This window comes from Python bivittatus, unplaced genomic scaffold (assembly GCF_059951505.1).
Source record: "Python bivittatus isolate LINGU-HERP-01145 unplaced genomic scaffold, Pbiv_v1 ctg000980_np1212, whole genome shotgun sequence".
Classification (NCBI taxonomy): Eukaryota; Metazoa; Chordata; class Lepidosauria; order Squamata; family Pythonidae; genus Python; species Python bivittatus.
The window spans coordinates 34,802,805-34,946,983 of NW_028277125.1; the positions used below are offsets into that span (position 1 = coordinate 34,802,805).

At 38.2% G+C, this 144,179-nt stretch overlaps 4 protein-coding genes and 1 long non-coding RNA gene across 9 annotated transcripts; 2 read left to right on the forward strand and 3 right to left on the reverse strand.

Moving 5' to 3' along the window:
* Positions 1–918: 918 nt before the first annotated feature.
* On the forward strand, positions 919–17,808 carry LOC103062086 (integral membrane protein 2C). 3 transcript variants are annotated; one of them, XM_088132083.1, is made up of 7 exons: positions 920–1,240; positions 6,081–6,248; positions 12,687–12,875; positions 13,895–13,933; positions 14,485–14,595; positions 15,361–15,511; positions 16,212–17,808. In XM_088132083.1, exons 1-7 carry the CDS (start codon positions 1,115–1,117, stop codon positions 16,301–16,303), a joined length of 876 nt encoding a protein of 291 aa, XP_087988209.1. In that variant the 5' UTR covers positions 920–1,114; the 3' UTR covers positions 16,304–17,808. The 3 variants fall into 3 exon arrangements, with proteins under 3 accessions (XP_087988210.1, XP_087988209.1, XP_007437222.2); XM_088132084.1 differs by lacking the exon at positions 6,081–6,248 and having other exon boundaries at positions 919–1,240; XM_007437160.4 differs by lacking the exon at positions 13,895–13,933 and having other exon boundaries at positions 928–1,240.
* A 4,933-nt stretch (positions 17,809–22,741) lies between these two features.
* LOC103061841 (tubulin alpha-3 chain) lies at positions 22,742–37,563 on the reverse strand. 2 transcript variants are annotated; one of them, XM_088131954.1, is made up of 6 exons: positions 37,426–37,563; positions 28,358–28,495; positions 27,023–27,245; positions 25,942–26,090; positions 24,925–25,605; positions 22,742–23,935 (listed from the first exon to the last, which is right to left on the reverse strand). In XM_088131954.1, the coding sequence occupies exons 1-6, from the start codon at positions 37,426–37,428 to the stop codon at positions 23,639–23,641; spliced, it is 1,491 nt and encodes a 496-aa protein (XP_087988080.1). In that variant the 5' UTR covers positions 37,429–37,563; the 3' UTR covers positions 22,742–23,638. The 2 variants fall into 2 exon arrangements, with proteins under 2 accessions (XP_087988080.1, XP_007437221.1); XM_007437159.3 differs by lacking the exons at positions 28,358–28,495; positions 37,426–37,563 and adding an exon at positions 28,142–28,338.
* On the reverse strand, positions 34,336–37,562 carry GPR35 (G protein-coupled receptor 35). The gene is made up of 2 exons (XM_025172505.2): positions 37,426–37,562; positions 34,336–36,537 (listed from the first exon to the last, which is right to left on the reverse strand). Exons 1-2 carry the CDS (start codon positions 37,426–37,428, stop codon positions 35,596–35,598), a joined length of 945 nt encoding a protein of 314 aa, XP_025028273.2. The 5' UTR covers positions 37,429–37,562; the 3' UTR covers positions 34,336–35,595.
* An 11,730-nt stretch (positions 37,564–49,293) lies between the features above and the next one.
* ST6GAL1 (ST6 beta-galactoside alpha-2,6-sialyltransferase 1) lies at positions 49,294–118,826 on the reverse strand. 2 transcript variants are annotated; one of them, XM_088131745.1, is made up of 6 exons: positions 118,460–118,826; positions 63,765–64,418; positions 63,008–63,105; positions 57,229–57,330; positions 52,299–52,473; positions 49,294–50,986 (listed from the first exon to the last, which is right to left on the reverse strand). In XM_088131745.1, exons 2-6 carry the CDS (start codon positions 64,369–64,371, stop codon positions 50,745–50,747), a joined length of 1,224 nt encoding a protein of 407 aa, XP_087987871.1. In that variant the 5' UTR covers positions 64,372–64,418; positions 118,460–118,826; the 3' UTR covers positions 49,294–50,744. The 2 variants fall into 2 exon arrangements, with proteins under 2 accessions (XP_087987871.1, XP_087987872.1); XM_088131746.1 differs by lacking the exon at positions 118,460–118,826 and adding an exon at positions 117,264–117,384.
* Positions 118,827–135,677: 16,851 nt separating this feature from the next.
* LOC148213566 (uncharacterized) lies at positions 135,678–140,511 on the forward strand. The gene is made up of 3 exons (XR_015794474.1): positions 135,678–136,363; positions 137,895–137,998; positions 140,395–140,511. It is a non-coding gene; the product is annotated as an uncharacterized LOC148213566 (long non-coding RNA).
* The last annotated feature ends 3,668 nt before the right edge of the window (positions 140,512–144,179 follow it).

A 144,179-nucleotide genomic window follows, 5' to 3' on the forward strand; every position in this document is an offset into this window, starting at 1 on the left:
GAAAACCTGAATGTTGAATTCAATAGTGCTGAAATGACTTAACAATGAGTATTTAAAATGTTCTTCAGCTGACATTTCTTCCTTAGCCATCAGCATGGAAAAACGTCTGAACAAATTGCAATACCTCTTGTGCTTTTAGAATTACTGACCACTTATATGGATCTCTCCTACCCAAGGTTCCCGTAAAAGCTGCTTATCCTTTGAAGGAATATAGAATCTTCTGTAAGAAAACAATTTCAGTTCCTGTTTTATATGTTGAAATAGCACTCGCCACCCTTTACAAGGAGACCCCAATTCCTTAATGCTCCAAGTTAGAATGTAAACTATTAACATTATTAGAAACAGAACAAGGAAAAGACAATCATCATTTCCACCTTGAGTATACAAAGCCTTAAACAGAAGCATTCCAAACCAAAGAAGTAAGCAAAGCAAAGTTGGACAAAAATGATGAAAAACTAAAACAAAATTTGTCCTCCCAAATCTGCAATAGCGATGGGGCAATCCCAATCTCCCCCCCCCCCCGCTTCAATAAGCTAATAAGTAGTAATAATAGCAGTACACGGATGACTGGCGAGTAGGCAATCAGCAAAATACGCCCAATTTTAGTGCTTCCGTAAAAACAACAGGCTGGCCCTTTTCGTGGTCTGGAATTTCTACTGTTTGTCAGTTAGACTGACATTCGAGATACCTGGATTTTATCCCGAAAGAGATCTTACTGGATTTTATTAAATCCCTTATAGGTGGGTCAACAGACTTCCCATGGTTGTCACCCGGAGAGATTCGCAGGAAGGATGGCCAATTCTGTCCTGCGTGCAAACACGCCGAGTAAAAGTGAGGCGCGCTTTTGTCGACGCACGTGCAGAAAGCCCGAGGTTTGAGCACGTGGGAGGTGAGTCTCCCCATCCCGCCCCTGCCAAGGGGGGCGCGAGCCTTTGCAGTGCGAAACTGAGGCTGCGTTCTCCGAAGGGAAGCGGGGCCGCCCGGTGGGCCGTCGCTTCTCTTCGCGGAGGCGGGATCTCTAAAGCCCTGATCTCCGCGGCGTCGTGGGGGAGACGCCGGCGCAAGGGCTGCAGAGAACGGCTCGTGGGCTCGCCTGGGGAGCTGCTGCCGAGCAATGGTGAAAATTGGCTTCCCGCCGGTTACAGCTGTGCTCAAGCCGGAGAAGGAGGCTGCAGGCTCGGCGGCAGCTGCAACGAGCCATGGGGCCAAAGCAGAAGGCCTCCTCCTGCCTCAGGACGTGGTGAGTCTGTAAGGGGCAACAGCCCCGGCGGCATTTCGGGATCAGGTGTGCATTTCAGTTAAGGATGATGAATAAATGAAAGCAATCATGAAGAGTCGACGATGTTACGATTTTTTAAAAAGTGTGGTAGTGTTAGACACAGTTAACTGGAAAAGAAGGCCCGCTAAGCATAGACGCGATTCTGGTGATTTCTTAACCTGCCGGTTGCCGACCTTTGCAGGGATGGGACTATTGCATCGCGCAATATGCGTTTATTACGGTACTTGAGTAAAGCAGGTAAGCCCGAAGCAGGTCGCGCGGGCGCTGGAACCGAAGAAAAGCACTTTCATCACGAACGGCTCGAGCCCCGAGGAAGACAGAAATGGATTCACGTAGGGGAAAGAATCACGTCCCTTTAAAAGCGCTACTGTTGTATGATTCGTCTCTGGCTAGCACGACTGAGGAGCAAGAAGCTGGGGAGTAATTCCCTTTCACTGGCAAGCATAGTATAGTGGGCATGTTTTCCTTTCCACACGAATGCCAGGAAACCCAAAGGGTCTGCTGTTTGTTTTAGCTAATAATAAATTAAACCAAACCAACCAAACAACAAAAACTTTCCCTCAACTCTGTCCAGCGTCAGCCACTTGTGCTGATCTTTTTCCATCCCTTCCTGCCAGCATCATGGAAAATGGGCTGTCTCAGGGTAAGGGGAGTTAATGAAGCCAATCTTTCTGGACATCAGGTTGGAGAAGTTGTGTACACGTTGTATCTGCAGTGCAACAACTGGCAACCAGGCCTGTTATAGTCAGCTATTCCTGATGGCTGCAACTCTCTGGATTTAGACAACTGTTTCCCAGCCCTAAAGGGTCTTTTAACATTGATAGCACAAGCAACATTTTCATGAAAAGGATTTATTTGGTCCTTCCCTTTGCTATCTTCTGAAAGTTTACACCCTGTGGTTGTGCTTCCAAGTGTTTACAGATAAAATTCTTCTAAAGAATGATCAGAGCCTGGCGTCTCTGTGCCAAGAAGGTAGGATATGGATTGTTTTGCACCTCCCAAGATCTGCTACCTTTCATTTACATAATAATAATTTGATGTGTAATAATATCAGATGATGCTCTAACAGAAGCCTGGAGCTTGTCCTCCCCTCCTTTCTTGTCCAGTCTTCCCCCAAACTCTCTTCTAATCTGTATGTTTGGGACTCGAATTGCTGTATCATGTTGGCTGACTTCAGTGCGAGTGGCAGTCCATAGTGTTTTGGAAGGCACCAGGTTAGAAAAGGTGGTTCTTATGTTATTCCCCCTGGTAGACTGGATACTTGCGAAAGCAATATCTTACACTGGGTAATGCTTTTGAACCTCTGACTGGATTCTCTACTCCTGCTCTGGGATTGGCCCAGCAAACTTGAGTGATAGATATTTTAGATTATTCCTGTTTCTTTGACTCAGATGAATGGCTAGCTTTCTTCTTAGAGTCTTGAATATCTCCAGTTATAAAATCAAGGGAAAAAGGCCAGAGATTTCTGGGCAAGCAAGGGTATTTGTTACCATGGGGACTTTCTCTTCCCTTCTGAGGGATTGTTCTGTTGCTCCTATGTTCTCTTCTAAAAATAATGGGAACTTGACTTCATTCTTTGTTGTTTGTGTTGTTATATAATATCTCTATTGTTCAGCGTGTTGGGGACCTCTTATTTGTCTTCCGCAAATTCCAGTAGTTACAGAGCATTTTTCTACATAAGGTAAAATCAAATTAAGGATATTTATTTTCCCCAGTTCTCTTGATCTGTAATCTAAAACAGCAGAGATGATTTTTCCATCTTCCATACTCTGCATGTGACCATGTCAGTGGTTTATTTTCAAGACTTGTGGTTGCATTAGTAGATGAGATTGAAAGATATACTGTAACCAACTCTACTAATCTTATTCTTACGAGGTGTATTCTGGCTAGATCATATGTGGGCGAGGTTTTGGTAGCCAAATATTTCATCTGTTGGTGTTTTGAATAGTTTCACAGTAAGGTAAAGTGGGTGGCACCATAGCATACACATGGAGAGGGCCAAGGTTTTCTGGTATTTATTCCCTGGATTTTGGAGAAGAGTTTAGGCTTATAGGTTGTAAGCCTACACTGCTTACATGAGTTCTCTTCTGTATAGTTAAAAGGAGTTGAAGGAGGTTGTCACTTTAGGCTAAAAACGTAGTATTAAATTCAATTTAAAAGTTTTATTTTTAAGTTACTCATTAAGCCTTGTGCCTGTTTCCTAAGCTCTCTGTTTTTTGCTTTCATGCAAGGACATCTCACTACCTTTGTATACAAATCTCTCAGTCCAGGAGGCATAGTTTTCAAATCCTTACCTGTAACACATTTTATTACAAAAAGTTTTAATATTGCTGCCTTAGTTCAATGTTCCCTGGGAATAGAGGGTAATAGAGAGTAATAGAGTAATATTAGTAATGGAGTAATAGAGAAGACAATTTGGGAAAGTCTTGAAATCCCAATTTATTAGGTATTCAAAGTCTTCAGGGAGAAATTTATAATTATTCCCTCTCTGTTTAATTAGATGTCTTATTGGAAACAGAGGGCTTAAGTCCTATTTGATGGGCTTTGTAATTCTTTTGTGGTGTGTTGGCAGTTGTTAAAAAGAAGTGTTTTTCATTTGTTCATTCATGAATTCGTTCATAGAGCTACCTAATGGAAACAACTCAAGGTAGAATTTTGATACCACATTAACAGGACTAACCTCACCACCTAAACAAAAATTAATGTTTTGTTTTGCAAGCTGACAATTGCAAATTGTCCACTCCAATTGACACTGGAGGCCTGTTTCAGATTACCAATGAAGATGGTTCCAACAATGTTTCCTTCCTGAACTATAGAGACTGCCATCTTTTTAAAGAGAGGGGATGGGGTGGGGAAGAGATTAAAAAAAACAACATAATAACTGTCTCTGCTTATTTTAATATGGCCTAGATGTTTTTCGTAGTCATGTGATTCTATGATGCTCTGAGGAAATCTTGGCTCCTTGATATCATGGCATATATTGATTTTATCACTCTCGTAATTTCTTTGCTCTGCTTCCTGGAAAGACTGGATATCACAGTCATGGCATTCAAGGGTATCTGCATCCCTACAGACAGCTTCTCTGGTGCTCACCAGGTTCTGCCTATTTTTAATTTATTTTTATGTATTTATTTCTTAAAGGAAAGTAGCATCCTGCAAAGCAAGTCTCAAGCAAGTATTTATTTATACAGTTGTTATCTCCAAGAATGCTCTAGGCTGCTCTCCACTCTAGAGGCATACGATCTATAAGTAGCTTTGTCTGAAGTATGTCCATGTGCCTAGAAAAAAAGAAAGTGTTAGCCAGAATTGGTAAAAAAAATTCTGAAGAAGATAAGAGGCAGTAGCGAGAAGGAATTTCATCTGTGTGCATTCTGCTAAATGGGTGTTTGTGGTTAGTTGTACCTATCCTCGGCAGACATTTTGAGGGCATGGATATAACATGCTCTCAAAAATACTGAGGGTGCCCTCCTATTTTATCAGGTTATATGTTCCAGTACTCATCCTGCCAACAGGGACACATTTGGAATAAATTCAGAACATGCTTCCTATTCTTACTTGTCATTGCATTAGTGTATGTGCTTTCACATGTCCCCCAGCCGAGTTTCAATCGGTGAACCCCCAAGTCAAGTGAGATAGCCTGCCTGCTTATCGACTTATGATTTTTCTCTTTCCTTATATTGCAGTAAATATGTTTGTTCCTAGTGGATTTTTATACTATATATAAGGCTGTTGCATATACATTTCCTCATCTGATGCATGTGAAGCCATGCCTGCTTTAATTATTGTAGATGGGAGATTAGCTGTCTACAGCTCTCCTTCTTTGTATTACTTGACTGTAGTCTGCTGTTAAAATGTTGAATTGGTATTATCATTGGGTAGGCTGATCTCATGGACATTGGGACACACAGTGATATCATTTGTTTGTTTGAAAGATATGTTCCTCTTCACACCCTCGCACAAATGTGTCTGAGGCAATGTCACATTAGAAGAGATGAGTTAAGACACCAGAATGTAAAATGGCAGTTTATTGTTGTTTGTTTAGGCTACTCAGGAAAGTCTCATGTACAACCGTAAACATGCTATGTCAATAGAATAATAGAATCAGAGTTAGATTGGGATATTTAAGCCATTCAGTCCAGTCTCCTCCAGAAATCCAAATTAAATATCCCCACCATATGGCTGTCTAGCCTTTGCTTAAATGCATCTAGTCAAAATTCCTCTAGTAATTAGTTCTGCTATCAAATTATTCTTACTCTTAGGAAGTTTTCTTTAACATTCAGTCAGTATTTACCTTTCTGTAACTTAATCTATTATGTAGAGAAGGAGCTCCTTTTTCTTATTACAGTAGCTTCTCCTTCCATGAAATCCTACTTATCAATGCTATGAGTTTATTAAAAAATGTTTTTTTAAGTCCAAGATTCATGTCTGATTGCACATAGCTTTAGTTTCCCTTTAAATCAAGAATTCAAGTATTAAATTACTACTTTTCCCAATATTTCTGTTACTTTCAGTTCCTTGCCTTAAAAATTTCTTAGCATCAAAATAAGTTAGCTGGTCCTATTGTGTTTCTTCCACTTTCCAAGGAGAAAGTGGTCAGCAAGTCAAATCAAAGATATTTCTACCTTTTATAGCCATGCTATTCACCTTTTAAAACATTCTTTCTCCTTCTTAGGAAATCTATTGTAAAAGAGATGTGTGCAACATGAAAAAAGGACGCTTGGCATATAGCAACCCCGCTCAGGATATTCTGCATTTACTGTGCTGTCCATTAATAAGTGACCCTGCCCTTTCCTTTAAACAGGAGAAGCAGTCCTTGTCTTTGCCGCTGTGGAGCCGGAGATCTCTTACTTATATCTTCTTCTTGGCCCTGGGACTTATACTGTTGCTGCTCGGCCTGATTTTAACATTGACGTACATCTACAGATATTTATCTCTTACTCACTCAGTTGCTCGCATGGGCATGGATACGGTAGGCATGATTTGGTTCACACCATCCACACAATCAGAGGATTAACATTTCCACCTTAAAGCTTGTAAAGTAATTGCTCCACTGATCTGCTTGAGCTACACAGCAATCGAGACAATTGAGCTTCCCATTTCAGATAGCCAAAGTAGTTTCAGCATAATCTCTGCTTTTATATGTTTCCTAATCCAATATTTATTTGATAGACCATGTCTCATATATGACAGATATTTACAAACAGATGACCTAAGTTTACCTTTTTTGTCCCCAATCATAAAATATTTTTGTATCAAGCGTCTTTATTGCTGTATATATTTCTGAGGTAGATTTACATAGATTGCATTTCCAAATCATACCCCCAGTATATGGAGTATCCGTGATGTCTTCTTTAACTGTTTTTTGCTTTTGGTAGGTCTGCTCAGGCAGGCTACAAACAGTAACCCAGGAAAAAAAGGAGGGGAAGGGCTTTCATTATTTATGTAAAGCACCATCATATGGTGGGGAAGCATTGGATTCAGTAACTGCCAGGTCTCCCTTCAAAACAAAGTGATCCTTGTGATCAGACTATCCCTGGGTGCCCCAGGGACACTGGGACAGCATAGTGATCTTCAGAGGGTGAACCTAATTTTACCATTTGTTCCATCTCATATTGTCCAGTATCTCATCCTGAGCACTTGTATAGTGATGTTTTGTCAATTAGCTGGGTGGCTTAGTGACTTATATATTACATGAAAAGGTTGCTGAGTTAATTTCTGATGCTTCTGTTTCAGCTCCTGACTATTAGGTTAATTACATTCAAGAAGAGACACCATAATTTCTTATGATCATTCTTTCCCCTCAAGTAAAAAGTCCTCAGCCTATCAAACTGGTAGATGGTGGTGTCAGGCAGAGAGTTTTATGTTTATTAGGCATTGGTGAACCTTTTGGAACAAGCTGAACCTGTACAAGAGAGGGAGGCTCCACTTGAACCAAAATGGAACCAGGCTGCTGGTGCATTACATCAAAAAGGTAGTAGAGTAGCTTTTAAATTTTCCCATGGATGGAGATGATCCTTCAACTTTGTATACTTGGACTGACAAAGTTCCTCATCAAAATCCCTTAAGTAAACTTAGCAGTCATGGGATAAAAGGATCTATCCTATTAAGGACCACTAACAGGTTAAATGGACAATTTTCTCAGTGGAAGGAAAAAGTGGAGTGCCCAAGGATTGTGTTGAGACCAGTACTTTTTAACTTGCTTATCAATTATCTTGATTTAGGGAAGACCAGTTAGCTGGCCAAATCTGCAGATGGTATCAAAATATTCAAGGAGGTAAAAATCAAAAGTGACTGAAGAACTCCCAGAGGTTTTTTTTAAGCTGAGTGAATGGTCAAATGACAAATGCAGCTTAGTTTAAATAAATCTGAAGGGGGGGGGAGTAAATTCACATATACAGATTGGGTCTGAATTATTGTAACGAAACTAGAAAAAGATCTTGGGGTCATAGTAGATAGATATCAATTTAGCTGTGCAAAATGCAAATTCTATGCTAGGGAACTTTAGGTAAAGGATTGAAAGTAGAAGTACCAATTTTGTATTTCCTTTATACAGATCTACAGTATATATGCATCTTGGGACCTGCATGTAGTTCTGATTTCCACACTTGAAAAAGGATATAATAGAGCAGGAAAAAATACAGAAGAGTGCTCCAACACCTTTCCAATAAGAAAAAGCTAGACTTTTGGGGATTCTTTAGCTTAAAAAGTTCTACTGAGTGGCACATGATTGAGGTACATAAAATCATACATGGCATGGAGAAAAGAGGGCAGGGAGAAACACTAGGACTAAGGCTATCCAATGTAGCTGAGTTGAAGGAGATTTAAAACAAAAAAAGGAAATACTTTATATAGCACATAATTAATCAGTGGAATTCATTATCACACGTCATGGTGATAACCAACAATTTAGATGGCTTTAAAAGGAGATTTGATAAATTCATAGGGAGCAGATCTATGAAGGGCTTTAAGCAAAGATTCATTGGGTTAGGAGCAGGATGCTTTCAAATAGCAGCTTCAGGGGAAGAACAGTGGAAGAGGGTATATCTCTGTCTCCTGCTTCTAAGCAGCCCAGAGGCATCTAGTTGGCCCTGTGAGAAACAAAATTAATTTTTGTTCCAATTTTTATTTTGCAGCTCTGCACCTTTTAGTTGAATAGAGATAGAAACTCAATATGGACTCTTTAAAGCAATCTTTGGTTCAGACCATGACTCCAAAAATTATTTCTAGTGCAGAGCTAGCCCAGTTCAGGCTTCATTCAGTTCTGACTCTGCCTTCCAATAGGTGTGATTCCTGATACCTAGCATCCTTAAAGCATGAGTTTGGTTCTGGCTTCATTTGATGCTGAGTCAGTAGGCCCTATCATTACCCCGTACTCTGTATTCAGAAAATCAAAATTGACTAGAAATGAATCAGACTCATCAGTTTCCAGAGCAACTAAGGGTAGTCTGGGTTGGTTATGGAGTTCTGTTTTGGCCCTCAAAGTGGATCTATTTGTCTGCAAATTGCTAATATGAACTTTTCACTAATGGTTTATTAGTTTATTTTCCTCTTACCTTCTAGTTTTAGGCTATACACTCTTTATCACTTCCATTACTGTAATCTTCCTCACTAAGTGTTCCCATTATTCCCTGCTTCTTCAAACTAAAAAAACAACTTGTATTGTCGAAGGCTTTCACGGCCGGCATACGATGGCTGGTGTGGGTCTTCCGGGCTGTGTGGCTGTGTTCTGGCTGCTGAGGGTGATTAGCATGTTCATTGTGTGAATTGTTCACGCGTCCTGGTGGGTGAGCTGAGTTCGTTGACCTTTTGCAGGCTGTATTTTTCAGGATTGGTAGCCAGGTTTTGTTGATTTTTAGACTTTCCTCTTACGCAAACCAGACCTCAAATTAGGACACAAAGTTTACAGAAAACCCACCCACACAGACTGGTACCTACACAAAAACTCCAACCACCACCCACATCAGAAAAGAGGCATTATCAAAACCCTGATGGATCGTGCCAATCAGATCTGTGAAACACAATTCCTAAACTCTGAACTTAACCATCTTAATTGGGTCCTACAAGCGAATGGCTACTCCAAGAACGAAATAAAAAGAGCCATCAAACCAAGAAAACAACATGCGACTGAAGAAGAAAAACAGCCACCCACCAACAAAGTATTTCTGCCCTACATCAAAGAGGTCACGGACTGCATGGGAAAACTGATGGAAAAACCCAACTTCCAAACAATCTTCAGACCCACCAGAAAAATACAACAAATGCTAAAATTAGCAAAATACAAAAGGGATCCCCTCACCGCCACAGGAGTATACCGCATACCATGCAGCTGCGGACAGGTATACATCCGGACCACAAAACGCAGCATCCATACCAGGATAAAAGAACATGAAAGACACTGTAGACTACAGCAACCAGAAAAATCTGCAGTAGCTGAACATTCTCTCAAGCACACTGGACACAAAAGCCTATTTGAAAACACAGAGATACTGGACAACACCAACAGCCACTATACCAGGCTATACCGGGAAGCCATTGAGATTCACAAACACCAGCACAGTTTCAATAAAAAAGAGGAGAGTCTAAAAATCAACAAAACCTGGCTACCAATCCTGAGAAATACAGCCTGCAAAAGGTCAACGAACTCAGCCACCAGGACGTGTGAACAGTTCACACAATGAACTTGCTAATCACCCTCAGCAGCCACTCGTTAACAACTCAATAGAAGAAAAAACCCTGCCTAATCCCCAGGAAGATACACACAGATTCTGACACCAAAACAAGCAGCCACTCAGTAACCCAACCCCCCCCTTCCCCCCCCAGATCTCAATAAATACCCACAAAAGGGTCACATCATCCTGGGCACAGAGAGAACTGCTCCTGTCTCTGCTCCTGCACTCTGAAGATGCTGGTCACAGATGCTGGCAAAACGTTAGGAAACAAAACTTCCAGAACACAGCCACACAGCCCGGAAGACCCACACCAGCCTAAAAAAACAACTGTTTACTCCATCTACAGGATCCAAAACACAAGCATTTCTTAAACCCCTTCTCTACAGGTCTGGGGTGTATCTGATCTCATGATGGGGCTTTAAAGGACTACTACATCAAGCTACTACTATTTCTCCTGGAATGACCACAGGATCAGTATTAATTTCTCCTTTACTTCCAGTATCATGTCTCTTTAGAACCTGTGTTAGAACTACCCCCCCCCTTTTTTTAGCCACATATCTGCCCTATTCCAAATAACATTCAGTCATTCAGTAAGTCCAACACAACTTGCTTTGGAATTTTACTCTTCAATATCATATAGGTTATCAATTTTGTATTGTCACCCAAACTGTCAAACATTACTGTAAAGTACTTTTTTAAATGATCAAGATTCTTGAGTAGTATAATTGGACAACTTATCAGCATAATCAGAAGAGAAACGTTGCCAAAATGAAGTTTTTCTCTTTAGACAAAAAATATTATGATGCATCATTTGGATGTACCAACCATAACTGGCCATGAATTTTTGCACTCTTAATACTTCCTGTGCTTTCACTTGAAAGATTTCCTACATAATTGGTTTTCCATTCCCCTTCTGTGAATGCACAATTTCTACTGTTTGGGGTTTCATGTAAGAAAGCCTTCTGCTGTAAGTCCACTGATTAATTTCCATAGAGCATTAGCAAATAGAGGCTTGTTTTGATAATTTCGGTTTTTCCCCCACTAACTTTCCTGGAGACTCATCCTTGCTTGAGGATTTTCTCTCTTTATAGTACCATTATGAACTTAAAATTTCCATTGTAACTGCTCATTGTACCTTTTGTTGATCCCCTTTTGAGCATGTAATTCCTCTCCATACCAACTTGCCTTTCACATACCATTTTCTCTCTCTTTTCTGGCATACATGAGGGCTTTGTGTGAGAAATACTGTTTCTTTACCTCACCCCACTCAGCCTCCTGATTTCATTTAATAAGAGGAGAGTAGCAACATGTGGCTTCCCTACCTTGCCTATTCCCTTCTCATTTTCCTGATTTTGGAAAAAATAATGTGCTTTTCCAAAATAATCTTCTTAATTATTTTGGAAAAAATAATGTGCTTGAATTTAACAGCAAGAACAGACATTTCAGTGTATTATACTTGGATCCAAGATGAGCCTTTCATTTAAAAAAAAAATGACAAGGTAGGAGGAGTATGTTTCATTTGAGTAAATACAGTATACAGAATATCAGATGAGGCAGTAATCTGCATGATATGTGCAAATGTAATGAATCCCCCAGCATTTTTTGAAAAAATGCAGAAAAGCTGCTTTAGGAGGCTGCTATTTAGGCAATTACAATCCATTTGCAAGTTGCTCTTTGCAGTCATGATTATAAGAATTCCATGTGGAAATATGGAAAAACTATCAATAAGCAGCAAAAAAACTGGTAGGAAAAAATTTAGGGCTGCCTTTTTGTAACCAAAGTTGCACTTTCTCGTACTAGAGTTACCAGACTTGGACTGGAAAAATATGTACATCTAGCAATGAGTTAGAGCTTTCTGTATCCAATTGTGCCATCTTGTGGTTGTTCAGTTTTGTTTTGTTTTGTTTTTAGCCTAGAAATGATGGATCTTCCTCTGGCTCTCTTTAAACACACCCACCTGCATGCACAAACATATATATTGGAACTACATTATGTATATTTGTATGTAATCTCACAGAAATTGAGTGCAATATTTTTAGGCACTCTAACAGACAAATATCTTAATGCTTCAAACTTACTAACTACTTAGTATTTAGAGATTATTGTACTAACACATGAAATGAAAGTCAACTTGAATGTTCATATATGTTGTAGATTGAAATATTATGTGCATTTGCATGAGTGTGGGACTCTAATGTGAGCAAAGATTACTGGAGCAGATTTTGTAACTGTAACAGAAAGGAGATTTATTTGCAGGAAATACATTATAGGGCTAGGCAAAGTCTAGCATCTAGCTAACTGCATCCTACCAGGTAGTATATTCAGAAGTATGTACCTGGGTAGAAAGGCAGAAGGAAGTGATCTCAGAGTAGCAATCTCATAGACTAGGGTTCCTCATCCTTGGTGACTTGAAGATGTGTGGACTTCAAGTCGCCAAGGTTGAGGAACCCTGTCATAGACAAAGACCAGGCAGAATGGCAGACAAAAACAGGACAGAGGGTATGGGTGAAGTCAACACTCAGTGATAACCATCTTATACTGAATTGTGGTCAGTGGGAATAAAATGTCGCTTAGTTTTAAGTCTCTGGCATATTCTGCAATCCAGACCTCAAACTGCATATTTAAAAGGTTTAAAACTGAGGTGGCAATAAAAAACTTGGACCAATAGTGCTACATGGAATAAAGCATCTGCCTAGATTTCCAATTGTGCTTGAGAACTTTTTATTTAACTATTGTAGCAAAGGCCAGAGTATTACGATGATGAGGAAGGAGGATTGGAGTGTGACTACTTTGAATTCGATGATTCCTCTGAAATCAGGACAGTGTATGAGGATGTGAAGATTTATCTTGGAGAGGATTATGAGGAGATCAGCATCCCAAGGCCCAACATTGGTCATCCTGCAGATATTATCCATGATTTTCAGCAGGTAAGGAATTAGGCTGCATGTACTTTGATGGATGTGTTTAATAACACAATAATAAACATTCTTAAAGGAGCTTTCTCCAGCCTAGTAGCCAAACCTATTGCCGTCCTGATGTGTTTCCATTCTCCATCGTGGCTAGTTCTGGAAGGTGTAGTCTGAACACATTTTGATGGCATGACGTTGGGGAAAAATGCTTTCAAATCTGTGATTTGAAAATAGTAATTGGGTCCCCCCAGAGCGTAAAGTCTGTAATTCTAGGAATTAAATGCTTAATATTCCCATATCTCTGAGAACCGTATCAGAGATGTAGGAATATTTAGGAGGGTGATTATCAGGCTGGATCATTAGTCCAAAAATTACCTACCTGGATTTATTGATTCCCTAATCTTGTGCCTGAACTGCCTTACCCACCAGACATATTTGGTGCAGTTGGATTTGTGTTGATCAAGTTAGTCAGACTGATAATTACTTTAGCTCCTTTTTCCATAACTCTAATGGTGTGTCTGACATCTTATTAGCGTCATGGTTTAAGAGAAACCTTTGTCCTCACTTAGAAAATGCAGCATGTTTTGTTCCCTCCTAATAAGACAACTGTTTATCCCAGAGCATCAGCCACCTCGATAGTTCTATGAAGAAATTCATCAATAATAAAAATTGGTGGAGTCATCACTTGTTCTTGGTCTAGCACATTAGCTTGACATTTGCACCCTTGTAGACACCACTGGGATGGAGTAGTGTACCAGGTGTACCAATGGTGAAAAGAGATATATCATTTTTAGCTATCTGGATTTTGGACAGTTTTTATATATCCCTGTTTGATATCTCCCATCACAAGCATATAATGGGATGATACTGTACTTACTGTGAAGATAACAATGTACCTTAATAACTTTTTGTGATTTTTCTTAATTTATTGGCCTTGACCTGGATATGTGCTACTAGAGGTTCTGATCAGTTTAGTCTCTGTGTTTTTTTGTTGTTGTTGGGTTTTTGTGTTCTTATCTTTTTCTGGCTCTTGCTAGGTCACAGCTGGAACTGGAAAGGAGCTTCCTATGAGAATGGTATAAAAAGTTAAATCACATGATTCCAATTTCTCTGAGAGATCAAAGTGACTATCATTGGTTTCTCTCCTAATTTAATCTTTGTGACAACAAACCTGTAAAGTAAGTTGGGCTACATGTGTGTGCCTTCAAGTCAGTGTTGACTCCTGGTGACTGCCTGGACAAATCCCTGCAGTTTTCTTGGCAAGATTTTTCAGAAGTGGTTTGCCATTGCCTGATTCCTACAGCTGAGAGAGAGGGACTGGCCCAAGGTCACCCAATTGGTTTTGTGCCTAAAGTGAAGCTAGAACTCACAGTCTCCTAGTTTCTAGCCTGGTGCCTTAAGTTGGGCTGAGTATGTAATTGCCCAATGTCACCCAGAGGTTGAGTGGGGACCTGAAACCTAATCTTTCTGATCCACGTCAAAACTGTCACCTTTATCATACACTGGCTTTAAGCATCCCAAATTGTTCTGTGTGAATACTGTGAGTAGCTGAATACTACTATTGTCATTGGTCTGTTTTGTGCCCATTTAACCTGCTTTGACCTGATTTTGTCTGGTGTGATTTCAGGGGTTGACAGCTTATTATGATCGAGTAGTAAATAAATGCTACATTGGTGAGCTGAATACTACTATTGTCATGCCACTTAAGCATTTCTGGGAACTGAAGCTTAATATAAAGGTCAGTGAATAATGCCTTTTATTCTCTGTTTGATTACAGCTATATTCTGTAACCACTACACTTCCTTGGAACAGACAATGCATTCCCTAATTATGTCAAGGGAATACTGTTAGTGCATTTATAATGTATGTCCTTGGCACTTTCTTCCAGATAGCATATACATTCCTTTTTGAGGAAAATATTTATTCTTTGTGAAAATAGCATTTTAGGTTCCTTGGAATGGATTATTTAAACTATAAGTAGGATCGTTTGCACAAACCAGGCAGTTTTCAAACTACAGTTATATTTGAACATTCCTATAATTGCTATTATTTGTCCAGCTTTGCTATTATCTATCAAGAATTATCTAGCGTTGTGGTTCCAGTAATAGTCACCAGTTTAGGAAGACTGTAGTAGAGTAATGGAACCCTGATATCTGACTTATAAGAAAGTAGGATTCCCAATCTCTTTAGTATTTTGGTTTTGATCTTTGAATGAAGATTATGAATTGAGAAATTCTCACTCAGTATTGGTAGATTATCATCAGAAAAACATACAAAATAACCATCATTTTGTAGCTCTAATCCCACTGTTACTTCAATATATAGGTTGCATTGTTCTCAGATGATAGAAATTACTTACTGTTGCTTGAAATAATATACTGAAACTTTGCTCAATAATTCCTGGAGAGTGAAAACAATGGTTTTTGGGCTAATTGAATAGATGTTTTTTTCCTGATGTTAAAACAAGCAAGTTCTCAGTGAATTGCAAATTCTTTGATTACAGAAAGGGGACTACTTGCCACAAACCAACATGATCCAGGAAGAGAGGATGGTGATAGAACATATCACTGACCCAGATCTGCTTGGCTCCTACATCCATAAACTCTGCCAAGGCAAAGAAACCTTCAAACTGGACCATAGGATCTCAAGAGGACGTAAGGGGATCATCATTTTTATTACTTTGCTGAAGTTTGTACTATGCTTTTCAACTGGACTGTAAATTTAGAGCAGTTATTATTTTTCAATTCAACATTTGATATTAGCAAAAGATGAAAGATACTGATAGAGTAAAGCTATTTTTAAAATATCACCTAACTGTAAATTAATAAATTGTTGCATATATGATATTAATATATCATGAATTAATGCATTCTTGTATATATGATAATGGGATTGATGGATAGGTGGGTGGGTGGGTGGGTGGGTGGGTGGATGGGATGGATGGATGGATGGATAGATAGCAAGGCAGTGGCTATAAACTGCAAATGTTAAGAGATTAAGGAAAAAGTAATTTGTGTTTGTCACTGGCAGTTTAAAATTAAGTATTAAAAAACCAATATACTTTCATTTTTTTAAGGCTAGATGCTGTTTCTATAACAAATAATTGTAATACTTTGACAACATATTTGAATCATAACATTTTATTCTGTGTAAATCATTTGAGGTGAGAAAATAGCTTTTGAGAGTTGTGTTTATTCATACATGACAATACTAGTAATGTTTGCATCACTTTCTATGATTTGTATTGTTCATATTTCTGATTTCTGCATATTTAATGTAGAAATTAAATGGTTGCATCACTTTTTTTTCTCTAAAAGCTCCAATTTGACCTTCTTTTCTGATTCCTTTTTCCAGATATCCATCAACGAGCTACTGAGAAGTGTCATCACATCCGCCATTTTGCAAATACTTTTGTGGTTGACACAGCAATTTGCCAGTCATTGTGAGAACTGCCACTCAGATGTTTTTGTATCCTGGGCTTTGTTTCCCTCCCTCCCTCCCTCCCTTCAAAAAATGCCCACCATTGTCTGTCTATTACTAAATTGTTAGGTTACTGATGTTTGACACTGGGCCAGTGCTTAATTTATATATTAACCCTCATTAATTTTTCTGGAGTGAAAACTGGCATAATAATCTGTTTTCAGAGTGCATGTTGTCCTGTGAGATGTCTACAGATGGGAACAGGAAGGCAAAGAAAAAAACAAAAAAATTACAAGAGATGGAATAGAAAACTTTGAGATAAATATTGTCCTTGTATATGTCTGCCCTTCTTCACAGACAATGAATTAGCATGTGGAATCTCTTGGTAAGGACATCTGCTGAGTATAGAAAGCATATTATATATATCAGTGTAGTATTAATAAAATCACTGTAAAATTAAATCCTGAAAGTGAAGAGGAAGGTGCATCTAAATTAATCATGTCTGTAGTCTTAAATAGAAATCATAGTCTTAAGAGACTAGGTTGTTCTATGTCACATCATGAGAACATGACATGTTCTCATGTCTCTGAAGTAATTTGTGTGTACACAGAGTCTCTCTGCATGTGGTATAGGACAAAAACTTAATCAATGACAGTAGCTCCAGCTCAGTCAGTGGCCAAAATAGATTGTTTAGTAATAATCTGATTCATTGGCTCCTTAGAGGGGAAAAAAAACCCCTACATTTATCTTTCTTGGGTCACAATAATAAGTTAATTACTTATAATAATTAAGTTAACTACATTCCATTTAATTTTTGTTTCCTGCATGGCAGATTCTGTCAAATGGAATTGTCTGTACAATAATTTGAGTTTTGGTAGTATTAATGCTTCAGATTTCTGCCAGCAACTTAATTTTTTGTAGAAGTCAGGCTAGACATTCATATGAGTAGGTGCAGCTATTGCACCACTAATAGGCAACTTCAAATTAAGAGCTGAACTGGACTTTAATGCTTAATCTGAGTAAGTAGCACTATAGAAGCTACTTTAACTAGATATAATTAAAGCTGCTTGTTATAGCAGCTCTTGACTCAAAACATTGGCTCCATTGTGGCTTCTGAATTAGAGTCCTTGGGCTCAGAAGGTGGTCACATCAAGATGGTAGTTGTGAGATGGGCTTTGAGGTACCATTGGCAAGTATTGCATACCTCTAATGATGGGATACTAGCTTTTAGTGTGTTAATTTAGCCCAGTTTCCACCCCAGTTTCCTTGATAATTGTGTATAGTGTGTATAGCTTTATTGATAAATAAATACTTTTTTCTCAAAAGGAGACAAAAAAGAACTATGTACTAAAATAGTGGAGATGTTTAGGTTGTACAATTTGTATTTCATAATTAGATCATATCACCCATTCAGCTGGATGGATCAGTCATGAAGATTGGTTACACTTTTATTGAAATGAAGTAAAATGTTTGTTTAAAAGCCCCCCAAAACAGCAGATGAAAGTTGAAGAGCAGATTTGTGAAGGATTTATGCTTCTGTGGGCAAAGTCTGGAAGGGAAACATGCATATAATTGTATAGCTTTTCATCTGGGAAATATTTGAGTTTTGAATTGTCTCATTTTTAAAAATATATCTTCATTCATTTTGAACTTTCTGTGTTTATGACTGAGAGATGGGCTAGTTGTAATAAATAAATGGCTGGTCTTTGTCTAATTTAAATGGTCCATGTGGCATTTTTTTCCTCAATGAGGTTTAGCCGAAGAGCAGCAACTTACAGTACTATTACAAATCAACTGGAAGTTCTGTGGCTTACCAGTGCTAACAGAAGGCTGCCTAGTGTCTACCCAATAAAGAATGACAAGTCTTTTTAATCTAATAAAATGCTTCTTACCATATCCAGAGATGGATTTGATGTGATCCCTTTTAAAGCAGTTATGTCATATGTATAACTTTCTTTGATGCTATTTTCTCTTCAATCAGGCATTGCAAATAAATATTATCTCCAGTTAATGTATGCATTCTGCTTATTCATGATAGTATTTCTATTGATTTTAAGAGGATGTTAACTGAAGAACTCATGTACCTAAGGTTAGTTTTAAAAAGAAAAGGACATGATAGTTTGATTCTTGTTTCCAACGTTATATTTAAACCTTGCTTTCATACTATTATCTACTACTGTAATTTGATCTCAAGTTAGATATTCAAACTTTTCTTAAACCAATAATATTTTTTGTTCATTAATCTTGTTAAGTTTGTAGAAAACCCAAATCATGATGATGATGCCATAATTCTTTTTGTAAAAAACTAAAGTAGATTTGAAGTCAGAACATCATAATTGTGGAATAGCCATCTCCAACCTGCCTGGGACGTCTCATACTTTTGAAGGATGGGCATCTGGTTGGGAAAGTCTGCTCTGGGATGGAAGAAAACATTTAATGCTTTATATATTTCATCTGGGAAAAATATTTTAAATCAAATGAGGTAATAAAATATTTTACTTTTGGACTAAATTGCTTTGTGTGTGTGTTCCTTTGTCTTTGCCACGGTCATCAGCTTCGCTTTCACAGCCGTCTTCACTTTGATATACCTCTCCCGGAAGTCTGGTTGAGCAAGAGCTTTCAGCTTTCAGAAGTTGCGCAAGAGGTAACTATAATTGGCATGTTCTTTACCTCAGTGCTACTTCTTGAGTTTATGCTTCCTGTTGACACCAACTTTCTAAGGAGATATGCATAATTTCATTAACTATTGTGAGGAAAATATACCTTTGGGTGAAAGAAGCAAGTTTTTAGAGGCCTCAGATGAATGGTATCGCCTTAATAAAATTGAAACATAAAGGAATGTGCAGCATCCTTGAAGCTGGTGTGAACTAGGCTGGTTGTAAATTCCTTATCACAAACATCCCCATAGCAACTTAGGCATCTGTCTTGAGGGAGGATGCCTTCTTCCTGGTATTTGGCATCTTCAACTAATTTGTTTCTTCTTCTCTGTAACGCTATTGTTTTCCTTGTAGATAGCAGATAACAGAGGGGCAGAAAGTAACTTGAGAAGTATCGCTTATTTAGGATTTATTTATTTATATTTATTTATGCATCATATTAATATGTATGCATATGCATTCTTTTTCCCTTCCCCTTGTAAAACTGTATAAATATCAAAGCATCCATTTTGCCTACAGGGGAGTGTCTCCCACTAACCTTTGGTGGGGTCCCCCCTCCAGTACATACTGCCTATTAAACACTGCAGTGAAGCCTTGATTATTTTGCACTTGTGTCCTGCGTTTTGATTCCACACTATGAATGCTAATGCAAGTCAAGTTTTTCAGGAAATTCCGAAAGGGATTGCTTAACTGCAGCTAACTGTCTGAATTGGATGTGCTGTGGCCTTAATAGTAAAGTAATAGGAAAAGCACATTAATACATATAAAGGATTTACATATAGTATCGCACTTTCTAAATGACACAACTAATATAGCTATGCTATTGAAAGAGATACAAAATTGATATGTGTCATGACAACATATTTGCAGCCTAAAGTTGTGGAATGAGCAGAGTCACATGGTACTTAGAAGAAAATTTATATGGCACAACTGTAAGGATAAGGGTTTCAAAAATCATGCCTATATATTATCCCTAAATGATCTCTTAGTGATTTTAAATTGTTGAAGTATAGAGGCTACAATTAATTTATATAAAGAAAAGGAGGAAGAGAAAATACATTTCCATAATAGCCAGTTTATATGCATATTTATAAAATAAATATCAGCTTGCAGTTAATGTAATTATTGTCTGCCATGAAAACATAGATTGAGAAAATGAGATTAAAATATACTATTCAAAATTCATATTCTAGTTTATTAGTTATTTATAAAATATTTCCTCCTGCTATTTCAGGTTGTGTGTGTGTGTTTGTGTGTAAATTCCCCTCTCACCCCTATGGATGGTATGTGTCTTCTTCAATCTTGGGTCCTCTACCAGAGGCCTGGGAGATTGAGGGTTCCGCGCAGAATCTTAACTGTTTCTAGCACTACTCTTCTGGACAGAGAGCTCTGATGTTGTTCCTGGGATCTGTTGGAGCCACTCTCTGAGCTTGGGAGTCACAGCCCTGAGTGCTCCTACCACCACTGGAACCACTTTAGTCTTTACTTTCCACATCCTCTCTAGTTCTTCTTTCAGGCCCTGGTACTTCTCCACCTTCTCATACTCCTTCCTGATGTTGTGACTTGGGCCTGCTCCATCTATCACCATTGCTGTCTTCTGGTCCTTGTCTACTACCACGATGTTTGGTTGATTGGCCAGTACCTGCCTCTCCGTCTGGATCTGGATGTCCCACAGGATCTTAGTTCTGGTATTCTCCGTGACCTTCTGTGGAATCTCCCATCTGGACTTGGGAGGGTCTAGCCCATACTCTGTGCAGATGTTCCTGTACACAATGCCAGCTACTTGGTTGTGCCATTCAGTGTATGCTGTTCCTGCCTGCATCTTACACCCTGCCACTATGTGTTGGACTGTCTCTGAGGCTTCTTTGCACAATCTGCAACTCGGGTCCTGTCTAGTGTGGTAGACCCCTGCTTCTATGGATCTGGTGCTTCGTGCCTGTTCTTGTGCTACTATGATCAGTGCCTCAGTGCTGTCTTTTAGTCCAGCCCTTTCTAGCCACTGGTAGGATTTCCCAATGTTAGCCACCTCAACTATCTGTTGTTGGTACATCCCATGCAGGGGCTTGTCTTGCCATGGCACTTCTTTCACTTGAACTTCCTCCCATGTCTGCTGCTGCCTGAGGCATTCTCTCAGCAGCTCATCCCGGGGTGCCATCTTACTGATGTACTTCTCAGTGCTCTGGGTTTTGTTCAGGACAGTGGCTTTGACGCTGATCAGACCCCGCCTTCCCTCTTTCTGGCTGGTGTAGTCTCTGGATGTTGGACTTGGGGTGGAAACCTCCATATATTGTGAGGAGTTTCTGGGTCTTCACATCAGTAGCCTCCATGTCCTCCTTTGGCCAGTTCACTATACCAGCAGGGTATCTGATGACTGGCAGGGCATATATGTTGATGGCCTGTATCTTGTTTTTCCCAACATGGTTTCAGGTCCTGGAAGAACATTATTACATTCTCATCTTCTAATTACTATATTTCACTGCTATTCTGAGTTTGTTTCTCTAAGTCCATCTTAAAATAAGGTATCCAGAAATGTACATACTTCTTGATGTGGTATCTGGCCTGAGCAAAATCAAATGGAATGACTACTCCTGTGATTTAGAAACTCTTTGGTACTGCTGAAAATTGTATGTCTTTTGTGTAGTTGCATCACCCTACTGGTTCATATTGTTTGCTACTACTATTCCAAGGTGTTTTTCACAAGTAACATTAAAAAGCCAGGTATTCCCCATTGTATAACTTTGCCTTTGATTTTGTTGTTGCTGTCATCATTCCTACATGAAGAATTTTGCATTGTCTGTTAAATTATATTTTGTTACTTTCAGCTCCTCAGATTTTTTAAACTGCTCTACAGAACCTTAGAATTCCACAAGTTTGATGGGGTTCTGTGAGAGACTAAGAGGTAAAAAAAAGTTAAATTGAATATAGCCAATTTTCAGTCTCTAGAGCTTTGCCTGTTCATCAGGGGTTCCAGTAATTAGAAACAAATTCCATAACCTAAAAAAATTTGAAAACCCTACTCTAAGCTATTAAGATTTTTTTTTAAAAGAAAATCTACTGTTACCTATTATGCCCAATTTAATTTCATCTGCAGATTTGATAAACATTTCCACCCTTCACCCAACTTCTTAGCGGAGAGTAAGGACAGGATTGAACCTTGTGGCATTCCACTTAAGTTTCCAATTTAATGAGGAACCAATGAAGAGAAAACGTTGAGTACAAAAACCAAACCAGCTATGCATCTATTTAATTGTTTGGGCCAATTAAGTGTACTAGCCTACACTTAACTAGTATTTATGAGGTTGTTATTATTATTTAAATTTTTTGACCACCCATCTCCCGCCAAGGGGAGATTAGTATCCCCAGTCCCTAAATGTAAAAAGGATGCATTGATAAAGAAAATGAATGCTATCATTGATAACTATTATTTATGTGGAAATATTTCAGAAACATATTGGCTTGACAAAGGCCTCAGTGTATATCGCCAGGGAGATGGCCTTAAAGCAAATATTCAGAAACCATTATATAAACAAAAAGGACAGAAGCATTACGAGTTCTGGAAAGGGTGATAGTATTAAGAGACTCAATCCGACTTTCCTGACTCACTTGGGAATGGGGGTCACAAAAGCACAAGCAGACTAGCAAGATTCTATTAATATAGTCTACCTCAGTAAGTACAGCTCTAGTCTTCTAAGAGTCCTTTCTTGATCTAGTCTACTTACAGGGTTGACATTCCAGACAAAGCATCACCCCAAATGAAAGCCAGTACGAGGTCTGATTTTTCAAAGATAATTTAGTATACAGCTGAACAGGGTCTGATAAAGAGATAATGCAGTCAAGGTTTTTGTTTTTGCACATCTATGAGAATAGGACAGAGATAAGAATACAATTCTTTAATTATTTGGAAATAAAAGCCATCAACTGGATGGGGCTTCTCAATAAATATACATAGGACTAGTTATTCAATTAGCTGTACTTTAAGATAACACATTTTACTTAGTTTTAATATGGTACTGATCAAACCCATCTACTGCATTAACTTTTTTTCATAATTCAATTAACTGGAATGCATAACTTCAGGCTATCATGCTATTCCATTTCCAGATGTTTAATATCAAGTGATAGAAGAGTTAAAAGTTTGATAGAGCCTGAGAGCTTATCAGTTTGTTACTGCTGGACTTAAATCTTTAAGCTTGTGTTGATCAGCTACCAGGATGTAAGTACCAAAAATATTTTTCTTTCAATGTAAATTAACTTGGTGTCTCTCGGGATCAATATGGTTAAGGTTGATCATGGTAACAATTATACTTTCACTTATTCACATTGCTTTAATTAACATAAAATTCCACATATACAATCAGTGACATCCCTAATATCATTTTCATTATGAACATACATGCTAAGATCCAATAACACTTTAATGACTATTTCTGAATACCCATTTTTATAGGTTTTCAAAAGGCCTAGAAGAATGAAAGGGAGAAATAAGGAATGGATGGATATGTTTCTGAGAGGCATAAAGTTTTACATAAAACTTTATTTTATGCTTTGCTCAAAGTTTATAGAAACTGTTTCAAGGAATATTTTTAAAGCTATTTTAAATAATAGCTATTAAATCAAACTTGCTAGAACATTTAAATGTTTATTTGAAACTGAACAAGTGAACTTGAAGTACCAAATATTTAAATGTTTATCATCTGACATAGCTTAATATTCTTCTCCTTCTTCAGCTTCAGCTTCCACAGAATCAACACCAACTTCTTCATAATCTTTTTCAAGGGCAGCCAGATCCTCTCGGGCTTCAGAAAATTCTCCTTCTTCCATTCCTTCCCCAACATACCAATGCACAAAGGCTCTCTTAGCATACATCAGATCAAATTTATGATCAAGGCGAGCCCAAGCTTCTGCAATTGCAGTTGTGTTACTCAGCATACATACAGCACGTTGTACCTTGGCCAAATCTCCTCCTGGTACTACGGTGGGTGGCTGGTAGTTGATGCCCACCTAAAGGGATGCAAAAATATTAAGTTTTCCTCAATATTTCAATACTGAGGAAATATTCCTCAATATTTTAATATTTCCTCAATTATTTCAAACTCCAACTTCTTCCCTTTTTCCCACTGTACTTTGTGGATCAAAGCATCATGGCAAATAAAAATTTAGACATGAAACTCAAGTATCTTTCATGATTTCTGAATCAGAAAGGAAGCTGGACTGGATGCAGATAATGTATTCACATCTACCTCATAAATAAATAAAAGCAAACCCTCAATCTATGCAATCCATGAAAATGCCTCACTTTATCATGACAGAGATATCACATTAATAAACAGAATGATTAAGGTCCTAATTCGCTTAAATATACTAAAACTCAAGTAAGTACACCACCTTATCATTTAGAATGCAGTTTATTATTTGATCTATTTAAGTACAGCTACACTTTAATAACTAAAAAAATGCAATTTGGTGTATCTTCTCAAATTTCACAGGAATTGTAGCACCACACACACATTAGTTATTACCACTGATCACTTATTTTCAGGAGAGAAAAAAACAGTATCCCTTCCTCATAGTGTGGTATTGTGATTAAGATGTTAGACAAGGGCTGAGGAGACCCAGGTTCAAGTCTACCTGTAGCCACAAAAGCTCCCAGTATGACTCTGGGCCAGTCACTTACTCTCAACCTAACCTACCTCACAGGATTGTTATGGGAAAAATTGGATGAGAGAGTGTATATCACCTTGGAGGAAAGATGGATATACATCTAACCAATAAATAAATGCCAATCAACATTTTCAGAACTGGTTGCATCTATCACCTCATCTGCAGAAGAAAAAACAGTACTGCTGTATTCAAATGTCTGTGACAAAATCCCTTCATGTGGAAGTAGTTATATGGTAAATGCAATCTTATACATATATATTAAGTTGCACCCAATCCAGTGGAACTAACTAAGATTATACCCAGTTTGTTTATATTAGACAATACAGTACCTTGAACCCAGTTGGACACCAATCCACAAACTGTATAGTACGTTTCGTCTTGATTGTTGCAATGGCTGCATTGACATCTTTTGGCACAACATCACCTCTGTACAGCATACAACATGCCATATATTTACCATGGCGAGGATCACATTTTACCATCTGATTAGCGGGCTCAAAACAAGCATTAGTAATTTCAGCCACTGACAACTGCTCGTGGTATGCCTTTTCAGCTGAGATGACAGGAGCATATGTTGCCAACGGGAAATGGATTCGTGGGTAAGGAACAAGATTTGTTTGAAATTCTGTCAAATCTACATTCAGAGCACCATCAAAACGTAGTGAAGCTGTGATAGAGGATACAATTTGACCAATGAGACGATTGAGGTTGGTGTAAGTTGGACGTTCAATGTCAAGATTGCGTCGACAAATATCATAAATAGCTTCATTATCCACCATGAATGCACAGTCAGAATGCTCCAATGTGGTATGTGTAGTAAGGATAGAATTGTAAGGCTCCACTACAGCAGTAGATACTTGTGGAGCTGGGTATATTGCAAACTCCAGTTTGGATTTTTTCCCATAGTCAACTGAGAGTCTTTCCATAAGCAAAGATGCAAATCCAGAGCCTGTGCCTCCACCAAAACTATGGAAAATAAGGAAACCCTGTAGACCAGTGCACAGATCAGCCTAGGGAAAGACAAATAACCCCCCAAAAACCAACAAAAAATGAAGTCATTGAACAAAATACTTAATTTCAACAGTACATATTTAACATGTAGACAATATTTTTTGGCACTGTGTCAATTTAAAACATTGGCTTATTATAAATACTCTTCAAACAGTTAATTAAAAAAAATACAGCATACTTTCTAAACATGCATTCCTTATTTGAACAGACCAAGTATTTTTTTAATATGGTACTTTTGAAAATACAAGAAAACTGGAATTTCTATGCTCCTGATTTTAAAAAGGTAAAATTTCTATTTGCAGGTATTTTCTAATCCTCATCTTATTATGACTCACCAATTTTCGAATGCGATCCAGCACTAGATCAACAATCTCTTTTCCTATGGTATAATGGCCTCTAGCATAATTGTTAGCAGCATCTTCTTTTCCAGTAATGAGTTGCTCAGGATGAAATAACTGTCTGTAAGTACCTGTACGCACTTCATCTTTGAAGATTAAAAAACAAAACTTTATTAATTCTTCTCATTCAAAATTCTATGTTTGCTTATTTCTAATAATATTCTACAAAGTCAGAAATAATGTATTCATCATTTACGTCAGTCTGACTATATTCAACAGGTCTTATTCTTAGTTAAGCATATGTATGATTTTACATTCTCTAAAAATATTATAAAATTGAGAATGCCTCAAACTTATCAGATCATTTCTGGCTAATATTTCTGAACAAAGGAATATGGGTTCCTTTCTGCAGGAGGTAAAACTAACCATATCTGCTTCAGATAGAAGACTTTCAGCATGAAAATATTTTGTGTTAGTTCAAAAGGTGATGTCTGCCCTGACTTCTGGTGACTACATGGATACATGTTTTTTTTCTTGGCAAGAAACAAAATTGTGTTATAAAAAATTGAACAAAGTAAACCCCTATTGTTTTTAATACATATTAATATAAGGGATAAATTTAAGTCATTCTACTGCACTTCCACTAGCAAAACAGAACTTCCTCCTTTCATGCTTCCTCAAAATCTGGTTTAGAATGGTGAGAATAAATTTTAAGGGGTAGGGGAAGCTAAGGGAAGAGAGGATGAATGAAATCACTTCTAATGTTACCATTTTTTTGCTAACAGCATACAATTTGATTTCATCTCATAAAGTCAATGTATGAAAGTCACACTTAATGGGGGCTTATTTTACAATTGCTTTCACCAGATTTCAGGTTTGTTTAGTAAAAAAACCCACTTGCTTTCTTAATGCTAAACGATGATATGCAAACAACTCCACCAAAACCAGGAAAGGCTCAATACCTGGATATAATTAAATAATGTATGTATGTATGTGTGTGTATAATGTAAGTTATTTCTGATCATCCAAAATGTGCACATATTGGCCCCCAAAAGTATTCTCAAACCCATATACATACCAACAACAGTTGGCTCAAGGTCCACAAAAACAGCTCTAGGTACATGCTTGCCAGCACCCGTTTCACTAAAAAAAGTGTTAAAGGAATCATCTCCACCTCCTATGGTTTTGTCACTGGGCATCTGACCATCTGGCTGGATTCCATGTTCAAGACAATACAATTCCCAGCAAGCATTACCAATCTGAACTCCAGCTTGTCCAACATGGATAGAGATACATTCACGCTGTTAAAAAATTGTAAAATTTTAAAAAAGGCAAGATTAATGTTTATTTCTGGAAATACTAATAATAAAGAAGCACCACAAAAATGCATATTGACCTAGCTCTGCATTTTGATAATGTACCTATTAGATTTCTAATGTGCTATATTTTAAAATATGTACTACTTTATCAATTGCCCTTAGGACCCCCAAGTTAAAAAATGGTCTTTGAGAATGTTTAATAACACTCCTAAAGAGTACACTTTCTCTACGGCCTACTAAGCTTACACATTATACACTCGGTGCAATTATATAAAACATCTTTTGTCTCAACTTTATGCAGTACCTCCTACTTCAGCCCCTCGTATAATATGCCTCATTCTTCGCCACTACTTTACATTAGACTGCCTACTTTTTATTTTGTTAACTAAGCTCTCTCCCACCGGCTTCTTGTAACGCCAAATAACTGGACTCTAAATCCAGCAATGCGGCAGACGCACTGCTCTCTCGTGTCTTGCTGATTCACGCCTCTTCAGCACCAAGACCATTATATTCTTCCTCCCCCACCCCCTTTTCCGCTCCGCACCATGGCAAGTCCAAGGCGGAGCGCCTTTCAGCCTTCGTGCCTTGCCAAATACAAGAGCGCCAACAATGTGCGGCCAACCGACGTCCTCGACAGAACTGCGCCTTTCGGAGGTCGCGAAGCCTCGACTGCTTGAGGCGAAGCTCGCGCGGGAGGCTCGCACGAGGCAACATTCGACAATCTGGTCTTCCTCTCTTCTTCCCTGCACGCCATTCTCGTACCCTACACTCGCAATTCCCTCATAGCATTAATACGCTCTGAGCCAAGAGGCTTAAGGAGCTGCCATGACCCCGCTCCCCCTTGAACGAAGCCCAGCCACCGAAGTCCCACTTCCCACCATGGTGCCTCGCGAAGATGACGAAGTTCACTGCCTCCCCTCGTGGGTTCGACGTTCAACACCCGTTTGAAGGTGTCCTCAACTGTCGACCGTTAGGGCAACGGTTCCTTGACCGTGAACCCCTACTGCAGCCTGCTATTCCCCATTGGCGGAGGCTATTTAACTCCTGGAAGCTGATTGGTTGCACAAGTTTTTTTTTTAAAATGTGGGAAGAACCTCGAGTGATGGGGAATCAGAGACCGGTGGAATTTTGAGCGGGAAATGGCTCCTCCGCTGAAGGATAGGCTGAATGGCTATTATGACTGGGCGGCTGTTAGTATCGGGAAACAGTTCATGGATCCTCCTGCCGCAAGCCTAAATTTAAAAAAGAACAAAGAAAAAAGTGGAATTTCTTAGTGTGTGGTTCTTGATACGTTCTGATATATTATTTCACTACTATATTTTTCACACTTTCATGAAAGCCAGAATCCACATTTTGTAGTTAGAGGCTACTTCTGTCTAATCCCAACACTAAAATAAATACCATAGATAGATAGTGAATGAATGGATGAATGGATGAATGAATGAATGATAGACGGATATTGGTATCTTAAAAAAGAAACAAGTATTGTTGCATAATTTTTTCCTGGGATAACATTCAGTAAAACCTGATTTAATATAGCAGTTATTCTCTAAGATTATTGTTGATATGTACATTTTTTGTATGTAACAATGTGCATCATGCAGTCCAATCAGAATAGAATCAGGTCTAAGTAGTTAAATATTTTAATATTATGTTTAAATGCCATTGCTTTCCAATCTTTTTTGCCTGTCTGGATACAAACCACTAACAGTTATAAAGAAAATAGTAACTCCACTTGCTTACTGTTGTAAGCAGTTACAGTACTCTGTTTGGAAACTTCACTTGCTCATTCTCAGCCAATGGACATTTCACAATTATCTTTTAAATTACTTTTAATTAAGACTGCTTAGAAGTGCAGCCCAACTGACAAAATGCATTGCATTCATGTATTGCATTTTTGAAACTATAAACAAGCAATTAACATAAGACAGAATTGCACAGTATAAAATATGAAAAATGAATGATTTTCATTGAATAATAAAATATTGCTCATAGTCATCGTTAGCTGAAATTTTAGGCTTTGTTATTAGCATTTTAAGGTGATATCAACATTTTTAACATGGCAGTCTAGGGCTCTTTTCTAATTTTTGGAAAGCATGTTTTTCTTCTGGGCCAAGGCCATTTCTTTTGGTATGCGAGAACTTGCTTTTTCAGCAACTAAACAATAGAGAGCATATTCTGAAAAGTCCTTGAATACACTTGCAAGTTTTAATGATACAAACCTGGCTGAGAAAGAGAATGATGTAACCCAAAAATTTGTCACGTGTGGAATGTTATCTGTAATCAATGTTCTATTTTGTTCAATTCTCATATGTAATCAATGTCTTTTATTGTTTGATTATTTGCTTTCTGACGTATCACATATACTGAATGTATGTATCATTTGTTTCTGTACCCTATAAAAAGACTTGACCCCCTTAATAAATGCTTTTTGCTTTGCCTGAATTACTTGGTGATTTGTATTTTCGGGTAGGCTAAGAAGTCACCCTTGCAAAGGTAAAATTGTTTTCTCTCCCAAATTCAGGGAATAGGTCTTCAGTTCCTTGCCACTCGGGGTACCTGAGTTTTAAAGGCAACAGTCGTGGGCTGTAGCTTCATAAAGAAATAACTTCATTGTTTTAGAAACTGAGTTTTTGGAGTAATGATTTAAGGAGAAATCCTCATTCCTTTACTAGGCTTTTGTTCTGGGAAGACATGAGTAACAACTGAGGGCCACATGGTAGGAAATTGTTAAAGTGCATATTTACTAGAGCACACTATAAAACGTTTGTGGCTGAGTTTCAAGAGGATGCGGTTTCTGCAGCGGACATTTGACAGCAGGTAGAAAAGTCGTACCTTGAAAAGGGGAAGAGGAATGGTTTTGAGGTATTCAGAGACCATCGTGTGACCCAATTATGAGACCACTTACAACCCTAGTGTAACCAAAAGCTAATTAACATAGTAAAACGCACACCCCTAAGGTGGAAATTTTAGAAAACATAGAACATGCTAAGCTTATTATGGGATGTTAGTGTGTAACATGGAATCAAGTGCGTCTGTGCAACTATATAACCATTCATGTTTTTTATATGCCTACTTCCCTATTTCTGAAAAGTATAAAGATTGATGTAACATTTTGCTCAAAGTTCCTCTCCTTGGAGAGACAGGACCCTTTTTGCTGAAGTGCTTCAATAAAAAGATTAAAAGGATTCCCCGACTCGGTGTGTTGATTGGACCTTGCATGCTGGGTAAATAAACCTGCCACTCTTTTGTGGCCACTGAGTTATTTTTAAAATTGTTATTGTTTTTTAATTAAGAATTTGTTAGGCATTGAAGATAATAAAAATGAAATAATAATTTTTAAAAATACAAAAACAGTAAAAAAAACAAATACAGTAAAAAATAATTTGGGAATACATTTGTAATTTTAAAGAAAGATATAATCTCAGATATATATATTCAATATTTTTGCCCGGGCACACATTTTATAGAGAAAGATAATCTGTTAGGAATTATTTTGTTCATATAATTAAAAAAGGGAGATCAATTAACTGAATAGTGTTGGAGTAGATGATCTCAGTGTTATCTTCCAATTCTGTTTATATAAAATCTGAATAAAACCTTCTTTCACTGAAGGATTCTTTGGATTTTTAAAAAAAAATTATGTATTTTAGAAGCTATGCAGTACCTTCCCTTTGGTAATTGCTCACCTACTAGTGAGCTTTGTGATTTTTATTGGTCTGGGCCTCGTGCTTAATCTGAAGACGAAAGACTGCTTTAGATGCTGTATTAGCTACTGAGCCTACTGGGCAGTAGCTAATATAACGTATAATGTGTTATTCCCTGTACCTTTAAATACTATGGTGTCTAAGAAAGATGTAAATCTGACAGCTACCAGAAAAATGAATTAAAGAATAAAATATTTTTTTGTCTTAAAAACATTTGTTCAAATTCTACAGGTATTTGTTCAAATACCTACTACGTAGGTATTACTACCAAAAATAGTAATGGGTACCAACTTATTACTGTACAATCCTCCAAATCAATCTAGAAGTATGTTGATTGATATAACATTAATTTAGAAGAGTATTATACTACAAGTAGTCAATTTTTATGACAAGCTGAAATTTAGTTAAATGGAGTTTTGTATGATGAACAGTTCCAAACTGATTCACTAAGATCAAATCCAAAATATTCTTCCCATACTTTCAAAAGAGCCTGTACGAAACAAAGCGTAACAAACTTTTTCTGGGTTGATCAGCAGTAAAACTTTATTTCAAGCGTTTGCAAAGGCTGGTGGACTCCTCAGCATCAAAGTAGGAAGCCATACCCACCTACAGATCTCAGCATAATTTATACATTTCTATCCCGTCGCTCAATCACTATCCTGTTTTGTCATTGGTCAGGCTTACATTCTTGTCCAGTATTCCATATGCAAGACATGTAATTTAATATTCATTAGTTTAGTGCTCATGCTCAGTTCTACTCTTCAGCTGAAGGCTTTGGTTAGCTGATAAAAACTTCATTTAGATACTTTTAGCGAGTTCTAATACAGCGTTCTATTCATCCCTTATCTCTAGCTAGCGTCAACCTACGTTAACTCACATAGAAGAGGCTTCTTTGTTATGGAAGGAAGACCTTTCTGTTCCAGCTACCTTCTGCTTTTGTTGCAACCAATCTTAAATGTGCTCACACAGCAGGACAAAAGAAAATTATTTCTTTGTCTGTTTAGGTTACATTATGCTCTTTCCCAGAAAGCCCCCCTTTTCTCAGATAGAAATTTTTCTATCTGACCTTTTTATAAAACAATCAAAATTTCCTTGTTAATGTCGGTCAAATAAAAGCTACCTTTTTGTCACTAATAACTATTACTTCTTTTTAGCATTTCTCACAAGCCTGATGTATATTATATAAGCATTTTGTATAGTACTGGAATTTGGTTAGAATTTGTGATCAAATTTTCAGCAAAATACATTCATCACATTATTTTCTGTAATCAAATTCTCTATCTTCCCAGCTGTTCTACTTCTCATATATGTGGCTATATATAAAGATATACTGTATCCATACCTTTAAAAGTTAGAATTTTTTAAAGTTGCAGTCAGTTAAAATGCTATCAACTATATCAAAAAATAAGGGACAAGATGGTGTTGCATAAAGACTGGGTAAGATTGGTATATATACCTATACATTAAAAAGTAGATGCAAGACAATGCACAAATTACCAAACCACTGCACTAATTCCACACACAAAGTGGCAATGGTTTTGCCCTAGCAATAAAGTGGTTTGCTTAAGATCTTGTAAAGAAGAATAAAACTATATGTGGAGTGAGAAATGCCAAGAAACAAGAGGTTCTTGAAAAGACAGTGGGGTAGTTAGCCAAGATGGTTACATTGATTACCACCAGGAGGCAATACATGACTGGTTTCATCTTAACTGGGAATTGTCAGGCATATACTATATAGCCAGATCTTATTGTATGGGGCCCAACTGTAGAAAAGTGGATTACAAAATGATAATCAACAAGCAGAAACTCATTTTGGATTTATGATGTAAGTAGATGATGGGCTAGAAAAATAGATGTTGCTTAGCAGGGTTGAGGAAAGTAGAAGAAAGGGAAGACTATGGATAAGCAGGATGGACAGAATCAAGAAATGACTTGAATGTCCTTGGAAAAGCTACAAACTCAAGCTATAACTGGCATTTGTTCATCCATTCACCAGGAATTGAACCCACCTAGATGGTATCTAACTAATCAAGGGAAGAAGAGTCAGAGGACAGAAATTGTTTTCATATTTAAAAAACATCTAAGGTAAATTTTAAATTCTGAACATCCAAGTAAATTTAATTTGTTAATATGAAGATGAAATGGTTTTGCCCTAGCAATAATGCTAATTACATCTGTACCTGTGGAATTATCATTTGCTAATAATATATATTAATAATTTTAACTGATAAGCATCAAAGTAATTGCTCAGATTTGTGTGTTTAAACTTCTCTCTTACTTTTGCTAATATTGTGAGGTTTGTCTGATCCTAGGTTGTGTATAAATGAAAGAGAAGCATTTGCCATTGGCAAGTATTTGAATTAAAGTAGAAGCTTAAAAAAATCCAATTGATAGCTGATGAACCGTGATGCACAACATTGCCATCATGACGAAAAAATGACATTTTAAATGCTACCCTTATTGTCTAGAACACAATAAGGACATGCTTTTTGGACATGCCATGAGAAGGAAGCCAAATACACAGAAATCCCACATACATAGGATTTAAAGAATAATATGAACAAACAGGAAATATGTTTTCATCTGATTGAGAATTTAAAAATGTACTTTCATATTCTCTTCACCTATTTAACTAAAATTATCAGATGTAGTTCTTGGCAGAAAAACTTCTCCATGAAACAGAAGCAACTGCCTTTCTGTGCTTCCTATTATGTTCTGTTTTACTCAGAGTAATAAAACTGGAGGCAACTTTCAAATTAATCTGATTTTTTTCTAAGTAAAGAAGAACTGTTCAACTGGTAAATTCTACATTTATTTTTATCTCCTGAGCAGGGTTCCTTTTATTTGTGCTGAGTTAATATATCATGCTAAGCTATGGATTGTTGGCAACCCCACAGTGGCACATAAACCTAACTTTAGTGCATGCAGCATTATAAATCACAATAGCTGATACCAGAGGTATCCATAGAATCCAATGCTTTTGTCAAAATGATGAAAGCAGCACTGCAGTAGCAAAACAACAAGCTTTTGTATTGTGCACAAAAAGGCTGGAGCTTGCATTACAACAGTGCAATGCTGCTTTGGTCTCCCCGCCACTAACCTCCTCCCCAGACTATCCCTCTGGATACCTCTGAGGAACCAAAACCAAACTACATTGTGATTAAGCATGATGTATGAACCCTGCCTCCATGAGTAATCACTCTTTAGAATGAGAAAGTATAGTTCCTTTGTCAGTGGACACTGCCTAAAGCAGGATTTCTCAACCTTGGCAGCTTTCAGACAGGTGGACTTCAACTCCCAGAATTGAACAAGGTTGGCTGGGGAATTCTGGGAGTTGAAGTCCACCTGTCTGAAAGCTGCCAAGGTTGAGAAACACTGGCCTAAAGGTAATTCTCACTGATTACTGTTTGTCCTGCTATCCTTCCCTCCTCCAAAACTGAGTAGATATAAATATAGGTAAACCACTCTGTTCAGAGTCTGTGCCAAGGTAAAAATTAAAACTACCCCTGTTCCTTTCTGTAGCTATAACCTTGACCTAGGGAAGCAGGTTAATGTTTAATCTCACAATTAATGTTTTTACTGTTCTGATAAGGAACCTTCAGAGACTAAGTTAAAGCAGGCAAGCAAGAATTGACATCTCTTCCCATGCCCCAAATATATGAAACATGATAAACACAAACAATATCTTTCCCTTTTCATTAAGCTCCAGTTTTGCTACCATTCAGAAAGCAGTGCCCAGAAGGGCCAGGGGAAAGAATTTTGTTCCAAGCAGTTTAAACACAGTTTTATCAAATACTTGAATGCAGACACTATTACCTTATCTACTTTTTTTCATTTAAATAATTTCCAAAAGCAAAATGGAAGATTATTGTTCTTTATACTTTATTATATTTATGATACATAATATTTAAATTAAAATAATGAGCAAAGCTCAAATGTATGTTAGCTATAATAATGTGTTGATTAAGCATAGATATCTTGCCCTTTTTGATAATAGGACTTTCTTGGGATGTAAACGAAAGAAAGATAGATAATATCATTAATACCATATTAAAAGAATACCAGGCTAAAGAGAACAAAGCATTAAATCAGCAGCTGCTGTTTTTTGGAGTGATCAAAAATGATACTGGAACATCCTGTATTTGAAAACCACACAGTGAGCAACAATAAGCAAGCAATCATATGACAACTTAGAGACTAATACATTATCACATTTTAGATATCAGGGTAAAGCTCCATTACCAGAATCACAATGAGTTATTAAGGAAGAGAGAGAGACAAGGAGAGAGAAAAAAAGAATGAAAGAATATTACGGTGACTTACAATAGATACAACCATCTTTATTGCATACTTAATAGCATACCCCTTTGATTCCCAGGGTTGATTTATCTGAAGGAATCGGCATTTCAAATAGATTTCTTGAAATTTATAATGTATACTGCTGTATACATGGGGACATGCTGCCTTTGTATGAATACCTTAATGGAGAAGACCAAACTGTACTTTATCAGGACCGAGAAGAACTACTGAGGCACCAGTGAAGGAGAATTTCAATCAAAATGTATTGGAGGAAGATGATTCTGGATAGGTCTGAAGGTATCAGAATTATTCATGCAGGCACGACTTTAATAAATAATTTCAGTGCCTTGATTTTCAGGCTCTTGATTCTGGGTCCTTAGTACTACAGAAGCGTCCTGAAATTCCTTGCTTACAAAGTAATAACAAAACGCATCCAAGCAGCAGTTGGTGTTAGCAAGAATAGCAGCAACATTTAAAAAGAGGTCATTTTGTTTACGTTTAGCACAGCTAGCATATTTGGAATCTATGAATGAAATGAAATATGCAACATGAAGTGGTAAGAAGCAGATGATGAATGTGGTCATATTTGCAAGAATAATGTTGATTGCTTTCTGAATGAGCTTCTCTTCATGTAGATCAACATTCTTCTTTATTGTGAGTTTTTTAATTATTTGAATAGAACAGAAACTCAAGATAATTAAAGGTATAAGAAACCCCCAAATTGCTGTGGCAAAAATATACACTGATAGTTTTCTTGAATTTGTTCTAAAGCAAACTCCTGGAGGCTCTTCATTATTAATATATTTGGATATACATACAAAACTTATCATTAAGATCCAGAAGAGTCCACAGACAAGAGCTGACTTCAAAGGAGACCTGATATTCTTTGCTTGGAGAGGGTACCTTATAGCGATGTATCTATCAAGCGCTATGATGGTAATAAGGAAGATGCTCATGTATCGGTTAATAAAATATGCAGCCTCCAAAACTATGCACAATTTGTTCATATGGTCAGTCCTATAAACTAGCTTGAAAGGCAAAGTGATGAGAAATAGACAGTCTGTTATGGCTAAATTGGTCATATATACTCTGGTTTCAGTCCATTTGGTTAGTTTGCAGCAGAATACCCTCAAGGCAAAAACATTTAGAATAACTCCAATAAAGAAAACTGGTACATAAATGAATGTTTGAGCAAGAGCAATGGCACGGCTTGCACTAGTATCGTTGCTGCAGTTCATTTTTTCTGGACCATTACTGTACAGTACATGCTGTAAAATAAATGTTACAATAATGATTATTTTTGTAATATTCACATCTATTTATATATTTATTTATAAATAAATATATAACAATTCATCCTAAGCATTATGTTTAATACTTATGTACAACTTTGGAGTATGTGAAGTACAGCCTTATTAATAATCCTTGCAACAACTTTATAATGAAAAGTTAGTACAATTATTCCCATAGAGCAGATGGGAACTAATTGCCAGAATGGGAAAGGGAGCTGCTTTAGACCTTCACCAAATTAGGTGAACAAATTTGAATGTTATCAACTGTATTATTTTTAGCATCTTGGAAATTATTTTAAGTCAGTAGAATGGATATATATATATATATCATATCATATATCATATCTAGAGATCGTGCCATGTGAACAAATACTAGACAGTGCCATAAGAATGCCTCAAGAGTAGAGAAATTTTACAAACATGAACTCTGACTTGCAAAGCATCTCTCTCCAGAGTTCGCATTTTTTTTAACAGCTGCCAGATTAGAAACACAATCAGAGCTTGTATAGTATTAGATTTTAGTCTGCTGACTAGTCCTCAAATAGTGTTTTTGGCAGGCTACAGTACATGGCTATGTAAATGTAATCTTTGCTTATAGTTGCTAAATAGTAGGCAGAATCAAGTAACTGAAGTTTTCAATCTAATTAGTGATCAGCTGTAGTACAGTGCTTCTAGATAGATGGTTTCTATCATTGCAGGTTTTCCATTCATCTTTTTAAATGGAAAATATGAGGAAAGCACTGAAGGATTACCGTGAACAATATTGTCAGATTACATTATAAGATTTTGTAGATTAAGCAGGGCAATTACACAATAAAAGACTTACATGGAAGTATCTAGGCCTCTTTACCCAACAGAACTTACCATTCAGAATTTTAAGGATTTCACAGATATTCTTCTGTTCGCTTCCATCTTGGTTTTCTTTTTCCTTCTTCAGGGTGATGAGTCCTTTTGCTCAGCCTGCTTTTTTGTGCACCTCTCTTTCTTCTTTTGGGTTAATCACCCTAGATCTGTCCTTTTCCTGTGTTAAAACAGTTTCATATACTGATATTGATCTTAGTAATGGCCATATCTACTACTCAAAATCAAAGTAGGCTTGCAGAAATTCAAAAAAGTTGATCTTGAGAATCTTTGGAGTTTCCCCCAAAATTAGCTCAGTGAAGACAGCCTGGTGAATGATTATAAAATGCTGATTGAAAAGAAAATCCACTTGAAACTTTTGGTTGTTGATCTCACCACTAGCTTTTAGTTTAAATATTCTTTTTTTTCTCTTTCCAGAATCTCTACAATTCTGAAGGGTTCCTTCTGAGGGGAGGAATTTAACAGTGCTGGAAATGCCACTGTTCTTTTATGAAAAAAGATAGCTGTTTAGTATAGAGGAACAGTGACTAATCTGTTTTTCATCATTAAGGAAATAATACTAAGTCCTGTGGTTTATCACAGAGTAAAGCAGCATCTTTCAGTGACCCAAACATGGCAGGAAGAGAATTTTGCATTTTACCATGGTTTGAATTCTAGAGGCTTTGGCCAGGCTGCAATCACCTTACCCTAAAGAACAAAAACTAGACTAACTTACATAAAGCTGTTTATGGAATGTTATTTCCTTTAATCTATCTATCCATTTTCAAGTCTTGTGAGCTCTGGAACCATTTAAAAAATATTGTTCAAGGATAACAAGCAATATTTGAACACTGAATTGCTAACCTAAATCTTTTTCTAGGATAGAGTGTGTGGTACTTGTACAGATAAACTAAAGCTTGTAGTTTGACAATGAAGAGATGTGTGTTTCCCTATATTAAGCAATATCACAGAAATTAGCACTCCTAGTATTGTGTATAAAAATATTTATGGAAATGTATATGCTCATTTAAACATCACTGTCTGGATATTGACAATGAAACATAAAAAAAGAGTGTTTTGTATTCCTTTTAGAGTGGAAATATTCAAGTAAAGGGGAAAAATCTCATTGGTCAAATGTCTGATTGAATGAAGTCATTGTGAGATTTTATCCTCCAGAATCAGTATATGTAGCAGGAAGAACCCATCTATAAGCCAAGTCCCAAGTCGAACATGGGTGAGAGCTGCTACTAAGGCCCACCTTGTGGTGGTAAGAGCAGAGAAGTGACAGTACTGCTCTGCCCTGATTGCATCTGCAGATAGCCATCTCACAGCCCTGTTTTGGGTGACCTGTGCCCTCTTGGTAGAAGGGGCTCAGAGACCCCTGCAGGGTCGTGTGGAAGAATTTGCTCAGCATTTATCATATAAAATTGCATGAATTAGTTTGCAGTTGGATGCTGGCCTTGTTGCAGGTCCTGGGGAGATGCCTGGGGCAGAGTCTTGCCCTGTAATCTGGGAATGGTTTGAACCTGTTGGGCCTGAGGAAGTAGACAGGGTCCTTGTTGTTGGAAAATATGGGGTTTCAACCAAGCCTATTTCACACGAGCACAAAGGGAGGGGCGGCTCCGCTGTGGCCTAGCTTTGCTGCTTTGTGTGGGAGGGGCTTGGATCCCGTCTTTTTCCTGTTTCCCTCATTTTCTTTCTCTTCTCCTCATGGCTCTCCACAAGGTAGGAATGAATCCTCTCTGGTCCTCATGGTTTTTGTATTAACATTTCACAACCACAACATTGGGTTACGGACCCACCGTATCAGTCCAGGAGGTTTCTTTGGTCTTGCAGCCAAGAAACTGCTTGCACATTTTTAAAAATTTATCTTTTAACAATGGAGAGGGAGGAGGGGCTTCCCCCCATCCCAAAGTTGAATGAAGATAATTTTTCAGCTTGGTTATACAGACTAAAGCTACAGTTGGACTTTCAGGTCAGCCTAGATTGTTTAGATTCCCCTCCACCATAACCAGGGGATTCTGAGGAAGCCGAGAGATTATGGGAACAGAGAAACAAAAAGGCCATGGTTTTAATTTCTAGTTCACTACCTGATCACAAACTGGCAGAAATAAAAGATCTTCCCAGTGCCAAAGAAATGATTGAGAACCTGGGGACATTATATTTAGAAAATGATGATCAGAAGATTATTTCGTTACTGAGGGAACTGATTGCATCTAGTTTTTTAGAACATGGGGATATTAACAAGCATTTATTGAGAATGCAGTCTATCTTTGAAAGGCTGAGCACAATTCAAAATCTCATGAATGAAAGACTAAAAATGGCTTTTCTATTAATCTCATTACTTGACAAATATTACCCTTTTGTAGCAGCGCAGAATTTACAAGGGATGAATTTATTTCAATTGTTTGGAAAAATTAGAAGTGAAGCAAGGAGGCAGAAAAATTATTTGTATTTCCATAAAAAGTCAACAAAAGACATGGGTTACCTGGCAGAAAAAGGGAAATGTGAGCAGAAGCCATTGATTGCTCATCAGCACAATAAACCCATTGTTTGTCATTCCTGCAACAAGCCAGGGCCCATAGCTAGATTTTGTAAAAGCAGAGACAAAAAGGATTTTTCAAAAGGAAGGCATTCCAAGGAAAAATTAGCTCTGCATACAGTTTTCAGAGCAGAAAATGCTCTTGGAGCTAATTCTAATGAAGCCAAAAGTCAATGGATCTTAGATTCAGGTGCAAGCCAACATCTTTGTGGGAACAGAGATAACTTTAATGAACTGAATGAAGAGCCACAAGGGATCATTGCTCTTGCTGATGGGAATTCCATCTCAATAAGAGGAAAAGGCAAAATACCCTGAGATGTTTTAATGGAGAAAAATACAAAGACCTCATAGTGACAGATGCATATTATGTACTACAATTGACAACCAGTTTGCTGAGTGTGTGATCATTAAACAGAAAAGGTTTCAGTGTAATGTTTAAAGCCAATAGAACATGTAAAGTAACCAGTGATAGGCAGATTTATGTTAGACTTTGAGAAAAATGGAGTGCAGCAGGTGAACTGTGAACAGCCACCACCAGATGTCAGCCTCACCTGCCAACTGCAGCAGAGAAAGGAGGACATCAGCAACACCATATGGCACAGGCGGTTTGCACACAGGGACTTTGATGCAATTTTTAGAATGAAGAAGGAAAATATGGTAAGAGACCTTGAATTAAACAATTGCAAAAAATACCAGTCAAAGTGTGTAGTATGCATCAGAGGAAAGGCAACAAAGCCTGCCATACCCAAACAAAGGGAAAGGTTTAGTGGTGTAACTAAACCACTTGAACTTATCCAAACTGATTTATGTGGACCTCTTCAAACATCAGCAGGTGGAAACAAATACATAATATGTTTTATAGATGATTTTTCCAGGTATTGTGTAACCTACCTGATGAAGGAAAAGTCCCAAACTGGGGATATGCTGAAGACATACGTTGCTATGGTGAGGAATAAATTCAACCGGACCTCTCAAGCCCTTCAAAGCGACAAAGGCGGTGAGTTCATTTCTAACACCATGCAGACATACCTAACACAACTAGGCATAGTGTACAGATTAGTCACTCTTTACACACCAGAGAGTAATGGAATTGCAGAATGAAAGAACAGATCATTGATGGACATGGTAAAGTGTATGCTGTTAGAGGCAGATCTACCTGACAAATACTGGGCAGATGCTGTTATCACAGCTACATACTTGCAAAATAGATTGCCAACCAGAGACAATAAGGTAACCTCTTTTGAGCTTTGGCATGGGTGAAAACCAAGTGTCAAACATTTAAGAGTGTTTGGATCTAAGGCCTATGCCCACGTATCAAAAGAAAAGAGATCCAAACTAGACCTTAGAGCTGAAGAAGGGGTCATGATTGGCTATTCTCCAGGAAGCAAGGGATACAGAATCCTGAACCCAAAGATGGGAAGAGTAAGCATATGCAGAGTGGTATACTTTGATGTGTGGGAGAGAGGCTGCTGCACTCAGGTGGATAATGACTGTGGAGAAACCAGCAGCAGCATTTACCAGCCTGAGATGTTCAGCCTGACACCAGAAGACACAACCACACCAACCCAAAGGGAGATGGAAGTCCAGGAAGAGACTCCACCAGAGACAGATGATGAGGCCGAGGATGCAGAAGAGGGTGAACCACCAGTCGTTGCCCCTGAACCTGCTCTGAGAGGCTCATCACAACCTAGTGAAGGAGTTCCAGCTGACAGACTTACCTACCTCGCAAGGTTGTTGCTACCAAGCAAACCGGCATCATGGAATGAGGTGTTGCAAATGCCAGCAGATGAGGCAAATAAGTGGAAAGGGCAGCACGGGAGGAGCTAGATGCTCTATACGAAAACAAAACATGGACTTTAACTAAACTACCAAAAGGCAAGAAGGCCATAGGTCGTAAGTGGGTGTTCAAGGCAAAACAAGACGAGAATGGTGAAGTACAAAGGTACAAGACCAGATTGGTAGCAAAAGGCTACTCACAGAAATATGGACAGGACTATGATGAATGTTTTGCTCCTGTTGTGAAACACACCACAGTTAGAATGCTTCTAAGTCTAGCAGCATCCAGGAACATGGACGTCGAACACTTAGATGTTAAAACTGCATTTTTACATGGGGAGATAGAAGAACTTTACATGACACAGCCTCCAGGCGTTAGTAATCTCAATACCAAGCATCTCTTTTGCAAGCTTCAGAAGGGGATTTATGGCCTGAAGCAGGCAGCCAGAGCGTGGAACAAAAACTTAAACCAAATGACCAGGGTTTCATTCAAGGAAAAGCTGATCCCTGCTAGACACAAGACACAGAAATGGGAGGGATGTGTATATACTTTGTTATGTGGATGATTTAATGATTGGCCACAATAACAAGAGGGTGTTATTGTGGCAAATCATTTTGATGTTTCTCACGTGTAGAGTTTAAACTTGAGAATACAGTAATGTGATGTCATTCAATGCAACTTTTTAAGATACATGTCCTCTGGCTGGAAATTATTTAAAATTGGGAGTGATCTGTCTTGTCTGCAGTTAGTTCAAATCCTGTGCTTTACCCTGTTTTTGTCATGGTTTTTTGACATTAAAGGAGACAAAATATAGTCATGTGATAATTTCCATTAATTTCAGTTGCAGTTATAATAATAAGATTGATAAAAAATCTGCTGGGAGAACAAAAGATCTATCTTTACAGCATCTGTTTCTTATGATTACCAACTAGGTCTAAAAGAAACCCATAAACGGGACATGAAGACAGTGTGACTCCTACAGTTTGCTTTTTGTGACTGATATTTAAAGCATGCTTCTGATCTTGACTAGTAGTTACTAATAGCGGTATGTGAGCAAGTATTCTTTTTCCAAAACATTTGACTTGGTGGCCATTATTACATGATACGTAGACAGAGGTGCTTTGTCCATTTTTTACACTCCATCCATGAATAATTATCATTTTTAAAAATCTCTTTTTTTGGCTCCAGTTGTATCTGGAGATAATCATATTTCATTCATAGTGAGGATATCATATAAAAATAATATAAGAAAAAATAAGGGAAATAAAGAACATAGTGAAGCCTTTAGTAATATCTTCTGTGTGTGTGTGTGTCTGGGTATTTGTGCCTGAGTGTGGATTTTTTTTCCCTCTGCTTAATCAGGCAAATTTAAGGAGATTTGGAAAAATACTTACTGAGATGACAGTGCTTAGCATCCACCTAGCAGCATGTTTTGCAGCAGCAGTAGCAATAGTAAACACAACTCTGGGTAAGAAGCATTTCCTAGCATTAGAGCCTTCTCCAGAGAGCTGGTCTTTGCATAATGTGTCTGAAATAGGATAATTTGAGCCTGGTCATTTGTGCCTTGAGTGAAAACTCTGGGTTGATTTCTTCAATGGTCCATTTATTTGTTTTCTTGGCTGTCCACAGTATTCTCAGGAGTTGTTTCCAACACCAAAGTTCAAAAGCATCAATACTCTTCCTATCTTGCTTCTTCAAAGTCCAACTTTCACTTCCATAGAGTGTCACAGGGAATGGCTTGCATGATTCTGATCTTTGTAGGTATAGAGACATCATGGGATTTGAATATCTTTTCCAAGGCCTTCATGGCTGCTCTACCAAGTGCTAGTCTGCAGTGTATTTCTTGACTGCTTTTCCTTTACTGTTGATGGCTGATCCTAAAAGGCAGAAGCTATCCACCACTTCAGTATCTTCATTATCAGTTCTAAGACTGATTGTTCTACCTGTTGTTGTTAGTTTGGTCTTCTTTATATTTAATATTAGTCCCATTTTTTCACTGTGCTCCTTGACTTTTATTACTAGGACTTGCAGATCCTATGCAAGTTATATGCAAAAACTGAAATGTAGTTGCTAAGAGTTGCTAAGGCACTTGATAATAAATTCATGCCAAAATGAGGACTTTCATTTTATGATCATTACTAGTTTTTCTTCTAAACAAAGAGAGGCCAAAGTTCTCAATGCCCTTTTCATTCCCACCTGGGAAATAGACTGGATCACCATGTTGTCTGCATGTAGAAAGCCTGGAAAAATTGGCCTCCTACAGTAATACATGGGAGAGATGAGTCGATTATTGAATTGATGTACAACTTAAATACAAGTTGATGTACAACTTAAATAGAAGAAGGGCTAGATCATACTTCTGCCTCACATCTCTCTGGGGACTGCCAGCTCCAGACAGATGTCCTTAGTGAGAACATCCAACTCTCCAAGTAGGGTCAGAATGGAGGGACTGAATGAGTAGAAGCAGTGTTTTATTTACTGAGGATCCTCTTAGTTTTTCCCACAGCTTATTCCTTGGAATTAAATCTAAAGCAAATTTAAAATTGATAAAACTGCAAAAAGGGAACCTCTGCATACTAATACATATTTCAGGGAAAGAAGAATTGTAGACTGGTGCATATGTGTGTATGGGATACGGATGTACATAGAACAGCAAAAGTAATAAAAATTGGAGTGATGTTTGCTATAACTGGGTTCATGAACTCAAAGTAAAATGTGTTGTTGAGTATGAGAATAATTTATAGAAAATTGAAAACTGAAGTCGTGTGTGCATATAGTAATATTAATATTCCTTGAGAAACCAAAAGAAAAAAAGAGTGAAATTTGAGGGAAATACCTGAGCCAGGAAACTCAAATTGAGATCTGTCCGGTGATTAAAGCTTGTAGATACAAATTACTAGCATTATGTACAAGGTCCAATAATTGCTTGGTAATTTTCCTAAAATGAATGGAAAACCATCTCAATTAGATTTATAATAAATGGCAAAATATCCTAATTGTATTGTTGGAACTGTTTTGATTTTTCAAAATTTAAGATATTGATCATTATTTAAATAATATTGTGGGGTTGCATGTGGATTATTGGTTTAACTGTGTCAGCAGAGCACCCTTCAGGCTGCTGAGTGCTGTTGAGGGAAATTACTGTGGTTTGTTGGGTGTGTGTGTGTGTGTCTGTGGTGGTTAGATGGTTCCATGACCTAGAAGGTGGGGGTGGGGTGGAATTAGGAAGAGAGAAGTAGGCAGGCAATACCATCACGGTTATGACAGGCAGAGGAATATTTGCCATGAATCTGCAGAAAGGCCACTCACAAAGATGAAAGGGCCCATGGCTGAGATCACTTCTACTTTCTGGCCCTTAGTATTTACTTCTGATGCCAGGCCCCAGGATTCTGGTTGACCCTGGCTCTGGTTGCTGTTATTGAATGCCAGATCAGTGTTCAATAAGACTGCCCTCATCTATAGTTTGATTTTGGATGGGGCAGCTGACCTGGCATGTATAATGAAGACAGAAACATACTGAAGGAAAATCGGAGAGTAACATGTTACAAAAGCATGTAGCCATTTTTATGATTTTATGAACCATCTGCCCTAAGTTCAAAGTGAATTCAGCATGTAAGCAAGGCAGGAAACCACAAGGAGAAGCAAACAAAATCTGCCCAAGTTTCCGGTAAATGCAGCAGAGTGCAAGGAGGAAGTGACTGATTTGTGTGATTACCTGAGCTCACTCAGTAACAGGGCAATGTGTCTCTGAATCCACTCAGCAACAAGTCTGTGTATAAAATTAAATGAGGAAAAGAAAGAATTGAGTTGCTTCTATGTCCAGACCAGACTTTTCCCATTGCCCTAGCCAGGGTTTGGCCAACCTGATTGAGTGAGTGTACGTGGCCTAAAATGTGGGTCAGGCTAGTGATAACCAGGAAAAGCCCATGGTGTCATGGTAACCATAAAATTCTAAGTTTCCCCTGACTGCAGGGAGGGGAGGGTGAAATCTCCCAGAACTACTGTCATCAATGGTATCACTCTAAGGTTTCCCAGTCCCCTCTGAGCTTAGTTCCAATCCTTGCTATTGCAGAGATTTTGATTTCTCAGCAACATTCTAGTGATATGGGCTCTCCCAGCTGCAATGCTGGAGTGGATTGGCCTAACATGGACAATTAAGACTGTTAAAAGTTCCAGTAGATCTATTCCTGGCAGAAATTGCATAAATGTGAAGACCTAAGACTGGTAATATTGCACCTTCTCCATAAAATATTCTCTGACAAGATGAGGAGATGAAGGTGAAGGAAAAATGATAATATTGTTTGTACTTCTTTTTTCTAATAGGCTAATAGTTTTCATGGTTTATTTGCATGTTCAACATTTTTGCATGTTCATAATTTTTCTGTTTAGCACATTTTATTTTCTTCTGTAATACTTCTGTTTCTAATAAATTTAATTTAGGGCATTCAGCAGGGCATTCAGCAGGGCATTCAGCAGGGCATTCAGCAACCCTCCAGCAGTTGGCTGGAGCAGCAGAAGGCAATTTGATTGCTGTGTTGCAGCAGAGAAGATGAGATCTGTGTATCATTACTTTTCCAACTTCAGTTCCAGACTGTATTCCAGTTGGAGCACATCAACTCCACTCAGATGTGGAAACTGTACTTTCAGTTCCCTTATTAGTTGCTTTGCTTAGTAACTCACTGTGACATGTTTAATGGACATTTTTATGGCAAAATTGATTATTAATTCTGTAAAGGTAACCAGGGGCCTGTCAGATCAGATTTTTGGGAGGGGGATGAGTTTCAGTTTTTAAGACCAGATGAGTTTGACCAATTACATGTATGCTTATCCCTCAAGATTGATTACATCTAGTAGGAATGGACTGCACAGCTAGGTCCAGGCGGTTATAGATTAGTCCCTATGAAAAGGAATGGCCTAAAGATCTATAGGCCAGGGAATAGTAACTGATAAGATCTAGACACTCTTGGAAGAAACTGATTTCTTAGTTCCATTGTAATCAGGCTTTAGGTCAGGTTTTGAGATGTATTAAATATCTGGCTCCACTTTACCATCTGAGCACCAGTAAAAAACAAAATATATTAGGTGCACCTGAAGTTTTCTCATGCCTTTCCCCATAGGATATACCTTTAGATAAAAATTGTAGGTTACTCAGAAAATTCCTACAGCTTTATGTGAAAAGCATCTCAACCATTTATCTCCCAACATATGATACATCTAAAGCGTCCACATACTGTATACCAAACCATGTCATGGAATGATGTAAATAGTTTCTTACCCAGAAACTAATAATTCTAATTATTTCTAATAATTATTTTACCAGATAGAGTCCAGATTGGCAAACTAATTGTTTATCCAGGGTAGTATCCCAGCATCTTTCCTTGCTTAATAAAAACTGATAGCAGAATGTGATGTTCGTCACTTGATACTGTTGGTTTGAATTAGCAGGTTGTATGAATCCAGTCATTAAGAATGATCAGTCTTTATTCTTAGTTTGATTCTCCATCTTTTTATAAAAGTCTGAATGTAACTGGGAATTTATGCCCTGTAATCTACGACCATATGTATTTGAATTAATTGTTCTAATGGACGTTAAGTTCATTGCACAGTCAGTAGTGACAAAATCCCATGTCAAGCTTCTTTTATTTCTAGAGTATTTTGAGCATACAAGTTTTACAGTTAAGAGCCTACAATTCCAGAAAAAAAGGTTCATATTTAGAGAAAAGGTGTTAAAATGGCTAATAAAAATAGAAAAATGGGACTCCAACAAGACATATTGCTAGATAAATAAAAAAGCTCTGTCTTTCTTAAATTAGTGACCTCCAAATGTGCTAGTACTATAATTCGCAGAAATCAAGGCTATCATGGCCAGGTTAGGGAAGGCTGATGGTAAATTATGTAAATCACATGGGACATGTTTTCAAATCAATCCTCTAAGATGGTAAAGAAGTTACATAATCAAACATAGATAATATTAAGAGCCCATCATGTCTTTTTACTTTTTCATACTGATAGAATTGGAAAATGCAGTTTCCAATTCTAATTCCACTTCAACTAATGAACTGGCATGAAACAAATAGGAATAGAAACAATGACTTTACAAAATTTTTATTACAGATTTTACATCTTTGGGTCCTTCAGAGTTATTTCAAATTATTTTAAAGATCATTGTTAACAAATCAGACAAATCAGACAAATCAGACTTGAAAAAAATGCAAACATTTCTTAATAAAACAATTCTCTACATATAAAAGTGGTAAAGAAACACCCCTGAATGCAAAGCACTTCTTATTCCACGTGTTTTCATTCTGGAGCAAAAATGAAAATATTTAATATTGGCTGGGATTTGGATCTTAAGAGTAGTTTTTTTTTCATCCAAGTCTATTAAAAAATAGTACATTATTGAATGACATCACTGTCTTCATATGATTTTAGAAAACTTAACATTGTTCAGGTATGTAAAACTGGTTAAGCAGGAGTTATTATAGTAATGTTTCCTGTTTCAGCTGCTGTGGCTGGGTGGGGTGATTCACATGACACCATTTCATGTAGAAAGAATGTACAATGAAAGCTTGCTCCAATTATCCAAATTTTAGGTGGGGATGGCTATTTTGTCCAGCCCCCGCAGATATCTCTTCAGTATCTGGGGAACGTCTGTTATCTCCCCTTCATATTATTAACATACGTGGAAAACCAGACAATGATCTGCCTAAAGAAATTCAAATACATGTATCTGGATTAATGTAAGAGAAAAAAAATCCTTATCAGTGGTTGGTGCTTATCCAGTTGGTTTTATATACACAAGTAAATTAATTAGAAGTTGAAATGCAGATGTCACCTCCTACCAATTGCATCTGTATTCCTCAAAATCTTAAACTTTGTTATGTATAATTACATGCGGTACTTAAAGCTGATGATGAATTGGAATCTTATGAGGGACTCATTATTTCACGAACCACACAGTTTTTCAAATGGATGTTGCCTCCCTTTCATGGGCTACATTCTGGTAGCATATGTAAGGAAAGCCATGCCACCAAAATCCAGCTAGAATAAGGATGGCACAATAACCAGGTAAAAGATTGGCCAGTGTAGTTCTATGGCATGACTATAATGTTATCATTGTAATCATAATGTGTCAGAATACTCTTTTCTCCTGAAAAACATAAGATTAGCTGCACCGTCAACATTATATGAATACATTTGTTTTTCTTTTAACAGAACAGTTTTAAAGTTAAAGTAGCAAATTATTTCATAAATAATACCAAAAGTAGCCCTTTCATACCTATCATTGTGAAGATACTTGCACAAAGGCAGAATACCAAAGAACAGCCTAAGAAAGGCAAAAAAACCCCCTTTATAGCATATTTTAAACAGTGGCATGGTGAACAGATACAACGTAATCCTGTTGAAAAATTCATTGGGTGTCCAGGATGGATGAAAATGCTTCTCTTTTGATAAAAGGAGGTGTGATCATTTTGAAGTATCAATTATGGATGCAAAAAGCACTGCAGGTGTAATTATACCAACAACAATGTTCCTCTCAGTTATAGGCCCTGAAATAGTGGTTGGAGGAGAGTTTTTAGATCTACAGCTTTTCCATTCATCAGATAGGACTCAGGATAGCCTCTCATGCCAGTGTTTTCCTCACTGAAATTAAGAGGATGCAGAACAGGGGAAATAATCCGTGGAAAACCATGCATGACAAAAACGGCACCCCTGCCAACATTTCAGTTTGGAAAGTGACTTACAAGTTGTCACAACACATTATAATCTAAGCTGTTTAGTTCTTTCAGATGAATTAGCCAAAATTAAACAGCTTGGTGCATGTGCTCAGAGGAACTACTGTATTGGGTATATATGACTGTGTATGTGAATATGCATAAGTGAAAAATAGCATCATTCCTGTCTAAGGTTACAGTATTAGTTGAGTTTTGGTCTCTTTCAACACTAATTCTATGAAAACACCTGTATTATGAAAATTATCCAGACTATCATATTGTGGAAAAAGTCTTTAGCTGCAATACATACTCTGGAAACAAACATTAAAAAAGCAATTATTGTAGCATACTTTTCATGGCTCCATCTTTAATTACATGTAGAGAAGATGGATCCAGTTAGGTTTGTATAGATTGCTTCCCAATTTTTAATACTGGGTTTATTTTAGTAATATTGGAAGTATCTTGGCATATCAGGCATTCAACAGAATTTGGCACCATTTATAGTATCTGCAACATCTAATTTGGAGCAGCATTTTTCAACTTCTCCAGAATTGGTCCTACAGAATGGGACAATCACTTCAGTAGTAAATGCTGATGGCTAGCAGCAGCAAGATGTTGGAAAGTGGCATACCCTATGCCTGCTACACTACTCTGCTACCTTTAAGAGCACTGGAGGACTAACTTTTGGATAAAGTATGGAAAGAAAAGCCATCTTGTTCTTTACTTTGGATTGCAAAATGTCTTGATAAAGCCTTGAGCTCATTGCCGGGAGCCATGGCCTTACAAACGGCTCTCTAAATCCATATATTCTTGCTCACAATATTGTCCTCTTGGATCATATCCTGATATTGGCATCTGAACAGTCCAGAACAGACACAAGTCTGATAACAAGGCACAGAAACCCTGGTTCCTCCATCACTGGATTGTTTCTAAAATGTGGAAGCCTCATCTAGAAGCTTTCGGTGTCTGCTCTGAAGCAATAACTGCCCATTCATTTTCTTTTTAATTCAGTCACAAAAATTAGACACAAGCCAATGAATTTCTGAGAATCAGAGTTATCATTGTATTTCTGTAATCATGTTGGGTAATTACATTCTCGGCACTCATCTGGGAAACACATTCTGCTGAATGTGATGTATGTCTCTGGCACATGTTGCAGTCCTGAATTAAGGCAAATTGAATGGAAGAAATGCTCATTGTTAATAACCTGTTAATTTCTTGACAGGTCCCTTCAACCCTTACTTTCAAAAATTAAAGTGCCTTGTGATTCAAGACAGGCTTCCAAACCCAGAATATGGGTTTCACACTCCTAACATTGTGCCTTCCTTAAGCCTGGTAAAGTCACTTTCCCATAATTGTAAATATCTTCATCTGTGCCTTGATTAAGGTGCTTCACCATATTTTTTTCAAAGAGCAGTGGGTGGTAGGCACCCAGTGTGCAAGCTTGATCAAAGAATTTCTGGTAATAATGGCAAATGTCTGTTTGCCTCTTAGAGGGGAGAAACTCATAAACATCCACTTCATCACAAAAGTTCATCATAAGAACAATGCCTAGAGAAGAGAAAAAGAGATAATTTTTCAGGCATGGTAAAGAAACAATTTAACAGAAAATATATTAATAATAACACAAAGCAAAACAAAGAAAAGAAAGAACTCTTCTTTTGCCCAGAAATTCTAATGATAGAAAACTTAAAGGATTCCATACCATTTTTTTCCTAACTTGGTGTCCACCAGATGTGTAAGATTATAAGTGCTGGTAACACATTTAAAAATATCAATCTAGTCCAATCTTATTTAATCCAATCTGTCAGAGAGTGAATATTCACAAGGGCCATTTCAGAAACTCTAAGTGGTGAAATCATTCTCTCTTGATCTTCACATCAGCCAGATCATAAATCTGAGATTTTTCCAGAATGCACTTAACAACAGGCTGTAACAACAAAAAAAAACCCCACTTTCCTTTTGGAATGAAAAAGCAGGCTGGGACATAAACTAATTTGGAAGGTAGTTCTCCCGTCTGTTCTGCAGCAGGAGTCAAACTGGTGTGATGTTTAAAGTTGATTCTATTTTGTTGCTAAATATGTGCATGAAGATTAAACAGCATTTGTTATGTTATGTTAGTTTTGTGCAGAATGCTGTTATCTTCCGTGTGTGTGTGTGTGTGTGTGTGTGTATCGGCATGCTGGCTGGGGAATTCTGGGAGTTGAAGTCCATCTTAAACTTGCAGAGGTTGAGGTATGCAAAATTGAGTTCCTTAATTTTTGGAAAAGATCAGAATCATGCAAGTGATGGTATTCCCTGTGACACTCTATGGAAGCAAAAGTTGGACTTTGAAGAAACAGGATAGGAAGAGTATTGACACTTTTGAACTTTAGTTTTGGAGAAGAATCCTGGGAATATTGTGGAAAGCCAAAAATAAAAACAAAACAATGGATCTTTGAACAAATCAACCCAGCGTTCTCATTTAAGGCACAAAGGCTCAAATTATCTTTCTTTGGACACATTATATGAAGAACTATATATTCTGGAGAAGTCTCTAATGCTGGGAAAGGTGTAAGGAGAAAGAAGAGGATGACCAGCAGCAAGGTGGTTGGACTCAGTTAAAATGGCGATGAGTGCACTGTTGGAAGACTTGAAAGACCATGTTAGGGTCACATTGTCATGGAGAAAAATCTATCTATGTGGTCACTAAGAGTCAACAACTTGATGGCACATAATCATAATTTCTGATGGCCTTGTTTTTAATTCCCAACTTGATGGGCACCAGAGTCTGCTCCCATGTTTTATATACTAGCAGTCACCCATGATCAGCTTTGTACTGTATTTCTGTAATACAGGTTGAAAGGAGAAACCAAAGACTTACCAAGCATGCCAGAAGAAGGTGGATTTGGCTGAATATCCTCTGGTGAATTCTCCTGGAGGATATCCCAGAGTTGCCACTGCATGAATGGATTCAGGATATAAAAAGGCTGCTTGGGATGTCTTTTCCGATAATGCTTGTAGCTTTCAAAGAAATAATAGTCGGGTTTCCGAAACCACTGAAACCAGAAATAAAAATGAGTTGCAAAGCTCCTCTTTGGAGATATGATCCTTTTTTAAAAATAATTTTTATTGAAAGTTTTAATAACAATAGTAAAAGAAAATACAAACTAAACTCAAAAAGAAGGGAAAGTAAAAAAAAAAAAGAATAAAGGGCATACAGAAAAAAAGGAGAAAAGAAAAAGAAAATAGAAATATAAAGAAGTAGCTTCCAATCTTCATCACAAGTACAAACAAGCTTAATAGTACTTATATATCACATTACATGCAAGTATCTCTTCTTCCCATAGCCCTTATGCAAATACATAAATAATCAACTTTTCAGTTCTGGTGTCAACAAAAAGTCCATAAAGGGATCCCAGATTTATACAAACATATTCTATTTTAACCTTGATCAAGCAAACCAACTTTGTACTCCTTCCTTTTGCTTTTAACAATCTTAATCTTTAGTTCATTCAGATGCTGTTATAGGATTTGATCTCCCTTCCATTTTTCTTTTTCCCATCTCGAAGGTTTTTTCAAGGTTTTAACCAACTTTTGTATGTCCAGTAAAAAGTCCTTATCCAGGTCAATTTCTTGGCTTGGCATTTGTACTTCCACTTTAGTTGTTTTCTTTATTTAGTACATAATTTTTCTTATTTTCCAGTACTTCTGCAAATTCTTTATGTTCTGATATTTCTGCATTAGACAAAATTTGTTTCATCTCTTTATTCTGTAAATCTTCCAAGATGTTCTCTTTTGCATCAGTAATTTCTTCTTTAATATCTTTAGGACATAATCTGTTCATAGAAGTATCCATCACTGCTGAGATTGAAGCTCTTTTTTGATCCCATTCTTCAAAATCTCCTGAAGTATTTCAAATGTCAGTGTTTTCTGTCAAGGCTGACCAAAGAAAAAAGACAGGCTTACTCCCCCCCCCCCCCCGCTTTCCCTTTCTGCCTGGAATCTTTAGTCCCTCTAGTAAGGGAGGGGAGAGGTACTTTCAGACTTACAAGATTCTGTCAATGCAACCCTACAATAAAGATATAGCTAGTATTCATTCTTGTATGAAGAGCTACTATCTCCAAATGCATTCAAGGATAGCATTTGAAATCAAAATCTGACTCTTTGGCGTCTAGGCAGTCCAAACTAAGACTTCAAAATAACATTCAAAATACAATGTGTAACCAAGAAGGCAAACTGCTGTGGCAGCAGCAATAAGCCTTCTAGCTTCAGCTGGGTGTCTAGAAGCAACTCCGCACTTGTGTAGTGTCTGGCTCCCTCATTTCCCTCTTAAGAAAGACTTTCTAGCATGAGGAACTAGCTCTCTTCTCTGCCTGGGCCTTTTGTTTCATCAAGGCCAGGCAGCATAGAAGGGTAGGGGAATGAGTTGATATAGGCCAGATCAGCAGGTGCCTTGTCTCTAGGTTTTTCTCTATTGACCTCTCCCTCTCCCTCAACCTTCTTCTCCAGATTTCACACCTACTCCTTCATCAGAGTAGTCTTAATATTAAGCAGGTTCTAAGTCCGCAAACACCCATTCCTTGATATGGCTTACTCACTAGGAGGCTGGAGTTTTCCCTTCATCACAACTACTCTTTTCAAAATATTTCTGTTTAGCAAAATTCATCTTCTTGTAACTTTCATTGATTTCTGTTAGGTCCAGCTGATTACAGATCACTTTAATCTTTTGTTCTAAATCCAGGAGTGAGTTCTACTTGTATTTTCACTCTATTTGCTTTCATTCATTCGTTTATCAACGTGTCTATTGTTTTTATATTGCTTTCTTTCTGTTGGATGATAAAGAAATAAATAATCTTCTCATAAATGCTTTACTAGAAGCCCATATGTCGATTCCCCTCCCCCCCAAAAAATGGTTTGGAAGAAGTTCTTTAGTTCATGTTGACACTTAAGTTTAATATTGTGTGCAGTAGTAATACATTGTTAAGTCTCCACCTTTTTAGTCCAGCAGCTCCTCCATGTAAATGTACAATTATTGGATTATGATCTGCATAAGTAAGAGCTAGGACTTCCAGATCTATTAGTTTAGTTAATAAGACCCAACACATGTTTATTCTTGAGTAGATCTTTATGAACAGAATAAGTATGTTCTTTCTCTCATTTGTGTCTCCATGCATCTGAAGGGGAAAGTAGTAACATATAATTTGAAACATTTTGGGGAGTTCCCCAGAATATTTTTAGAGTTATCAAGGTTTAAGGAAAACACCCAAAAAACTCTTCCTGCAATTTCAAGAAATGGTTTGGGAAAAAAAAATAACACGTTTTATTATCATTTCAAACATAAATTAAAGTAATTGGTTTTTTCCCCCCATGTTCAGTCTGAAATTGTAATAAATTATATCTCCCTTCTTCATCTTGAAGTTGTTTTTCCAGACTCCATGATCAATTTCTAACATATATGACTACTCTATTTTTTTTAATTTGCCCAAGGCCACAAATGTTTGGTTGAATCATTTATTTTCTATCAGATTAACACTGTGTTTTTAATATAACCGACTGGAGACATGGAAATATGTACATTTCCTTTTTAAATTCAAAAATATTTTTTCTGTTGGAATGGACTATTCAGTCCATTAATATTAGTTAACAATATTCGCTCCATGATGATAGTTATCAGGTTAGCTTATGAAGAACGAGAAGTCACTTGGTCCATTTTTTAAATCTTCTGCCTGTTTTAAGTCTTTTTTAACTTATTCTGTAACTGCCAATGACCTGAGCATTCTACTGGAATCCTCTATTTATACTAAGACTTTACCACCATCCATAAAGATCTCTAGGTAAAATGGAATAGCACATATCTGATCTTTCTTGGAAAGCAGATGTCAAAAACCTCAAATCTCTTCTCTTTCTAAGCACGTTCAGAGGAATGTCTGGTAAAATCTCAAATATTGTGAGTTTTAAAGGAATATCACACTTTTCTGTTATAGTACTGCATACTTCATCTTAAGACATGTGAATCTGATAGATATACCATGTAGCAACTTTCTTTTTTGTGCTGTCCGTGAAATTATTCTATACACTTCTTGAATTTATAATGATTCATTCTCATCTAGGTCAAGATATTCTTTGAGTATATTCTCCATTTCTATTTCTAAGTCTTCTCTTCTGAAATGTTCAGAAATTCCTCTCAACTTTATTTTTATGCAGTTCTGTTTCTATTATTTGTAACCTAGCTTCCAGCTTCTTCATCTCTGACCTTTGAATTCTTTGATTTGAGAATAATTATTGTACTGTTTGGATATCTTTGATATCTTTATTAGGTTGTTCTTTTAATCATTAATTTATCATATTTATCATTAATATCACTTTTAAAGGAATCCAATTTTGCTTCTAAATCTTGTTGGTTTTGTTGGATCAATTTATGTTATCTTTTGAAACTTTAATTTTTTTATCCAATTGTTGAAGCTTACTCAAGTCGCTTATGAGCAAATCTTTAATGTTTGAAACACTACTAAAGGAGCCAGCTTCTTGTTGGAGCCAGCTTCTTCCCATTCTTGACAAGTTTTCATCCTTGCTCTGTCTTTTTTTGCTCATTTCTAGCAAGTAAGTGATAGTTTTGCTCTTAAAATGCCTTTTCATTAAACAGATTCAAAGATGAATACTAAACTGTTACAGGTAAGTTATTAAATCTAATAACATTCATTCATAAATTCCTTAAATATTATATAAATATTTATATGCTGTAGTATAAGAAGAATAAAGAAAGCTCTTAAAAGTATTGCAAATTTTATAACAAAAACATATTGATATAAATTGTTTGAATAACAATCTCAAGAAATTGTTCTGTATATAGGAGCTCCCTCTTGTTACAGCAATGTTACACAATAAAATACAAAATACTATATGCCTGAATAAATGCAAAATGTAATAGAATTTTAATCTATTTTTACCAGTCCCAATGTCTTTGGATCTCCTGCCCAGGTGAATAGAATAAACAACCCTTGCCCAAAAAATGAAGATAAGTCTCAAGCAATAGTTCCTTGTACAAGAGCTCTCTCTTGTGGTTATAGATATGTTAAATTCAAAAAGCAAAAAAAGTTACAAAATAGAATCTGTTACAAAGCACAAAATAAAACATCCAAATGAAACTGAATACAGTGAAAAGAATTCAAATGAAGCAGATTCTGCTCCTTACTTCCAGTCATTGTGCTTTTGGGAGGAACAGAGATGCTGTAACTATGTTTATACCGTGTTTTGCTATTGTGTGTCTATGGCACCAGCAATACTCAGACTTATGGGAATAGCTTTATTTGAAAGCCTATAAACTTCTGTTACCAATTAAGTGGCTGTAATCAATCTCCCAAGCAGGAATATTTTGTGTGGTGCTGATAGTAGGGCTGTATTAAAAAAAAGCTCTAAAAGGGGTTCATTTAAACTGGAGACTGGGAAACATTTCACTGAAGCACAAATTAGTTTACTGACAGTGCTGAAAGCAAAATCAGGCCTAAAGAGGGGTGGGGTTACAGTCCCTCTTTAAAAATTCTCCTTTGGAGCAAAGTATTAGGTTCCTGTTAATAGTGCCTACTAGCAAAATGATAATATAGCACCATAGCTATATCATATATAGTGATTACTTTCTTGCTGTTATCTTTTCATTATTCGGCACAAAATTTAAGGCTCAGCTTCAGGACAAACATCTAGGTATGAATTGCTGAAAGGAGTAATATATGAAATATGGGTCTATCCATGCAACTACACATGGCTACCACCAATGTTTCTGGACATCCTGTATAATGTACACCAATGAAACTTACCTCATCAATATTTGCATGATATGGTGATGGATCCCACACAATAATGGTTCCAAAGTTATACTGTACATCTGTAATAAACTTCTTTTCTTCAACAGTAATAAGCTAGAAATGGAAAAAGAGATGGAGATCAATGCATTCTTCCCCAATTGAAAAGCCTGGGACACCTATCCCCAACCTGAATGTTCTCCCTGTATATGTAATCCAATTCCTAGAATTCTCTAGTTACAATTCTGAAAGTTGAAGTGCATGTATCTGAGGTTGTGGAAAGCTAACTTAAGGAGGCAGGTGTCATGGTTTTATTTGGACAATTCTCCAACCTGATGCTCTCTAGATGCATTACAGAACTTCTGTGTGTAGGACCTGGGATAGCATGGAAGATCTTGTATGTACAGTGCCACAAGTAAGAACCTCTGAAGAAAACAAACACACTTATTTTCATGACCAACCAGCCCTTAACTTATGTGACAATACAGTTTGTGGGGACAAATTACTGCTGCATGTGTTTTACATTTTATTTTCTTGCCTGAGTGGGGTTTCAATCATAGTAAATCACATACTATGAGTAAAAAGTGTGTAAGCAAATGCATGCAGCTTAATATGGAGAGGAAAATATGAATACCTCTTTGAGTCATTAAGCAACCACACGTATACATATAGACTTGGTCCAATTCTAATTTTGAATGTTTAAGCAAAGATCTGAAATGTATTTCCAACATCCCCATGGTCTTGAACCCTTGCACACATTTGCCCCATTTTATTTGCTGTAACAGTCATTGGAACACTTCAAATGCCTTCTCAGAGATGTTGTACACACACGTACCTCCAGTTATGATATTTTTATCATTTTGAGTTTGAGTTCAGCCATAGCACTGAACAATATTTGTAGGAGTATACAATATATTTGAAACATGTATTCTACTGCAGGCAGAGCTGGTTGACTATGGCTTACAAACATATAAATGGATGCCATATTCACAGCTAAAAGAACTGAAGTAGGAGATCCCCATGAGCCAATCTGATTATTTCAGAGAAATAGCAGATGTAGACCTAAAAATAACTTTTGCAGTTTGAATCTACTAACCCAAGTAAATGCAACATCATTGCCCAGATATGGAACACAGATAAGCAAAGCTCAGGATGAAGAAAGATACAAGACATCTACAGGTGACATCAGTTGAAGAATGTTGGCATTAATTTTTATTTAGACAATGCCAAGCATCCAACTCTGATAGGCAGCAAAAATCAGTCAGAGTTCCCTCTTTCAATTTTCCATAGTTTTCTACTGTGTAGTTCTGTAATAAAACTCCAGCAAAGGCTCTAATTCCCAAGTGCCTGTAACTGCTTACTAATTTAAACATTCACTAAGTTTTCCAAAGAATGCTGTCTCAAACAGAGAATGTCTATGTGAAGAATCACAGTTATTTCTGTTGTAATGATACATCATAACTTTATTTTTAGTTTATATAGGCTCTTGAGTTGCATTTTAAAAACTCTGAAGTTACTCATAAACCTATTAGTTCTCTACATGAATGTCAATCACCATAGCCTCTGGGACATTGACATTCAACTGAGGCAGCAGGCCACCGGTAAAAACAAGGACTGAGAGCATGTCTTGTTTACTTCCCTGGGCTCTGTGAACTGCAGGGATAAGGCAGTTTATAACGAACTTGCTTTAATGAAGTCCTTATCTGTTAACTCAGCTACCTCATTAATATCCTGTCACCACATATTTCTGGCTATTTTTAGCTAAGCACAAGGCATCAGAATTACAACTTCAGATCTCTGTCTCAGTGCCTTTTTGAGCTACATTTAACTGTTACAAATCCACATTTAGTAATTCCGCCTTGTGTTGATTGTAATGAACTGCTTGCTTTGTTATCTATTTAACTGCTTGGTTTCTCATTCCCTTGTTGATTCTCACTTAATTGTTTCCTTTATTTGTTCAGTATAAACTATCACATCAATTAACTAATAATACAGTATTCCTGTTGGCCAGCCAACTTTAGCACATTAACTAATTTTCACCATTAATTTAACTTCTACCGCTTCTAAATATATATAATTATCTCCATATGCTCAGGAAAACTTCAGAGCTGTATTTATAAGGAATGATTTTCAGTGGCTCCATTTCCATCATCATATTGCATTCATCATAGGCAGAGGGATTCATGCATTCCAGCTGTACTAGTCAATTATGTTGTTTGATGGAGTCAGCTGCAATGAGTATGGAATCTCTTGAGTAGTCTTCTCCAACCTGGTGCCCTCCAGACATATTAGACTACAATTCTCTGAAACTCGCTAGAAGTTTTAAGAATTGCAGTGCAGTATTTCTGGAGGGCTACCACACTGAAGAAGGCTACTATTCAAATATGCAAACTGGAATTGTGGTCACAAACTAAGTGTAAAAACATAAAAAAATAATAGGTTGTTATGAACTGCAGATATGCTGCAGAGAATATGAATTCTTCTTTTTGACTAAATTAGATTTTTAAGTTTAACTTTGCTGAAGACTGACTGAATCATTTAAAAAATGGACCCATTTAAAAACATCCAGCCTTGGAATGTGAAATAGAATCCAGGCTTAACTCATCATGATATTTGTATCTGTTCTCATTCTTTCCTTTTATCACTCTACAACAATTTTAAACTATCATAAAATCAGGAATGCACTTGTTTATGTAATTAAAATAGCCTTCCCCAATTTGCACTTCCCAGAATGGTGGAGTACAATTTCTGTCATCACCAGCCAGACTGAGCAGTTTTACAGATTGCACTCAATGTAGTGTACAAGTACTTCTGATGTCCATAACTTATCTTTACAAACTGACTCCTTTAAATCTTTTTCCAGAGTAACTTCATTCTTCTTTTTCAGCAGGTAACTCAGAAACCCACACACAGCCCTGCAACTATTCTCTTTCAACTCCAGATAGAGATGCTGCATCACTGACTGATAATACAATTAGGGCTTAATTCTAAGTAAACACATGCAGGATCATACTGTACTGTTCTGAAGCCCATTTTAAGGACTGTTCCCACTTACATCTTTCAGGCAGAATATTAGTATTGTTATTTTATTTTTTTTTAACCACAGAGAAGGGGGAGAATAATTTTCATGGGGATTGTACAATCCCAGTGAAGCTCTTTCCCATCATTGGCATCAGCTTATCAGCATTAAAGATATTTTTTCTCCACAGGCTAATAATAGTATGTACTTTGTATGTCACAACTGTAATTGTGGAGGCTTAACACACACATACACATACACACCCACACACACACACATGTACAGAAGTTCCAGTAAAAATTCCTGTGTTACTTCCTAACACATCCTCAAAATCATACACAAAGCACTTTCTGGTAATAAATGTACTTTGAGTCAAAGATGCATTTTGAATCAAAGCTGTATCTCTTGGTTGCTTTATGGTTTGGATTCCTGCAATATAAATAAGAAGCTGCACTGATGTTATTTATTACAGAATATGTTAAGTGTCTAAAAGTTTCCAGCTAACAGGATTGCACAGCTAAGTCTGATTAGCTTAAAATAGTGTTTTGCCTTTAATTACACCTGCATTTCTTTTGATAATTCTTTCACTCAAATTGCTTTCAATTTTTTTAAGGAAACAGAAAATTTCAGTTAATTCTCATGAGGCTTGGCAGTCTTTGCAGTAATGACAGGTGTGTGTGCAGCTCCTCCCTTTTATCACAGAATCCTATTTCTAGGGCTCTGCAGCTTTTCTGGATCCCTGTGCTTCAATTAAGCCCCGAGGGAAAACATGAGAAGGGAACTCTCTCATGGGGCATTTTTAATCAGGAAGCATGAGCACATTTATATAAAGATTCGTAACAGAGAATAAATTACTGCACTCTCTTCCTTTAATAAAATAAAATAGAATGTTAGAATAACTTGCAAAACATCACCAGAAGGAATTCTGAAAATATTCAAAAGCACCCTGATAATGATATAAAGAAGTAAAGAAAACTTTCTGGAAACGGGGAGACATATTTTGGTATTCTATTAGTTTAGCACAAACTGCACATCTATTTTTGGACTATGGTCCTTGATTTCAGGAGCAGCACTATAAAAAAGCTGGCAGGCCTAAGACAGAAATAGATATGATCTGGACAAAAGCTAAATTTGACTTAATAACATTCAATTAACATTTAATAAAAGTAATACAGGTAGTCCTTGGGTTACGACCCAAATTGGGACTGGCATTTCAGTTGCTATGCGAAACATCATGTGACCGTGACATTTAGCAACAGCAGTCCTGGCAGTCCCAGTTGCGGTCATTAAGCAAGGACCACATGGTAATTAGGTGAGGACCTCATGCTTATCCTGCTCTGTGTGAACTGTCTCCCTTTCCCCCCATCTGTCTATCTCCCCCCATCTTTGCTCTTTTGGCTGCCCTGTGCAGCATGGCTGAGAAGAGGCTGTTGTATTTTGCTGCCACTGCCCCCAGCAGCCTAGAAATCCTTTTAGCAGAAGCAGCAGAAAGTGTCCAACCCACGGGGCTGTCCTTGGAGTAACTGGCAGGCACAGCTTGGGAAAAAGCCATTTCTTGGCTGCTTCCTCCCCCACTCACACAGCCAGCCAGGGTGGGAAGGGCCCAACATTGCACTGGATGCAGAAACGGTACCAGCTCCAGGACCCAACCACCTCCCTCACCTGACCTTTCTTTATCCTCTTTGTGGTTCTGCAGGCAAGAACAGGGGCAGTCTACCCTTGCAGATCTGGGAGCAGGAAGAGGCATGGCTCCCCACCTTGCAAGCACTGCAGGCCATGGTAGAGAAGAAGAGGCAGCAAGGTGGGGAGCACACTAACGAAAAAAGCAATGCGCGCACACACCTGCCACCTGGAACTGGTGTCACTGGGACAGCCACTGCCACCTCCAGGGCTGTTGCTGGTGCCCATGCCAAGGTGGTCCCAGAGGAACTGGGTGCAGAGCAGGTTTTGCAAGCCAAATGCCAGCATGGCCAGCAGCAGCACCGGCTCCATCGTGCACAGGCAATGGTAGGCACAGCCCTGGAGGGGGGAATCTGTGAGGTTTTCCTTCTCCACCATTGCCACCCTAGAGGGCGGCTCAGATGGGACACCCACATATCTCTCCTCCATCTCTGCCCTTTTGGCTGCCCTGCACAGGATGGCTGAGATGAAGACACCACTGTATTCTTCTGCCCTTTGCCACTGCCTCCCTGGCTGTCAGGTGCTTGGCTGTGATGGTCATAAATGTGTAAATGCGGCCCAATTGCCAAGCACTCAAATTTTGATAATGTGACCACGGGGACACTGCAATGGTTGTAAGTGTGAGGATCAGTCATAAGTCCATTTTTTTCAGTGATGTCATAACTTTGAACAATCATTGAACAAATGGACATCCCGAGGACTACCTGTATAAACACAATTATTCTGCATATATTTAACAATTTTCTTATTCTGTGCTATTAAAAATGACAGTTGGGTGAGAACATTTGGAGGATCTTTGGTAGGTTTTATGTATCCTCTAGACCATGAGCTGTGTATCTCTCAAGGAGAGGAGTAAAGCAAAACCAAACACCTTCAGGTGGTGCTTTAACAAGTGCTTTAAAACAAGGAAAATACACATTTAATGTATAGCAATTTAGGGTGATTAGTTAGGTTCAGTTGCTCTGTTTCTATGCAAAGAGAAAAATTCTAATTTTTGCCACTATATTTGCAGATCCAAAGAGGTTGAGCAACAGAAAGAGCCCTTCTGAAAACCTCCCAAATTCTCCCTCTTCTCTCGTTCCATACCAGACCTACCTGAGAATTAACAAGACGTAATGTAGTTTTCTCACCAACATCCACCTGAAACCCCTTTGTAGGGGCCCCATTAAACCGCAGGACTGCGTCATGGCTGTCTGAAAGAAACAGAAAACATGAACTGATTGCATCTCAGAGCAAAATCCACCAAAGTCCTCAAAGGTTTGGTAGTTTAGCCATGACACCCTCCTAAACAGAAAACCCTCCTGTACAGAAAAAGCTAGGAACAAAAAAGTTTCAATTTCATCTCAAAGTTTTTGTCCTGTATTTGAAAAAATTATACCACAGCCTTATAGCTACTGTATGTTGATCTGCTCCTACATTAATATTTAGCCTTTGAAAAAATAATTTCTGCAGGGAAAGATAACTGAAAACTCAAGAGCATTATGTCTATACAAAAAAACCACTCCTTTAACTAAGCTGTAGAATCTGACACAGATGGTTTTATCCAATACCTGCAGCTACCTCTCTTGAAAGGGACAACATGATTCTGATTAATTGCAATTACTGGAGTGAATGAGGAACCACCAACTGAACCTCAATCTGCATAAGATAGATAGCAGGGAAAACTGGTTGTGGTTTCCAGCTGGATTTTCAAGCCTTGCCCAAGCTGGTGCCCTCCAGATATTTGGATTCCACAAATTAGTTCAGGATAAACTAGCATTTCCTGCCCCATAACATGGAAAACTCAACAGCAAAATGTTTTAATCATATTTAGATGCTTTTGTTGTAACAGAAAAAAAATGCAAATGCAAACCTATTTCTGCCCCCAAATGTGACTGCTTCATAGATCCTGCAGAGGATACAACTGCACATCGACCTAGCTTGCCCAGTTCCATGCTGATATTTTTCTTAGGCAAGTATGTCTCCCATTCAGTTGTATTAAAGGGGCCATCAGATGCAGTTATCATCCTAAAGTCTAGTTTTTTCCGAAGCTGGCACAACACTTGTTCTGGGCTGAGTTTAGCAGTATACTTCGGTCCAGTGTATTTCACATGATATTTGTTCATTTTTAAGTAATTCTTTCTTGCCATTTGGAGCCTAGGGTGAAGACCTTGGGAGGAACTATCTTTGTTCCAGACTTTGATTTCATTGGGTTTAGGTTCAGTATTATTAACTTTAGCCTGGGATTCTTTGCTGGACAAAGTGACTTTGCTTGTGCCATTGACAGTTTTATTCTGGTCCATTCTTGGTTTCATCGAAATCCATTTCCACAGCTTCACTTGCAGATTATCAGTTTGGCTTTCTGTTGTTACGGAGATGTAAATTCCTTTCCGTGTTTCCTTCCACAGACAAACAGTCACAACCAAAACAAAGGCCAGAATGCCGAACATCCATTTTCTAAACAAGTTGACATGAACCATAATGTACAATGCATTCGGTTGGGAAGTGCAATTTCAGATGGTTGGACCTGAAAAAAAGGAAACAATGTAAATATATTAATGGGGGTGGGGGGTGGGATAGCAATCTATAGATTAGTGCTTTTTACACATTGTCTCAGATACTTCTCCAAAAGCTGATTGCATAGGATTGCCACTGTCTTTAAATAGCACCTATAACTCAGACCTTGGGGGGGGGGGGCTGGATTAGATCAATTTTCTATTAATACAAGTTCTTTTTTATTGTCCTGTGTACTATTTCATGAAATAAAACATATGTCTCCCTCTCTTCTTTCTTTTCCTGAGAGATAAATGAGATAAAAGTATGAGTGGTAAGAGCAAATACATTTAAGAGGAGCTGATTTGTTAGCACTGGGTAGAGAAATGACTCTGCTGGGATGCATTTACCAGATGTAGAACCACTGGGCTGGCCAGAGATGTGGGTGTAAAATCAGGGGATTTCTTTTCATTAACTTTTTCATTTCTACTAATGACACATACACACAAACATACAGACTCACAAACATAGAAAGGAAAGGACATCATTGCAGTTCCTTTCTGGTACTTGCAAAAAGCCCCCTTTTTCAACTGATGTTGAGGCACAGAATCATAGCATGTAAAGGTTAGATGGGACCTTGGATATCATCTAGTCCAACCCCTAACCACTGCAGAAACCCACTACTACAGCAACCATATCAGATGGCCGTCCAGCCTTTGTTTATATAGCTCTGGTGAAGAACACGTCTACCACCTTCCAAGGCAGTTGAACAGCTCATACTATTAGAAATTTTCTCTTGATGTTCAACCAATTCTATTTCCTTGTAAATTCTATTGTTTCTTGTCCAGCCTTCAGGCTCAACTATGAATAATCCTACCTTATCTTCTACTTGATAGCTTTTCAGATGCTTCAATATAGCTATTACGATTTTTCGCAATATCTCCTTTCCCAGGCTAAGCATATTTAAATCTCTGACCGTTTCTCATAACTCTTCTCATAACTCATAACTCTTTATTTAAAGCATATTTAAATTTCTGACCATTTCTCATAACTCTTCTCATAACTCATAACTCTTTATTTTTGGCCTCTTATCATCTTAATTGCTGTCCCTTTGACACATTCCAGTGACAATACCCTTCCTAAACTGTGGTGCATAGAACAATATTCTAGGCACAGTGTGGCCAGTGCAGAATAGAGACGAATGAGGATTCCTCCTGATCTTGACCCTATGCTTCTGCTGATGCAGCCTACGAGTGCTTTTTTTCCCAGCTGCATCACACTATTGGCTCATGTCCATCTTATGATCCACCAAGTCACTCAGATCCCTTTTACATCTACTGCTGTCCACTATGTCCCTGCTTCCTATTCTCATGACTTTGATTCTTATAACTCAGAATAGGGGTCTGTGTTTGTCCAGCTAAAATTCATCTTGCTGGCTTCTGCCATATTTATTAACATCCTCCTCAGTCTTGATACTGTCCTCTATAGTGATTACTAACCTCTCTACATTTTTGTCATTTGTAATATTTTCCAAATGCTCATCTAAGTCAGTTATAAATATTCTATGTTGAACAGGGCAGGGTCTAGAACAAAGCCTTGTAGTGTTCCACTCAACACTTCCAGCTTAACACCAAATCACTAACATACAGTTGTTGGGTACAAGTGTTCAACCAGTTCTGTAGCCATCTCATGGCAATATAATCCATCCTGCATTTTGCCATCTTCTTGACTAGAATCTCACAATAAACCTTGCTGAAATCAATATACACTATGTGCACCATATTTTCATGATCAATTAAACTGTTCACTATATCAGAAAAGAAGACCAGGTTGGTTTGGTATTCTTGATAAACCCATGCTGGTTCCTGCAAAGAGATGCAATATTTTCTAAATCCTTATAAACATATTGCTTAATCATCTTCTTGAGTTGTACCTGTACTGATGATTAAACTGACCTTTCATTTTCCCCTTTTGAAGACAGGAATTACCCTTATCTGATTCTCTGGCACTAAGTCCTCCTTGATTTCTCAAAGAACAAAGTAAGCTCCTTTAGGACTTTCAGATATTTTTGATCTGGTCCTGAATACTTAGTTGGTAATGGTAATGGCTTATTAATTGCTTCCCCATTTCCAAGGTCAGGTCTACCTATTCTCCCTTATCCTAGGTTTCCATTCCCTTCTGTTGCCAACTGTCCATCAGTCATGTTGCCAATTGTCTGCCAACTGTCTGCCAAAAATCCATTTGAATTCAGTTCTGCTTTGGAGAGACCAAAGCAAAACAGGAGTTGAAAAACTCTGCCTTCTCTCCAACACTTATTACTATCCTATCATCATCACCCAACAGCAGGCCTACTGCTTCCTTTTAATACTGATACAGTCAGAAAACCCTTTTTGTTGCTTTTTGCTTTCCTTGCAAATATACTCATTTTTGTATTTTAGCCTTTTTAATGTTTTTTTTTCTGCAAATATTATTTGCTGGTACTTCTCTTTGGTGATTGCACTTATTTTACTTTTCCTATACATGCTCCTTTGAACTGTTAACTCAATAAAAAATTCCCTATGGTTAATAAAAAAAACCACAATGGTTTCCTAAACTCTCTCCTGTTTTTTCCTCATTAAAATGATGTGAAATTTTACTTCAGCATTTTATTTTTGAGAAGTTTCCAACCTTCCTATCTTCTCTCTGGCCTGATGGTTTCTATCTGTGAGATCCTGCCTTCTCTAAGTTTGTTGAAATCTAGTATGCATGTATGACTATGTTCTCATTTATTTTTGGGAAGTATCTTGAACCCCAAATTGATGTGGTCACTTCCTCTGAAGTTCCCACTTCTTTACCTCTTCAGCCAGCTCTTCCCTGCTAGTAAGGATCAGTTTTAAGACAATATTTTCACCAATCTTCTAGAAAATGAAACCATTTGCAAGAATACTGAGGACGTCTTGGGGCCTTGCAGTCATGACTGAGTTGGATTTCTAACAAATGTTTGGGTAGTTGAGGTTCCCTATTTTCCTCATCCCTGAAAGTTCTGTTGTTTGGTCTGGGACAGCAGTGTCCGGATCTTCTGTCTGGATAATGCAAAATCCCACAATAATATCTCTGCTTCCCTTTTCTTGTATTTTTACCCAAATCTCCAACTGGAGCTTCCTGCTCAAATTCTTGGAGCTCAAAAAATGTGTGCCGTTTCTTCACACACATTTTGTCTGGCCTACTACTTTTGTCCTTGCATTCCACTCAAGGGTTTCATACCACCAGATTTCAGTAATACCTACTAAATCATATTTGCCCTCCTGCATCAAGATTTCTAGTTTTTCCTGTTTCCAAACTCTGTGCATTTATATAGAGAGACTGGAATCTTTGGGTCACAAAACCTGACTTACCCCTTTCTGTATTTACATGCTCATCATTGGGTGCCTCTACATCCTGCATACCCCTTATAGTCATATCCCCAGTGCTCAATATCGTGCTATTTTCTGGGCACTGTTCCCCCTTCCCCACAGGCTTTAGGTTAAAGTCCCTTGGATCACATTTGCAAGGCACCTTCTGAACACATTATTTCCAATTCTCATGATGTGCAGCCCATCTCTTGCCAGGAATCTCTCATATCCGAACTATGTTCCATTTTCAAAGATCTCAAACTGTTTAGTTGGCACCATCCCTGTAGCCAGTTGTTCACTCCTTCTCTTGCCTTTCTAGGCCATGTACTTGAGCAGGAAGGAGTGAAGAAAAGATTACCTATGTACTAACTCCTTCACCCTCTTGTCCAGCACTTCATGGTCCCTTGCAGCATCTTCAAGGTCATATGTGTTATTTGTTCTCACAATCAAAAGGGATATTTATCAGAGGGCTTAAAGAATCTTGGGAATTTTTTCATCACATTCTGAATGTGTACCCTGGGAAAGCAGAACAGTCTCTTGAGAGACTGCCAAGCCCTTTTAGTAGTGCGTCTTCAATCATCAACATCTGTTGCTTCTTCCTTTTCAGAACAGAGGAGGGAATCCTTTCCTTTACAGAACCTGTAGAATCTTCTTCTTCATTTCCTGAAGCTTGTGGCAGCTGCTCTTCATCCAGGGATCAGAAACAGTGGGCTCTTGGAATCTTTTCTGAGACTCCAGCATATAAGAATTCTTTTTGCAAAACTTTAGGTTTTGTCTCACGCTGTTCCATCTCTGCTCCCTCTGCTTGGCTTATGTCAGACTTCACCCACAGGCAGAACTGGAACCACATAAGCACACTCACAAATATCCAAGAACTATTGATCAAAGAATTCTAGTGATCTGTTTTATATGTACACATACATACAATTCAAACTTTTCCCTGGCCCCCAATTTTGTGCAGGAGGACTGGTTTCCATTTGTCCTTTGTTTTTGCAATAATCAGGTTTGCTATTATGTTGTTTTTCACTGTGAGAACTAAAATTCACATCTTTTATCTTCTTGGAGGCTTCTTAGTGCTATTGTCTGCAAGCACTTTCAGTGTCTGATTCAAGAATTCCTCATATTTCCTGACAGTCTAAAGGGTGGATAGGTTTGTCTCTAATTCCCCCATCTTCACTTCCAAAGGGCAATCAGCTTGCAATTCCTGCATCTTGTCATCTACAGGAAGAAAAACACACATGGCACATCCCCTGGAGGTAATAAGAGTAATTTCTTCCTTCTCCATGTTTCTCTGGTGAACAACAAATAAAAATAGACATGCTTCCCTCAACTTCTTTTGCTCTCTCTGTAATCTCTCTCAGTGAGCTTGCTCTCTGGTGAGCTGGCTTCCTTATAAGTCCTTTATATGTCCTCCAATAAGATACTGAAGTGGTAGGACATTGAAGTGATACTCAGGATGGTAAATAGCTTTTGCCTTTTATGATCCATCAACCATCAACAGTAAAGGATCCAGCAGTCAAGAATATACTGCAGACCAGCATTGGTAGGGTAGCAATGAAGCCCTTGGAAAGGATATTCACATGCCGTGATGTGTCTACACCTACAAAGATTATAATTATTCAGCTCCCTTGAGAAGTCCATAAGGCTGGGAAAAGTTGAGGGAAAGAGAAGAAGAAAGTGACTAGCAGCAAGGTGGATGGACTTATGACAGTAAGGAATGAGAGATCTAAAAGGCCAGGTGGAAGACCGATAATCCTAGAGAGAATATGTAGTTGCTAAGAGATGTCATTGAGTTGATAGCCCTTAATCTATCCATCAGTCAATGGCAATACTCCAGTCGCATACAGTAATCCATCAGCAGTATTTGCAAAACAGCAGCAGTATTCAGAAAACAATCAGCAGCTATCACTCAATTCCCTTTCTTTTACTCCTCTCTCTTCTGCCTCTTCCCTCTCCTCAGGAGAACTCCCCAGCCAAACTTCTACTTGCTTGTGCAGGAAGGCAAGTCTTCAATAGCTGTTACAGGGTAACAGGGAGCCTTTAGATCAAGGGCAGCTGGGCTTTTAGTGACCCTGAGTTCTATGCAGCTGTTACTACTCTAACAACTGTTTGAGCTCATACATACAGAATAGCACCCAATGTAAAAGCAAGTAAGACATTTTGCAATCACAAATAAAGAGCTATGTAGTCATGTGCTCTGGCTTTTCATTTAAGGAATAAATGTAGCCTTATGCTTCCCTCTGGGACAGGTGACATCAGAGGAAAGCAAACTGATAATGCCTGGATGAGTCACTTCCTATGCTTATCTTGGTATCTGAGTGCCAATTTGAACTGAAACCCATTTATGGGAAACGGAGACTTCCTACTAACCCAGAGAATGTGAAGGTAGTTTCAGTGAAATCAGGAGGAAATCTCTACTAACCTGTGATTAGGATGCATAGGTAGTCCTCAATTTACGACCATTCATTCAGCAACCATTTGAAGTTACAATGGCACTGAATGAATGGTGGTTATGACCGGTCCTCCGAGTTCCGGCTGTGCCAGCACTCTTGCGGTCCTGTGATCATGATCTGGGCACTTGGCAACTCGTCTGCACTTATGACTGGTTGCCAAGCGCCCCACGATCACATGATTGCCATCTGCAATCTTCCATGCCAGTTTTCTCAGGAAGTCAAAGGGGAAGCCTGCAGGGAAGTTTGTAAATCGCTGGGGTAAGCCTTCCCCATTCACGTACCTTCCCCCAGCCTCTCTGCGCTCATGCTGCACCAGCCACTTGGTCACCCCCACACACCCTCCCTGGCTTGCACCGCACCCCTATGCACCCTCCCTGACCCATGCAGCACCTCTCATATCCTTGTGCACCCTCCCCAACCCACATGGCGCTTCTTGTGCACCCTCCCCGATCTCTGTGGTGCCTCTCACACAACCCTATGCACCCTCCCGACCCTCCCTCACACACCCTCTGCTCTTTTTGCACTCTTCAAAATATAAAAGATTTACTAAATGGCATTACATGTACCATCAATGAATTACTGTGTTTCTAGCGCGTAAAAGTAAAAATCTGTGAGTCCCAGAGACTAATCAGGCTTTCTATATTTTTATGACCACTTGGTGAATATTAGCTTGAAACCACCATAAAACCATAACCTTAAGAAATCTGTTCAGTTCTTAATGAAAGACAACACTGAAAGAAACAGTGTTGTCCTGTATAGGATAGGTATATAGAAAAAGTGCTGTGAAGGTACGACACATGTAAAATAATTGCCAACTGGGATTAATTAATATCATAATTATACTTCACTTATAACTAAAAATATGGGGGAAATAATTTTGATTAACGGAAGATAGTAAGAAAAGTTATATTGTCTCTAATAGAGAAGATTAACTAAACATAAAGCCAGCTAAAATTGATATTTAGGAACATAATCTCATGACTTAATTAATTAATTAATTTATCAAACTTATCCCCGCCCATCTCCCCCCAGTGGGGGACCCTGGGTGGCCCACAGCACACCAAAACAATAAGTAAATATACAGTTAAAATTTATAAAAACACATTTACTTAACTTAATATTGTAATATTTCCTCACAAGTACCACTGAGTTCATTAAAAAGTAACTTTTAATTCAATATCTGCAAAACTAACTAAAAGATTACAAGTGGCAGGAGGCTCCTTCCTTCTGCTGCAACTGTTCCCAACTAAAAGATTATCTGATGTTTTCACGGCTTGGCTTACCTCCCCATATTATAGCAATATGTCCACATTGCGTTGCTTACATGAACTTTCAGCTGAGGTTCAAAAGAAAGTCACTTTTCCCAAAAGCATGTTTTATACAAACGTTATAAATATAATAGCATTCTACCTATCTATATTATATAGAATCTAATTCTATAGAAGCATGAAATTAAAGCCATCGGTAGGGATGGTTTAATTTGGATTTCTGTACTGAGCAGACATTAAACTACATTATGTAAATGGTCCTTCCAACTCTATGGTTCTACCACTGTGTTCTGATTTTTTCTTTCATAAAATGGCAGCTTACAAGGTTAAAATAAGATTAAAAAAACTTTTGAAGGAGTGTAATTTTCATTCTGGTCAGCCCTTCATATACTTAGTTCAGATAGCTTTAATTTATTCAGTTTATTCTGCTCAACCAAGATACATTCACTCCACTGGATCTTTTCCTCATGAACTAAATTAATGTGTCAACACAGAAAGAAAGGAAGTAGAAGAGCTAATTTTGTTCTGGATGTGAATGCACTGTCTCAAATGCGGAAGCACGAGGAGTGGGGGCTGGGAAAGCCAGATGAATCTGAGTCTGCTTATGCACTGATTAAATACACATCTGTATCTGTATAATATCTATTTTTCTCTCCTACTAAACAAATGTTGCCATGCAAAAGTTATGATAAAGAAGGAGCTGTGGGAGAAAATCAAAACTGGCTGGTTTAGTAATTTACCCAACTTTAAAACAGAAACTTTCATTATATAACCTTTGATCACCCCAAAATAGTCTGCTGTCAGTACAACTGTGTGTAATTAACAATTGCAATCCTGTACACATTACGTTCTGTAATGAAGAAAAAAACCCTTCACTGTAAGCAGTTTTCATAAAGGTCATGCAAGTTACTTTTGAACTGTAATATTTATTCATTTATAAAATATGACTTACTTTTCTGAAGTAATATGCAATTAAAATGATGTACAAGTTTTGTTGAAGAAACTTAAGAAACCCGGAGGACAGCAATTTGGGGAAGTCGGTAATAAACAATACATTTTAAAGAGACAGCAACAATAATTTAAAACAATAGTAAAAGTGGAAATAAGGTAGAACAAATTTGAGGAGAATATTCCCTCAATATTCTCCTTCCTAACATGTAAAATGGTACAGTCCTAGCAACTTGGTATCACAAAATTTACCTTCACTTGTAACCAGTATTTATCTTAGACGGAACCACTTTAAAGTAAAATTGATGTCACTATTGTATATAACCAATGCTACTTTCACTGTACAGTATATCAGTAACATTCTATTGTTTGGCAACAGTTGGTGGTTATGTGCAGGTTTTTAAACACCATTCAGATATAGGGCCAACACCTTGGTATCAGACCACCATGATGGAAACTATAAGAATGTTAAAAAAAAAAAGGGGGGGGTTATGAGCAAATTACAAATACACTGCCAACACTTTAATGAGATTAATAATAATTATGCTCAAAAATAGCACCAAAGCAATAATGAGTGACTAATCATGTGCACTATATAACAAATCAATTCCTAATTAAAAAAATAAAATATTTCTTTAAGTGCGTCGTCAAAGTACCTTTGCTAGTCTGTTGACAGATTTATTCTCTGCTGTTGAGGAATGGACTGGTGTCTACAAAACTTTGCTATGGGAAGTGAGCTTGGTTTCTTAGTGGTTTCTCTTAAAAATGTTGCTATTTTCTAAAATTCAGACTGAGAGTGATGAGACCTCTGACAAAAGCTGCAAATCATACCTTGAAATGAAAAAAATATATATATTAATGAAAAAGACCATGACAGATGATTGTGCTGCAGATTAAGGTACAACCATCTGATACCTTTATCTGCCAATTATAAATGAATAGAACACAGGCTAATAATAGTTAAAACTCTCTCTAAGAACTCTGAAGTCTTTGGAAACAAATTAACAAATGTAAATAATTGATTCTTTCATGCAAAAAAGTGCATCATTTATTTATTTTTGAAATAATAATAATAATAATAATAATAATAATAATAATAATAATAATTCTCCCTCTAAAATAGCTTACCCTGCCAAATACTACATCTACGCCAGTTGGAGTGGATGAAAGGAACATTCACAAATTATTAATGGCTTTGTGAGATCTTGTCTAGAACTGAGATTTGCTGAAATATCATAACCATCTATACCAAGTCTTCAGAATAAAGCAGCCTTTTTTTAGCCATGTTTTTAATGTGTTGTGTTAAAACATTACTATTATTGCTGTATATTTGATTGGTGGAGTACAGTGTAAAATAGCATCCCATTTTTACAAAACAGGATACTATGATAATTCTTCTATAAATAGAATCCTTGAGTTCAAATATGCTATTCACCATTTCTATTGTTTTGAATGTAACGACTGCTCTTGCTTTAAAATAGTTAAAAAATAAATACTCAACCTTACTAATATTTATAGTAATTGATGGAATTAAATGTTGAGTCAGTTGAACAAAATACAATTTCCATTCCAATTAAGATAACATTCCTTTTGGTTTTGGGTAATTTGTGAAAGTCAATTTATTTGTCACAGGTTTAGGGTTCCAGGATATATTAAACAACTTAATAACGGCATTCTTACATTTACAACATTTGGGGTTTGCGTCGTTGAAACTTCTGGCACTAAAGGGCATAAAAATTATTTTGCCTCAACAGACTAGAAAAATAAATTATACATTTTCCACTCACTGGCAGCATTTACAACTACAGCGCTTACTATTCTTTTGATTGCCAGCTCAGGTTCTTCTCATATGAGGTCCAAATCTTGATATGATAGACTGTATCCAGGTAAAAAGGCTCTCTTCCATGCAGTAATTACCATCTTACAAAGTAACTTACCAAGTGCTTTTCAATTATTCAAAGAGCAAAAGAAAATTTATAAAGATCCCTTAAAATTAAAGAAAATTTAGGCTATGAGAGAGGACTGGAGGAATTTCACTGTAGCAGCCAAAATTAAGAACCCCTTTTGGTTCTGGCATCTAAATAACTACTTTCCTATTGACAGATGTTTTGGTCTTGCTAATATCCATGGAAGATTGGGAGATCTATTTTCAAAATACCTTCAAAAAGGAGTCATTGGAAAATGTTCATTTGACTTCCTCTTGCAGTGATCTCCCTGATTGGTCATCTGTCTACAGCTGAGGTCAAAGACCTCATCACTCATCTAAAACCTGGAAAGGCATCAGGAGGAGATATCACTCCCCCAGAACTAATAATGGAGGATAAGGGTTGGTGGGCCCTCTTTTGGTTGCTTTATTTACTCATATTACTAGCTCAGATCATTTCCCACATTACTGGAATCAAGCTTCTGTCATTCCATTCTATAAAAATAAAGGAAACAGACTTGTCCCTGCAAATCACAGGCCTATTAGTTTACTCAATACAGTAAGTAAGCCATATGCCAGATTTCTATATTCAAAATTACTGGATTGGGTCCAAAATGATAATGTTATTGCTGAGGAGCAGGCTGGTTTTAGTCTGCTCCTTCATCCTTTGGCTAGAAAATACTCTGCGCCCCCCACCCCCACCCCCACCCAAGGCTCCCTTTTGACCACCTTTGTTGACTTTAAGTAAACTTTAGACTTAATTTCAAGGGAAAAACTGTGGGACAGATTAAGGTGATCCACCACTGAAAAAAGGCTGCTTCTACTTATTCAGTCTCTCAAATACCTCTCTAAGAGTTAAATGTCTATGGCCATCTTTCTGAAGTTATTCCAATTTATAGAGGAGTAGGCTGTATACTGTCACCCTGCTTATTTAACCTATATGCAGAGTACATCATGAGAAATGCCAGGTTGGAAGAATCACAAGCCGGAATTAAGATTGCGGGGAGAAACATCAACAACCTCAGATATGCAGATGATACCACCCTAATGGCAGAAAGTGAAGAAGAACTAAAGGGCCTCTTGATGAGGGTGAAGGAGGAGAGTGCGAAAGCTGGCTTGAAACTCAACATTAAAAAAACTAAGATCATGGCATCTGGACCCATCAATTCCTGGCAAATAGAAGGGGTAGAAATGGAAGCAGTAAGAGACTTCATTTATTTGGGCTCCAAGATCACCACAGATGGAGACTGCAGCCATGAAATTAAAAGACGCTTGCTCCTTGGGAGGAAAGCTATGGCAAACCTAGATAGCATATTAAAAAGCAGAGATGTCACCTTGCCGACAAAGATCCGCATAGTCAAAGCTATGGTTTTTCCAGTAGTAATGTATGGCTGTGAGAGCTGGACCATAAAGAAGGCTGAGTGCCGAAGAATTGATGCCTTTGAACTGTGGTGCTGGAGAAGACTCTTAAGAGTCCCCTGGACTGCTAGGAGGTCAAACCAGTCAATCTTAAAGGAAATCAACCCTGATTGCTCATTGGAAGGACTGATAATGAAGCTCAAGCTCAGATACTTTGGTCACCTAATGCGAAGAGAGGAGTCTCTGGAAAAGACCCTGATGCTGGGAAAGATTGAAGGCAAAAGGAGAAGAGGACGGCAGAGGATGAGATGGTTAGATAGCATCACTGAAGCAATGAGCATGAAACTGAGCAAACTCAGGGAGGCAGTGAAGGACAGGAAGGCCTGGCGCAATATGGTTCATGGGGTCACGAAGAGTTGGACACGACTTAACGACTGAACAACAACAAAAGCAAGGTTGTATCCTAACCCCTTACTTTTTAATCTCTGTATAAAACCAATCTTCAAACACTTATGGTCCCTGCTCATCACCTTCCTGTTCTAGCAGAACAAGTGATTCTGGCACTTCTATATGCAGATGATGTAGTTATCATGTCTATTTTACAGATAAGAATGAGAAGGGCACTAAGGGCACTGGCTTTTGTTTATTTAGAAGAAAGATTATTAGTAAACTATCAGAAAACCAAAGTTCTTGTCAGCCCTCCAAGGTAGTCCAGACCAAGAAACCAAAATCAAGAATTCTACTATTACATTTATTGCAAGGTTACAGAAACAGAATTGTACAAGTCTGAAAGCACTTCCCTCCCCCCCCCCCCCCGCCTTTACGTTCTGGAGAACTAGGGAGGATCAATTCTGAGATGCTTTTTCCACCCCCATTCCAGCTTTAGACTCAGATTCTTTTATCAGACCAATGTCTAGCCTGTGGCTCTTCCTCTTGTCTCTCAAGGTTATTCTCACAGCCTATTATAGTTCTAATATTTGCTTGACACTGTCATAAAATCATAAATGGCAAATTGACAGGACTCCAGTTGAGCCAGTGTGTACCTATAAATATCTTGGAGTGTTGTTCCACACCTCTTTATCTTGGAGCACACATCTTTCCTACCAGACTAGTGTTGCTCAGGGTAGCTCCACAGTTATTAAGATCATTTTTTTCATTCAAAGAAAGCTCATTATATCCCTGCAGCTTGCAAAGTTTTTCTAGCCAAAGCTGTCCCTCAACTTCTTTATGGTACTCATATTTGCTCTCTTACTAAGTTCAATACTCCTGAAGTTGTTCAAACTAAGTGTGATAGAATGTGAGGGTGGACTTGGAAAACGGGGGAAAGAGATGCCACCTAGGAAATGATCAGATAAAAGAGAAAGGAGTCCGCAACAGGGTAACTGTCAAAGAAAGAAACTTAGGAAAGACCCACCCTAACTACTCAGGTGGTAAATAGGGAGGACAGGTGATTTATGCTTTCAGACTTGCAAGGTTCTGTTACGTAGCCTAATAATACAATAGAATTAATTCATCTAGTCTTGTTTCCTGTTTGGTTTACCTGGGAGGGCTGACATCAATCTTGCAAGTCTGAAGCACAAAACTCCCACCCTTTATTGTTCCCTTTATAGGGACTCTAGTATGACACTCATCTACCCCAACCTGAAGAAATTTCCAGACAGCATGGCTTCCATTTGTTGCTCCACCCAGGTTTATGCTCCCAGGTTGCCCAGTTCTGTGCCTCTATATGTTCTATTCTCCTTATTCATAGCTAAAGATTTTTATTTTCATCTATTTACTTGTATTTTATGTTATTTTACTTTACCATTATTGTACTCTTTATATTGTAGTTTTTATATTTACATTTCTATTCTGTGCTATATATCTTATATGTACTTCTTGTAAATTGATGTATATTTGTAAGTTTTATATTGCAGCATTTTCAGCTTTAGAGACACCTGAATTATTAAAAGTGATCACTAAATCCTATTGGAGACAAAAAAAGCCCACAATTAATTCTTATTTTTAGACATTATTGATAAATCAATTTGATCTACAAATTTTAAGACTGAATGAAACAAGGAGATCTTCATTTTGCCTAAACAATGGGAAACTTTTTAATATCAGTATCAAAAGTTTTAATGGAGTTTATATTACTTATTCAACAAAAAATATTTCTGCCTTACTGGATCCCATTGCATTTGTACAAAAAAGGAATAAATAAATGATTGTGTTGTTGGAAATGCAATGAGAATAACACTTCATTAAAACATACTTTTTAATGTCCTAAAGTAATATGTTCAGGGAAGAAATAATTACATAGATTAATCTGACTTTGGGACAACATTTAATATTTTCTGCATTCTTTTCAAAGTGTATTATATGGACTTTGACACTCAGAACAACAGAAATGGATTTTCTGTGCCATTAATATTGCTAAGAGACTAGTCCTTCAGCACTGGAAAGATAAATATATGGTTCCAATTACTCAGTGGATTGAAGGGTTGATATTACTTGCAGTTTATGAAAGGAGTGCTTATAGATGTTGATTAATGTATGATTGATTACACTGAAATATAGTTATTGAAACTGTTGTGTAAAATTTTATATACTTATATACATGTATGATTGACTGATTATGCGCCATCAAGTTGCTGTTGACTCTTAGCAACCACATAGATATTTTCCAAGATTACATGTATGAGAAGCCTATATATATATATATATATATATATATGTTCTGTTATTATGAATTGTCCTTTTTTCTCTTGTCTTTCCTTTTTTTTCTATTTTATTTTTTGTTGTTTTAGTAAATAAAGCATTTTTAAAAATAAAATTTGATAGTATGTATGTATGTATGTATATATAAATGTATTATTAAATTGCTGCGCTATTGACTACCATAATCTCATGGCCCTTTATAAATAGAACATAAAATAGTTAATAAAAATATTAAAGTAATTATTAAAAATTAAAAATTAAATAAAACCATAATCAAAATGTATTTTAAAGCATTTTGAAATACCAACAAGGAGCCAATCAATGCAACAGTGACTGCATTCCAGAAACCTGGGGCTGTAAAGAAGATACATTGGAAACCCTACAGATTTTAGAAGAAAAACATTACTTGTTATACTTGGTACTACTTAGAATTTGCAAAACACAATAAGCTGCTTTCCATTGCTAAGTTATAAAGTGTAAACATTGTGGAAACTGAAAAAAAAAATCCATATTGTCCATGGGAGCCTGTTCTTAGCCCTTACCTTTTACATTACTTGTACCTGATGTAAAGTTCTGGAGAATATGAAAGCTTGCAGGCTTTTCATGAGATATTCTGACTGGGCTTAATAAAGTTACTACTTCACTGTGAGTGTTGGTATAAGCATAAATATTGAGAATACATGGGTAATGAATTGCATATATCAAGGTAATATATGAGCAAGAACTATCATATCCATGTCCTGTTGTATTGATCCAGAACCAGATTGTACCAGTGTAGAAAAAGAGTAAATAAGTGCTATAGTAATTAGCTACTTAACGTCTCCACAGTTAAATTCTACATTGGTGAAGCAAGAATACTGTATGTGTTGTACACATCTGAATTATCACATTATAGTATTATGCAGTTTGGAGCCATGGTTTAGTGGGCTAGAGACAGAGTAATTCCAGATTTGGGGGTTATGCTCTAAAGCAGTGTTGTCCAAACTCGGCCACTTTAAGATGAGTGGACTTCAATTCCCAGAATTCCCCAGCCAGCATGGCTGGCTAGGGAATTCTGGGAGTTGAAGTCCACTCATCTTAAAGTGGCCAAGTTTGGACAACACTGCTCTGAAGCTTCCTTCAGATGATATAGAAATTTAATCTTCCCTCACAGGATATGAAATATCTACCACTACCATCCTTCTATAGGCAAACTATGTTCCCTTAGCACCACATCCACGAATACTTACTTCAGAAATCCCATTCATGCAGATGTAATCTGTTTCCAAGTAAGATTAAAACCGAAGTCTCCATGTGGTATGTGAGGAATGAGTTAGCAAATATACCTAATACATTTTTTGTCATGGCTCCATTATATCTAGTGTTCAGTCTGGGTTACCTCAGTGCTTTCATCATGAATAACCTTCTATAGCTGAGAAAGTGAAGAGGAGGTATTTTTGCCACCAATGCTTTTTGCAATGAAAACCCACAGTGTGAAATGCCTTGATTAAAGAAAGTATTTATAATATCTAGAAAAATCTTAAAGCTAAACTGGGATGGTGGAGTTTTATGTGGCTAAAATTAAATTGCAAGGTTGTTTGGTGATTTGTTAATCCAAAAATATATCTATCTTGCTGCAAAGCAAAGAAACAGTTCCTTAAACTTTGCATAAACTGAAAGAGGAAGAGGGAGGGGAAACAGGTGTCAGCAGAAGATACCGAATGTCACAGCTGAATGACAGCTGCTCAAAACAGAATCTAAAGCAGCAGGAACCTCTTTCAAGACAACTTGCTGTCAAGCAGCTGAAGAGAAGATAAACTACCACTTAGGCCTAATATGCTTTGCCCTCCACATCTTCTTAAGTCTCTTATTACATAATCATGCTGGTTGCTTTGCAGAGAAAATTTTTAAAAAACACAAGCACAATTACCAAACCGCATTAAAACAAATGGGCCGTGTGCAAAAAACCCCACTGTTTTGCAATTTCCTTTGGTAGCATATTCTTATTGTGGGACATCCCCGAGGGCAAAACCCTTCAACTTTTTCCATAGCAGCACTAGCAAGAGGAGTGACAAAGCAAGAGTCTTCCAAGTTCTTTTCATTCTGACAAAATCTTTATGTTATTTGACTCTGTGACTGATAGTTACAGCAACCATATTTTCTTGGAAAAATAAAGGACAAACCTGAAAAAGGGGCAAATCTGAAAGAGGTTCATAAGGATAAAAAAAAATTGTTTGTTTATGACCTTGCTTTACAAAGGAAAATTCAAGATGAAAACCAAGGAAATAAATAATTCAATTAAATAAATCTAAAGGACAGCTTTCTGAAATAAAGAGCCGTCCTACTCCAAATTCATTTTCAGAACAGGTGGAAATATTATGGGATACAAATAGAAGGATGCTAAAATGCTGTTACGCACCAAAAAACCTACCCTTCCAATTCATGTCTTAGGCAAAAGACGGGCAACAATATAATGATGTGGAACACCAACCTTTTCCTTTCAGAGGAAATTTCAAAAGGAATAAACAGAGACAAAGTCATCTCTTTAGCTCTTCCCAACTATCATCATTCTTTTACCTCATGCTCTTCATCTTTTTCTCTCTTAAGAATTTTAACAATCCTGAATGAATATTCATCTTGTTTATCTTCTCACACTGACTGACATGCACACTATTCTTTTCACCCACTTTCTCTTATTGGTTGGATTCACGCACTATGCTAAATCCTGAGCTTAACCATGTTTTGTTGCCCAAGCTATACTGTGTATGTGCTAAACATCATATGATGTGTTTTATCTGGCTACAGTGTGGTGTTCTGGAGGGACTCCAGCATGGAGGAAAGGGAGAAAGGAATATTTTTGAAGATAGAACATCCCTTAGGGCCCACAGTCAATCAGGAACTATTCTGGGCTTTGTATTACCAGTGAATCTGAATCAGTCAATGAGTAAGTTACCTTGGAAAGAGTATCTGGTCCACCCAAGTTTAAATTTCTAAGAGCAGCTGGGGTGGAAAGAATCAGAATATGATGCCCTGTAACAACAATGCAATGCACTTACATTATGTGTACTTAACAGGGCAGGGTGAGAAATGGAATGTGTACTGGATTTCTTGAGAGTGGGTAAAAAAAATAAGGAAGGTTATGTCTGAATGTTATTTTAAATTTTAAAAACACATTTAAGACAAAGTGTCATGAATTGTATGATTGGGTCATTTTAACGTATGTATCATTTGGCAACTAATATAAAAAGATAATTCTTCCTTTTCTCTTTTTACATGACATTTCAAATCTGGAACGATGACTAAGAGTTCTTTACTGCTTTTCTGCCTCCCCACTGTTTTACAGAATTATGGGCCAACATAATTCCATAACATTTTTTACTTCCTTAATATCTCATCCAGACTTAAGAAAAATATTGCATTATCTTTCCTTCCTTTTTGTTCCGTTTTCCAGCTCTTGTTTTATGATAAAAAATGACTAATTGAATTCAGGGTTCCTTCTCTGTCAGCCATAAAGCTGCTTAAATAGCCTTTATTTCAACTTGGTTTAAGGGAATGGCAAGAGCATCCCTAGTCATACTCTATGTTTAGTCATAGTTTGGGACAATACACTGCTAACTTTGTACTTTGGAACTTGCACTTACTCAGTGGAAGATTATTCACTTGTGCAAACACATAAAGGATGTTTAATGGGTGAGAAATGGAAAAGACCCCTGTCTTTACTGATACAAACGTGAAACCCATCCTAATATGTATCCAAATGATCTTTGATCACTGCGTTTTCAATCTACACGTCACATTTCTGTAAAATGCAGGAAATGACCATTTATCTCTTGTAAATGTATAAAAGGTAATCAAAAAGATTAATATTTTGACAGGATGCAGAGCTTTTCCTTATCACTCCAGGAATAAGGTTTATTTAATTTTTGCAGGAAATCTCACAAAGCATTCTCAACACAGGCTTGTTGTAGCAGGAAGGTCTCACCCTGGTAACATCCGCTTTATATTCCAGTTTTTCAACAAGAAAAGAACTCAAAGTTCTTCTTTATTTTACAACAGTGGAGGTGGTGGGGAGGGAATGCCTTACAGGGAAAGGTGATAATAGTAATGGAGATCAGTGTCTGCAGTATCAACAAATTCAAAACAATTGCGATCAAGCATGGAATTTAATACCTCCTATTATCATTAAACAACTCTATAACGAAAGGATCATATTACTTCCAACCATCAGGAGGTAACATGTAAACGTTTCATATTTGGTGAACTCACTTTTATTATGAAAAGGACAGAGTGTTTGTCTCAGTTCTTCAAGGTAGGCTAGGTCAAGAAACATACCACAGGGATTTTAGGAATGCTACCTTTACTGTACAATTACTAACAGAATCTTGAAGGTCTTCTCAAAAACTTCACTGCCCTTTTTTAAGGACAACATAGATAAGGTGGGGCTATTCTGAGTTTCTCACATTTTATGCTTTCTCAGGGCTGAGCAACTGTTTAACCTCTTGTACTCCTTTTTCAAGGCCAGAGCTAAATTGCTCTAGACTGCTTCTTCCATAAGAATCACACCCACGCATACCCCTGTTCCTGCTCACAAAGACAAACCAGGGAAGTCATCAGAAGCATAAGACAGAGAATCACTCCCCTTGTTGAGCAGAGTACAGCAGTGCTCCCAGAAATCCTTTGCCCAGGGAAAAAATACACACCAGCATGATAGGTTTGCAAACTGCAATGTCCATATCTTGTTCTCCAAAGAAACTCAGCCAGAAAATATATACTATCTGGTTGTTTATTGATAAAAATACAAATCTTCATAAAATACAAGTTGTATACAAAATATAAGAAAAAAAACCACTTCTTCTCATATATTCCGCATCCAAGACTTATCCACAAACATAAAGTCTCTAGCCAAAAACTCTTAGAGAAGAGGTACACTACTTGGTTATTAGTTATAACTACATAACTTATAAAAACTACATACCTACATAATGGCTAACACTAACACAACTGCAACTGCAGGGCTGGACATACAATGCTCCAGTTATATTGTCACTCCATACCCCCCCACTGGGTAACTAGCATACACACGCCACTAGATGGCAATAATTAGCAGTATACGTGCACAACACACAGTCACAAGTTGTTTTGTTTACATTAGCTACATAAGCTAGACATAATATTGTTGTACAGATAACGGGATGAATTTCTTCCCATGAGAAACTCCTGACACCCCTCTCAGCCCATTTTCGACACAACAATACATGTTACAAGGTAGTACAAACAAATGATTACAACAATACAGAAACAATTACATTTGTTCAAATCCAAGTCTAGTTAACATTGTTTCATGTTGTACAATAGGTAATGCTTTGGTAAATACATCTGCAAGATTTGATTTAGATACACAATACACAAGATCAATGAAATGTTCTAACATAGCTTGTCTTACATTTTTGTACTTAACATCAATATACTTTGTACGAGCTCTTAGGTTTTCTGTTTTAGCTAACCCTATACAGGCTTGGGAATCTTCATGCACTGTATAAGGCAATGACACCTTTATGTCCAAATCAGTAAATAACCGATGAAGCCATCTTAACTCACAAACTGTTTCTGACAAAGCTGCGAATTCAGCTTCTGCTGTGGACAAGGCAATGGAAGTTTGTTTCTTTGCTTTCCACGCAATTGTGGATTCACCAAATTTACAAACAAACCCAGTTATTGACTTTCTGTCTCCTTCTTCTGCAAATGAATTGTCAACAAAAATTACAGGCTTTTCAGGCCCAGTGGTTGACATTTTGAGACAAAGGTCTATTGTACCTTTTAAATATCTCATTACTCTTTTTAATGTATTGTCGAAGGCTTTCACGGCCGGCATACGATGGCTGGTGTGGGTCTTCCGGGCTGTGTGGCCGTGGTCTTGAAGTTTTGTTTCCTAACGTTTCGCCAGCACCTGTGACCGGCATCTTCAGAGTGCAGGAGCACAGACAGGAGCAGTTCTCTCTGTGCCCAGGGTGATGTGACCCTTTTTGTGGGTATTTATAGAGATCTGAGTGGGGGGGAAGGAAGAGGGGGGAGATTGGGGGTGTGTGGGTGGGGTTGGGTTACTGAGTGGCTGCTTGTTTTGGTGTCAGCATCTGTGTGTATCTTCCTGGGGATAAAAATCAACAAAACCTGGCTACCAATCCTGAAAAATACAGCCTGCAAAAGGTCAACAAACTCAGCTCAACCACCAGGACATGTGAACAGTTCACACAATGAACTTGCTAATCACCCCTAGCAGCCCCTTGTTAATAATTCAATAGAAGAAAAAACCCTGCCTAATCCCCAGGAAGATACACACAGATGCTGACACCAAAACAAGCAGCCACTCAGTAACCCAACCCCACCCACACACCCCCAATCTCCCCCCCCTTCCTTCCCCCCCACTCAGATCTCTACGAATACCCACAAAAAGGGTCACATCACCCTGGGCACAGAGAGAACTGCTCCTGTCTGTGCTCCTGCATTCTGAAGATGCCGGTCACAGGTGCTGGCGAAACGTTAGGAAACAAAACTTCAAGACCACAGCCACACAGCCCGGAAGACCCACACCAGCCACTCTTTTTAATCCTTGCCAATCATGTTCAGTTGGTTTGGCCACTTTACAGCTCAAAACTCCAACAGCATAGGATAAATCAGGACGTGTCCATCGTGCTAGGTGAAGGATTGAACCTATCACAGAATGGTACACTTCAGGTTTTTCACACAACTTTTCACATATCTCATGTTTTAAAAAATCACAAGTCATTGGGGTTTTTACAGGTTTTGCATCTGACATTCCCATTTGTGCTAACAACATTTGTGCTAATTAGCAGTATACGTGCACAACAAACAGTCACAAGTTGTTTTGTTTACATAAGCTACATAAGCTAGACATAATATTGGTGTACAGATAACAGGATTAATTTCTTCCCATGAGAAACTCCTGACACCCCTCTCCCTTGCCTCCAAGTGGACTTGGCAGTTGATGGTAGAGAAGACTAAATAGACCTGGAATGTCCCCTCCTGCCCCACATTTCCAGGAGAACAAAGCAATATTGGTTTTGTGGAGCTGCTCCTTGTTGAGGCAAGCCTTGACTCGATTGCTATGTTAGTTGTATTATGGAATTGTGAAGGTTCATTATTTGTATATTCACTTGCTGTTAATGGTAGAACAATGACTCGGCAACTTATTCTGTGGCAGTACATTGCCCCAAGGATTTGTCACCATCTTGAAGGTCTAAAAGCAATGCCTGTGCTGATTAATGACCGCAATAAAGTTCTCAGAGATTTCAAAGGTTTGATGCCTGTCTGATGAGACAGTAGAAATGATTTCAAGACTGATGCCAGCCCTTCAAGGCAGGCCGACGTAACGGAATGTGTAGATACCCTTAAAGAGGGAATTCAGGAGCAGCTGAAACAAAATAATAGACAACTCCATCCTGGAAAAGGTGAAGGCATGAAAAAGAGGTTTTACATTACTTCTACCCACACCCCTCTTGAGTGGGGGAATTTTGCCTATTTTTACACAGTATATAATTGGTAGGATATTTCAAGTAAAACCTCATACATGGGGCATGACATCATAATGTAACAACTGTCTCTCTGTCTCTCTCTGTCTCTCTGAGGGCTTAAGGAAGATGGATTATATATACCATTTGGATAGATTCTATTGTATATTCCTACTTGCAACACCACTGAGCATCAGAAACTGGATAACATCCATCTATGTATGTCTGAAGAGTCCCAAAGAGAACAAAAACAGTCACATACTGGCTCCTGATGGTCAGTGTAACAAGCAATGTTTTGGAAACTCTTGGCCATCAAGGTCTGAATTACAATATGCTTCCTGATAACATGACTCTGTTCATTTGTTTGCCTTACGTTTGGCCTGTCCTTATGACACCATATGTTCACAGTCTCCAGGTGACCCTGTTGCTAGTCAATTTGATACAGTCCTTGGATTTTGCTTTGTGCTTGGTTCCATAGCTTAGCTTAAAGCCTCAGTTTCTCCTTTGTTCAGTGCCATCTCTACATTTGAACCTATAAAAGATTATTACTTTTTTGTTCCTTGTAATTTGACTTATGTCCACTTCGTTTCTTTAGGGCTAATTTGATTTTATGTTTAGGGATCTGTAAAAAAATTGTTTTTCTTTAGCCTATATCAGTGTTTCTCAACTTTGGTCACTTTAAAAAGTGTGGACTTCAACTCCCAGAATTCCCCAGCCAGCCATGTTGGCTGGAGAATTCTAGGAGTTCTTAAAATTGCTAAGCTGAGAAACAGTGGCCTCTATGGTTGTCCACCCAAAGTCTAACAGTTAAAATACTACATACTCAAAATTTATGCCCACATGTCTTTGTGGTGAAGGTTTGTATTCTGAGAATATTTTGATCAAGTTTAGGCCCAGTTTTGATATGCCATTCCTTCCAATCTCATTGTAGACTTCATTGTCAGTTAAATTTCTTCATTTTTATATTTTTATTGGTGAAATATAACAAAAATAAAATAATACTACAGTAATCAAATACATACACACATACTACAACTAAAGGAAAAAAAATAAAACCCATACAATATTAATATAAAAGTAACTCAATCCTTTAAAATATTAAGGATGTCTCATAGAGCTCATCTCTTGGCTTTATGGAGTATCATTTTATGATACTCAGCTTCTATGTGTTTTTATTTTATAATATGTATTTTATTTGCTTTACCTATTTTATTGTAAGCTTCCCAGAGTCATGTATGTGAGATGGGCAGTTATATAGATCAAATAAACAAACAAACAAACAAATAAATCTATACCATAGAGAAATATGTTACTCCATCTTTTCATTTTTGCAGTATAAAGACACACATATGTACAGTGCTTTCAACTACGTAGGATAATTCTCTTTGTTGAACCCCAAGCTTGATAAAACCATAATCTTCATTGTGGAATATAATTCAGCATCACATTTACATCTTTAGCTGCTATGTTTTTCCCAGGATTCTATTAATGTTTGTAATACTTTGAAACCAAAAAAGAGCCATAAAGAAATATGAGCAAATCATATGATTCAAAGAGCCCTCAAATTTCTGATAATCCCAACATTAAAAGTTTAATATCCATATTTTAAAGCATTCTTTAAGAAGTCCAATAAACATGATTACCTTCATCCCTAGGTCATAAGAAGTATATTTTACATTTCTTTAAGACTTTTGCTCACTGATTTGCAAAAACTGTCTATGTCAATTCCTTATTCCACATATCACATATATAGTATTACTAATATTAACCTACATTGTATTTTTAAGTTTGTAAAGAATTGGATTGTTGGGTTTTACTTTAAGTACATATCACTTAAACATCCAAGTACTTCAGGTATCTCTGAAGCTGCTAAAAACATCCAGGGTATAATGTTTTTATCAATACATACTTTAATTGTATATGATTCAGGTTATATTCAAGGCATAGACTTTCAAAATCTTTAAAACAGTCAAAACAAACCAGTTGATTCAAGTCATTGAATCTCTTGCTTAGCCTGACTTCCAATAAAATGTTTTCCTCACTATCTTTAAATTAGGACTAATGTCTACAACATTAATTTTCCATGTGATTCCGGATCAGAATTCAGCCTCTTCCTTCTTAAAGTTCAAATATGTTTAGCAGTTTTCAAAGCTGGGAAAATCATCCTCTTTTTACTGTAAGTTGACTTTAGGAGTTGTCAAGATTTCAAGGGAGTCTCTAGACAAGCCCAAAGGGGATCATCATCATCATCATCATCATCATCATCATCATCATCTTCCACATAAATATAGCTGTTAAAAGCCCAAAGTTGAAAAGCTGATAGATTAAAACCACCATCCTCATAAGGCAACCTCAATTTAGCCAAAGAAAGTTGAGGGGTCTATTCCTTCCAAATAAATATTCTCAATAAGGTATCTAGCTGTGTAAAATATCTAATAGGATTTAAAATCAGAATCCCCTTTAAGATATACATCCATTGAAGTTATATTCATTTTAACTACATTAATCTTGCCCCAAAGACTCAAAGGTAATTTAAACAAGAGATTTATATCCAGGGCAATCATATCTATACATTTAGATATAAATTCAACATATTGTGATATAATTCAAGGAAAATGTAATCTTAAATATTCTATACAATCTAAACATATTGTAAATCCCAATGTCTTATAATAATCTATAGTCATTTTTGATCCTATGGCAATAAGATTTTTCCCAATGGATAGTATACCTTAAATAAAGTACATATTATTACATAGCTACTGTAAGCTCTGATAATGATATTAAATAATCATCCAAAATAGCAAAATAGCACCAGGATATTAAAAAAGCTTATTCAATGCCCACTACTACAACATTCATAATATGCTGTGATTGTCTAATAAAAAAAGCCAAAAATTCAAGAATGAAACTGAAAATTACAGGAGACAATGGGCATCTCTGTTGGGTGTACAGTGTAACTCAGTGGTTGCAGAATAAGTCCATTTGTAATCATTCTAGCAGTAGGATGAAGATACCAATGCAATGTACAAATGATGGTGGGAAACCAAATATTTTAAAAACATACTACAGAAACTTTATCTGAACAATATCAAAGGCCTTTTCAGGATCCAGTAAGACTTGAAACAGACAAATCCAACTTAGCTGATGCTATTTTCAGAACATCAACTTCCAAAGAATATTATCAGATGCCTATTTTTTATAAATCCTGATTAATTTGGTTATACATGGTATTACATTCTGTAATCTGCTAACATCGCTCTTAATATTTTGGCATCAACGTTAAACAAGAATATTAGTATATAACTTGCATCTCTAGTGAGATTTTTCTCTGGTTACTGTAATATGTCCCATAAAATGAAGAAGAAAATTTCATTAGATTGAGTGGCTCATTACTGACCTGTAATAAAATACATGCCAATACATTTACTGTATAAAAATTCTTTATCATTTAAATTTGAGCTTCTATCCTGATTTGGATTTTATGAGATGTGCAGTTAATGATAATGTTTATATTTTATTCCCTATCTCTTTTTATCATGCATTAATCTTATTCTATAACTTGTACCTTTAGAATATACTTTGCTTCTGTATTTTCTTTTTTTTAGGTGGGAAGTGAAACCTTACAGTGTCTTCTTTGGGCTAACATATACTGTTCTCCAGAAAGAAGAATCATTTTTCCTGTATATGTTTAGAATTAATTATATTCTCTATTATTGTTGAACTGATCAAGAACATTGCCACTTCATTATTAGGTGTAATAGGGATGAGGTGAGGTAACTTTAACTCAGATATGCTCCTATCAGTGCATGTCCTATGAACATATTGTTGGGATGTACTTTGGGTAGGTTATTTTGGGGTATATAAACACCTCTTTGAGACTCAGTTGTGGATTGTCCCATCTAATCCAGACTAGGGAATCATCTTAACACATGTTTATGGTAACAGAGTCGCTCTGCAGTGAGATGGGCAGTGACAAATTTGAAATATAAATAAATAAATAAAATAAAAATAAATTTCTTGTAACGAAGGAATATAAATATCATCCTGCACAGAATATATGTTCTAAAGATCTTAGCTTAATTTTTGCGATATTACTAAGCAATAGTGTATAGATACAATAACATGAAGGGTATTGTTTGTTCATGTTTATGAACATATCTTTTTAAGCAAGCATACAGTCGTGTGAAAAAGAAAGTACACCCTCTTTGAGTTCTATGGTTTTACATATCAGGATATAATAAAAATCATCTGGTCCTTAGCAGTTCTCAAAAGTAGGTAAATACAACCTCAGATGAACAACAACACATGACATATTACACCACGTCATCATTTATTTTACAAAAAGAAAGCCAAAATGGAGAAGCCACGTGTCAATCTGGGAAGGGTTATAAGGCCATTTCCAAACAATTTAACGTCCATCATTCTATAGTGAGGAAGATTATTCACAAGTGGAAAACATTCAAGACAGTTGCCAATCTTCCCAGGAGTGGATGTCCCAGCAAATTCACCCCAAGGTCAGACCATGCAAGGCTCAGAGAAATTGCAAAAAATCCAACAGTTACATCTCAGATGCTACAGGCCTCAGTTAGCACGTTAAAGTTCATGACAGTACAATTAGAAAAAGACTGAACTAGTATGGTTTGTTTGGAAGGGTTGCCAGGAGAAAGCCTCTTCTCTCTAAAAAGAACATGGCAGCACGGCTTAGGTTTGCAAAGTTGCATCTGAACAAATCACAAGACTTCTGGAACACTGTCCTTTGGACAGATGAGACCAAAGTGGAGATGTTTGGCCATAATGCACAGTGCCACGTTTGGTGAAAACCAAACACAGCATATCAGCACAAACATCTCATACCAACCATCAAGCCCAATGGTGGAGGGGTGATGCTTTGGGCTTGTTTTGCAGCCACAGGACCTGGGCACCTTGCAGTCATTGAGTCGACCATGAACTCCTCTGTATACCAAAGTATTCTAGAGTCAAATGTGAGGCCATCTGTCCGACAGCTAAAGCTTGGCCGACATTGGGTCATGCAACAGGACAATGATCCCAAGTACACCAGCAAATCTACAACAGAATGGTTGAAAAAGAAGAGGATCAAGGTTGTTGCAATGGCCCAGTCAAAGTCCAGACCTCAACCCAATTGAAATGCTGTGGTGGGACCTCAAGAGAACTGTGCATAAACCAATGCCCGCAAACCTCAATGAACGGAAGCAACGCTATAAAGAAGAGTGGGCCAAAATTCCTCCACAACAGTGTGAGAGACTGATAAAGTCATACAGAAAACCATTACTTCAAGTTATTGCTGCTAAAGGTGGTTCTACAGGTTATTGAATCATAAGGTGTACTTAGTTTTTCACACATGGCTTCTCCATTTTGGCTTTCTTTTTGTAAAATAAATGATGACATGGTGTAATATGTCATGTGTTGTTGTTCATCTGAGGTTGTATTTACCTACTTTTAAGAACTGCTAAGGACCAGATGATTTTTATTATGTCCTGATATGTAAAACCATAGAACTCAAAGAGGGTGTACTTTCTTTTTCACACAACTGTATATAGCACTCACACCTACTGCCTAGGCTTCAGTTTTCGGTCAAGATAACAGCTGATTGGCAGTTAGTAGGAAAACTGCTTAAAATTAATTCCTACAAAAGTAAAAGGGGATGGAGCAATCACATGGCTCCATGATAGAGTAGGTAATCCAAAATCAACAGAAAGGATTAAGCACACAAGAAGAGTCAATCAATATAATATTTGATTTCCAAGCTATATTCAGGAAGCAACTGATACAACTCTCTTTCATTTCTCACAAACTGTTATTTTTATGATGTTATGAGTCACAATCTCTAAAACTGTCTTTTTCCTTCCTATTGGTTTAATAAGGGCAAACTATATTGCAAATTACTGTATCACCTGTATTAATCAATAAGTTCCATTCTTTCAATGGCATGGGAGTTCTCTCCAAGTAAGTGGGGACTGAAAAATATGTGTTTCAGTGAAAAATATGGGTTCATGAAACCTGGCTTCCAATAGTAGATGTAACAACTGAGGAAAACAAATTCTCTCTCTTCCCACGATTGAGAAAATTAAGAAAAACAATGCATGATCTATCAATTGTCTGAAAAACCCTGAGCCAGTAAGCTAAATCTTTCTGAAGATCAGTTCCCAACTCTTAATTGTAATCATGTTAGTCTAAGGGCAAGTCAAGTTAGAACTAAAAAATCAGGTGCAAGCGTTTAACAAAATAGCTGCTAATTCTTGAGAGGACTCTGAGATTGTGTATCCATTTCTAGCTGACTCCATTTCCTCTTCCTCAACACATTTCATGAAAGCAATTTAGACATAACTGAGAATGCAACCCTTCTTCAGCCAGCCCACTGACTAAAATAATGTTATCATGCTGGAAACCTAAAGCTGTTAATTTTATGCTAATGAAGGGGATGGAGCAATCACATGCCTCCATGATAGAGTAGGTAATCCAAAATCAACAGAAAGGATTAAGCACACAAGAAGAGTCTTGTAATTCACAGCATTCCCACATTGAAACATTGCTTCATTCATCAAACAGAAGATATCGGTGTTACAGAAGGAGAAAACAGGCATTTGCAGTTTGATTTGGAGACAAATTGATAATCTGCAATACTATTCAGAAAAGCAAGCTGAAATCAGGATTTTGGAAACCCTAGTGGAAGAAGTCTAGTTTACCCTCTACTCTTCGATTACTCCTGAAGCATAAGAAATAGTAACCCAGCAAACACTTCCAATGCATGAATGTACAATCTTGAAACGTTCTAACCTTTGAAGACTGCAAAGGTGACATATCCACTGCTCTGACTGCTTATTCTGGCCCATCCTGGTAATGTTGGAAGACCTTGGTGGTATCATTAACTTCCCAGAAACAGAGATAATGTTACTATCATGTAGGACACTAATTATAATAGGAATGCCCTAAACCAACCTTATCCAACCTAGTACACCACAGATATGTGGGATTACAATTCCCATCACCCCAGCCAGTGTGGCTATGCTAACTGGGGATGATGGGAGGTGTAGTTTCACACACAGGGATCCATATATTGGGGATATACTGTATGTGATCAGGCATGTGATTGCTCCATCCCCTTTTGACCATGGCCTAAAACTGTGATTAAACTAAAAAGATCTGCAAACCAGCATCATTATCATAATTTATGTTTTATATTGTTTTACGTCAATTTTTTTGTTTACAGTTCCAAGAGTAAATATATGACATATCAGAAATATCTGTTATGACAAACACATTATTACATACCATAAAACAATACTGGACAAGATCACATGTAAGTATAACAGCATGGCATGATTTTACAGGAATAGCTTAATCTCTGTTTAAAGCCATCCTTTTCACTTTGCTTAGCAACTTTTTAGAGCTAATTTGCTGATTTTCATTCCAGCAATATTCACGATTCCTACACATGAACAACCATCATGTTATAAACCTGAAATCTGAATGATTATGATATAACCATTTAGAAATTACACTCTTTTTTGATGTGTCTTTGAACCAGAGCAAATATAGAATTCTATAGAATTCTAGTTGGCACTGGTAGCCATTACTACACAGTGTACAAGTGTGTAGTTGTCCTTTAAGATAATTAGATGTGTTCATTGAAGCAAATCAATTCAAGACTTTAGCCAAAGCCATCAAGTTCAAAGAAAATTTCATTCTGAAGACGCAAATAGAAATACTGGCAGAAACAATTGCCCAGAATCATCTGCTAGAAATGGAGGCAATGAAATGAGCTACTTAAATGGCCAAAATCTTTTCCACAGAGGTTTCCAAGGTAAGAATGGCCAACCATCTGCTGAAATGGTTTAAGCATGAAATGCTTCCTTCCTAGAGAAACATGAACACTTACTGACTTTCTGATTCTATTAAATATGGAAGCTTCATTTCTCCAGAATCAACACTAATATCTTATGAAGATTCATTACTCAATGATCTGATTCACACACTAAGCTAAACTTGGGTGGAACAAACTTTAAGGGTCCATAAGAGAATGCTTGCAAAGCAAGAGCCCTGATGCCATTAACAAAATGTGCTCACAACTACAAGCTAATATCTTAGTTATAAGGTTCATTAAAAAAGCATGTTAAAGCATTCCATTTTAAGGAATTACATAATTGTATATTGCCATTCTGTGTGTATTAGGCTGTGTTTGAAATCTCCTCATCTCATGTAGATCTGTTTCAAAATGAACAAGGAAGTGATTGTTGATGAGGTTGAGTAGAGTATAGTAGTGTTTTTAGAAACCTTTTGTTTAAGGAAAAAACATATATCAGCATGATAGGTTTGTAAATTGTAATGTCTATATTTTGTTTTTTAAAGAAATTTAGTTAGAAAATATATATTATCTGGTTGTTTATTGATAAAAATGTAAAATTTTATAAAATATAAGTTGTATAAGTTGTATTGTACGTATAACGGGATGAATTTTTTTCTGACAGATGACTATTAATATTTTTGTCAAATATAGTTCTTCATAGCAGAAAACAGAGAATTGCATTTTTCCCCACAGTAAATAGTCCTTTTTTTTTTTTTTACTTCAGACCAATAGAGTTACAGTATACTGTTTTCTGTCAAAAAAACAGGTGTATTTGTGGGAGGAATAAGTACTACATCAGAGTTCTTCCCTGGCCTGCATAGATGGATGTACAGGTGGGGGGGGGGGGGAGAAACTAAAAATTAAACTAGATGTTTACTTGATATATAGCATGCAGCTTTTCATCAAGATTTTGCTTATCCAATTACAGAATCAGCAAGGAAAACTTCATGTGTGGGGAAGGGAAGTTTATCTCTCCCATTCACAATCTAATCAAACAAATTTGCTCTCCCTCGCAAACCAAGACTGATAAATGGTTACTCAATGCCACTACCACCAAGACTTTCAACATAAACATTTTAGCCCCCACCCATGAAAAGGGAGAGGGTTGCTACATATAGCAACTGAACATTGAGTTTGGTCTCATCTCTCCTTTAGCTGACAGCATTGTTGCATACAGAGGGTTCTTTTTTCATTAGATAATCAAGCAAATGGAGCATAATAAACAATCACAAATTTCTTTTGACAATTCCAATAGAAGAGAATATCTGTAGCTCAGGGTTGAACTGTATAGTTCTTGGTGCTCTCTGAGCTTGGTTGTTTGCTTGCAGACATTTCATTACCCAGCAAGGCAACATCATCAGTGTTACTTAATTGGGTAATGAAACATCTGCAAGCAAACAACCAAACTTAGAGAGCACCAAGAACTCCACTTTTGACAACTGTCATTTTTTGTGGATTTATTTACTTCAATGTATATGGCCACCCATCTTTCAGGTTTAAAAACATAATATAAATAACTGTAAAAAACACAGAACATGTAATAAAAACAAAACAAAAATGGCAGCCGACAATAAAAATCTCAGAAGAACAAACCACACAGCCTTCACTGACTTCCCAACCCTCATGCTGGGCAAACAGCCAGTGCCTTCCAAAAGGTCACTAGAGTAAGGGCCATTCTGATTTTGGGTGGTAAGGTCTTCCAAAGGGAGGTGCTATGACAGAAAAGGCATGCTTCCTGGGTCCTGCAAGATGGCATTCTTTAGCTGATGGGACCTGGAGCATGATCCTCTTGCTGGATCTAATAAAGGAAGCAGAAACAATTGGAGAGAGGTGGCCCCTCACGTATCCTGGCCCCATTCCATGAGGGGCTTTATAGATTACGTCTGGCACCTTGTATTGCCCCTGGAAGCCTATTGGGAGCCCATGTAGCTCATGAAGCAAAGATGTAACATGGAAGAATCAAGAAACCCATAATTGCCTGCACTGCCACATTCTTGACCAATTGCAGCTTCTGGATGTTTTTCAAGGGCAGTGTCAGCCCCACCAGGTAGACCAGACCAGATTATTAACTTCACAGGAGGACTAGAATTATACTTTATTCAAATAGGCTACAATAACAGAATCTTACAAGCCTGATTATGCTTTAGCTCCCTTCTTTCTTATATCCTAGTAAATCAGGGAGAAGCCTGCCTGAGTTGCTTCCAAATATTATCTTACTTCCCAGGACCTAAAGAATATGTCAGCCATCTTTGCTTGTGAAATGGTTCTTGCATATTTCTGTCAAGGTCATCTTCCTTATCCTCTAGAGTAGAATGCTTTGCAGTAGTCAGTTTGGGAGGTGATCAAAGCATGAGTGACTGTGTGCAGTACTTCCCAGTCCTGGAACAGGTGGGTTGACCCAAGGCAGAGATCTATAGCTGAGTATTATCAACACAGAGATAATACCTCACACCACTGAATGATCTCAACCAGTGGCTTCAGGTAGATAGGAACAGGGAGATTGTCAAGTCATGCAACACCCCACAAAGTAGGGGCTGTGGGTGGGCCCTCTACTTTCCTGTCAACACCAGCTGGAACATACCCCAGAAGAAGGAGGAGAACCAGTGCAGGACTGTGCCTTCCACATCTAATTCCATAAGCCAGTCCAGAAGGATACCACATCAGTGGTATCAAAAGCAGATGAGAGGTCAGTGCTCCGTCCTGATCCCACCAGAACTCATCCACAAGCACGATCAATGCCACCTTAATCTCACGCTGGGGCCCGAAACCTGACTGGAAGGGATCCATATAATCTGCTTCTTCCAGGATTCTCTGCAGCTGCAGTGTGACTACCTTCTCAACAACCTTCCCTAAAAAGGGAAGTTTGGAGACAAAATTAACATTCTCCAAAATGATGGGGTTTAGTAATGGCTTCTTGAAGAGAAGATGGATCACTGCCTCCCTAAGTGTTGGTGGGACCAACCCCTCTCTCAAGGATGCATTTACAGTGCCAGAACCCAAACACACTCACTCATAGGTGGCCTTAGCCGACTAGGGATCTCACACACAAGTGACCAAGCTAAATACTCAAAAACCCTGTCTACTGCCCCAGGACTCATAGGATCAAAGTCAGACCAGATGACCCTGCAAGACTGAGTTTCAGTCAACTCCATCAGACCTGCATCAAGCCCAGCGTCCAGCTTGGAGCAAATCAGAGTGACTTTTCCAACAAATGTCTAGCATATTCCTCACAATGGCTCTTAAATATATTTTCATCTGCCAACTCCTTAGAAGAGACTGAATCATTCAGAAAAGGGTTGCAGGGTGGCTATCTGCAGATAAATTAAAGGTGGAAAAGTACTGATGCTGCACTACCCTTACTGTCATGAAGTAAGTCTTATGACAGTAAGGTCTTAGGATGACTCATGGATCACTGCCTTGTCGTGGCGAAGGGGCTTGCGTAACTCAGTGAAGCCATGAGCTATACCGTGCAGGGCCACCCAAGACGGACAGGTCATGACAGAGAGTTCTGACAAAATGTGGTCCACTGGAGAAGGAAATGGCAACCCACTCCAGTATCCTTGCCAAGAAAACCCCATGGACAATGTTAAAAGGCTAAAAGATATGACGCCGGAAGATGAGCCCCTCAGGTCGGAAGGTGTCCAATATGCTACTGGGGAAGAGCGGAGGGCATTTCCAAGTAGCTCCAGAAAGAGTGAAGCGGCTGGGCCAAAGCCGAAAGGACGTTCAGCTGCGGATGTATCTGGAAGCGAAAAGAAGGTCCGATGCTGTAAAGAACAATATTGTATAGGTACCTGGAATGTAAGATCTATGAACCAAGGCAAGCTGGATGTGGTCAAACATGAGATGACAAGATTGAACGTCGACATCTTGGGAATCAGCGAACTGAAATGGACGGGAATGGGTGAATTTAATTCGGGTGACCATTATATCTACTACTGTGGGCAAGAAACCCTTAGAAGAAATGGAGTTGCACTCATAGTGAATAAGAGAGTGGGAAAGGCAGTAATGGGGTACAACCTCAAAAACGACAGAATGATCTCAGTGCGTATCCAAGGCAAACCATTCAATATCACAGTCATCCAAGTCTATGCCCCAACCACTGATGCTGAAGAAGCTGAAGTTGACCGCTTCTATGAAGACCTACAACATCTTCTAGAACTAGCACCAAAAAAGATGTCCTTTTCATCATAGGGGATCGGAATGCTAAAGTAGGAAGTCAAGGAGTAATCGGAATAACAGGCAAGTTTGGCCTTGGAGTACAAAATGAAGCAGGGCAAAGGCTAATAGAGTTCTGTCAAGAGAACAAGCTAGTCATAGCAAACACTCTTTTCCAACAACACAAGAGACGACTCTACACATGGACATCACCAGATGGTCAATACCGAAACCAGATTGATTACATACTTTGCAGCCAAAGATGGAGAAGCTCTATACAGACAGCAAAAACAAGACCAGGAGCTGACTGTGGCTCAGATCATGAGCTTCTTACTGCAAAATTTAGGCTTAAATTGAAGAATGTAGGGAAAACCACTAGACCACTCAGGTATGACTTAGATCATATTCCTTGTGAGTACACAGTGAAGGTGATGAATAGATTTAGAGGATTAGATTTGGTAGACAGAGTGCCTGAAGAACTATGGACGGAGGTCCGTAACATTGTACAGGAGGCAGCAACTAAAACCATCCCAAAGAAAAAGAAATGCAAGAAAGCAAAATAGCTGTCTGATGAGGCTTTACAAATAGCTGTGGAAAGAAGGAATGCGAAAAGCAAGGGTGAAAGGGAAAGATATAAGCAACTGAATGCAGATTTCCAGAGAATAGCAAGGAGAGATAAGAAAGCCTTCTTAAATGAACAATGCAAAGAAATTGAGGAAAACAATAGAATGGGGAAGACTAGAGATCTCTTCAAGAAAATTGGAGATATGAAAGGAACGTTTAGTGCAAAGATGGGCATGATAAAGGACAAAAAAGGCAGGGACCTAACAGAAGCAGAAGAGATTAAGAAGAGGTGGCAAGAATACACAGAAGAACTATACAAGAAAGATCTTAATGTCCCTGATGTCCACGCTGGTGTGATCACTGACCTTGAGCCAGACATCCTAGAGAGTGAAGTCAAGTGGGCCTTAGGAAGCATTGCTAACAACAAAGCTAGTGGAGATGACAGGATTCCAGCTGAGTTATTTAAAATACTAAAAGATGATGGTGTTAAAGTGCTGCACTCAATATGCCAGCAAGTTTGGAAAACGCAACAGTGGCCACGGGATTGGAAAAGGTCAGTTTACGTTCCAATTCCAAAGAAGGGCAACGCCAAAGAATGCTCAAACTATCGCACAATTGCACTCATTTCACATGCTAGCAAGGTTATGCTCAAAATCCTACAAGCTAGGCTTCAGCAATATATGAACCGAGAACTACCAGATGTACAAGCTGGGTTTCGAAGAGGCAGAGGAACTAGAGATCAAATCGCCAACATTCGCTGGATCATGGAGAAAGCACGAGAGTTCCAGAAAAATATCTACTTCTGCTTCATTGACTATGCAAAAGCCTTTGATTGTGTGGATCACAACAAACTGTGGCAAATTCTTAAAGAGATGGGAATACCAGACCACCTTACCTGTCTCCTGAGAAATCTGTATGCGGGCCAAGAAGCAACAGTTAGAACCGGTCATGGAACAACCGACTGGTTCAAAATAGGGAAAGGTGTACGACAAGGCTGTATACTGTCACCCTGCTTATTTAACCTATATGCAGAGTACATCATGAGAAATGCCAGGCTGGAAGAATCACAAGCTGGAATTAAGATTGCAGGGAGAATCATCAACAACCTCAGATATGCGGACGATACCACCCTAATGGCAGAAAGTGAAGAAGAACTAAAGAGCCTCTTGATGAGGGTGAAAGAGGAGAGTGCAAAAGCTGGCTTGAAACTCAACATTAAAAAAACTAAGATCATGGCATCTGGACCCATCAATTCCTGGCAAATAGAAGGGGTAGAAATGGAAGCAGTAACAGACTTCATTTATTTGGGCTCCAAGATCACTGCAGACGGAGACTGCAGCCATGAAATTAAAAGACGCTTGCTCCTTGGGAGGAAAGCTATGGCAAGCCTAGATAGCATATTAAAAAGCAGAGACGTCACCTTGCCGACAAAGATCCGCATAGTCAAAGCTATGGTTTTTCCAGTAGTAATGTATGGCTGTGAGAGCTGGACCATAAAAAGGCCGAGCGCCGAAGAATTGATGCCTTTGAACTGTGGTGCTGGAGAAGACTCTTAAGAGTTCCCTGGACTGCTAGGAGGTCAAACCAGTCAATCTTAAAGGAAATCAACCCTGATTGCTCATTGGAAGGATCGATAATGAAGCTCAAGCTCAGATATTTTGGCCACCTAATGCGAAGAGAGATCTCTTTGGAGAAGACCCTGATGCTGGGAAAGATTGAAGGCAAAAGGAGAAGAGGACGGCAGAGGATGAGATGGTTAGATAGCATCACTGAAGCAATGAGCATGAAACTGAGCAAACTCAGGGAGGCAGTGAAGGACAGGAAGGCCTGGCGCAATATGGTTCATGGGGTCACGAAGAGTCGGACACGACTTAACGACTAAACAACAACAAGCTTGTGCTTAGTTGGTTTTACTTCTCATAGTCTTCCAGCAGTCTTCTAGGTGCCCCTTCGCCTGTTTCATCTCCCTCATGATCTCACCATGGCAGGGGAGTGATGACAATCTACACCAACTCCAGAACACATTGTCATTACCTTGATGGAAAGACCATGCCCACCATTATGCAATGGGCCATTGATAATCTGGGTCAGGTCCATGGCTGAGTTGGTGGCCATTTTGCCTCACCATGGCCATGGATCCAGGGGGATGGGTGCTACAGGCTAGGTTTCAGGAGTGGCATCAGCCAAGATTCCAGGGCAGAAGTGGAGGAATAGCTATGGTTGTCCAAGGCACTCTGATGACATCCAGAGGCACTACCCCACCAGTGTTTGTTATGTTGGGTACTAGGGATCAGGTGTACTCTTCCTTGCTAGAGCTCCTTAGCTCCATGGCCAGATTGGCAGTGGAGTTTCCCAGGCTTATGGTACTGGGAACTTTAATCTGCTCCAGCACCTTCCCCCTGGATCCAAGGACCATAGAGTGGAACAAGATGGCCACCAATTCACAACATAGAGCTGCAGAGAAGCCGCAGAGCCACAGCTGGACCCACCACAATACTACTGGCCTGTTCCAGCCTCTGCTCTTTGGATTCCACCCTTGCCCCATATCACCTATGCCAGGAAAGATCCACTACTGCCTGATCTTTGTGGCTGCCTCTAACCAGGAAAAGAAAGTTGCCCAGTCTGTCCAGTGTTACCAGCTCTGACTTTGTCTCTATGCCAACCACCAAACAGCTGACTGGCATGCTGGTTGCAAAGTCTCAATTCTCACATCTCCATTGGCTGTCAGAAGGCTTCCCTAATTATTCCCAGTCCAGCAGAACAATCACTAACTACCTCTGGCCCCCTTAGTCATTGGAAGGCCAACAAGAGGTTAAGATCATGCTGGTCTGATTATGCGAAAATCTCCACCCATGGATCCAGTCTGATAACATGGGAAGATCTGGGAGGACTACATGTCCACAAAACATTCCTCAACCCCAACTACCACCCTACAGACACTCTGACATTCTAATCACCCATGACTAAAAAGCTTTATTAAAACCTAATGCCAGCCTTGGCACCATATTTGGGAGAAAAATAATTAAATAAACTGAAGCCTGATCATTGATCAAGGCTTTCTGGATTTTAACAGTCTCCAAGTAATCCCTTGATTGATATAAAGATAAAATTCATTAAGAGCATAATGTCCAACAGTATAAAGTAATAATGAAAATGCAAAATGATGAAAATATCTTGTTTATCTGGAATATTTTTTCTATATATACATAACAAAGACATTCTCGTTACTGAAACCTTCAGGAATATTACTATTATTGAATCACAAAATTAGTTACTGTTATAATTTCTCAAATATAGAAATGTTTATCTTCTTAAAAATAAAACTCACTTCTTAAACAATGATGAATGTTCTTCCAAATAGTACAGATGAACCAATGTAAGCAACCAATAAAAAAACAGCAGCTTCCTAGCAATGGTAGGTCTAACATGATACCAGTTCAGTCTCCATCATTACACTTAGGATTCATGCACTACTGTAAGCCATAATGTGACTTGCTTAGTTACAAGTGAGTAATGTGGTTACTTAGCAACATTGTGATTTATGATCCACACTTTACACCTTAATATTATACTGTATGTGAACTAAGCTGCTATTGCTTGTTCAGCAAGGCATGTTTAAAGGAAACCATGAATTAATATTTGTGAACCTAGCATTTTACAGAACATAATAATGTCTCCCACAATATCACCCACTCATCTTCCAATGTGAAACACAACAGGACGAATGAGCCAATCTCAGTATTTGTTAAAAGACAAAGTCTCCCTCAACTCAAGCTCAACTCTTGGTGACTTCAAGGACATACATATCCATACAGTTTTCTTGGCAACAGTATAGAAGTAATTCTCATCGTTTTCTTCCAGAAAGTCTTTTCAATATTCAATCTAGCCTACAGGAATGTAGACAATATCCTGATGTTATTGTTTATTTTTTAAAACAGACTGGTAGAACAGGTGAAAACAAGCAAAGTCACTACTGTTGAATGTAAATTGCATCCATGCCTAATCAGAAGTGAATTTTTCTGAAATGAATAAGATTTTCCCATTTATGCTTGCATAATACATAGTAATTTCATCAACTTTTTGCTCTCTGGATCTACTGGATGACAGAAGCTATGGTTCAAAAACAGCAAGAGGGTATTCGATTGAGAAACGATCATGTATAGAATCTCACCCTAAACACGCATGGATCATTTTAAACTAAGGATAGACACTTTGTTAGCCCTTATACGTTTATCAGCTATGGCCAATATGGCCAACAGTTATGGAGCTGAAAGGCTTCAGATAGTCCATCCTTGATGTAAGTCAAAAATTTTGGCTTGCTCAATCACAATGTAAAATTTCTTTCACAAAAGTACAGTAGATTATTAAATAAGAAATGGCTAACTTTACAGACCTTTCCAAACCTTGGATTACAATTTGATGTGCTGAAAATAAGCAAGTGTTCATAAACCAATAATATAAACTCTTGTTTAAAGTTTCCTAACAATCCAGGCTTGCTTACATGCTTTTAATCATAATTCCAGTGTTTGGCATCACATAAAGCTCTTCATGCAACCAGTGGTTCCATGAAGAGAGAAGTGAAATAGAAATGAAGGGATTCTGTGCACATCAATAATGTTCATTAGCATTCTGGTTTATAAATCCAGGAATCCTGCTTGAAGTGGCATGTAGGCACTACCAATGTATTAAGATAATATAACCCAACATTTGGGGAAAGAAAACAGAACCTGCAGATACGGAACAGCAGTTAGGAAAAGCAACAAATGGCCCTGAGTCCTTTTTTGTAATCCTCACAACTGTCTCTGGCCATGATTGCTGAAAACTGACGGCATTCATCCGTCCTGGGGAATCAGATGAAAAGTGTAGCCCTAAAACTTATATATCTTGGTTAAACAACAACAAAACAAATAGTCTCCCAATTTTCCCCAAATCCTGTGTCTCTACTGGACCCTCACCAAAAATGTTAAGCTTGTTTTGGCTATCAAAATCTCACCCCACTATGAAGCTCATTCCATGACCATAAGCATTCTTTGCTTCTCAACCTGATAAACCTTGCAAGTTGGTTGGGAGGAAGCAGGAATAATGATATGTCCCAACTTAAGTTTCAGAAGAAAGGCAAAAGAGAAATACAATTAATAATAATGATTAATACAGTATTCCCTCTAAAAGAAATGCCTATTGAAAGCAACATTGTTCCTATATGAAAGCAGTGAAAACTGAAGAATAACATGCTTGTTCAATCTTCACTAAAAAACGTAGAGTTATAATAAAATTTGGTCAGATGGAAAAAATATTGCTCTAGTAGTGTTAGTGTATGAAAGTGGGAGGGAGGGAGGGAAGGAGAGAGGGAAGGAGGGAGGAAGGAAGGATACTAGCCTACTTACTTGGGACCCACTGCATGCTGGCATGCAGTTCTAACCATAACCAATGCAACCCGAAGAGAAGAGAAGAGAAGAGAAGAGAAGAGAAGAGAAGAGAAGAGAAGAGAAGAGAAGAGAAAAAGAAGGAAAAGTTCCCCAGTACAGCCATATTCTAAATCCATCATAATGTATTGGTGCTGTTTGTTTTTTCTATGGCATTTTAAGATTCACAAAAGAAGAAATCATTACAGAAAGATTTTAAGGGTATAATTAATTCAGACCCCTGCCAAGAGACTTTCAGAATGGCAAAGAAGTCTTATTACAAGCAGATCCCTGGCCATTTTAGAATTTTCAAATAAGAAATTACTCTTGTTTTTCTGTCATTATACAGTTGTTCAAAAAACAATGTGACATCAGTTGTAGCAAAATATTTTCTCCACCAACTTTTTATTAGCTTTTTTTTAGTAATAAGAAAGATACAATCTAGTATCTCTTAATAAAACTCAATATAGAATAATTCTGCCTACAACAGTAAATTAGCAAAAGAAAAAATGCAGGAAAGAACTTGAAGCTAACGTGTGCATTTGAGTCACTCTCCCTATCACCACTACAGTATTAATGTGATAATAAAGATGCCCTTGGTTGAGCATGTGACTGCATGGTCACAATCATGCACACAGTAGTTTGCTATTGTTTTCTTCTGGTAGGGTTTTCAACTTCCCACTGTAGTTTAAAGACCTGGTTATCTCCTGTAATCAGGCACCGCTCTCCTTAGCTTCAAGCCCAGACAAGATTAGCTAACTGCTGTTACTGCTAATCTGTACTCAGCATCAATACACATCAGTTTTTAACAAATAAGCAAAGGTAACCTTTTCTCACAATAACCCAAAGTGGCAGTGTGACAAAAGTGACAACCGAAGAATGTGCATAAATCCACTTATATATACTTAGGACTATATATGTAGCAAGCAGTTGTATATCCCATACAATAGTTTTTCATATTCATCTTCTATTTAATTGTAGAACTGATACTGGGAAAGACCATTACACAAAGGATTTATTTTATTATTTATTTATCAAATTTGTCACTGCCCATCTCGTTAAAACAACTCTGAGTGGTTTACAAAGTGGTTAAAATCAATTAAAAGTACATTATACAACAATCCTAAATAAATAAAGAATAAATAAATCCAAGGATAGATGTTAAAATTGACTGTCACTCGGGAAGAGTCATCAAGGCACCAGCCACCCACAGGATTGGGTAAGATTGTTGTCACCCCGTGCAAGGTGGCAGAGCCATGTCTTTAATCCTTTTCAGGAAACCAGGAGGGTAAGGGCCTGCCACATCTTTGGGGGAAGAATATTCCAAAGGGCAGAGACAACAGCAGAGAAAGCTCTCCTCCTGGGCCCCACCAGCCAACATTCTCTCGCTGACGGGGTCCGCAACATACCCTTTCTGCTTGACCAGGTGGGATGGGTTGACCTGATGGGGGTGAGACGGTCCCTCAGGTAACTTGGACCCATGCCATGTAGGACTTTAAAGGTTATAACCAACACTTTGAATTGGACCCAGAAGTGGACTGGGACCAAGTGCAGCTCACGCAGTAAAGATGTTATATGTACCATTCTTGGGGCACCCAAGATTGTCCATGTGGCTGCATTTTGAACCAGCTATAGCCTCCGGATACTCTTCAAGTGTAGCCCCATGTAGAGTGCATTGCAGTAGTCTAGTCGAGAGATGACCAGGGCATGAGTGACTGACTGGAAAGCCTCCTGATCCTATAATTAATAAAATCTGGTCTTTTTTCACTTACTATGTATTATGAGATCAAATTCTTCAAATGTCATCAAAATTTTTATTTCACTAAGTTATAGTTGTACTCAACCTCTTCTTTTGAATACTATCACAAAAAAATAATTTGGCTATCTACAGATAATTTGTGTGTGTGTGTGTGTGTGTGTGTGTGCGTGCGCGTGCGCCTTTGAGTCAGTGTTGACACCTGGTGATTGCCTGAACAAATCCCTGCAGTTTTCTTGGCAAGATTTTCAGAAGTGGTTTGCCATTGCCTCCTTCCTAGAGCTGATAGAGAGTGACTGGCCTAAGGACATCTAGCTGGCTTTGTGCCTAACGCAAGACTGGAACTCACAGTCTCCCAGTTTCTAGCCTGGTGCCTTAACCACTACACCAAACTGGCCTTCATTTTATAGATCATTTTTACAAAGATCATTTCAAAGAAAGCTAGGAGCTGTGCCATTTTACTCTTTGTCATCTCCCAAATCAGTAAGAATTGGAACTCTGGGTCATGCCAATATATTCTGTGTAACTAAGGGCAGCTTTTTAAAATAAACAATTTTAATACTGACTAGGTAAAACAGAATTAAACAACATAGAAATCATGGGTAGAAGCCTGAGGCTATGGACTTTCTATACACTGAATTGCATTTACATGAAGATTTTTTTTCCCTATATAAATTCCTGAGTTCAGGGCTCATTAAAATCATGAAAAGATTCCACAAACCAATTTGCAATCCAAATTAGACAAAATCCCCAATTTCTCCACTAAAAATGTATCAGGGTAGCCTTAGATCAAAATCCTTTGGCTTATAGTTTACAAGCAGTCCCAAGGAATTATTCCAGAATATAAACTCTACAGTTCAGGCAAGCAATGATTTATCACATATAAGATCAGTTTATCCTTGAATTCTCCTGAATACTTTCCTACATTCCTATTCACATTCTTCATGCATTTCAGTCACAATGTCTAGATCTACTTTTAGTTATTTTCCACAATCCCCTTTAAAACATGATGAATTTCAAATGGGTAGAACTGTAGCTCACACAAACCATGAGACAGCTTTCTTATTCATAAAAGCAACCAACTCCCTAGTCTTATTTGGAGTCACACTGATGCAGAAGGAAGCTTAACCTTTTGGAGAAAAAGCGTCTGTTTGCTGAAGAAAAAGTTGTGCCAGTTCCAGCTGCTGGAAAACACACAATCTTATTAGATAACTGACAGCAGAGTGTATTAATTACTTAGAATATTTCCTAGTTCACCCACTGGGCTCCATGCAACCTCCTAAGCAGCTATATAAATATATACATAGGAGTGAGGTCCTATTATGTATTAGATCAGGAACATTAGACTTTAAAATATTAACTTATTACTGTCTATTCACCTGTGAAGAGTAAGAATCAAAGACAAGAAAGAGTAGAAAGGTTAGATCAAACTGGGAAGAAGAAATTGAAATGTGAAATTTAAATTTAGAATACAGTAGAGTCAAAAGCATGTGAAAAGGTTGGGAAGAAAAAGAAAGAGCACATGGAAGGTGAAGAGTATAGATATTTGTAGTTTTTCCTAACAGTTTTATTGAGATAAAATTCTGCACCCTAGAGAAAAAGATGGAAATCCCAACAATAATGTTCCAGGAGAATAGCTTTATTAACCTGATGTAGCAAAACCAGCAGTCCTTAAGTGTTGTTTAAGGGCCTTATGAAATCTCTAAAAATAAATCAGTGAAGCCTGAAATACCCATTATGGTATTGCAGTTACCAATGCAGTTTATCAGCTGGGAAAGTTAACACGGAACTTCTTTGTTACAAACATATTCTGATATCATATCCCACTGCAGTGTCACTGTACTTTTAACAGTTTTCTTTCATTACAGATTTTTGATATATTTTTACATCCACTCAGTTCAGGTTGTCTTAGCTAGCAATAAACAAACCACCAAGCTAAAAATATGTGGCATCAGGAACTGTTTTTCCAGTAGTTACAAAAAAAAGTTTTGTATAAACACCTAAGCATCTGACGCAGTTAAGTATTTGCTTTCCAGGGGTCCTATTTTATTAATTTATGTCAATTATTTTCAGTATCACATTAAAAAAAAGTTTGGTCTCAAAGTAATAGATTTAATCGGTGTTTATGGGACTGGCAATTCACATGTTGTCCCTACTCTATCCCTGCAATTTTGCTCTGCAAAATTTTCTCCTCACTGGTTGCCATCAACAGCAGAAAGAAACTTGCAATCTTAGATTGGTGGCAGAAGTAACACATTTCTGTAACGTGGTCAGTAATCTTTCCTAAACTTGGACTTCACTGTACAAACTTGTATGGTAGTCAGACCCGCCCTCCAAAAAGTCTTGCCAGAACACCAGCATTGCACAATTCTAAACTGATACCATGTTAATCCTTTTGGAGTGTGACAATGCCTCTTGGGACTCTAGTGGACACCATGATAGCCACAGATGCCATATAGCTGAATCCTGTTCTGTAATAGCTATTTCCAGCGTTACACTGGGAGGTGCTTTATCTTAATTCATGATAAATAAGCTAATTAAAACATACATACTTTCAAGAACTTGATTCCATCCATTTGGGTCGTACTTATTGTGAGGTGAAACAATTATGGGAATCCTGATATATTTACATTTACCAAATAGAATATAAAACATTAACACTATAATAATTGATATTACATTACACTGTGAAAAGTATTTTCTATTTCCTGCATTTTTAAATTATCATTGGCTAGAAAAAAAGTAAGAAAAAGAGAGGAAAAAAAAATTAAAAAAGGATAGAAATGGCAAAATTCCCATTAGTTATAACTACTACTAGTTATGATTAATTTATAGCTTACCTTGAGCTTCTGTAGAATTTGATATGATATATATGGAATAGTTGGTTATATATCCTTTGGGCTCTAGCTAACACATCATAGAGGGAAAAACACTAGCACGAAGAGTGCCCGGCATGTTTTGTGCATGGCAAAGGTGTAGCTCTAATGCTAACTGAACTGTATGTTTTGAGTCCTAGCTATCGGCTCTTGATTTCGTTATCTAGTCCAGAGATTGCATGCTATGACTGATAAAATTGGGAATATGACCTATGTTGGCGCCTACTGAAGGCTTATCACTAAATACTGTGATGGGAAGGTATTCAAAGACTGCAATAAATGCCATGAAAGGTGAACTAGCTACAGCAGGGTTTCTCAACCTTGGCAGCTTGAAGATGTATGGACTTCAACTCCCTTCTGGGAGTTGAAGTCCACACATCTTCAAGTTGCCAAGGTTTAGAAAACTGAGCTAAAGAGTTTTTCAAAACAATTACTTACAATTTGACATTGTTTGAACAATCTTCCTCAACATGGAGCCTTCTAGCTGCGTTGCATTTGAAGTTTTCAAAACCTGGCAACATGATGTCTTGTAGTGCCAGTTTATAGAAGGCTGGCCTAGATGGTTCCTTTTCATAGTTAGAAGTAAAACGTTTTTATTTCAATTGCCTTACATGCCTATTTCAATGTACTTAAAACTTTATAAAATGAACAGCTGGTCTACATTAGCCACAGAGAGAGAGCAGGCACTTTTCACTTTCACCTTCATTCCTTTGGAGAGCACAGGGATGGATAATGCAGGGGAATTATCATATTCACCATTAGGATGAATTTCACAACAAACAAACCACATCTAGGCTATGTGGCTACTCGATGGTTCAAGGAATCTTGCAACCCAGGGAAATTGACTGAATAAATCATGTTTCACTTAACCATGCATAAACTTCTTTCTTTTATTAGCTGAATGCAAACACAATCAATAAACAAAATTATGAAAAACAAAACCAAAATAAAACATAATAATAATAATAATAATAATAATAATAATAATAAAAACCAGATTATTACATACAGAGCATATATAAAATTCTACATCAGCATCTCAATGAATGGTAGCTATTATCATCTATAGCTAATGTGCAAAGTTTGTAATTTATTTGTAAATTGTAATAACATCAACTCAGCAGAACACTAAGTAGTTGGGGGCCATAAATTTGTTTTTCCAATACTGACAAATAAGTCTCTTAGCTATAAGAAAGGCTAGATGTGTCATATTCCATGTGACAGGAATGTAATGAAAAAGAATATGTTCATTTGAAAATATTAAATCGTGTCTCAAGGTTGAATTAGCACTTTGCTACACTTCCCACCCCCTCGATTAGACAATGAGAGGCAGACGGGTTCAGGTATAAATTTTAGATATTCCATTTAGAAATGGCCGAGTGTTTAGTTAATCTTTACATATTTAAATTAAAGGCAGGAGAAGGTGAGGCACAACTGCTTACTTGAGAATTCTTGGTACCCTCAATGAATTATAATTCCTCAGTCTCCGTGAAATAGACACAGTAGCTTAACTGATAATCAATATAAATTTGCAGTTCAAATATGTCCTCTTGTGATTTAAAAAAACACACACACATAATATTTGTTTTTTTATAATCGCTTTATTAAATTTTAAAAAGCAGAAAGATAAAAACTAACACAAACTAATAGTCAAGAAAAAGAATAGAAAGAAAGAAAGCTAGAGGTAGAGAAAGAAAACAAGTGTTGAAAAATAGAAAAGGAAAAGAAGAAAAACAGAAATACAAAAAGAATGACTTCCAACTTCTTATTACAACATATATAAATGAAACATAAAATAACCTCTTATTCTAAAACTACAACCTAATATAAATTTTTTGCATAGTTATAAATTTTACTAATCATCCAATCCAATTTATCATAATTTCATTTTTTGTTTCCTGCAAAAAGTCCAAAAGGGGATTCCAATTAGCATTAAAGTTAGTCAAGGTTTTTTCTCTAAACAAAGCTGTCAATTTTGCCATCTCAGTTAACACATATAATATTTGTTAATGTATAATTTAATGTACATATATACAGTGGTACCTCGGGATACGAACTTAATGCGTTCCGTGACTCTGGGTGTATCCCGAGTTGGTCGTAACCCAACGCAAATTTCCCCATAGGGTTCAATGTAAATCCGGTTAATCCATTCCACCCTCCGAATTTGGTCACACCCCGAAGCAAATTTTCCCATAAGGTTCAATGTAATTACCATTAATCCGTTCTGGCATCCGCGGACCACGCGTCAGGGGCGGGAGAACGGCCGGGCGCGGCACGGTGCAGCGGGAGAACGGCCGCAGACCACGTGTCGGGGGCGGAAAAATGGCTGCGGACCACGTGTCAGGGCGGAAAAATGACCGTATCCCGAGGCGGAGTTCGCACATCGAGGTAAATTTTTGCGGCCGGAGCTGGTTGTAACCTGAAAAGTTCGTTAGTAGAGGCGTTCGTATCCCGAGGTACCACTGTACTGTGAAATGTATAATTTGTTAATCACTAATTATACTCCCCCCCCCAAAGTAGATATGAAAACCTATTACAGAGAAAAACATGAAGGCAAGTAAATTTATTATGTAATATATTTAATAAAAGTATATTTTGATGTCTCCTAGAGCTGATAAACTGCACTCTGGCTTACAACATTCTATCCTGCAATAAATCTGCTAGCTTTTCAGTTACCACAAGTCTCTTTCTTATTTTTGTTACTAGCTCTGATTTAAATAGGATGGCTTCCATGGCATCCTGTAGATTCCTTTCAATTCATGGGCTTTCTCACCCATCCTTATTTCAACCTATCAGGGTGACACATTTTTAGCACACATGTTAATAGTAATAATAATAAAGATGACAAAACTTTCCTTACAACTTGAAGACTATCGCTTATAATTGATGACTGGTTGAATGACTAGCATTCATGCTATGAGTCCTGAGAGTGGTGATCCTATGGGTGTTCCTCTGATTTGTTAGTATATTTGTCCATCGAACTGAAAGTAGGAAGTGCGGCAGAGGTTGATGAGGTCCATGATTCTGGGTATTTCAATTTTAGTGTATTTGGTTAGGTCGGGTGTGTTGTGTAGTACTGCTGCCATGGATTCTTTCGGTCTATGGATTTAAAAGTTGCTGTGACATTGAATGAAACCAATCAAGGAACTACCAAGGAGACAAACAATCAAGCAGAAAACAGTACCCTAATCAAGGAACTACCAAGGAGAAAACCTTGGTACCACCAAAACCCCACCAACACTGGCAGGGCAAGCTACTGTATATAAACAGGGAGCAAACTCCATACTCACTAACACTGATGATGTTACCTAGTAATGAAATGTCTGCAATCAAACAACCAAGCTCAGGCAGCACCAAGGATTCCACAAGTATAATATGATATATCATGTTGGGGAAGAACAGAATACAACTTTTAGCCCTATGTTACCCATCCAGAACTCAATATTGCAATATTACTGGGTACTTAGCTGAATTCTAAAAGCCAGTGAAATGTATATTTTAATTAAATCAAATAAAACAAATTTGGAAGCAACAAGATCACAAAACAGTGAGCAAGCATTCAGATTCTTATGCATGGGCAACACACAGTAGACCCCAGGTTTATGATATAATCATCACTTGCATTTACCACAAGATCCAACCTAAGAACCCATTTGCACCTTGCTCGCTTATTTACTTTAAAATAAAGTAGATGTCCCAAGCTTGTAATTTGCCTAGTCCTGTTACTGAGCAACAATGAAATCCCAAACCTCCTATGTATTCATTTTAATACCGGTAAGCTGCCCCAATCAGTTGAGCCTCAGGGGTGTGTACAACAGCACAGAATAACACAAGAAATAAACAGAAAATAACCTACATATCTGAAACAATATAATAACTACCATAATGATCACCTGCTAATAATCAAAGTAAAAGTCACACTGCATCAGGGTGGTTTTAACAGCCTTAAGGAATACTAGAAGAGTTGGACCCAAATATATCTCCTGGGAAATGTGTTCCAGAGCATGGGATTTATTACTTGAAAAGCCCTATCACCAAGCCCATATCCCATGCGCCTTTGGAGGAGGTGTGACCCTTAGCTAAACCTTCCTAGATCTTCAGATAGGACAGGCAGAATCAATTGCAGCAAGGTGGTTCCTGATGTATCCAGATGCTATGCCATAGAAAGCTTTATTGATAAAAACTAGCACTTTAAATTGGGCTCAGTAGCCTATTAGTAACCTGTGCCTATTAGTAACCTGTACAATATTGGTGTCAGTCTGCAGTAGTAGGTTTGTCCTACCAGCATTCTTGTTGCCACATGTTGTACTAGCTGTAGCTTGTGAATCATCTCCAAAGGCAGCCCTTGTACCATGCATTGCAACAGTCCAGCTGAGTAGTGGCATGAGTGATTTCTGCCAAGGCATCCTGGTCTATGTAGGGCTGTAACTGGTATACATACTGAAGCTGAGTGAAGTCTCCCATGGACATGGGTTCTATCTGCTGCTTAAGCAGGACCTACAAATCCAGGAGGTGCACAAATCACAGACCACCTCTTTCAGGGGGAGTACAGAATAGCTACTAGAGCTCATGTTAACAAATTGCCCAGCTGTCCACAGATGAAAAGCAAATTCATATTGCTAGGATTTAATCTGAGCTTGTTTTGCCCAATCTAATCTAATCCCTAACTCTCTCCAGGCTGTTCAGGATTTCTACAGCAACTCTGGCCTAGCTGAGGGTGGTGGTATATAGCTGGGTGTCATCAGCATACTGATGACAGCTCACCCTGAACCAACAGATGACCTCTCCCAGTAGTTTCATGTATATGTTAAATAACATAATTAATATTCAAGATTTCAATCCCCAAGTGTAATCCAAAAGACAACAGTTAACTTCTATCCAGTTTTGTCTTTCTTTCTTTTTTTAAAAACTGTTGCCTATGTCCCATTTCTTAAAATTATTTTAGAATATTTGAAACCATCGCACTAGCTAACAAAATTCGTTTGAGACTCCAAATACACATCTGAAGAAACCAGAAGCTGACACCTTTAATTAAACAGCCTAGATATAACTATATTTCATTATTCATGTATTTTATAGCTATTTTTCTTTATATTAAATGATAATTCATGTATCTTTAGCTTGATGTTAAAAATAATCATTTATCTTCCACTGCCAGTGTTGGTACTAACCCCCATGTAAGCAAGATGTCCCTCTGAAGTTTTAACAGAATAAATACCAGCATGATCTATTCAGCAGTTAAGGAATATACCTGAAACTGGATAAAGGTGTATAAAGCCAGCAGAAACAGGTTTTATTAAAGGCACGAACATCGTTTAGTATAAAAAATATACTATAAAACTATGTAAATAGTGATTCATAATGCTGTTTGATTAATAACTGTTTGAAGAATGTCAGCCCACCTAAACTAAACCACAAAAGCTCCAATTGCGTGGCATCTGCTTTCATAACCCTGCTAACTGAAGAATTGGTAATTTGGAAATAATAGTTCTGTCTAAGACTTCATTGCATTTAAGTTACAAAACCATGTCAGTGATGAAGAGGACAGTAAGAGCTAAGTAAACTTTGTGTTAATGGTACTCAGCTCCAGAACAAAGAAAAGTCAAACAAGATTTGAGAATGAATTTACCTGCAGAAACCAAACTAAAGTAACATTAGAAATATAATATCTCAGCTTAATGAGGCACAAGAATGTTTAATGGCTTCAGATTTTTCTTGTAATACAACGGAGGACAGCGAAAATCACAGACAGTACAGGCAGATTCACTTTGGACTTTAGTACTGTACATAAAATTGTCTGCTTACCACAGAACTGCCACAGACAAAGCTACTCTATGATACAGTACCACAGCTTTCCATTTTCAACAGAGTCATGATTACTCTAAAACAAGGCTGTGTAACTTCCATCATCTTAAGGGCTACTGAGATGGATTGAAATTTTATAGCTTGTAAAAATTGATACTTTCAATATTATTTGCCTTGATCAGATAAACAGGTATGTCAAGTGTAACAGGCAGACTGTCTCAAACCAGGAGATAGCCAGCAGACTAGAGAATACAGTCTGTGTATTCTGTGTATTCATTCAATCAGAAACGCATGAGTTGTGCATGAGTGAGCAGCCATAGAAATCAAACTTATAAATAAATGTACTAGGGGAAGAGAAGGATATTGCATGTTGACTTTATTTCTTTCACCATGATCCTGTTTCATCTATGTTCTCCATGCGAAGCTGAGTGAGAGGAACAAAATGTACCCACTTAAGTCAGTGAGTGCTCTCTTTCAACAATAGAGCTGGAGAAGGAAATCAGCAGCAATGTCAGTCTCTCATGGGACTTGACATTCTTGAATGAGTTTTCCTTCTAAGTGGGATAAGAGTGTACTTTAAATCCCAAGAACACTCAACACTGGACCAAACATAACTTTGAATATATCATAGGATAGCTTTTTGGTAAAATAAAACAACTCATCAGAAAAGAGATGAAAATGTAAAGAACCCCTTTGTGAGAATCAGTAAAGTATTTAGAAAGTGTCCATATACTTGGAATTGTGACACCTGAGATCCATAGGTTGAAAGTATCGAAGACAGGCTGTTCTACAAAAGACAACTAGGTTAAGAACATAGAAAGCTTCCTTACACCTAGGCTATTTGTTTGATTATTCTGACAATGGGAATGGCTCTTCAAGATACTTTATGAAGCACTAGATTTCTGAAGGTGACCTTCCTCACTCATTGCCACAGATGACAAATATCTGATCCAGACGACATCCAACCATACCTTGTCATTTGATAAAGAGCCCATACTTTACAATGTATAAATATGTGTAGTAGATTTTTAAAAATCTACATCATTCTTTCAGAGACAGCCAGCCAACCATGTCTTAGAAAATTGCACCATCTAATCATGAGCTAAATGTACTTGCTCAACATTCAGGGTTGCCAGTTCTAACACTGAAGCTTTCTGCTTATTTCACTATAGAAATGCAGTCATAGGAGAAAACAGCACCTCTTCAGTGGTAATGCGTGGCTTAAAAAAAAAATTGCTATTCAAAAAGGTGACACCTGTTTATATCCATCTGATTGACTTAAAAGTTCAGAGAAACAATGGTTAAAGCCCAATTAAATATCAGCTCAAGCTTACTTGGATGTATCCTATAGTCCTGTAACAACTGAACATTTACCTATCAGTTATTTTAGAACAAATGCACATGTGTAAATGTGAAGTATTTTATATATGTGCTTGTACATCATTAAGTGGTCAATTTAAAACTAGTAATATGGCCATCAGACAAAAATATGTTCTGTTTATTTAATTTCAGATAACAGTGAGAACACTTACAGAGTTTATTCTATTACTCCTAACCACAACATAAGTTTTACTGTTAGAAAATAACAGGAAACAGCACAGAAAAATAAAACAGAAATAGAAACAATCATAAGCTATCGCACCCATTTCAACCTCTTTCAACGGAATGCAAAATGGAACCAACACTCTTTCTTTCCCTCCCTCCCTCCCTCCCTCCCTCCCTCCCGTCTCTCTCTCTCTCTCTCTCTTTCTTTCTCCTGATTCTAGATTGGAACAATTTACAATACTACCAAACATCTGAAAAACACATTCTGACTGTCAGTATCAAAGAACTAAAAGTGCATTAACCACTTAGTGATACTCTGAGAATGGTATTTCACTACATGGGGTATTTTTTACTTCAGTTTGTATTCCCAAGTACAAGCTATACACCTGTCCTTGAGTACTTGTGAAATTGGTCCTGAGATTCCCTCAGAATCCTGGAATCAATCAATCAATCAATCAATCAATCAATCTTGATATATTGCAAAGTTGTGAAGAAGGTTGGAAAATCCTATCACACATTCCATGGCTTTCCTTCACAGTTTTCTGCTGGAGTGATTTGTGTGTAGAATCTAGCATAGGACTCAGTTGCTTACTCAAAGATAATTAAAGAGTAGAGAAGGCATAGAGATCTATAGATATGGATGTGAAGTGTATCTAGTCTGGAAATCTAAAACTATCTAACACTCCTTCAAATGTCTGACTAAAACACCTTCTCATCTGTGTTTTATTCTACTAGTTTCCAATGTTCATATTCCTCATATTATAATTCTACTGATATTGTTAGTCTAATTCAATCTTTGATTGAAATAAATAAAATTACTATAATTATTCATATAGATAGGGAAGCAATCATTCTGTGTATTTTGTGAGGGGGTGCCATAATTCCCACTGGAACAAAATCTTAGTGTCTGGAAATTGGTACCTAAATTGCTGTCTAAACTGTATTTAAAACTGTTGCTATTTGAATTATAAATAAAAATACTGTATTGCCATCTCATACATTGCCTAATACTGTACATATAACCTCATTAAAGAAAACTCAATTTATCTGTGCGTATGTAGTTTAAAATGGGCTGAAAGGTACCATTAAGAACATATTCAAACCCAAATATGTCTTATTCCAAATTTCAACATAACTTTCCAACTCACGCTCCTCAATGCTTGGCAATAGGAAAGTTCAATCCATTTGAAAGCAAAATAACAAGCAGCATCCAGGTCAGAAAAAAGACACGTCACAGATTTTGCAAATTCAATGAACAATCTAAACTCTACATGAGAAAAAAAATATATTGGAAACAATGTGGTTTCCTCTGGATTTCTGAACAAACATAGATAGCGTTATGATTGAGTATATAACATATAATCAAATAAATACCTACGGTTCAAACAGTCACTTAAGGAAAGCGAGTTGGGGTTAAACTGTGCAGGGCAGGTGGACTTTCACTGCAGTTTCCCAACGGATTGTGCCCAATGGATTGCTAGTAAGACCTAAAGAAGCTATTCACGGCTATTCAACAGCAAGCTGCACAAAACAAACTCACGCAGAACACAAGATGCCTACTTTGTCATAGCAGATGGCAAGGAAACAAGGATCTTCGAGAGAAAAACGACAGTACTGGTTGTTCATAGTATCATCTCAGCAAATTGCTCCTTTCTATGGAAAAACAACAGTCAACATTTCCAGCTCCAACTGTGCTCATCAAATAAGAACTGCATAACTTATCAAGAGGCTAAACCTGGAACTTTTTCACCTTGAACTCATCTCTCCACCAAGTTAATTCCGAGTTCCCTGTTTCTGGATCGGCTTGGTCAAGTATTTCAATTACAGACAGCTTAGCACAACTACCACTGCTACCGCACAACACACTTACACACAAACCTAATCCAATGTGTTTGTTTCTGCCCTTTAACTTCCCAGCATTTGAAAGCTGATCTAGATACAAAAAGTCAAGGAGATGATCACCATCAAGCCTAGCAGTGAAAGCTGCCATTGCAGAATGAGAAGAGGGCAAAAGCATTGTTAAGAAGCTAAAGGCAACTCAAATGTTTACACAAAATGGAATAAAATTAAGGCTTTAATACAGTCTCCAGATACTAGTTGCTTGCTCCTTTGAGTTTAAAGAATACTCCAAGGAAATATTCCCGGCTCCTAACTATTGTGTGCAGTACACGGGCACAAAACACGAGCGTCTAATTATTAAGCACTCCAAGTCTCATCTCTCCCTCCGGGAAGATTGTCAGAGGTTGGAACGTGGGACTGGGAGGAACCCTGCGATCTCTCTAAGCAGAAATGTAGTTCTAGGTCAAAAGTAAGGCAGAGTTTGGGATAGGATGCCAGAGGCTCGGGAGAGGAAGAGCAAAGGTGGCGATAGCGAAATTACATCTCATTGGAACTGGCGCAGCAGAAGCGATCGAAATGGCAGCATCGCCGGAGAAAATGCAGGGATGCGGGCAAAGAAAGCCTTCTCCTTCCTTCCTAGTCACCCATGTGCCAGATATGTAATCCAAATGAGTGTGCACGTGTGTATGCGAAGACTGATCCTCGGAAGTTGGTGATTTTTGTTTTTTTACTCACTTAAACTGTTGTATCTCCCCGTTTGTTGCTAGTGCTACTGGTGGTACTGCTGCTGATTCTGGCTGCGGCCCAGGGAAGCCGTCCGGTCGCTTGCCTCTCTTTCCTCCTTCCTTCCTTCCTTCCTCCCTTTCTTTCTTTCTTTCGCTCGTTCGTTCTTTCTTTCTGCCTTTGTTACCGCCCTGAAATCCAGGCGTTTAAAAGCTGCGTCCTGTACAGCTGCGGACGCCTTACGCAGTTCTGCACAAAGGCTGCCAGCCTGAACGAAAGCCTGACCCCCATCGCCACAAAAACATAAACCCGGCTGGGGTGAGAGAGGAGGGCGGTGGGTTGGTAGGTGGGCGGGAGGATTATGCAAACGTGAGCCTGCGTGCGTGTGTGTGTGTGTGTGCGTCTGTGAGAGAGCGAGAGCGCAGGGGGCAGAGCCTTGTCCAAGGCCAGGCGAGGGGAGTGGGAAATGATTCCTCGCATAGAAAAACAGAAGCTGCACCACTACCCGATTTGCTACGCTTCCTCTTCTGCCCTGGGCGGGGAGGGAGTAGGGCTACCCCATTGTCTCCGAAATCCAGCTTGCTATATCCAGTCTGCCTCCCGCCGTTCTTTCCCACGCCCTTCCTGCCCTGAATCTTCCACCCTGCGACTTCTCCAGCCGTTCCCACGTGGAGTCGGAAGCCTTGGCTAGCTCTCCAAGGCAAGGACGCAGAGGCTGTGGCAGAAAGATAGAAAGCGCGCCCCGGATGGGTGGGGATGAGCTAGCGGGAAGGAGATGGAGAAGCCAGAGGACCCGTTGCTCGGAGCCCTCGGCCTCTCCTGCCGCGGATTTGATTCAGCCTAAGCCGGGCGGGCGGGCACAGGCAGCCGAGACTTCATGCCGCGTCTTTGTCGCAAGCCAGAATTGCAGGGTAGGGTCCCCCAAAGAGCGCGGCGGCGGGGGTGAGATCGCTTGATGAGATGGTGCTAGAAAACAGTATCTGAATCGTGGATTTGGGCAAAGTAACTGGCAAAAAAAAAAAAAAGGAAGACAGTGGCTTTGAGCTCATGCAGAGTGCATGTCCTCCCCACCCCTTTGCTGCCCTGTTTCCCTCAGAAGCTAATTTGAAACAGGAATTTTGAGCACAAAGTGCCTTGGGAGCAAGACCCATGCACCTTCCATCCTAGAAACTATGACCAAGGAAGATGGGGCTGTTCTGAAAGGTTGCACTTTAGAAATATTAAGGCAGGCCTTTCCCCAGTCCATCCATCATGCAAACAGCCATAACAGAGCTTCCTCGCTCCATTCGCAGTACTTTGTGGTTACTTGTTTGTGGGAGAGCTGCTCAAGAATGAAAGTACACATCAATGACCTTTGTATGTATTTCCAGATACTAAAATGTTGTGAGTAGTAAACCTGTGAAACAACACAAGTGTCCTTAAAAATCCACAGGAAAAATCTACATTTAAATTGCCTAAAGTGTTACCAAATAGCTTTCCCCAAATTAGTCAGGAGTAATTTCTTTTTGTATTATAAAAAATTGCTGGTGGTGTGTGGGTGCATAATTTTCTAGAAGACACAATGACATTTAGAACTTTTATGGTGCCATAACCTGAGGAGAGCCCCCAACACTGGAAACCTGTCTTAGCATATGCCATATTTACCTAAAAGAAGGTGGATTTAAGATGAGCCTTCCAAAAGTTAAAAGTATGCATCAAAATTACAATACAGACAAAAGGTCCGTCCTATATTCAGCTTCTGCACCTAGTCAGTCTAGAGTTGCATTCCCCAAGTGAAACCAATAGTTTCCCACACCAGTGTATGTTACATTATGCCCACTAGAAGCTATTCTTTAAAAAAGGTTAGAGGCAAAACAAATCCTAAAGTTTTAAATGAATCAAGAACACATAATAAAGTCATCTATAAATGAACATAACCTATTTGTGAACTTACTTCCTTATACCAACCCAACTCTTCTCTCACCCGCTCACAAACTACTCTCATAAAGAGAAACATTCTGTACAAACACACATTCTCCTCCCTATTTCCAGCAGGAAAAGAAGAAAAACAGGGTGAAGATGGGGGAAAGGATAGCTGCATTTGGAAAGGAAGAAACAAAAGTTGAGAGGAAGGACAGAAGTAGTTGAACAGGGGACGAACAAAATGAAAAAGAGAAGCCTTGTTCAAGTGTTACAAAAGATTGCATTTACCTGGCAAACAGCTTCTCCCAACCAATGGTAATCTTCAAGGTAATCTTCAAAGACATCAACACTCTTCAACAGTGATGTCAATGGCCATTTGCACCATCCCATTCACACAGTGCCTTCCATTCTCAGATGGCAATCCCACCCCAATTCACCATTATTTATTACTAATAAACAACATTTATAAGTATTTGGGTAAAATATCTTGTCTTCCCATCAGAAAAACAACTACTTAAAATATTATATACTACAAACCATTACAGCAGGACTTTAGGAATACATTTTTCTGTCCTGTCTACGTCTATTTACACACATTCTACCTCCTGAGGAATTTTGTTTGGATTAGCTACATAAATACCTGCCCACCATGCTATTCCTTTTCAGGGTAAGGAGTGTGCAGAAAAAAGTAGTAAGCAAAACAAATCAGAGGCAGGAGTTAAGAGAAAAGGAAAGGAAATCTAACTAAAACTTGTTTATATCAGCACATACTTCTTCATACTTTTATATTTTTGCAAACGGTTCTTGCTTCCTTCATGTCTATATAGCAATTCAAACACTATCTCTGTTATTTAAACCTCTCACCTGTTTTTGAGGATTGCATCAGGACCATATTACTTGTTTTATCATACAACCGAACATTCATTGCAAATCATTTAAGTTCTCAACCAATAGCACACTATAATCTTCATATTAAAATATGCACATATTCACATCTACCAATGCACCTCTATAATCACCATAACGTGTGGGGTTCTTTTGACCAGATGTCATCAAGAGAAGGCTTTTTATAAAACTTTATTAACTTTCAATGTTAATACATATTTAAAAGATACTGCTCTTTCCGAAACTGTATCAACAAACCTAGTGGCTATCAAACCAAAATAGAACAATAGTGGACCAAGCTGATATCCTATTTTACACTTTTAGCATAATGAAGTTGAAAGACAAACGCTTTTTGAACATTCTCTGATATGTCCACTTAACATGAAAAAATGTTTTGTTAAATTAGTCTCAACTGAAGTTCATACGTTAATATGGGAATTCCAAGCTTAAGTTCTTGCAAAGATCAGATCCACCTTCATAATATTGGTTAATTTGTTCCTTAAAAATGTAGGCTTAGAATAAATCCATAATGTATTTCAGTGTTGATAGTAAATCAGACATTTTAGGTGCAGCTAACACATCTGGACCAAAATAAAAATATGTTTTAATTGGATATACTGCTATTCTGTAGTTTTAAAAAATTGAAATTCCTCTTGCAAAAACTTAGTTGAAAAAACTTGATTGTGTATGCACAGTGATAAAGCTGAAAGCCAGGAAAACTAACCTCCCAGCATCATATGACAGCCCTAACATAGATAAAGAAAATTTAGGGATTTGTTCTTCCCACTAAACATCTTAATAATTTAGGGATTTGCTGGAAATTTCTTAAAGTTAATCTATTTTTATCAGTATTAATCTGAGATAAATTAAAATATTTACATCTAAAAATAAATATTATTTTCTCAAATAATTATTTCAAAATATGTAAAACTATTCAAACACCAAGTTATAGTGAATGGGAAGAAAACATTTCAAAAGATTTAGATACAAAAGAGTTGGTCAGAACTGAACCCTGTCAATCTACATAATGGGAACGGGGCAGAGACAGTTAAAGCCCTGGAAACTCAAATTCTGAACAAGTCTGAACACATGCTCTTTAAAGAAGCTTTTGTCTTCTATCTTGGAAGGAAAAAACATGTCTTCCATCAGGAAAACCAGCATCCTTACCCAGAGGAGGAATGGAGAATCAGAAGGAAATAACCATACAGGAAAATGTGGAGCTAAATATGAATTTTTGGGGGTGGGGGGTGCCTTTGAGTCATCATTAACTCCTGGTGACTGTCTGGACAAGTCCCAGCAGTTTTCTTGGCAAGGTTTTAGAAGTGCTTTGCCATTGCCCACTTCCTAGGGTTGAGAGAGAGTGACTGGCCCAAGGACACCTAGCTAGCTTTGTGCCTAAGGCAGAACTCATAGTCTCCCACTTTCTAGCCCAGCTTTTAACTACTATACCAAACTGGTTCTCAGATGTAAATTAGGATCTTTTAAATATCTATCTATCTATCTATCTATCTATCTATCTATCTATCTATCTATCTATCTATCTATCTATCTATCTATCTATCTAGAGTTTATTAGAGCTATTTCTTTGTATCTCTGATCCTGTTTTGTTCTATCTATATTGTATGTGTGCCTGGATGTATATTCCTGGCTGGAGGATTAGCTGTGAGTTAATATCTGCAGGATTCGTTACATTTTTCTTTTTCTTTTTTCTTTCACGTTATCTTCAACTCCCAACTGTCCTTAATTTTCATCTGCATAATAAACAACTTGTATCTTCTTCTGAAATTAGCAGTCTCATTCTGTCAGGAAATTTAACCAAGCGCACATCCTAGCCATTCTGCTGGCTATCAGTAGGCAAGAAGCTGAGATCACAGTAAGTTTTCCAAACAACTTTCCTGAGAAAAGGTTCAGAGAAGAATTTTTTCTGCAGAAGAAGTGGCAGTATCTGAACAGATTCACCCCAGGATTATAGACAGGTACAAAATTTAGGATTTTGTGGGAAGGACAGGGAGCCCTACTTGAGGGAATGAGAGGGATCAACCCACCATATCTTTGTGCATATATATACAAGTACATACCTCATTACACAAGTAAAGCCCTAATTTTTCCAGATTTCCATAGATACATTGGAACCTGTAGGAAGTTTATAGGAAGGGTGTTCAGCTTATTTTAGTGGCCTAACAATGTGCCAAACTGTTATAACAATAAAATTTGATATAGAACATTCACAATTATTTATAAGATATATCATAGGCACATAGTAACAATTTATTTTATTATATTTCATTTGTTGTTATAAAAAGCCACAATTGACTGAGACATATAAAATGATAATCAGTCTAGTAGACAAAAATTTCCAATTTCCCTACTAGGCAATTTGTAAATATAAAGTTGCCAACAACAAGATTTCAAAATCTTGTTGAAGCATATCAATAAAGTTTTGTCCTTTTGACTCCTTTTCAGCTCTGTTTTTTGTCCCAACATTTACTTCCTGCTTAGCTCAGAGATTTCTTCTGAATTTTTTCCCTTTTGTTGCCAATTTTTTATGTGTTTGTAATGAGATCATTACAAACCACCACCCACTAGAAAATAAATAATGGATCTCTGTTGTTGCCTAAAAGTTGTACTCTTAACTTAAGCAAAGATGTCCACTGTGAAAGAGTACTACCTCATGATTATCTTTCAGTTTGCAACACAAAGCGTGCCTTGACACTTGGACTTCTGTTCCATGTTTGGCTCACATCAATATCTTTCCCTCAGCTGTAAAATTAAGAAACATTTGCAATTCCCTTATGGAAAGGAGATAGAAATAAAGAGTAACCCATACTGCATTAAGTTTAATATGCCGTTTCTAGGAATAACCAGTCCGAAGGCCAAAGGAAGGACTTCAAGGCAATACTGCATACCATACTGTTCTTTCCCACAAATGCTATTAGCATAGGCCACTATCTATAATGCTGATGAAATCTCATGATCAGCCACCACTCATAGTCTTGTTCTCCTAAATGTGTAATCTCCTTTTCAAGCAATCTAAGATGGTGGCTGTCAGGACAACTTGGAAGTTTATTCCATAGGTTATATCCTTTGGAAAACTTGGCTTGACATATTGCCGGCTGCAATACTTCCATATTTTTATCTGAAAGTTCTTATCATCACCAGCAGCAAAGGAAAGGATAAACAATCAGAAAAGATGAAGTTTTGTCTGTCCTCAGATATAGTTAGCACACCCTCAGATTTATTATTTTGTAGGATTTATATTCCGCCTCTCTACCAGCTGAGAACGCTCTAATGTAATTCCAGAGAATATGCTCTCTTCTGCTTTATTGTCTTTTTGTTTCACATCTCTGCCTTCCGTCCAGCCCTCTGCCTGAACGTATATGCACAAACTTCATGACCAAAATTGATCTCTGCCCTCAAGCTTTTTTTACTTAAAGTATCTTCTGTTCTGAAAACCTCAGTGATACGAGTATCAGTTACAAACTTTTGTGACTTCCTACTGGGCATATGTATATGCATCAGTATAGACAAACAGGGAAGATGCCAGAGGCATGATTGCATTGCCTTGAAATGTAGTGTGGCAGTAATATTGATATGAAATTAGCACGCAGTAAGTTTTCTGCTTTCTCATAAAGAAGAATATTACATGCTAAAAATATACTGAGATTGTTCTGGTCACTTATTGCTGCATTTTTAGTGTCTGTGTTGGCTTGACATATTGCTGGCTGCAATACTTCTATATTTTTATCTGAATGTTCTTATCATCACCAACAGCAAAGGAAAGGATAAACAATCAGAAAATATGAAATTTTCTTGGAAACGTATAAAGACTACTACAACAAAAGCAGGAAGTAACTGATAGGAAAATGAGAGCCACCACAGGAAAGGGTTAGGGTTCTGAACCCCAGCCAATTAGTGCATTATTTTTAGCACACAGCATGCACCTCTGTGTCTTTCCCCTCATCCACTCAACCAGGAATTCAATCCTGACTGGGATCTTGTGATGGCACAGAGAGTATGTTTCTCCCTCCCCATTTTGACTCTGACTTTCCTCATACTTCTGCCACTACTTAGTACCATTGCTGAAACCCATGTCTCTCAGCTTTGAACCCACTGGGTATTTTCTGAACTCCTGAACGTTTCAGTTGCAAACAACACTGGGAATAAACAGCAGATTTACTTATATCCACCAAATAGGGGCTGTCCTCCAGGAGTAGCTTGATTAATCAACTGCAGCAATTCTGTTTTTGCCAGCTCTTGCCCTCAACCACTCACTATACCTTAGTTCCTTAGACAGAATCTTAATGAATTTCATCATAATCAGATGTGTTGAACTTAGATAATTACTGTCTAGTCTCACACCTTCCCTTTCTGAGAAGATATTTAATATTAGATATTAAATAGGGGCTTATTTAAGTCCAGGTTTTGACCTGGGTTTGAGACATAAAATGCTTTGATCATTCTAATGACTGACTTCATTGGGGACTGAATGGTGGAAGTGTTACTATCTTGGTACTTCTGGGCCCTTCAATGGTGTTTGACATGATTGATTATAGTATCCATTTGTTGTGACTGTATGGTATGGGTTTTAGAATAATACAGTTATGATGTTCCAGTCCTTTCTTGATCCCTAGTACTTTTAATTTTATATAAAATGTTTGGAGGAGTCTTCAGGCTTTAATATCATCAATACGGAGATAGTATGTAGTTCTATCTCTCTTTTCCGCCTAGGAATCTAAGGGAAGATGTGAAACACTTGTATAAGTATTATGATGGATAAGGAAGAACAGGAAGAATGTAATATCTAATTATCAAATGCACAAGCATGTCATGTGTGAATAGTCGTGAGGGAACTTTATAAGGGCTTTGAAGAGTATAGCCAATCAAAAGGTCAATCTGAATATGTGTGGCTGTAAAATGGTTTATGTTGTTTTTAGATGTACTAATTAATCTAATTAATTAGTTTTGGATGTACTAATTAATCACCGCCCAGAGTCACTTGTTTTGTGAGATGGGCGGCTATATAAATTGGACAAATAAATAAATAAATAATCTCCCCTCCCCCCCATCACAATAGCTCATTGTTCAATTTTATATTGTCCCAATCAGAACTCATAATGTATCCAATATGTTGATAAGATGAAGCAGATTCAGAGGACAGAATCCAAACTGGTATATGGAAAACAATTTATATGAAGGAAGACTGAAGGAATTATATATGTTTATTCTGGAGATGAGAAGTCTAAGGCAGAATTTGATAGCACTCTAAATTTTTGAAACTCTGCCATATACTGTAGAAGAAGCCAGAGGTTTGCTCTTTACTGCAACATAGAGAAGACCTAGATCTAAATTACATGGGAGTATTTGAGTATAAGAAGTAACTGTTTTATGATATAAACAGAGAATCATTAGCAATTCTGCATAGAGGAGAGGACTGGACCAGATGGCCTTCAAAGCTGTCCTTAACATTTTGATTCTAGGATTCATCACTTCTTTATCAGTGCACATGACATTGCTATATGAATATGTTAAATGAAGAGAAAAGTACAGTATATGTGGTAAACTAATGGTTCTTTCAGCTTGTGTTTCAGCTCAGTGCTATTGTGGGTCACTGGAGGGATGAACTTTTAGAAAGCATAGCGTGGCTGATAATTGAAGCATCAAGGATTAGAAGAGAAAGCTTCATTGGAACTGGAAAAAACAACACATTCCTCATTCATTCATTCATTCATTCATTCATTCATTCATTCATTCATAGATTTATAGAGCTGCTTATCTCACAGTAGTGACTCTGGGTGGTGTACAAAGATTTAAATCACCACAATATTATATAACACATGATGCCCTGGTTAAAACAACAACCCCCCAAACAAAAAGCCACATCACCAGCACAGCTTGGCTAACTTCCAGGTCCAAATGCTTGGGGGAATAGTCAAGTCTTCAGAACCTTATGAAAGGCTAACAGGTTTGGGGATATCCAGAACTCTGGTAGGACTCTGTTCCACAGGGTAGGCACAGCCACAGACAAGTCACAACTTCAGGGTCCAACATGAAGGCATTATTTAACAGAAGGGACCTGGAGCATGCCCTCTCTGCTAGACCTGGGGGGGCAGGTAGAAACCATGGGGGACAGGCAGTCTTGAAAATAGCCTGGTCCTATGCCATGTAGGCCTTTATAGGTACAGGTAGTCCTTGAGTTACAAGGGCAATTGGGATTGGAATTTCTGTCGCTAAATGATGCAGTTGTAAAGCTCAATTTCATGTGACTACATCACTTAGTGACGGCAATCCTGGCACTCCTTGCTGCCATTGTTAACTGAATCCCACCGGTCATTAGCTGAGGACCCACCCCAATCCAAGCCATTCCTGGCTTGGTCCCTCACAGCCCCGAGCCTCAGTTCTTCCAAGGTAAGCAACTGCCTCCCCTTCAACTGTCCCCAAACACCTATTCCCCCCTCATCTTTGCCCTTTTGGCTGCCCTGCACCTTGCCCCACTCTGGGGCTGCTTGCTGTGCTGTGGCTCTGGGGCTTTTTGGTGCACCACAGCTCTACGATAACATCTGAATGAATTAAATATCAAGACTGTTTGAAGTAAAAGGAAAGAATATAAAGTGGGTTTTTTTGACCAAGGTTAAAATAGGATATGTTTCTATAAAGCTCTGGTAACCCTTTACAGATTTTTTGCTGATACCAGGACTGAAAAGTTGATGATTTTTGGATTTGCATATAGATAAAGGATGGGTTATGGGAAGAAAAGATATTTGTTTGTAACCTTATATGGAGTGAAAAGTTACTAAGTTTATTTATACTTGTGGTGAAGATTGGAAGTCACTTCTTTAAATATTTCTTTTATTTTTCATTTTTGTCCTTTGCACTTTTTATTCTTCCTTTCTATCTCTCTTTTTGTCTGAGTTTAGTTTCTCTTTGCTTTTACTATTGTAAACAAAATTTTCAATAAAAATTATTAAAAAACAAAACAAAAAACAAATTATCTCCATTAGCAGCTTCAGGTTGAATAGAAATGGGGAGACAGCAGAGGCCTGAGGCACCCCACAAAATAGGGTCCTCTGGTTCAACCTCTCCCCCCTTCCAATATCAACTGGATCCAGCCCTGAAAAAAGGAGGAGAACCACCATAATCCTAGGAGCTGGCCCAGGATACCATTGCCAATTGCAGTGCTAACTGTATATTTATCATGTCTTCCACAATTAATTATATTATGACATATGATTATATAATTCAGGCTCCTGAAGCAGAGGTTATAAGAATTGTCCAGAATGTGATAGCATCCTAGTGCTGAATGATGTATACAGTATATTGTAAATTGGCTGGCTTAACAGAATTAAGTCAAGTAGCTTCAAAAACAAAGGTAATCTGTGCATAGCCTCGTGGGCAGTGTAGAGGGCAGGATTCCTTAGTTGCTTGGAAGTTACCCTTCAACATCACCTATCATTTGACTGCTTATAGGTGAACTAAGGGTGGAGATAAGTTAAAAAAACTGAATCCCTGTCAGTTCCATTTTTGCTATCATTTCTTTTTTATTTCTGGTTTTAGATGGTGGGGTTTCTTACATAAGATGGTTGGGAGCTATTTGCAGCTTCAGGAACTAGCCAACACAAACAGGGTCAATGTCTGGAACATTCCCAGAAATGTTATCAGCACACAAGCTGTTTCCTGAGATCAGCTTTCCTATTTTCCCAATCTCCCCCAAGAACAATGAGAAAGCTCCATGTAAGAATATTTGTAACCGCATGTGAAGTTCTCCAGTGCTGACCTAAACAAATCTCCTTTCACCTGTTAGTTCAACAGGTTTAGTACAGTGTTGTTCAAACTTGGCCACTTTAAGATGAGTGGACTTCAACTCCCAGGATTCCCCAGCCAGCATGGGGAAGATGGTTGAAGTCCACTCATCTTAAAGTGGCCAAGTTTGGACAACACTGGTTTAGTATCAGTATTTGGAAAAGTTAGGCACAGTTATCTCCCAACTTTGCTAGCTAATTCAGATTTTGAATTTCAAAAATGTTACATGTTTTAGCAGATATGTAACAAGAGCATATGCATGTTGATGCTGTCTATACCTATGAAATGCACTTTGTAGTCCTAAAGCCTTCCCTATGGAACACTTATTATATATAGCCATATGACAGAATACATTTATTCATGAATTTTTAAACTGCTTCAGTCAGGGCTACTCTAAGCAGTGTACTGAAGCCCCAGCCAATGCAATAATAACAATAACATACCACACCAAAATACAATATATAATTACAGTAAAAAAAAGATCTTCCTGGCACTGGAAGATCTGCACCATTTAAGTCCCAAAGGCCTCCCAGGAGAGCAAAAATTTTAGGAGCTTCTGGCAGGCCAGCTGAGTGTGAGCTACCCTTCCCCTGTGGGCAAACTATTCCAGAGGAGTGGAACCCTCACAGAAAAAGCCCACTTTTTGTCACACTTCTGGATAAGTGGGGAGCTTCAGAAGGCCTTCTCTGTGTCTTCAAACTGGGCAGGCAGAATCTATGCAGAATAGTCAGTCACAAAGATACCCAGGTGCTGAGCCATAACAGGGCTTTAGAGGTGAACAATTAATGTGAAAGTAATAATTTGTGATGCACTACAACTACAGAATTAGCTGTTCCTACTAGGCATCCATTTGAAGATGTGTAAGGCCAGATTACTCAGTGCGTTTATATGGATTATTGCTGGGAACTGTCTGATGTCTCCCAGTGCATTTGGAATAGGTTAGAATTGCAGCATATTTAATACATGCCATCTTGGAAGAAGTTCTTTATTTCAAACATTAGAAATCCATGCAGCAATTGAAAGGAGCCTGCTGTAGGCAGAAGATTCCAAAAGAGCCCCTGTTTTCTTCCTTATTTTTTTTATTAAAAATGAACTTCAGAGTATATTGGATTTCCTATATATGTGCATACACACTGAGTTCTCTGAATACCAGAACAGAAATTAATGTGTCAGATGCATTGCTGTTTTCTAGTTGCTATATATTTGTGGGCAAAAAGGAAGGCAAGCACTGTACAAAACTTGATCAGCAATGAAAAATTCACAACCTTTACTGAATTGTGGCAAAGACAGGATCCCTCTACCTTTGCAGAGTTCTGACATAACTATGTGTCAGATGCAGTTACAACAACATGAATTGTTAAAATAACAATTTTAGAAACACCAAGTCCTGTTGGCAAGATGAAGACCAACCAAATGATGGAGGATTTGGCTGACTCGAGATAGTGCTTGACCTACTTGCCTGTTTTGACCTCAAAAAGTGTGATTTACCAAAATGCGTTTGCTTGAAAATGGGCTCACATGGACTGAACTGTGCAAACTCCTGAACTGTGGAGACAATCATTACATTCAGAGAATAAAGTTAAGAATAACTGTGTTATTCTGTCAGCCACTGGAGAAAAGAACAAGTAAGAAATGTTGCCTGTGCTTAGAAAAAAGTAAGTGAACGTATTTAGAAAGCTCTTGTGCAAGTGCTATTAATATGTTACCATCTGCTTCCTTTGATGGTTGACTAGAATGTTCATAAAGATATCAAACTATATATAGACCTTCTATTTAACATCTTACTTTGACCCTCTTCACATATGCTTATGGAGGCATGGCAGCTAGACTGGACAGATGAACAAAGCCATGCTCATTGGCCATGTCCATGCTGCTTGCTGACTTCCTTCTGTTAGCAAGTAGGCATTGTCCATGTCAGGTGGAATGCAAATATGAAAATGATCACACATTTATTTATCTGTGATCAAGCAGAATGTTTTCCCATGTTCAAGCATATGTGAAGCATCTCCCAAACATATTTTTAGCTTAAGTGGATGAACCACATATTTGACTGGAAAAATATGGAAATAATTGACCAGGAAAACAGCAGAAGAGCAGATCAATGGAACTATATACAATCTACCATCCAATCAAGCTCCTGATTCAAACCACACACAAAAGACTGATGAGGCAGACCAATTAGAATAGAGCTAACACCATCCCCAACCATCAGTCAACTGATACTTCCCAAGAAGCATCCAATCACCAACCAACCTCACAGAATGCAAATTTCACACAGATTATAAATACTCAAGACAATCTTTATTTCTGAATTGTTCCTTCTCATTTTCTTAATTGTCTTTTTGTTTGCTGTTAACAGCAGTTGCGTTTTCATAGTTACAAGATGGATGGTCAAGCACTCTACTGGAACAATATACCTTTAATGATCAAGCCTTGCATTTTTCATGCTAATTCTTGTTACCAAGCCTGTCCTCCATACTTTGAAACTCCAGTTGTCTTATTCATTCTGAAAGGCTCATCCCCCAAAGTGAGAGTGCCAACAGTAAAGGGTAAGGTCTATTGCTATAGTGTTCCAAGAGGGATCATGATTTTTCCATACTTCTCTCCCTCTTGAAGAGGGCTGTAGAATCAGAACCAGAATGTTGTCTTTCAAGCTCATCTCTGGCCAGGCATGTGTAAGACAGTCCCTGCCCACTTGTATTTCAATTTCAGTGGTACAGTCTTCTACTGTTTTCTTTTGTAAGACGTGGGACTGTTGTTTTATCTTTATATTTTTATTGGCTGTTGTTGTAAGCCATCTGGGATTACTGTGTATAAAATGGGTGGCCATATAAGCGCCCTAAATAAATAAATAAGATTTGAGTACATTATGCTTACATATAAAGCCAGGCAATTGTCTCAGATTTGTCACTTTTTTGTCTATTTTCGAGGGTACAGTCTTTGTCAAAAATCACTATCGGGCCAAGAGTTCACACATTATACTAAATCATATTTTAATCAATGTTAATATATCATAATTGGCTTATTTCATACACATGCTAATCTATAAAGCAGGGATGGATGAATGCGCAGTAGGCCACATATGGCTCCCATGAGTGAGTTCAAGATGAAGGTGTGGATGCTCTTTTATGTATTTATTGCTGTTTATTCAAGAATAAGTGCAGAAATGGGAGTGGAAGACCCTTCAAAACAGTCTTTTTAAACTTGGTTTCTAGTATTTGGGGAGGTTTTAAAGGTGCAGATGGGAGCAAAAGGCCTCTGAGAGGTAAACTACTTTCATACCTACCCATAAACACCACAGCCCTGAAAACCGACCTGAGGTCAACCCCCAGAATGATGTTTTGGGACTGTTTTTAGTATTTCAAGTTGGGAATGGGAGTGATGTGCTTCCCAGAGGTATCATGTTCCCTTGCCTAGTTTACAGACCCTAAAAATAGCAAAGTTTCAGACTCAACCTTTCCAGGGACATAATCACATCACCAGCTTGTATCTTGTGGCCCTCTGTAAGGTTGAGAGGTAGAATAGTGCCCACTAGTGCTCCCTGGCTTACATGTTGTTGTTAAAGTAAAACCTGTCACATCTTTTAGTAATAGATTAATCTGTTTGCCAGGAGCTAAACAAACAAACAAACAGCCATTAGGAGACCAGTAATGAGAAGACTCATTATATATTGTACGTTTCCTCCAGTAAGTTTTTTAGCCTCCCAGCAATGTCTAGATCAAGATGGGATGTCTTTCTGGGCAATGTTGATTCTTGGCTAAGTGGAGAACCACTTAAAAAGCCCCTCCCCCTTTATATACTCTAGTAAACTGGCCACCCTTTCGCAGTGCCTGGAGGCTGTAAGGGTCTGGATGGGGAACAACAGGCTTTAGCTGAACCCTGGTAAGACGGACTGGCTGTGGGTTAATGGCTCCTCTGTATCCGGGATTTTGTCATCTTTGGTGCTGGATGGGGTGGCACTGCCCCAGACAGACCCAGTCCATAATCTGGGGGTCCTCCTAGACTCACGGCTCCTGCTTGAAGAGCAGCTGGCAGCCGTGGCAAGGAGGGCCTTTGCACAACTTCGGGTTGTGCATCAGTTACGCCCTTTCCTGGATCGGGATGCCCTTCAAACAGTCACTCACACCCTTGTTATCTCCCAGATAGACTACTGCAATGCGCTCTACATGGGGCTACCCTTGAAGAGTATCTGGAAGCTACAGCTGGTCCAGAATGCAGCCGCGTGGGCTATTGTTGGAGCCCCAAGGAGGACCAATGTAACGCCTCTGCTCCGTGAGCTGCATTGGGTGCCAGTTTGCTTCCGGGTCCAATTCAAGGTGTTGGTTATCACCTTTAAAGCTCTACATGGCATGGGACCAGGTTATCTAAGGGACCGCCTCTCCCCTATGACTTCAACCCGTCCCACCCGATCACACAGAGAGGGCATGCTTTGGGTGCCCTCAGTGAAAGAACTTCGACTGGTGGGGTCCAGAAGGCAGGCCTTCTCTGCGGTAGCCCCTGCTCTTTGGAACATTCTGCCCCCGGAGGTCCGATTGGCCCCCACACTCCTGGCCTTCCGTAAGGCTCTGAAGACCTGGTTCTGCCACCTGGCCTGGGGTGGGGTGGGAATACCTCAAGCATGGGGATGGCTAGCCCCATAGAGGCCTTCTGCCTCCAGCCTCAGATTTTTCATCCTCTTGGTCTTTCCTTCTTCTTTTTAGTAATGTTTTTAATTAAGGTTTTATGTATTTATATATTTTATGTTTTTAATGTTTGTTGTGAATTGCCCAGAGTTCCCCCATTGGGGGGAGATGGGCGGTTGAAAAATTAATTAATCAAATAAATAAATAAATAAATGAACAAACAAACTACAATTTGACATGCTTACTTGTGACTTAACTTGATGTGTAATCCTACCCTTTATGGCTTAGCATGATATGCAAATCAGACTACTGTGGCTTGTGTTACAAAGCATAGCTGTCAGATAGTCACAGGTGCACAAATGGACACCTGTCCCACAATGCAGAGGACTTTGCTTTGTGTTTTGTGCATTCACGTATCCAAGAAGCAGATGCATCTGCCTTTTATCAGAATATTGATAGCCTAGTCTAGTCTACTTGTATATATATTATTCCCTTCTTTAAACTTCCCATCCAACATCTTCCTATTCCTCAGTTCTTTCCTGTATCAAATCGTAGACTTCAAGATCTTCACAGCTAGGTTTGGTTCTCTTACTGTCATTCTGAGAAATAACAGGCACCATATCTTCTTATATTCCCTGACAGAAGAGGCTTCTGTTTTTCTACCTCATTTTCAGGCTGTTTTAAATTTTCTTCTCGGTAGTGTTTTCGAACTTACCTTGTTGTTAAAGGTAATGGTGCTGCTGATTTTTCGTGCTGTCTCCCATTACTCTGCAGCCTCCTTGGTTGCTCAAGCTTTCTGACTTGAAAAAGGCACCCTATTTCCTAATAATGTCTTCCTTTGCAATACGTGGGTAGCCAAAGAGGCTAAAAAAATGGAAGATAATACCTTCTATCACACACGTAATTCTTGGTGCCACTTCATAACACACTAAGAGCAATAACCCCATACTTGGCTCATTACAATTTCACTAAATCTTCTCTCCAGGAAAAAATATCAAAATGCAGAAGAGATAACAGTGATATTAATAACGTTCCATTGTAAGCCTTGTCTCTAGAACTATGAGACACATGATTCAGTGGATAGTTCTTATAAAGCTATAGGGTGCCCAGATCACCTTTCCAAACTCTATGCTCAGTTTTGATTCTGGGCTTCTGTTTTCTTCTGTTTTATTTCACTGCAGGAAAGGTGAAATCCAGCATTTCTTCAACAAAAAAAGTTTCAACATGGGATGGTAATTTTGAAGAAGCAATTTGGCTGAAAGCATGGAAATATGAAGAAATTAAGCAAAAATGAGATCAGTAAAGGAGTGCTTGTTTTTCAAGGTGTTTGTATGAGTGCATTTTCATGCAAGTTTAATGAGGGGAAGTTTTTGTGATTTAATTATTTTTTTCATTCAACTCCCTTGAATGTACAGATAGTCCTCGACTTACGACCATTCATTCAGCGACCATTCAAAGTTATGGCAGTGCTGAATGAATGGTGGTTACAACCGGTCCTCAGAATTCTGGCCGTACCAGCAGTCACATGATTGTGATCTGGGCATTTGGCAACTGGCTTGCACTTACGACTGGTTGCAGCACCCTGCGATCACATGATTGCCATTTGTGACCTTCCCTGCTGACTTCCCCAGAAAGTCAATGGGGAAGCTGGTGGGGAAGGTCGCAAGTCACTGGGGTAGGTTTCCCCCACTCATGCACCCTCCCCAGCCCCTCTGTGCTCGTGCTGCACCAGCCGTTCGCATACCCCCACATATCCTCACCGAGCCTTGCTGCAGCTCTGCACTGCGCATGCACCCCTGCGCACTCTCCCCAACCCTTGTGTCTCCCTCGCACCATTGCACACCACTGCGCACCCTCATGCACCCTCCCTGAGCCTCGCTGCACCTCCCTTGCACCCTTGCACACCCCCACAAACCCTCTCTGAGCCTCACTGTGCCTCCCTTGCACTCACGTGCACCCCCTCACACCCTTTCCCACCCTCTCCCCCACCCAGCAGCAGCCACTTACCTGCTTGCCAGCCTGTGTGCAACCACCTGGGACTGCAACTTCCTGCTGGCTTCCCCACTGACTTGGTTGTGGGAAACCAGCAGGAAGTTGCCTCACCTAACAACCATGGGATTTGGTTAATGATGGCAACCAGGACTGCAGGGATTGCCGTCGCTAAATGATGAGGTCGCGCTTCAACTGCATCACTTAGCGACAGAAATTCGGGTCCCAATTGCCATCATAAATTGAGGACTACCTGTATCTTTAATCTCTTGGGGTGGGATAGTTCTAGCAGGGTAGTATCACCATATTGCATTATTGGCTGCCCAATAATCAGTTCAGAATGGCAATTGTTGAAAAATGCCATAGGATGATGGAAGGAAGAGATGACTATATCTGGGTTGTTACAGCCAGGTGGCTATACCCACACCCAATTTGAATCCAATATATTTGCTGATTTCAGAGTGATTTTCCAGCTGATATGCCCGTACTATTATGAAAGAGGCATCAGACATAAGACACCTGAAGGCTGACATAAAGAAACATAATCATACATAGCAGCATCTGGACTATGATGAAAATAAAAAAAAAAGTCTGCAGATATGCAGAAATGCCACCCTGATTACCATCACAGCCAGGTTCAGTTGGCCATGAGGGTACCTACAATATGGCAAACTCGGATCTTGTTCGGAAACAGTCCAATCTGGAATTTCTGTCACCTCAGGTAAAAGCACTGCTTAATTTAGACTGGAATCTCCTTGAAGTTTCCTTCAGAATTAGTGTAGTGATCCTTTTGCTGTATCTCATCCCAGGCTGTATAGAGACTGACAACCCTTTGTAATCTGTATTTTGAGATTTAATTTTACCTGTGCTCATTCTTGCTGCTCTCTTCAGTGATAGGACTAATGATGGCCAGATTTATTATTACAGGTAGTCCTCCTTTAGCACCTGCCTTGGATAGTGACCATTCGCAAATACAACAGTAATAAATGGTAATAAAAATCCATTTTCCGACCAATGTGCACATTTACAAGAAGAAAAACCTTCAGTATGAAACTGATTAAGATCTGGTCAGTTTCAGGCAGCTGCTGCCAGCCTGTGGGATTGTTCTAATCAACTAATTAAGGTGGAGCTGAGGTTGTTAACTTGCAGTTAGCACTTTTTAGGGATGTGCTGGCTGTGGAGAAAAGCAGCTCAGGAAGAGATTTAAGTAATCTCTCAGCCCTGCAAAATGGGTCAGGCACAGGACAGGTATGAGAACTTTATCTGAACGAGATAGCAGCAACCAGTGATTTTCACAATGGCTCTCTCTCTCTGTCATGTATTCACTTAGCAACCATTTTGCTTAACAACAGAGTCATCAGAACCAATTGCAGTCACTTAATGAGGACTACCTGTAATCAGTTCCAAAATTAGCCTGGAAATATGATTTGCTTTCAAACCTATTCCCTGCAATCTTTTTTTGCACCCCACTTTTTCTTTTTTGGTCTCTAGCTTATTTATTTAATTTATTTAGAATACAGTGGAACCTCGGGTTACGAACGCTTCTGTTAACGAACTTTTCGGGTTACGACCAGCTCCGGCCGCAAAATTTTGCTTTGGTTTGCAAACTCCGCCTCGGGGTACGAACAGGATATGTGGCCATTTTCCCTCCCGTGACACAGTCCGCGGCCATTTTTCCGCCCCTGGCACATGGTCCACGGCCATTTTTCCGCCTCTGACACGTGGTCCGTGGCCATTTTTCCACCCGTGACACATGGTCCGCGGCCATTTTCCGCCCCTGACACGTGGTCCGTGGCCATTTTTCCACCCCTGACACGTGGTCCGCGGCCATTTTCCGCCCCTGACACGTGATTGTAGGGAGGGGGACTCTCCCTCCAAGCAATAGCCGCCTCCCTGTCCTTCACGCCAGAATGGATTAACGGTAATTACATTGAACCTTATGGGGAAATTTGCTTCGGGTTGCGACCAATTCGGGGTGCGACCAGAGTCACGGAACGAATTAAGTTCGTAAACTGAGGTTCCACTGTACTTACAACCTGCCCTGAAGGACTCTAGGTAGTATAGTTCATGTTTCTATAACCAGAGTTCCTTCTGCTTTTACTTCCTCCCTCATTCTCCTGAATTACCTCACATACACAGATACAGTTTCACTTCCTACAGAACCATTCATTAATAGTTTGAACCAGTTTATTTATATGGCACATTGAACTACAAGATTAGTAATTTGCTACATTGGGATCTGTGTCTTGCAGGAAGCTGTGCCATTTTGCCTTTAAATGGTAGAAAATCACACCATATTTTCACAACTGTGATCAATGGGACCCTGGAAACTGCAACACAACAAAGAAGATCTCAAGTAAAGAAATCAGCTATCCTTGACTTGATGCTAACCAATAGGGAAAGTTGCAAAGTTGAAACTTTGGGGAAAATACAACATATAGTGCTGGTGTTCTTGATTCTGAAGGAAACTAAAGGTGGATTTCAAGAAAATAGATTTTGACAAAATAGATGCAATTATACTGTAAATACAGGTAGTCCTTGGGTTATGACCCTAATTGGAACAGGAAGTTCCATCACTAAGTGAAGCGGTCATTAAGCAAAACATGTGACTGTGCTGCTTAGCGATGGTAGTTCAGTTGCCGTCATTAGGCGAGGACCACATGGTTGTTAGGCAAGGACCTCACGCTTCTCCTGCCCTGTGCAAACTGCCTCTGCTTCAACTCCCCTCACCCCTATATCTCCCCCCTGCTACTGGCCCAGGTTCCAGGTGCTGGGCGAAGGTAGTACAGCAGGATGGCGGAGCCTTGTCTATTGAAGGAAGCTCACCTGGCCTGGCCAGGGAGGAGGCAGCGAGACGGAGCTGGCAGAGGAGGCAGGGTGGTGGTGTGAGTGGAGGAGTCCTGTCTTCCACTGCCAGCATGAGGAATGATAGCCCACAGACTGGAGGATGCAGCAGGATGGGCTGGCGAGGTGCAGTGTGCTTCGTTGCAGGATGAGGCAGGAGGGTTGGTGGCAGGAGCTCCCTGGGTGAAGGTGGCAACTGTGGGGGAGATGCTGTAGGACGGCAGCAGAACTGGAGGAAGTGGAGAGACGAGGGCTCCCTGGAGGTGCAGCACGCACTCTGCAGCTCATGTTGGAAGCTGCTGGACCTTCACGAGGCCTTGCAAGAGGACTGCTGGGCTGAGCGAACAGAGGGCCTGTAGGTAGTCTTTGTCAGCACTGGGCTCACCTTCACCCCTCACTGAAGCCCACAGGCCAGTTCTCCAGGAGCACTTCCAACATGAGCATCCCTCGTCCATTGCCTGGATCCTGGGCCAGCAGCAAGAGGAAGAAGATGGTGAAGGTCAGCTGGGGGAGGCAGCAGCAGCAAGGGGTTGCAGGGATAAGTGGTAGAGTGCAGGGCAGCCAAAAGGGCAGAGATGGGGGGAGATAGGTGGGGGGGAGTTGAGGCAGGGGCAGTTTATGCAGGGCAGGAGAATGTGACTGTGGGACATTAATGTGGGCCAGTCTCCAAGTGCCCAAATTTTGATCATGTGATTGTAGGGGTGCTGCAATGGCCGGAACTTTGAGGACTGGTCATAACTACCATTTGTTCAGCTACATTATAACTTTGAATGGTTGCTGAAAGAATGGACGTAACTTGGGGACTACCTGTATGATGTTATAGCAGGAAAAAACTAATAAGAAAAATAACCTAAGATGGATAGTATTTCCTTGAAAAGGGAGAAATTAAAAGCACAGTTGCAAACCATCAGCCTCTGGAAAGATTCTGATAATGATCTAGAAGAATGTTTTTCAGCCTCAGCAACTTTAAGATGTGTGAACTTCAACATGGGTTGAGAAATACTGATCTAGAATAAAGAAACAAATTTGAAAACAATCTTGATAGGTTAGAAAAGTGGTCTGAAAACAATAGAATGAAATTTAATAGAGAAAAATGCCACGTTTGTACTTAGGAAAAACAAACCAGGTGCACAAATATAGAATGGGGAACAACTGGGTTAGCAGTAGTATGTGTAAAAGAAATTGTGAAATTGTAGTTGATGACAAGGTGAATATGAGTAAGCAGTAGCAATGTGGTTACTAAAAAAGACAAATGCAATTTTAGTCTGCATGAATAGCAGCATCCTATAATTATCCAGGAAGATGACTCTGAATTTAAAATAATTCTCTCCAAAAGAAAATTCAACACAAAAGAAAGTTAATAACATACAAAATGAATCTTGCAAATTGCTCAGTTGTCCTACTTTGCAGTTAAGATTGTCAGATGTCACTCAAACCAATCCTGGAAATTCCCCCCCCCCACACACAAATATGTCCATGAAACATATTTATATATTTCTTCACTTATATACTTACATATATACATACATATATACATACATACATACGGATGGGCTGGCTAGGGGCCACACTTAAAATAAAATTAATGGAGTGGATGACCACAAATTAAAATGTATTACCTGTAAAACAAAACATCCATTTTGTAAAATTAATTAATTCCTGATCTGCATATGCACAAATCATCTCATACACAAGTTAGTTTCTTGCACATACAAGAAACACACACAGAAAGAATATGTCAAAGTCTTGGCTCAGCAAACAAAAGTTTTGCTCATTCTGTAGTCAATCCTACTGTGCTCAATGACTCTTACCCCCAGCATAAACCTGTCTCCAGATAACTACACGGACACACCCATACAGTTGTCTTGACAACAGTTACAGATGTAATTTGTTATTGCCTCTTTCCAGGATGCTTTTTTGACCGGTCCTTATCCACCCAAGTGCTGACCAGACCAACCCTCTTTAGCTTCTGAGCTCACACAAGTTTGTTCAGATGAATGCACCTGCTGAGACACACTGCTGCTAATATTGGGGATGGACTGTTTTAGCCAGGTTGCTCCATGTAAGCAAAGATGTAAAACTGTAAGTAACTCAAGGCGGCATACAAAAAGGATTAAAAACTCCATGAAGTTGTGAGAGATGCATCTTTTTCAAAGGATCTCTCCTTAGAAAGCATATACTCATAGACTGTTGATTCCAAATGATCTCTCTCTTACTTTCTCTTTCTCATATACTAAGTTCAGCATGACATTCATGAAGAACACCATGTCCTCAAATAAGTATTTTGGTGGTGGTAGTAGTAGGAGTAGGTGTAGATTTATTTAGTAAAGGCAACAAAAGCTAGGGATAAGAAATCACCTTTCTCATCGTTTTGTTACCTAAAATGGGCATGCTTTTAAAATTATTATAAGGTATTGAGCTAAGAATGGTTCACAATATAATAGATTAAAATCAATGAGTAAAAATAATCTCATATTTTAGATTTAATGGTTCTGCATTTCACATATAAGTTTCTCTTTTAAAAAACAATCTGATTTAAATAAGAGCTTATTGCTTTCACACACAGAACATTATTGAATGTAATGCCACCAGTGATCCCAAGACAAGAGGTCACCATATCCATCTTGAAGGCTCTCACAAGCCATGGAGCTGGAGCTCTGAACTAGAGGCATTCATTTTTAAAGCTATCCCTATCAGGAAAAGGGTGGAGAAAGGTTTCTGGATTCTGCACCATAAAAAGGCTTTGGTCCTTTTTTTTTTTTTGGTGACTTCAAGTCAGTGTTGACACCTGGTGACTGCCTGGAGAAGCCACTGCAGTTTTCTTGGCAAGGCTTTGCAGGAGTGGTTTGCCTTCTGCTTAGGGCTGAGAGAGAGTTACCCAGCTAGCTTTGTGCCTAAGGTGGGACCAGAACTCATCATCTCCTGGTTTCTAGCCTGATCCCTTAACCACTACACCAAACTGGCTAAATTAAACGCTATTAGCATGGGTTAATTACTATGTACTGTGTTTGTTCCCTTGTTCTAATGTATCCCATGGGTTTGACATAATTTCTTAAAAGAGGAAGATATTCCCTTATGCACTGACTTTCTTTTCTTCTTTGCACTGAAAGAACTTGGAAGAAAACAAGTGTTGTCCTGGTATTTTTTGACACATTTCTATGATGCCCTTCCAGAACAATTTACCTAGCGCTTAACACACCTACCACGCAATAGTTCAAGTACTTGGTGACGCAGGGGCTAGTTAAGTCATTAAAAACACCAAAATCCAGCTCATTATAACCATATACTGTAAACTCTTCAATATGTCTACAGCTTCCTTTATTTACAAAAATGTCTCTGGATGCACGTAGGCCCCATAGGACTCTTAGAGAATAAGGAGTTTGGTGATGCAAACCCAGAGCTTGGTTTGAAAATCAGCCAAATCAGCCTGGAAAAAAGACAAATGCAAACTAGGGTAGCAGAGAGCATCCAGGAACTGTAGGGGATGGTTAGAAAGAAACATAATCAGTTTTCTTTCTGCTAATTGGGTATTTTAGCAACCATTTTCTGAAGTAATACATTGCCAAAGCAGCCATTTCTCTCATCATGTGTTCTGAAAATGTTAGATATGTTGACTTGCCCCCAAAGTACAAGATTTAAACAATAGTTTAGATAGTTCTTTGAGAAGAATAGCACTGTATCACCACAGTGTTATAGAGCTTATTTATTTGCTGAACAGCCATAGACCAAAAAAAGTTATTAAGTTAATTTAAAATATTTTTTTAAAATGTTTCAGGTAATTGCTAGAATGGTGGTGACTGAAAAGTTTTTTTTTAAATTAAGTTTTAAATCTGCATTATTGAATTATTACAACACCATAATGCTAACAGCAACTTTATCTCTTGTGTGGTAGCGATCTTCCTTTTTTTTTTTTCAGGAAAGATATCATGCTTTAACATAATACTACAGTATCTGTTAATTCCATTAGTTCATCATATAGATATCACAAAAATATTTATTTATTTTTAGAAGTATATCCAGCTTTTCCTTCCAGAACTCAAGGTGGTATACTCCAGTTTTCCCACAACGATCCTGTGAGGTAGGCTGGGCTGAGTGAGAGTGCCTGGCTCAGAGTCACCCTGAATTTCCATGGCTGAAACTGGACTTCCGCCAGGCTTTTCGGACCTAATCTGATACCTGACTCGCTACACTATATTGGCTATTGAATGAAGTATGAAAAGTGAAGGAAAAAAATGAAGTAGCTACACTGAGATAATACAAGCTGCAACATGAGTCAAAAATAAAATCTATGTGTGGCCATTTTCTTATTTCTAATTAGAAGAAGAAATCCTTTTGTCATGTCTGCTTGGTGGATTTTTTTTTTTATACAATTAAAAGTAGCTGCAGCCAAAAACTCTGTTTAGAATCCCGAAAGCTGCCTCGCAGGCAACAAATTAAATGGTAAATGGAGTATTAGCATCGTGGGAGCAGTCTTAAGGCCACTTACGCTGCATTCAGACATGACACAAAACAGGGATGCAAACTCACTAGGAAAAAAGTGCTCTGCCTGCTTTACTGTATTTACCTGAAAAATGACCCTGAGTTAAAACTAATTCCTCACAAAGGAAGATTAAACTACAACAGGAAAAAGATAAACAAACACCTTTGTCTTATTCCCTTTGCTAATTCTCCCAGAATCTAAGATAATTTCCCATGCTAAACGGGTGCAGTTTGGGGAAAAGCTTTATCCTGTATCAATTCTAGGTGGGTTACTTCCTAGTGTAAGCCAGACATAAATTAACGTTACCATACTTGTTTCTTTGTGACCTATTTAAATAAGTCTTATATCATCCATTCCCATTAAGCACTTGCCATATATTAGAAGTTCCAACAAACCACTGATTTCTAGTTTTACCGCAATGTTTGGATTTAAGATACATGTAGCACAGACATGTGAAAACTGCTCTTATAATTAAGGAAACTCAACTAATCTGCAACTTCGGGATGTATGTGGACCTTCCTCTAAAGGATCGATATAAGACTATCTTAAAATCAGGATTTGAAAGCCATGCTTATCTCATGGAAATGGTAAATATCCATAGATGCCTAGATTAAAAAATAATAAACTTTAATTTGCTTTCATTTAGCAAATGGGTGTATTCAGACTTAGCTGATGTTTTAGACTAAAGAAGAATTAAAGGGATTTTTATGTCTAAATATCCAGGGATGTTTTATACTGTCAAGTACAAAACATACCTATACTGCTGAAAATGTTCTATTTGCAGATTGATAACTGTCATGCCAAATCCTTATGCAATTATTTACATTTCAAAGTCTAATGAAGAACCTTAGGCTGTACTTTAACAAATAAAACAAATGGATTAATGTGTAACATCTTTTAATTTACATCATCAGCATGAATAGAATAGATGAAGGGCCTTCCATCGATCCTTCCGTGATGGACTGATCATGTGATGTTGGGCCTAGAAAGGATTCAAGAGTTTTTTAAAATATTGTTTTGTCCACCGGTCATAACAAATAAGATAAAACCTGCACAGAAGTGGCCGAACATTAATAAAATATGTTTTAATGTACAAAAATCAGTAAAAACATTAAAACTGTTATTACAGCAAGTAAAATATTAGAAATCATTGGGAACTTTTGCATGATGCTTTTGCACAGGTGTTCCATCTTATTTTAACTGAAAATGTCAG

Coding starts and splice junctions, on each gene's coding strand:
- LOC103062086 (XM_088132083.1), top strand. CDS start 1,115: ATGGTGAAAATTGGCTTCCCGCCGGTTACAGCTGTGCTCAAGCCGGAG. Junction 13,934..14,484: donor AGGAGCTTCCTATGAGAATG/GTATAAAAAGTT, acceptor GTGTGATTTCAG/GGGTTGACAGCTTATTATGA. Junction 14,596..15,360: donor AACTGAAGCTTAATATAAAG/GTCAGTGAATAA, acceptor CTTTGATTACAG/AAAGGGGACTACTTGCCACA.
- ST6GAL1 (XM_088131745.1), bottom strand. CDS start 64,371: ATGGTTCATGTCAACTTGTTTAGAAAATGGATGTTCGGCATTCTGGCC. Junction 57,331..63,007: donor TACGTCTTGTTAATTCTCAG/GTAGGTCTGGTA, acceptor TTCCATTTCTAG/CTTATTACTGTTGAAGAAAA. Junction 52,474..57,228: donor ATCATGCAAATATTGATGAG/GTAAGTTTCATT, acceptor TTCTGGTTTCAG/TGGTTTCGGAAACCCGACTA.
- LOC103061841 (XM_088131954.1), bottom strand. Junction 27,246..28,357: donor CTGATTCCCCATCACTCGAG/GTTCTTCCCACA, acceptor ATTTTTTAACAG/CGTGAATGTATCTCTATCCA. Junction 25,606..25,941: donor TGGATCGCATTCGAAAATTG/GTGAGTCATAAT, acceptor GTCTTTCCCTAG/GCTGATCTGTGCACTGGTCT.